This window comes from Bufo bufo, chromosome 3 (assembly GCF_905171765.1).
Source record: "Bufo bufo chromosome 3, aBufBuf1.1, whole genome shotgun sequence".
In the NCBI taxonomy this organism is placed as follows: Eukaryota; Metazoa; Chordata; class Amphibia; order Anura; family Bufonidae; genus Bufo; species Bufo bufo.
In genome coordinates this window covers 86,235,000-86,379,178 of record NC_053391.1, presented here as the reverse complement: position 1 = coordinate 86,379,178, position 144,179 = coordinate 86,235,000, and the positions used below count along the sequence as shown (strand labels likewise).

At 42.8% G+C, this 144,179-nt stretch overlaps 1 protein-coding gene across 3 annotated transcripts; it reads left to right on the top strand.

The window, feature by feature from the left end:
• The first annotated feature begins 29,482 nt into the window (after positions 1 to 29,482).
• COL8A1 (collagen type VIII alpha 1 chain) lies at positions 29,483 to 143,900 on the top strand. 3 transcript variants are annotated; one of them, XM_040423286.1, is made up of 5 exons: positions 29,483 to 29,669; positions 81,347 to 81,496; positions 85,197 to 85,268; positions 130,904 to 131,195; positions 141,620 to 143,900. In XM_040423286.1, the coding sequence occupies exons 4-5, from the start codon at positions 130,907 to 130,909 to the stop codon at positions 143,530 to 143,532; spliced, it is 2,202 nt and encodes a 733-aa protein (XP_040279220.1). In that variant the 5' UTR covers positions 29,483 to 29,669; positions 81,347 to 81,496; positions 85,197 to 85,268; positions 130,904 to 130,906; the 3' UTR covers positions 143,533 to 143,900. The 3 variants fall into 3 exon arrangements, with proteins under 3 accessions (XP_040279220.1, XP_040279221.1, XP_040279219.1); XM_040423287.1 differs by lacking the exon at positions 81,347 to 81,496; XM_040423285.1 differs by lacking the exons at positions 81,347 to 81,496; positions 85,197 to 85,268.
• The last annotated feature ends 279 nt before the right edge of the window (positions 143,901 to 144,179 follow it).

Here is a 144,179-nt window from a genome sequence, read left to right as displayed (position 1 = left end):
TATGCGTGCTGAATATATCAAAAACATAGTGCAAAGTATATATAGATCAGGTACATTAAACTTGATCAAATGATATGTCCACACTAATTATACATAGGTGTAAATAATGCAAGGGGAGGAGCAAGGAAGTCGCTATATCGGCGTTGTAGACATCTCTATGCGCAGGCGTGGCACAGCACCAATAGCAGATGTTAGACATGCGGGAGACGCTATGCGCAGCGTCATCAAAGCAGGCCAGCACTCATACGTCACACGGACGTCATTCCAGTCAGCCGTGATGTATTGCCCCATGCGCATGCTCAGTGGAGAGCTTAGCTGAGAGCGCCATCTTGGTAATTGGAAACTTGCCCATAGATCATTACTCTGTGTAGCGCATCCAACCTAGAGCAAAATCGGGCATAGGTGGTTTGAAAAAGGCACAAAACTCCCCTAAAATCAGGGTGCCTACATGCCCTGCCCAGGCAAAAAGTCCACCGCAACCACGGAATCCGCAGTATCTGCAGGGGTCTCGCCAAGGGTTCCAAACCACCATCTAACCCGAGAGGGATCTCCTCATCAAGGTACACAGATGCTACAGAGTGAAAATGGCTCAACACATGATACTAAAGAAATTAAAAATATGTTGAAAAAATTACATCGACGGTGCTGTAATGCCACTAAAACCAATCCCGCTGTGCCTGCCATACCTAGCAAAAACAAAACTAAAAGATGCCATAATATGAAAAAACAAAATGCATGATATAGTTGAGTAACCCCCTCCTGTGGTATACTGCGTACACACCATCCGTGTATTCCATCCCCCACGGTGCTGAGTGTGAGTGATCTAAAAAAGAAGAAATTTTTTTTAGAGCAGGAATAAATTGAGCTGTATAACTCTCTAAGTGTGTACACAAGTGGCGAAGCGACATCCAGCTAGACACAGGGGGCAAACCAACCCTCATAAAACATCCCCAAAATTATATTCAACGTTTAAACCCTTGGGTTTCAAGCTGTCCAACTTATGGATCCAGCTGAGTTCTCTTCGCTTGAGTGTCCTGGACCTGTCACCACCTCGTCTGGGCTGAGGTATGTGATCAAGGATCCAGCACCTCAAATCACCTTCTTTGTGTTTGGCCTCAGTAAAATGCTTAGATACCGGCAAATCCAACCGTTTTTTCCGTATACTGAGACGATGATTATTGAGGCGAGTCTTCAGTTCAGTTGTTGTCTCGCCCACATAAAGCAAATTACATGGGCAAGATAGTACATAGATGACATGGTTAGAGTCACAGGACTGTGTCAACTTGGTTTGTCTCAGGGATCCCTTGGAGCTAATATCGGCCTTGACCAACTGATCCCGCAAATTTCTGGATCGACGGTACAATGATAATGGTGGGCATGAAAATTCTGGGATATCTTTGAAGCATGTACCCAGCAGACCCCAGTGTTTATTGAGGATCCTATTTATTGAGGGGCTGAGTTCAGTATACACTGAGACAAACGGAATCCTGGCCCTGTTGTGGACAGTTCTCCGTTTCGTCAGCAACTCAGTCCTATCAAGAGTGCGGACCCTATCCATGTGCTCCCTCAATAGTCGTTTGGGGTAACCCCTATCTTGGAACTTAGTGGCCATGGAGTCTAGGGTCGCATCTAGTTTACCCTCATTTGACACAACACGTTTGACACGGAGAAATTGGGAGAAGGGCAACGACTGGATCATTCTCCTAGGGTGTGAGCTATTATAACACAAAAAAGTATTGGTGTCGGTAGGTTTTGTGTACAGCTCAGTATGCAGCACACCCTCATTGAACATCACTTGGGTGTCCAAAAACTGGATCTCAGTTTTAGAATAAATAAGGGTAAATTGTAGATCCGAATCATGGCTGTTTAAAAAGCCATGAAAATTGACCAGATCAGTCTCAGAACCTGTCTATATATATTTACAGGAGATACCCAGGTTATACCAGCATGGTCCATATCACTATATACAAGATGTATAACTTTTACCAGCTGTACATATATAATTATATACAGTACAGACCAAAAGTTTGGACACACCTTCTCATTCAAAGAGTTTTCTTTATTTTCATGACTATGAAAATTGTAGATTCACACTGAAGGCATCAAAACTATGAATTAACACATTTGGAATTATATGTGAAACAACTGAAAATATGTCATATTCTAGGTTCTTCAAAGTGGCCACCTTTTGCTTTGATTACTGCTTTGCCCACTCTTGGCATTCTCTTGATGAGCTTCAAGAGGTAGTCCCCTGAAATGGTTTTCACTTCACAGGTGTGCCCTGTCAGGTTTAATAAGTGGGATTTCTTGCCTTATAAATGGGGTTGGGACCATCAGTTGCGTTGAGGAGAAGTCAGGTGGATACACAGCTGATAGTCCTACTGAATAGACTGTTAGAATTTGTATTATAGCAAGAAAAAAGCAGCTAAGTAAAGAAAAAACGAGTGGCCATCATTACTTTAAGAAGTCCGGCTTTGCTGTATGTATCATATTGATGAAGAATGTGAAGGTATATTAGAGCACAGGAGGGTCTCTAGGACTGGTGGAGGGGGGACTTCCCGGTACTAAATAATGGTGGAAATTTTTAATCATCTATAATATCGAGCGGTACATGGGTAGGGGACCGTGGCTCGGAACCCGGGGGTGCCCGGGTATCGGGCGCAGCTCGGGGTACGGCTCTTCCCGTCAGACATGAGGTTCGATTGCGGGCAGGGAGGTGACACACGCGGTGGGCGCGCTACTATGTGCTCCTTTAAAGAGACAGAGCAGGTCTCTGGCTCTGTTTTTTGTTTACATCCTCTTTAACTGCCGAGTGACACTCGTTTCGAGTTCTCTGCCGCACGAAATATCTCTGTGAATAAACGTGAAGTACGGCGAACCATGTTACGGATAGTTGACTTAATCATATGGGGATGAGGCAGTAAAATATACGAGTGGGTTTCTACCACTGCGGTAAAGGACTGCTGGACCCCCCTCTCCGTTTTTTTTTGCTTATCAAATGCTTGCGATTAAAGATCGATGCAAGCTTGTCTTTAGGCAGTATGTGAGCATCAAGCGATCGGCCACATGAGTGCCAATCCTTCTGTTCGTACTTACCCGTGTCTGGGGGAGGGCGTGCGCGGGTGGCGCTCGCTGCTGGGCGGCTGTCGGGATTTCAGGCCTCTTGTCCCTGCAGTTTATGGAGAACCTGGGCTGAATGGGTTGCTTTGTCCATCTGCTTTGTCAGGCTTTGGATTTTGGGTGAGTCCTGTTACCCTCCCCAGTAGGAGACCTCCTTTTGATTTTCAAATATTGAAATTACTATGGATATTCGCTTGAAATTATTGTCAACTATGGACACAGATTAGAATTGGCGGATGTATGGAATTAATAATATTAATATGTAATATGGATTTAAATTTTCGTATTATAACAATAAAATATTTATAAAAAAAAAAAAAAGAAATGAAGGTCAGTCAGTCAGCCGAAAAATTGGGAAAACTTTGAAAGTAAGGGCTATTTGACCATGAAGGGGAGTGATGGGGTGCTGCGCCAGATGACCTGGCCTCCACAGTCACCGGACCTGAACCCAATCGAGATGGAGGGGGAGCGGCGACGGGGAGGGGGCCCCATGGATCAGTTTTGCACCAGGGCCCCATGGATTGTGTGTACGCCACTGGGGCATATCCTAGCGATATGCCCCCATTGTCCATGATGAGACAACCCCTTTAAATAACATTACCTAACATTTAAATAACCAGAAACAATTTGCAAGTACCCTATTCTATGGTACTGAATATGGTAACTCTAGTATTCAGCTGGACCAATGCAAACCTGCCATCGGAGGTTCAAGTAAAAAGACATTAAATCATGACTATATTACAGCTGTGTGAAACTCGTTGTAGAGTAAACAAACATGTCACCTCTCCGTGGCAGAGATGCTTGCGCATTATAAGGGTTTTTATGCTTAGAAATCTATTTGTGCTATTACTGTACGTACAATATCCTCTGCAGAACTCCTATGTTAAACATAAAGCATTTTTGATGATTTTTTAAATTTTCCATCTCATCTCTTTGTCATCACAAGCAGGATTACAATAAAAGAGAACAAGCAAATATAAATAACACAGAATCCATAGTTCATAATTAGTGATGGTCACAGATTAACTATATATATATATGCAAAAAAAGAACTGGATCGCACATCCACATGCTATGCTTTGATCTCATCCCTTAGCAGAAGACAGCGCCACTTGGCGCATGTGCACCGCCTCCTATGCTACATGCTGACTAAGGCATTGGTGTACTTTTTGATCGAAAGGCATAAGCCTTAGCATTAGCAAAATTTTGCATGAGGGTTTAAATGAACCTACCATGCTCTCAGTTGGAGTCCCTGAGAGCTTTGGATAAGGTGAGCTTTGACAACTGTTCACATGGTGAGGTGCTGCGCGGTGGCCATTGTCGCTGTTCTGGTGGGTTAGGGGGGGGCATGCGCTAGTTTTGGCATTGTCAAGCAGCAGGGGTGAGATTAAAGCATAGCATGTGGATGTGCGATCCAGTTCTTTTTCTTTTTTTGTATATGGTCACAGCTTAACACTAGAGATGAGAAAATTTCATATTTTGAAATTCATTAACGCTTCGTTTGGTGGTAAAAGCAGAATTGCGTTATGGATTCCGTTACCACGGACCATAACGCAATTCTATGACAGAATGCATTCCGTCATAATAGAAATCTATGGGCTGCATAACGGATCTGTCCCATTTCCCTGCATAACTCTCTAAAAGCATTCTGTTATACATTCCGTCATAGAATTGCTTTATGGTCCGTGGTAACGGAATCCATAACGCAATTCTGCTTTTACCACCAAATGAAGCGTTAATAAATTTACTAACTACACCAGGGACACTATCCATAAGTCTTAAAGGTGTTATTCCACACATTTACTAACCTATCTATTTATCTATAGGATTTTTTTTTCCTTCTGTGGGTGGGCATCTGCTTACATGAGACTATCAAGCCCCTGCTTCTCCCAGGCAGCATTGAAATTAGCTCCTGTTAAACCCTTCCTTCCCTGTATAATATATAGCCACTCACATACAGCCCCAGAGATACGTATGGTATGTAATGCCCCCACAATTATTTTCTCCACTGTCTAGAGAGAGAGATACCTATATAATTCTATGAATTTAGAAATAGGGATGAATGAATGAAAGTTGTCTGGACTTTTTTACTTGCTTCTTTATCACTACACTACACCAGCACTTAGGGGAGGGGGAGGGAGCAGGGAAGCTACTTAGTATATTTGTCCACCTGCAGAAGGTGAACCAGAAGGAGAAACAGAGGGGGGCGCTACCAGAGAAGATGAAAAAAGAACAATGTTTTTTATTGTGTGTATAGTGCAGTGAAATTTCATTTGAAATGCCCTATTCATTGAATAGGAATGCTTTTCGTAGGATAACCCCTTTAAATTAAACTATCTGAGTGATAAGCCATTTTAACAAGACTCTACCAGTCTATGGCTGGGTGCCAGGCTCATTGTAGGCCTTAATTTTAAGTAGTTGATAAAACTGTCTTTGACCTTGTCTACAAATTTCAACACATTTCCATGTAGGCGGAATAGAACATGAGGTTGTATGGACTTAGATGGTCAGCGACCTTATCCTAATGAACTGTGCCTTAAAAGGATTGTCTTATCAGAGACAACACCTTTCCAAATTTGACCGTAGGAATGCAGTAAGCTAGGAATTGCAGTATTACAGTAAAAGCAGCAAGATGAATGGCTATCCATTTAATTAAAGGCTGTCTGTCACCAACTTTTCATGTTTTAAACTGCCTATATTGCGTTCTTGCACATACGCACAATAATAATGGTACCTTTCTTGTTTTGGTCCAAGTCTGCAAAAACGAGGTTATAATGTTAGGCAAATGAGGGCTCGCAAGTGCCCAGGGGTGGCGTTCTTGCTGTAAGTGCCCAGGGAAGGGTGTGCTCCAAGGGAAGAAAGGCTACACCCTCCACTAACTGCACAGCCTCAGGTAGGACAAGGGCTTTTTTTCTGGCGGAACGCACCGGAACGGCGTTCCGCCACCTTTTGACATCGCAAGCTGCGATGTATCAGCGGGGAGGGACTGGGAGGAGGAGCTGGGGGCCGGTGCGTTCACTGTGCTCCGGCCCCGCAGCTCCAGTAGAGACTTATAAAATGTTTAATGAAATGAATAATGATTCCTGCTGCCCCTCAGTAGTATAACATTCAATGTATTTGTACTCACAGCCGGCTACTGACATCGTAATCCAGGCCGGCCGGGTAGACGAGCGGCAGCGTCACTGACTGACGTCACCTGCCTGGGCCGCCTGCTTCATTCATAAAGTAGGCGGCGCACTCACGTGACGTCAGTCAGTGACGCTGCCGCTCGTCTGCCCGGCCGGCCTGGATTACGATGTCAGTAGCCGGCTGTGAGTACAAACACATTGAATGTTATACTACTGAGGGGCAGCAGGAATCATTATACATTTAATTACACATTGTATAACTGTACTGGAGCGGCAATGGGGGGTCTGTGGATGACACTGTTATGGGGTGGGGGGGTTATATGGATGGCACTGTTATGGGGTGGGGGGGTCTGTGGATGACACTGTTATGGGGTGGGGGGGGTCTATGGATGGCACTGTTATGGGGTGGGGGGGTCTGTGAATGGCACTGTTATGGGGTGGGGGGGGTCTATGGATGGCACTGTTATGGGGTGGGGGGGGTCTATGGATGGCACTGTTATGGGGTGGGGGTGTCTGTGGATGACACTGTTATGGGGTGGGGGGGTTTGTGGATGGCACTGTTATGGGGTGGGGGGGTCTGTGAATGGCACTGTTATGGGGTGGGGGGGTCTATGGATGGCACTGTTATGGGGTGGGGGGGTCTGTGGATGGCACTGTTATGGGGTGGGGGTGTCTGTGGATGACACTGTTATGGGGTGGGGGGGTTTGTGGATGGCACTGTTATGGGGTGGGGGGGGTCTCTGGATGGCACTGTTATGGGGTGGGGGGGTCTGTGGATGGCACTGTTATGGGGTGGGGGTGTCTGTGGATGGCACTGTTATGGGGTGGGGGGGTTTGTGGATGGCACTGTTATGGGGTGGGGGGGGTCTCTGGATGGCACTGTTATGGGGTGGGAGGGTCTGTAGATGGCACTGTTATGGGGTGGGGGGTCTGTGGATGGCACTGTTATGGGGTGGGGGTGTCTGTGGATGGCACTGTTATGGGGTGGGGGGGTTTGTGGATGGCACTGTTATGGGGTGGGGGGGTCTCTGGATGGCACTGTTATGGGGTGGGGGTGTCTGTGGATGGCACTGTTATGGGGTGGGGGGGTCTCTGGATGGCACTGTTATGGGTGGGGGGGTCTGTGGATGGCACTGTTATGGGGTGGGGGGGTTTGTGGATGGCACTGTTATGGGGTGGGGGGGTTTGTGGATGGCACTGTTATGGGGTGGGGGGGTTTGTGGATGGCACTGTTATGGGGTGGGGGGGTGTGGATGGCACTGTTATGGGGTGTGGGGGGGTGTGTGGATGGCACTGTTATGGGGTGGGGGGGGTCTGTGGATGGCACTGTTATGGGGTGGGGGGTCTGTGGATGGCACTGTTATGGGGTGGGGGGGTCTGTGGATGGCACTGTTATAGGATGGGGGGGGGTCTGTGGATGGCACTGTTATAGGATGGGGGATCTGTGGATGCCATCCCCAGATCCTCCACCCCATAACAGTGCCATCCCCAGATCCAGTGCCATCCCCATCTGGGGGGTTTCTTTGCTGGGCTGGACTTTTATAGCCCCCCCCCCCCCCAAATTTTACTTGCGGTCCTAGGGTTGGGTAGAGGGGGCGGTCCTAGGGGTGGGTAGGGGGGCGGTCTTAGGGGCGGGTAGGGGGCGGTCCTAGGGTTGGGTAGGGGCGTGGCCAGGGGAGGGGGGGTGAGTTCCACCACCTTTTCTCTGAGAAAAAAAGCCCTGGGTAGGACAGCCACCATGAACCCACTACCACTCCTATCAGTGCCACAGCTGCCACTCCTCTCCTCCCAGCCTGTGGGCTTGCTATACAAGCTACCACCCCCTGATAATTTTTTTGCGTATCCACATATTAATGATCTATTCCCAGGATAGGTCACCAATATCTGATTGGGGGGGGTCCGAAAGCCGGCATCCCACCAATCTGTTGTTCCCTGCAGCTTTCAGTGACGGAATTAGTATCGGAAGCTAAGCTGCAGCAGTCCGGCACAGTCAATAGAGTTGAGCGAAGCGAGCTATGTATTGGCAATCTAAAATACTTTAATAGTTACTTGGTGATTTTACATTTTTGCGTTTTTGTTTTTCACTCCCTGCCTTCCCAGAGCCATAACTTTTATTTTTATTTTTCTGTTCACATAGCTGTATGAGGGATTCTTTTTTGCCACCATTTAATATTACATAGCATGTAGTGGGAAGATGTAAAAAAATTTCCAAACGGGATAAAATTGGAAACAAAACACTGTGCAGCAAAACTGACTTAAGATCTTCAGTCTCCAGGTCAGTACAAATCCATTGATACCACATATGAATGGTTTTTCTTTTTGCGTTTTAATACTGGGGAAAAAAAATATATATATATTTTCATTGCCATGTAATGACCCCCATATTTTTTTTACAGTTATGTCTAGGGAAATGTGTGGGGGCTCATTTTCTGCAGGATGATCTGTAGTTTTTGACAATTTTGGGGTGTGTAGCACTTTTTGATCACTTTTTATTAAATTTTTGGGGGGAGCTAAAGTGATGAAAAAACTGTGAATCGGCCATTGTTTTCCATTACGCCATTCGCCATATGAGCTTTAATAGTGTTTAAGTGCAGTGCCCATAGTGTTATTTTTTTTAATTGTTTGTTTATTTTGATTTTGGGGAAAGGGGGGTGATTAGAATTTTTACATATATCAAAACATTTTTTTACTTTTTTTTTTGTTAAGTCCCGAAGTGGATCACAACTTGCAATCATCAGACTGCAACTTGTGCAGAATAATGGAAAATAGTCAATTATTCTGTACAGAAATTGCTATATCCCAGTTCCGTGCTGCCCACTGCTGGCCTAAAGTGGGATATACTAATAATGAGCCTGGAAGCCTAGTACAGGATCTGGCTCATTATAGAACAGGATTCTTTCCCCCATCTCCCATGGGGAAATGCTCTCATGAACCGGAAGTGCGTGCGTCCTGTTTTTAGCACTCTCAGATGCTGTGGTCACATTTGACTACATCTGAGGGGTTAAATGTCCGCGGTTGGCATTTCCTCTGATCGTGGACATTAGCCGCAGGTGCCTGTTGTATGAATCAGCAGGCACCCAATTGCTATGGCGCCCGCTTCGCTCTGGACTGGGCGCCATCTTTAAAGACCCGACATGCACCATACATGTATGGTGGATGTCGGCAAGAGACTTGAAGATTTTTAATGATAACCCTGCACATAGTTTTCCAAATTACATGACAGTGTTAAATTAAAATGGTTGTGTAAGAGTTCGGGGTGGGGGGAGTTGTCAAACCCCCCATTCTTCCGGACCTGCAAAGTGAAGATTACTTAACTGCTTCCCAGCGCTGGCAACCCAACCCGCTCCTTCTCCTGCAGGCCTGTGATGCTCCACTGGGCTCCAGCCATATCAACATCCAGTTTCACATTGCTGCAGCCAATCATTGGCCACAGTGCCCGGCTCCCCATGTGTCATGTGACCATATATCATGACGCAAGGGGAGCCAGACACCGCCTTGGTCAGCGAATGGCTGCGGCAATGTCAAACCGGATATTGACATCTCTCAAGCCCAGCAGAGGAACCTAGGCATGCAGTGGAACTAGCTGCGAGCCAGTGTCGGGAATCAGGTAAAGGGGGGGGGGGGTTGCCAAAACAGCCTAAACCAAGGATAAGCAACCTTCGGCACTCCAGCTGTTCATAAACTACAACTCCCAGAATGCTTCATTCACTTCTATGGTAGTTAGATGAGCAGCTGAGTATGTTTGCATGCTGGGAGTTGTAGTTTCACAGCAGCTGGAGTGCTGAAGTTTGCTGATCCCTGGTCTAAACCATAAAATGATATGTTAATACACAAACATTAATTGTATCTGTGCATATTACATTTTGGTGAGAAAAGTACTGTGCGCCCTATTGTACCATGTATAACAGAGGCGGTACCTTTCCCTGTTAATGAATGATGCACTGTTTAAAATACTGTTATAAACTCTGACAAATAAGACTGTGCCTGTGTAATGGCCAAGCATGGAGTCCAGGGCAAGTATTCGCTTTTCTATCTAATTGAATTGTTTGTATGTTTTCTCAGTAAACCTCTAAGAAAGCATATTTGTTCTGCTGCTAAACTAGCAGTCCAATGAAAATAAGCAAATCCAGATGGGAAAACAACACCAATGTCACAAACTACCGCACAGTATGGCCAATGTGTCCTGAAAGCTAAACAAATGGCATCCATCACTGAGAGGGAAAATGTAAATGAGCGGCAAGACAGAATAGCCTGATGGTTTATTATTCAATAGGCCTATTGACAAGAGACTGTAAACCCTAACCTGCAATGCTTTTCTCACCTGTCAAATTCATGCAACTCACTGAAAAGTCGACATAAATGAAATGTGTATAGTTAGGGAGTACCTCACACCCACAGCAGTCTGGTTTGGAGCATGGAGATTTCACCACTGCTATCCGGAGTCTTAAAAGGGTTTTCCGGGAATTTTATTTTTTAGGCCTCATGCACATGATCATATATATTTTGCAGTACGCAGATCAGAAAAATACTGATGACATATCTGCGTGATGTCCTTTTTGCAGACGTTGTTTTTTGCGTACCCATTGACTTCAACGGGTCCGTAGTCCACATTTTGCAGCTAAGAAACGTTGAAAAAAAGTGGATCCAACACTGATGTCAAACAGACGTAACCGGTATTTTAATTTTCATGGCCATTCTTTACGGGGGCTTTTCATTGTGGTTATTAGATTGGATATGCTTCTCCGTTAACTCGATATGTCTGAAAATCAGTTGTTAAAGCAGCTTTGTCACCAGGATCAACCCTATTAAACCAGACATTTCTTTTGTCTGTATGCCAAAGAGCTGCAGAGAAATCTGGTTTTTATTCATATTCAAATGAGACGTTTGAGCACCAGGAGGTGGGGCTGAATCCTTTGAGCACTACTTTGTAACACCCCCTCTGCTCTGGACACTCCCCCTCACCGTGATTGACAGGGCTAGACATGCTGAGGGCGGAGCTGTGTCCTAGCATCTACATATCATATCCTCTATGTACTACAGCTTCACCACACTGAGATGTGCTCAGAAAGATAATATACATATTACTACTTCATTCACAAGCACAATATATGATTATACAGATACCAGTAATGTGTGATAGCTTATACAGATAAAAAACAGGCATTGCAATGTGGTAATCCTATAGCTTGGTGGTAAGTGTATGGTTTTTGCCTGTAGAGATCCCAGGTTTGAATCCTGGGAGAGACTTGTCTGAACTTTTTTTTCAATTTTCAAGGCCATTATAAAATCAAATTATAACAATAAAAGGCCTTACTATATTGAGAATAGTGAAAACTATTACTGGTTTGGTCACAGGCGCAATATATGATTATAAAGAAACCAGCAATATTTATTAGCTTGTTCAGCTTAGAAACATTATCCTCAATATGATAAGTATATACACTTTTATTATGGGTTAAATATGGAAAAAGACAAAGTCTCTCCCAGGATTCAAACCTGGGATCTCTACATACAAAACCATACACTTACCACCAAGTTATAGCATTACCATATACTGTATAGGTACATGTTTTTTCTATGCTTATAAGCTAAAACACATTACTGGTGTCTTTATTATCATAGACTTTGTCTTTTTCCATATTTAACCCATAATAAAAGTGTATATACTTATCATATTGAGGATAATGTTTCTAGGCTGAACAAGCTAATAAATATTGCTGGTTTCTTTATAATCATATATTGTGCCTGTGAATAAACCAGTAATAGTTTTCACTATTCTCAATATAGTAAGGGCTTTTATTGTTATTATATGATTTTATAATGGCCATGAAAATTGAGAAAAAAGTTCATACAAGTCTCTCCCAGGATTCAATCCTGGGATCTCTACAGGCAAAAACCATACATTTACCACCAAGCTATAGGATTACCACATTGCAATGCCTGTTGTTTATCTGTATAAGCTATCACACATTACTGGTATCTGTATAATCATATATTGTGCTTGTGAATGAAGTAGTAATATGTATATTATCTTTCTGAGCAGATCTCAGTGTGGTGAAGCTGTAGTACATAGAGGATATGATATGTAGATGCTAGGACACAGCTCTGCCCTCAGCATGTCTAGCCCTGTCAATCAAGGGGAGGGGAGTGTGCAGAGCAGAGGGGGTGTTACAAAGCAGTGCTCAAAGGATTCAGCCGCTCCTCCTGGTGCTTGAACTTCTCATTTGCATATGAATCAACATGCACATATCTCTGCACCTGTTTAGCATACAGACAAAAATAAGGTATTGTTTCAATCAGCATAATGAGCCCTACCAGCCAGTATGTCTGGTTTAAAAGGGTTGATCCTGGTGACAGAGCCGCTTTAAGGAAAATCAAGATGAATTACGGACTGGGAAGTATGCCCAACTAGGAGTTTCTACGCAGTGAATTTTGTTGAACGAGTCAAACAACTATGATGTTGGAGCTGGATACATTGGGGGGGATTTATCATTCCCCTTAAAAACCAAGTTTCGAGACTTTTTAAATGACACTACAACTTTTTTAGTCGCAACTGGAATTTTTACTCCAGTTTCTGTAACTGGGGTATGGTGATGGCAGGGTGTGGGAAGTGCCATCGGCCTCAGCACATTTAGCACATTTATCAGTATTTACATCAGAAACTGACGTAAATAATGACTGAAATCTATGCTACCTACTAGCCGGAGTAGATTTCAGTCTGGTGCATGGACTGCTGGAGGAGACATTAAGTGACTCCCCCGGCAGCACAGGCCCTATCAAAACCCATAGGGGTAATGATAAATTCCCCGAATTGACCTTACTGAGATAATCTCCTTGCTCTGTAGTAAGAGCTGTGAGCACAGAGCTGTTTGCACTACTGTCATTATGCTAAGGAGCACACATTACAGAAAATTGAGGAGAAGCCACCAAAACAAACAATTTCTTGACAATTTTTAAATTAACCAGAGGAGAGATGATACATTTAAAGGGATATTCAAGTAATTTCAAGTTATCCTCTATCCACAGGTAGGGGATAACTATATTATCTTTGGGGATCCTACCACTAGGCCCCGTACTATGCAGTGCTGCTTCGTTCTGTTTGGGGTGCCCTGCAGGGTGAGGGATGCCTGTTCTTGTGAGTGCTGGGGTCCCAGTGGTAGGACCCCTATCAATTTAATGGTTATCCCCTATCCTATGAATAGGGCATAACAGACTAATCCTTTAAGGTGGCACTGAAGTGATAAAATCCATATAACTTACATGCAGTCACCTATATCACTGCTACTAGAATCTTGCAATTCCAGTTTTACAGTAAAGATAAAGGTTTTGATCATCGGCATTACAGGACATCCCATGTCAGCTGTGTCAAGAGATCCATTTTACATAGGAATTTCCCGAAAAAGTGATAGAGGGGCGTAACATTAGACATACTTTAACAGACTCCATATTTAAAAGAAAATATTCAAGACAATATTAAAATTCAAGAAAAATATCCATGCCTTGTAGATTGTAATCTTCCATATACAAAGTATTTTCCATGACAAGATGTATATGTAATTCTGCTAAATGTCTAGGACCACATAGGAAAATACCATGTGGTTTGGTATATCATTTTAATGCAACAAAAACTTGTTAATGAGCTATTTGAACTTTTAAAGTGAAACATATAAGTTGCAATTTTACAAGAATTCTGGCTTGAAAGAGTTTCAAAATAGGGCTTTTGTAACTTTTTAGAAAATTGCAACTTTTTTTTGGCCCTTTTAATCCACTTACTCCAGTTTTGAAAAGTGGGTGAGAAAGTGGTTAGCTAAAGTAAAGGCTATGAGATCCTTTGCTGGCAATTATTTTGGGGGTTAAAATCATGTTTTAAATTGGTCTTTATTAAAGTTTTTCAACAGTTTTTCCTCTATAGCTATGGATTTCAGTGCATCTACAGACTATTGCTCTCTGCCTTAAGGCAGATTTAAACGGGCAGATGGAATATTACTGATTGTTGGGAAGGAAGTGTTCCTTCCCGACAGTCGGCTGCTCTCTCTGGAGACCGCGCATTTACATGCAGCGATCTTCTTCAAAGTATGAATGATCCCTCATCCCCATACAGAATCATTGTTTCTGGGCAGCATATCGCTGTTTAGACAGCGCGATCTGTTGCCCAGGAACAATGATTGGAGCGCCTGTGCGAATGACAGGATCACCCAATGAACGAGCGTTTCGCTTCTTCATCTGGTGATTGGCGACACATTTAGATGGCCAGATTATCGGGACCGAGCATTAGCAAGAATGGTCATTCACAATAATCTGGACGATTATTAGTACGTGTAAATCCACCTTTACACTGAATCCGTCATGGAGCTGCTCTGATGGCTTGATATGAAGCCCTTATCTCTGCAGTCCTGACAGCTCATAAACAAGCATTATAGCTAAATTCTTTAGGCTAAATTATTTTAGCCTAAAATTTGTAATACGCGGGGGAAAAAATGTCTCCAAAGATGTCTATATATTTTAATTCATTCTTTTAAAAATTATACAAAAAATTCTGCAAAAGTTGCAAACTCCCTCCAGTAGGGGAGTGGCGCATAAAAACTGGAGTGCAATTTCTAGACAAAAGTGTTAAGTTTAATGTTAACATTGTGCAGTATTCGTTACACAAACTCAAGCAAAACTAACTTCAAATATTACCCACAGGTTAAACATTCAGCTGACAGCTATCTCTTCCAGTGGCCTCAGACACATGCTGAGTATGCATGTGTGGAATGGAAGAAGGGACTAAAGCTGGCTGTACACATTATGCTACACTTAGAACAGGGGGGTTTAGACGACATACTATATTCGCCCGACCCTTTTGTTCTCCCAGGAGATAAGCTGCCAACAGAACTGTCTGGCAGAGGCTTTCTCCGCTCTCCCTATAGAAAACACAGACATGTTCAGCATAGTTGAGCATGAATGTGTATGAGGAAGTCAGGAGGGAGTTAGGATCCATTGAAAAAGTCAATTAACATTTTCTTTCCATTGTTTACTTAACGCGTTAACTATCAAGTTTAACTCGGCTACATCTGTAGCTGTCGGACGAAAGCTATTGAATGTGTATGGGGAGCTTAAAGGCTGTATTACATAGCCCCATGTGGCAGACAATTGTCGGGAGGGAAGAGTTCCTTGCCATCACTCATCCTCATGCTGTATAGTGGTTTGCTGGCGGCAGATCGTTATTAGACACCACGATCAACCGCCTGCAAGCAATAATTTTAGCGTTTGCTCGTTCATTAGATAATCGGCACCAGTATTACACTGCAAGATGATTTCTAATTAGCGTTCATGCAAACGCTCGTTAGCGATTATCTGCTGAAAAAATGGGCAGTGTAATACAGGCTGAAAGGTCCCTTTACACAGCACGATATTACAGCAGATTGTTGGGAAGGAGATCTCCTCCAGATTATGGGGAGGAGCGATCACTAATGACATCACTCTTACCCATAAGGACTCATTGTTTGCCAGCAGGAAATTGTGTTTACACGGCACAATCTGTTGGCAGTAAACCATCATTTTTGCGTGCACACAAACGATTGGATTACCTGCGGTACATTATGAAATATTACTATAAATTCTCATTAATGATAATCTGTGCGATTCTCAGCCCGTGTAAACGGCCCTTAACCCCTTAAGGACACAGCCTTTTTACACCTTAGGACCAGGCCATTTTTTGCAAATCTGACCAGAGTCCCTTTAAGTGCTGATAACTTTAAAACGCTTTGACTTATCCAGGCCGTTCTGAGATTGTTTCTTCGTCACATATTGTACTTCATGACACTGGTAAAATGAAGTAAAAAAAATAATTTTTTTTGCACCAAAAAATACCTAATTTAACAAAAATTTGGAAAAATTTGCAAATTTCAAAGTTTCAGTTTCTCTACTTCTGTAATACATAGTAATACCCCCAGAAATTGTGATGACTTTACATTCCCCATATGTCCACTTCATGTTTGAATTGTTTTGGGAATGATATTTTATTTTTTGGGGATGTTATAAGGCTTAGAAGTTTAGAAGCAAATCTTGAAATTTTTCTGAAATTTACAAAAACTCAATTTTTAGGGACCAGTTCAGGTCTGAAGTCACTTTGCGAGGCTTACATTATAGAAACCACCCAAAAATGACCCCATCTAAGAAACTACACCCCTCAAGGTATTCAAAACTGATTTTGCATACGTTGTTAACCCTTTAGGTGTTGCACAAGAGTTATTGGCAAATGGGGAGAAAATTTGAGAATTTCATTTTTTTGTCTAATTTTTCATTTTAACCCATTTTTTCCACTAACAAACCAAGGGTTAACAGCCAAACAAGACTGTATCTTTATTGCCCTGACTCTGCCGTTTACAGAAACACCCAATATGTGGCCGTAAACTACTGTACGGCCACACAGCGGGGCGTAGAGTGAAAGGTGCGCCGTTTGGTTTTTGGAAGGCTGATTTTTATGGACTGGTTTATTTATACCATGTCCCATTTGAAGCCCCCTGATGCACCCCTAGAGGAGAAACTCCCTAAAAGTGACCCCATCTAAGAAACTACACCCCTCAAGGTATTCAAAACTGATTTTACATACGTCGTTAACCCTTTAGGTGTTGCACAAGAGTTATTGGCAAATGGCGATGAAATTTGAGAATTTCATTTTTTTGCCTAATTTTCCATTTTAACCCATTTTTTCCACTAACAAAGCAAGGGTTAACAGCCAAACAAGACTGTATCTTTATTGCCCTGACTCTGCTGTTTACAGAAACACCCCATATGTGGCCGTAAACTGCTGTACGGGCACACAGCGGGGCGTAGAGTGAAAGGTGCGCCGTTTGGTTTTTGGAGGGCTGATTTTGCTGGACTGTTTTTTTGGCACCATGTCCCATTTGAAGCCCCCCTGATGCACCCCTAGAGTAAAAACTCCATAAAAGTGACCCCATCTAAGAAACTACACCCCTCAAGGTATTCAAAACTGATTTTACAAACTTTGTTAACCCTTTAGGTGTTGCACAAGGTTTAATGGAAAATAGAGATACAATTTAAAAATTTCACTTTTTTGGCAGATTTTCCATTTTAATATTTTTTTTCCAGTTACAAAGCAAGGGTTAACAGCCAAACAAAACTCAATATTTATGGCTCTGATTCTGTAGTTTACAGAAACACCCCATATGTGGTCGTAAACCGCTGTACGGGCACACGGCAGGGCGCAGAAGGAAAGGAATGCCATACAGTTTTTGGAAGGCAGGTTTTGCTGGACAGTTTTTTTTTTACACCATGTCCCATTTGAAGCCCCCTGATGCACCCCTAGAGTAGAAACTTCAAAAAAGTGACCCCATTTTAGAAACTACGGGATAGGTTGGCAGTTTTGTTGGTACTAGTTTAGGGTACATATGATTTTTGGTTGCTCTATATTACACTTTTTGTGCGGCAAGGTAACAAGAAATAGATTTTTTGGCACGTTTTTATTTTTTGTTATTTACAACATTCATCTGACAGGTTAGATCATGTGGTAATTTTATAGAGCAGGTTGTCACGGACGCGGCGATACCTAATATGTATACAATTTTTTTTATTTATGTAAGTTTTACACAATGATTTCATTTTTAAAACAAAAAAAATGTTTTAGTGTCTCCATAGTCTAAGAGCCATAGTTTTTTCAGTTTTTGGGCGATTATCTTAAGTAGGGTCTCATTTTTTGCGGGATGAGATGACGGTTTGATTGGCATCTATTTTGGGGTGCATATGACTTTTTGATTGCTTGCTATTACACTTTTTGTGACGTAAGATGACAAAAAATGGCTTTTTTTACACCGTTTTTATTTTTATTTTTTTACGGTGGTCATCTGAGGGGTTAGATCATGTGATATTTTTATAGAGCCGGTCGATACGGACGCGGCGATACCTAATATGTATACTTTTTTTTTATTTATGTAAGTTTTACACAATGATTTCATTTTTTAAACAAAAAAAATCATGTTTTAGTGTTTCCATAGTCTAAGAGCCATAGTTTTTTCAGTTTTTGGGCGATTATCTTGGGTAGGGTATGATTTTTGCGGGATGAGATGACGGTTTGTTTGTTACAATTTTGGCGTACATGCGACTTTTTTGATCACTTTTATTACCTTTTTTGGGAAGTAAAGTGGGCAAAATTTCAATTTCATCATAGTTTTTTATTTTTTATTTTTATGGCGTTCACCGTTCGGGTAAAGTAACATGACCGTTTTATAGATCAGGTCGTTACGGACGCGGCGATACCAAACATGTGTGGGGAATTTTATTTTTTTCATTTTTAATCAGTGATAAATGTGTTTTTGATTTTTACTTTTTTTTCACTTTTATTCACTTTTTTTTTTTACCCAGACCCACTTGGTTCTTGAAGATCCAGTGGGTCTGATGTCTTTATAATACAGTACAGTACAATATATATTGTAATGCACTGTATTTTACACTTGTCTGAACAGATCTATGCCTTTTAGCACAGATCTGTTCAGCACCATGGACAGCAGGACGCCTGAGAGGCGTCCTGTTGCCATGGAACCTTCCCCGTCTGCTCAGTACTGGCCAGAACTGCGCAGACGGGGAAGGGTAAGGAGGGGATCTGTCGGGTGGCTGTCTGGGGGCTCTCTCCCTCCCCATCGGGGGGCTGCAAAGGCACAGAAGCCCCCCGATGGGAGAGGGAGGGAGCTCCCTGCGCTGTTAACCTTTTCCATACAGCGGTCCGTACGGACCGCTGTATGGAAAGGGTTAAACGGCTGACATCGCATCGCAGATGTCAGCCGTTTATACCAGGGTGCCAGCAATGTGCTGGCACCCTGGTATACCCACTAGAAACCAAAGATTATACAAGGGGAGGCGGGCGGGGGATCGCGATCCCGCCTGCCGCGCCGCCCGCCTCCCGCACCGCCCACACCGCCCGCAACCCTCCCCCTGCACCTCCCGCCACCATAAAATCATTCGGGGGTGCAGGGGGGGTTAATAAAACGTTATTTTAGGAATATAAAGTTTCTGATCTGACCGCGGGGACCAGAAACTGCAGAAATCGCAACAAACCGCAGGTCTGAATTGACCTGCGGTTTGCCGTGATCGCCGACATGGGGGGGTCACAGGACCCCCCCCGCGCATTTAGCCTAGGTGCCTGCTCAATGATTTGAGCAGGCACCGGGTTCCGATCACTGCCGGCCGGGCGGCAGTGATCGGAACAACACATGACGTACCGGTACGTCATGTGTCCTTAAGTACCAGGACATCATGACGTACCGGTACGTCATGTGTCCTTAAGAGGTTAAAGGGAGTCTGTCACCACATTTGGGCATAATAGACTGATCAACTAGTGTTATATGTGCCACCCAGAACTTAAAAACAGTACCTTTGTTGTAGAAAACGGACCTTTCTTTTAGCCGAAAATGAACTTTTAACATTATGTTAATGAGCCCTCTCAAGTGCCCAGGGCGGCGTCTCAATCCTCCGAGCCCCAGGCAGCACCTCCTCAACGGCTCATAACCCCGCCCTCCGTGTGCCTCTGCCCGCCCGTTTACTCCCCTCCTCTGTCCTTTTCCACTGCAGCTGCGCGGTCAAATTCGTAGCGGGCACATGCGCAGTAGGTATTGCGATGCCCTGCCAGGAGCGGGCATCGCATTGCGCATGCGCCCGCTACGAATTTGACCGCGCAGCTGCAGTGGAAAAGGACAGAGGAGGGGAGTAAACGGGCGGGCAGAGGCACACAGAGGGCGGGGTTATGAGCCGTTGAGGAGGTGCTGCCTGGGGCTCGGAGGATTGAGACGCCGCCCTGGGCACTTGAGAGGGCTCATTAACATAATGTTAAAAGTTCATTTTCGGCTAAAAGAAAGGTCAGTTTTCTACAACAAAGGTACTGTTTTTAAGTTCTGGGTGGCACATATAACACTATTTGATCAGTCTATTATGCCCAAATGTGGTGACAGACTCCCTTTAAGTCCATGCCAAACAGCTCTGGCAGTGTCTTATCTCCCCAAGAACAAAAGAATTGAGCAGTTGATATCTACTTGAACACTATCTCAACATCTGCTGAGTCAAGACTCACAAGACTCCTATACACATTAGATGGTGGCCAAGTACAACTGATAATCGTTTACTGAGAGAAAACTGTTTAAAGGGTTTAGGACCCTCTCTCAAAATGATACAATAAGTACAGACATGGATTGAGCAAACCATATAAGTATTTACATCAGGGGCATTGCTAGGGTCTGAAGACATCCAGGGCACGAGCCCACGTGAAGCCACGCCCCCACCCCATGAAGCCACGCCCTCATTGCCACCAGGGGGGGGCATTCACAGTAGTTATTAACCCCTTTCAGCAGTCCCCCCTTCAGTGAATGGGGGATTGCTGAAAGGGGTTAATAACTACAGTGAAGGACCTAGCCATCTGGGCAACCCCACAGATCATCCTAACCTAAGGTCAGACTAATTTAAAATTAAGCAAACCCCCCAACTATAAACTATCCACAGAAGTTGGAACCCATCAACCCCCCTTGTACTTGTTCCGCTACTTGCAGGCAGCGCGGGCATGAGTTCAGAACTTCAGTCACTTTGGTCTGCAATTCTGTTCTGCGGCGCATGATCCCGCGAGACCCATGACCTCCGAGGGCGGGTCTCACGGGATCACGCGCCGCAGAACAGAATTGCAGACCGAAGTGACTAAAGTTCTGAACTCATGCCCGCGCAGCCTGCAAGTAGCGGAACAAGTACAAGGGGGGTTGGGGGATGACTGTGGGATTGCCCAGACGGCTAGGAATAGCCTAATAAAAAAATAAAAATCCAACAAGCATAAACATTCGGGGCACTGGACAAAACATCTGGGGCTCCAGCCCCAAATGTTTTGACCTAACGACACCCCTGATTTACATAAAATGCTTTTTAAAATACATGCAACTTAGAGACATCTTTCATCATTTCAATTATCTGCACTATATTGGGTATTTGGTAGACATCCTTAGTACATGTCATCTTGGGTGTCAATAATGTGAACGTTCATCTCTAGGTTTCTAAGGCTCCATGGAGATTATTTACAACCCCTTACATTTTGGAAGGTAACCTGTGTTCTCCATGGTAAACATAAATAAAATGTGGAAGCACACTCAGTGTGTTGAACATTGCAATGTTAGAGCCTTTGGAGAGTTTAGGGCTTATTTATAAAAGATGGTTTATTTAACTGGTAAAATCTACAGGAAAAGGATTTGATTTATGATTTATTCACTTAAGAGGAAAAAGTCTTTCATAAATTTGGTAATAGGAAAGATCTTGGGTTTTCTCCATGTTTTTCAAAGGGAAATCTAAATTTAAAACAATAAATATGAAGTCATATCCACTAATGATAACATTTCATTTCAAGAATTTAAAGCCCTTCTTTCCTGGATACTTTTGATTCTCTTACTTTCTAGATGATACATACAGCAATGACAATGGTGTTTTGTTGATATCCAAAATTAAAAACAGTGGCAACACTCCACATATTAACTCATTAGCACATTTTGGTTCATTTTCAAGATCCCTTTTGGATAGGATACTGGAAGACCAAAGGAATGCTTAATACGGTATGTTTAATGGACCCTGCAGAAATAAAAACATTAAAGATCTGTACTGGAGCTACGTTGCTCTCAACAGTGACAATGTGATTAGCTTCTGAAAAGGTTACCACAATTTGAAAGTTTTATTTTCAAGATAGGGAAACGTGTTTAAGGATCTACAAACATTGCTGTTTATCTACTGTACATACCAGTATCATGTTACTAGTGGTAAGCATCAAATTCCTTAACTATAAGGCTATGACTATGCATTTAGGTTTTTTGATGCAATTTTGGAAGCCAAAATCAGGAGTGAATCGTAAAAAGAAAAGTAAATATTAAGGACAGATACAACCTTCTCCTTTTTAATTAATTCCTAGTTCTGGCCTAAAAAACTGCATCACGAAACCTGAACCGTACCCTAAATATCCGGTCTTCAATAACATCCCATTCAAGGGGATAGGCTACACCTTGTGTCTACTGTAGGTTGTGGACCTGATGTTTGGCCCACTAGTGACTTAAATTCAGACAAAGACTCAAATGCAGATATGCTGAAAGAAGACACTGGTGCAGTGCAAAATGCCACTGACTAAATGAAAAAAAAAAGTAGACATGGTACTACAGCAAGAGACAAGATTGCAAATGTTCAGAACTGGAGTGAGCACCAACAGCCTCAGATGATACTTAAAGGGGTTATCCCATAACTAATGTAAAAAATGAGAATCAGACATCATAAAGTCCATGACAATCTATTTCTAATAAAGCTAGAACCAGCCCTGTACCTCACATGGATCCAGAGATCTCCACATTCATTGCTCTGCTAGATTTATATCAAGCTGGCAGCTTAAGGGGAGTGACTTTTCTGCTGAAGCTCAGGGGGGCAATTGAAAGATGAAACTGAGCATGTGCGGCCTTCGGAGTTAGCAGGACAAAGAAATAAGAAAAATAATAAACAGCAGGTGGCGCTATACAGATACATTTTATTGAATAACTCAGTGGCTAAACAAAATTTTTAATTACATGTAATTACAAAAGTATTCAGAACCAGGTGCTGGTTTGAAAACTGTAGAGTATTATTTTGTAGGACAACCCCTTTAAGGTAAGTGAAAAGCCAGAATTACAGAACCAGAGTCAATAAGGCCAACAATGAGACCAGGAGGGACAAAGCCGGGATAAAGGCAAAATTAGTGGTGAGAACGAGTAGAAATATAATTTATGCCCTGTGAAAAAAAACTGTGCATTAAATCTGTAAATGACATGGTACAATACTAAGAATTTTTTTCACAGATTCCTATACCTTCCTATTATTTACTAGCAATTATATAAAACAGATTTATACATTGATACAGTCAACATTCATACATAAATATGACAATAAACGCTATTAAAAACATTTGGAAATCTGGGTCCAAAATGCAATCTAGGATATTGAAGCAAATTAAAGATACTTCTACCCAGGGTGTGTGGTTAGCCGGGGTAATGCAGCTACAGATTTACTATGTCATTCTAAGGGTAACCATATACAGGGGCAGACTGAGAACCCTCAGGGCCCCTGGGCAAAATAAATCAAGGGCCCCCTTCCAGGTCCCACCCATGTTCCACCTCCAGCCACACCCATGTTCTGCCTCCAGCCACACCCATGTTCTGCCTCCAGCCACACCCATGTTCCGCCTCCAGTCACACCCATGTTCCGCCTCCAGCCTGAAGAGGGGTATTTCTAACAGAGTCCCTCTAAGTGTCCAGTAGAGAGTGTGTTAGAATGAATCCCCCCCAGACCCCATTAGAGACTACAATGGAGGGGACTATTTCTAATGGGCCATCGAAGGGCGGCCTTTCTGGCAGCGGCTATCTCAGTATCCTTTAGAGAGTGTGTTAGAAAGAATCCTCTACAGGCCCCATTAGAGACTACAATGGAGTCAGTCTAATAGGCTTGGAGGGGGGGTCTTTCTAACAAAGGCCATCTAAGTGTCCATTAGAGAGTGTGTTAGAAAGAATCCCCTCCAGGCCCCATTAGAGACTACAATGGAGGGGACTCTTTCTAATGGGCCATTGAGGGCGGTCTTTCTGGCAGAGGACATCTCAGGGTCCTTTAAAAACTGTGTTAGAAAGAGTCCCCTCCAGGTCACATTAGAGACTACAATGGAGACTAATGGGTCCTGGAGGGGGGTCTCTCCAACACTATGGTTCCTATTTACAATATAACAGCACAACATAGCTCTCTGATACCTAGCCAAGTTGGCTCCTACCTTAATTACGGTTGGTGGCTGGCAGTCTGTGGCTTGCTGATTGGCAGGCTGTGGGCTTTCTGGCTGGAGGGCTGTGGGCTCACTGGCTATAGCTTGCTGGTTGGCAGGCTGTGGGCTTGCTGGCTGTAGGCCTGTGGCTGGATGGCTGTGGGCCTGGGGGTGGCTGGCTCTGGGCCTGTGAAAAGAAAAAAGATAGAGGGTTAATCCAAGACTTCCCTGAACAAAATTCAGGGGAGGTTAGAGAGTAACAGGCAGGGCACCAAAGGGTGAATATTTTAGAGATTGCTCAGAGTGATAGGTTGGACAGCTATGATAAAGCAATGGAAGTCTAGAGAGGCTGATAGATAGGTGATAGTCAGATAAAAGAAAAAGGCAAAAATAGGTAACCACACTGGTGGCGCCAGTCTATCTATAAATTTTTTTTAACCGTGTTCAAGCTATTAGGTCTGCCCGTCTGGGCTACTCAATGTTTTTATACGTATATCAGTATATAGACATGTAATATAGTATAAAAACGTGATTCAGTGGTTAGACACAATGACCAATATGTACCTATAGACACCATGACCATAGAAGCGTGTAGAGGTCAGTGTGGTCCCCCTTACGTTTTGGGGTATCGGTGACCAACAGTTGGCCCAAAGTAGACAAGGTAATTAAAAGAAACTTAAAAAGGAACGTACTGATATACAGTACAGACCAAAAGTTTGGACACACCTTCTCATTCAAAGAGTTTTCTTTATTTTCATGACTATGAAAATTGTAGATTCACACTGAAGGCTTCAAAACTATGAATTAACATATGTGGAATTATATACATAACCAACAAGTGTGAAACAACTGAAAATATGTCATATTCTAGGTTCTTCAAAGTAGCAACCGTTTGCTTTGATTACTGCTTTGCACACTCTTGGCATTCTCTTGATGAGCTTCAAGAGGTAGTCCCCTGAAATGGTTTTCACTTCACAGGTGTTCCCTGTCAGGTTTAATAAGTGGGATTTCTTGCCTTATAAATGGGGTTGGGACCATCAGTTGCGTTGAGGAGAAGTCAGGTGCATAAACAGCTGATAGTCCTACTGAATAGACTGTTAGAATTTGTATTATGGCAAGAAAAAAGCAGCTAAGTAAAGAAAAACGAGTGGCCATCATTATTTTAAGAAATGAAGGTCAGTCAGTCAGCCAAAAAATTGGGAAAACTTTGAAAGTAAGGGCTATTTGACCATGAAGGAGAGTGATGGGGTGCTGCGCCAGATGACTTGGCCTCCACAGTCACCGGACCTGAACCCAATCAAGATGGTTTGGGGTGAGCAGAGTGAAGGCAAAAGGGCCAACAAGTGCTAAGCATCTCTGGGAACTCCTTCAAGACTGTTGGAAGACCATTTCAGGGGACTACCTCTTGAAGCTCATGAAGCTCATCAAGAGAATGCCAAGAGTGTGCAAAGTAGTAATCAAAGCAAAAGGTGGCTACTTTGAAGAACCTAGAATATGACATATTTTCAGTTGTTTCACACTTGTTTGTTATGTATATAATTCCACATGTGTTAATTCATAGTTTTGATGCCTTCATAGTCATGAAAATAAAGAAAACTCTTTGAATGAGAAGGTGTGTCCAAACTTTTGGTCTGTACTGTACGTATAAAAACATTGAGTAGTCCATACAGGCAGACCTAATAGACTGAATACGGATAATATTTCTTATAGATAGACTAGCGCCTGTGGTTACCTATTTTTTCCTTTTTCTTTTATCTACCTCTGGGTCTGCCGCCTGGCTCTGGGCCTGTGGCTGGCTCGCACTGGGCCTGGGGCTGGCTCAAATGTGTGGCCGATCGGCCCAAGCACAAGCCAAGTTTCTTGCCTTTCACTTAGATGTCACTTGTTCAGGCAGTGTGCGGAGATAATCCATCCACATTCCGCACAGTTTGCAGTGCAGGCGCAGCTGAAAAAAAATCCGGCCTCAGAGCGGCCTGTGGAGGCATTGCACGTCCGCGCCGCACAGGACGCCATGGCCGGGCCCCTCCTCATGTGGAGCTCCGGCCGCCAGGCCCCTTTTCCCACGTAACTTACGTGACATGACGTAAGTAGCTCCGACGGCTGGGCCCCATAGCCTGCCTGTCTGATGTATGTTGCGTAGTATGCGTACAGAAAATTATTTCACCCGGACCTGCCCGATGTCTCTGAGCCTAAGAGACATCGGACGGGTGAAATAATTTTCTGCACTGGGCAGCGGCCACCGGGCCCCCTTCCCGGCCGGGCCCTCGGACCACGTCCGAAGTGCCCGACCGCTCAGTCCGAACCAACTATGTAATGTGTAGCTCTGTCTCTCCCCAAGCAACAGATGTCAAGAGGAAGATGAGTTGGCATATTGAAGTTCAACATACCTCATCCTTTTGCTTTAAAGGGAGATAATTTCCCTTGCCCCTATTTAGGGGCGGACTGGCCATGGACCCTACAGGGAAATTTCCCAGGGGCCACCTGAGCTCTCCTCATTGCTGCTAGCTGGATAGATAATGATCTCATGCTCTCAGTTGTAGTTAATGCTTGGAGCATCAGGTACTTTCGCACTTGGCCAGGAGACGCAAGTGCCCTCCTGAATTCTAACCCTCTGCATTGTGATACAGTTGAATACTGCAGTGGAGGCAGAAACATTTTATACTGCACTGCGGTATTCAATTCTGCTGGGGCAGTATTTTGTGCTGCACTATGGTATTGCTGGTGTTGCCCCACCTTCTGTCATTTTGGACCTGCCTACACCATGGGGCCTCTTTTAGGCTTTTTTTGCAGGGTCACTTTTAAGTTCCCCTGTCGCTATTGAGAACACATGCATACTCAGCCAACAGCTATATAAATTGTAGGATCAGCTTTAGCTTTAGTAGAAGTGTGAGGGGGTTTCAACCGTACAAATGACCGTATTACGCTGTTGAGAAACTAGCACATAATAAATCAGGAATACTGCAAATTCCTTAGACTAGTTGTGACAATAATACTTTCCTTTCAGCAATATAAAGACAGATCAAGAGAATATGTCTCAGAAGACCCCTTTAATAATAGATATGTATGTAAGAAAAAGTTGAGAAAAACATATTATTATCAAAAAGAATTGACTGACAGTGATGAGCGGCATGGGCAATATTCGAATTCACGATATTTCGCGAATATTTGGGCGAATATTCGTCATAAATTCGCGAATTCGAGAATTTGTGCTCTCCAGTCATTATCTTCTTGATTGCGAAAATCGACAATGGAGAATTCGCTATAAGAAAATTCGTGATCAACACTACTCCTAAAGTCAAAGACATTGCAGCCTTCTCATTGGCCCACAAGCAAGAAGCAGTGAGGGATCATGGGTACTGATGAAAAAAATCTACAATATTAGCGATTACGAATATATAGCACAATATTCTAGATATTCGCAAATTCTCGAAGTGCCAATATTCGCGATAAAAAATCACGATCAACATTATTGACTGAAAGGTTCACAGTAAATCTAAATTCACTATCAGTAAAAACTTTATACAAATCTGCATTTATTTTTACTCATTTGCCTATTCTTTTCAAGAAGCACTGACCCCCTGGTCAGTCTGTGGTGAGCTTGTGCCTATACACAGCAGCCAATCAGAGCACACAGAGGTGCAGTGTAAAGCATGGAGGAGTGATAAACCAGCAGCTTGAGCCACTAATGCTGACTTGGACTATCTGCATCTGAGCAGCAGTTTTAGACTGGAATTTTACTTATTTTGAAGATGCTACATGTGATGATAAAGGGGCTTTCTCTCAAATTGCATATATTCCCCATCCCAAGCACAGATGATAAAGATTGGATGAGAAAGACAATGATGACCCCCACAGTCTCTAACTAGGACTCTAGTTACCTATGGCTGGAGGAGTGGAGGTATACAGTATATGATAAATACAGCAACATAGACTCATAAGGAGCAAGCTACAAACATGCTTAGCCACCACATATGTTCACATTAATGACTTGAAATATTAGAGGGGATGGGTGACTGAGGGGGTCATAGTCCTTAGATGGTTAGGAATCTAATATTTATCTCAAATGGATGGGTCATAAATGTTATTTATGGAGACACTCATCTTTGAGGGTCACCTTTCACATGGCGCATTAATTGTTACACAATAGGTAACACACCTTTGCAATGGGTGAAATCCGCAGCAAATCTAAAATATCTGAAAATCTGCAGCCTACCCTCAAATCCATGAAGATGTTTAGTAATACCGTACGTGCATTGGAATGTTATACAGAATTTTAATATTTCAAATACTTTCTATTGCTATCACAGTAATCATTCTTCACAAAGATGACATCCCAAAAAGAGTCAAAAATCCCAAACTGCACTTTCAAGAAAATCACATACTGATTGGGTGAAACCCTGCTCCCCTCCTCCACTGGATCTGGTGTCTGTTTGTAACAATAAAGAGGCTGCACTACTGAAATGTATAAAAACTTCAAGAATAGTTTGTCTTCTGGTGTCATCTGTACATTTTTCTTTTCCTGGACAGACTGGAGGGGACACAAACCACTTTGTTCTTAGGGTACTTTCACACCAGCGTTAAAGTTTTCCGGTATTGAGTTCCGTCCTAGGGGCTCAACAACGGAGAGAAAAGTTTTATCCTGATGCATTCTGAATGGAGAGCAATCCGTTCAGTACGCATCATGATGTCTTCAGTTCAGTCACTTTTACGGTATTTGGCCGGAGAAAATACAGCAGCATGCTGCGGTATTTTCTCCGGCCAAAATTCCGGAACACTTGGCTGATTTCCATTGAAATGTATTAAGGCTACTTTCACACTCGCGTTTGGTGCGGATCCGTCATGGATCTGCACAGACGGATCCGCACCGATAATACAACCGTCTGCATCCGTTCAGAACGGATCCGTTTGTATTATCTTTAACATGGCCAAAACGGATCCGTCTTGAACACCATTGGAAGTAAATGGGGGGCGGATCAGTTTTCTATTGTGCCAGATTGTGTGTCAGTGAAAACGGACCTTTAAAAATGTGAAAAAAATAAATACCGGATCCGTTTTTCTGGATGACACTGGATCCGGTATTTCAATGCATTTGTCAGACGGATCCGGAAACAAATGGTATCCGTTTGCGCACGGATTTCCGGATATGGCAGGCAGTTCCGGCAACGGAACTGCCTGCCGGATTCCTCTAACCCAAGTGTGAAAGTGCCCTTACTCGTAGTTTTCTGATGTAACTAATATAACTTAGATATGCGGCCAAAACTATGACACTAGAAAAAACTATACTGTTCTCCTAATTTTCCTTACAGAACTTCCATATTTTAGACATTTGCTGAGTAGCTGTTCCAGGGGATGGAGGAATTTTACATGCACTTTCTTCCTCTAGCACATTCTTCTTCTTCTTCTTCTGCAGCACATATGACTTTGCTTTTCCCTTGCTCATTTGCTCCCTGGTAAACAGAGTGCTGGTCGAATGTTCCTGCCCGTCTGAAGGCTACATTCTCAGCCCACCTACTACAGGAGAACTCTCCTCCCACCTGCAGATAAAAGCCAAGTGAATGTTACCGGGAGCTGATCAGAGCACTTTCCCAGTCCCTCACTGTCACATGTCTGCATCACACCTTTCACTTGGATCTTGCATCACTAAGGTAAGATGATGGCATCCTAACCTTGTCTTAGATCTACCTGCTCAACAAGACCAGCTCATTCAATAGGTGCAAAGTCAGTGTGAAAATTAGTAAGAAGTCCTACAAGTTACACTACTAGTTTCAAATGTGCAACAAAAAGATCAGCAAATCTTTCCCAGGGCTTTGATATTGAATATATTATTGCATTTAATCAGCTCAGAATAGTGTTAAATGTACTTTGTAATAGAATTGTGTTTGTTGCTGTTGCAGTAGTGTGAAGGGCAGTGAAATTCTTAGAAGGTGCCATGAACAGATGCCAAATTCTGCACTTTGATGTGGGACTAACTTTCACTGCTTGGACTGGCAGCAGGTGTACATGCATTTCCTAAGCAGCAGCAATGTGTGAAGCTTCATCTTCTCTGCAGGGAAGTGTAGAATGTCAGTGCAGACAGAAAGCAGGTGGATAGTAACTCAAGAACTGGCCTTCTACTCCATTTGGCCGGCTAATCATCTGACACTTAAAAAATGGGGCATTTGTGTTGTTACGGAAAGCAATAATCTGTTGGAAAAATCCTAAAATTAGGAAGCGGTCGGATTATTTTTGCAGATGGTTCGAAAGAAATGAAGGTAGAAGTAAAGAACAGGATCCTGCTGTCTGTTTTTGCTGTAAAGCTGGAGCTGTACCTAAACTTTTTGTAGCACTTTTGATTTTACCTATCAAACGAAAGCTACGCAAAGTTGACTACATGTTAATGTACTGCTTTTGGATATCAACAGTAGTTCAATAGTTAAATCAGTTAGTAGTGCTACAAAAAGTCTAGGTGTAGCCCCAGCCTAAGAAATGTGTATAGGAGTAGATCCATCATGGGTATAGCCCTATAGTGGTATTGTCTTATGTATCTCTCCAAGTGGTATGGTCTAGTGCAAGTATGTAAATAGTGTCTCCTTTCTATGCACATTGAAAATGTAGATATATGTCATGCTTATAAATGGCTTCTGGGAACTAATAAGAGCTGCAATTAAAAGCCTTGGAATGTATACACATGGAGATTATTATAGTTCCATCACTTTCAGAGAGGTCCTCATCTTCAGATACTTGTACTTGTATAACTGTGCTCCTAAATTTCTCTTTAAGGGGAACGCCTACCATACAATACAGTGCTCTACATTTATACTATGATTCATGTCATTCATTTTGGATAGTTCATTAGGGTATGGCACATTTAATGGTTGATGATAATTTCCTTCAAGTAGTTGAAGAGGTTTCTACATGACTTAGCTATGAAATGTCTCATAGGCCCTCACTTTGGATCATTAAAATCATATATTTAAGACACCAAGAAAATAATAGGATAGAAAACATATAGGACATATACACATGGACCTGTTCTTGTGCCTTGTCCTTGAGGAGATCAGGGGTAGACTTCTTTAAGCCTCACCAGTCTTGAGGCCACAGAAATAACATGAGAGAGCAAACTGGTGGTAAATTTGTAACCCTGGCAATTTTATTATGGGTTTAAAGTCATCTAATGATATGACTTATAGATGGTGGTCTCGAGGTCCAAATATGCATTTCTTAAGACATACAACCAGTTTCCTCTGCATTGCAAAGTGCTGGTGGACTCTATCACACCCCCAGCCATCTGGCTAAGGGTTATTTTCCAAGACCCTTGGGTTAAAGGGTTTTCTCACAATTGTCATTTATCATCTTTCCTTACTCTGGGGCTAAAAAAAAAAACACTCAACCGCTCTGCACAGCTTCTCCATCCATCCCATGGACTTTCAATGGAGTGTCATGCCAAACGCTTGACCACTGCCCCTTTCAAACCGTTCCCCCAAAAACTTGTTTGTAGGGCCCATAAAAAGGGTATCCTTGCAAAGGTTCAACTTCTAACTACCCACTAAAATAAAGGATCGAACAACCTAACCTGGAACCCATTTCCCCAGGGGCCCCATAGAACCCGCCACATACAACCTTGGTGATACAAGTGCACATGCTTTATTCTAACCTTAAATTCACCAGTATTTCCATCAAATATTATATTTTTTAAACAACATTTTTGGAGTTTATTACATATCAAATCGGCTTGTCTTTTTACAGGATGCCATTTTATATTGTACAAACGCAGACCGATAAAAACTATTCGTGTACAATTTTTTTTGGATGAATTCTCTTTCGTAGGCAATTTTGTTAAATGGGTGATTCAGCTGTTAGATTTGTCCAATTCTTCCTTCTTTCTCTGTTCACTGGAAGGCCATAGAAATAAAAAAAATTAAAAAAAGGCAAAAGCAAGAAAAAAATATCTGAAAAGGACATAAACTACCTCAAAAAAAATTTGGATTTTAAATTGTTTTTTTTTAACACCCTCTCTATGTGGGAGCTCTGCCCCATCCTTGCATGCCTGGAGTACATTAATATGTACATTTTGGAAGATTTTAGATGTTATCAGATTGCTCTTTCATTTCTTATATAAACACTGATGTTGATATTTTTCTCTTAAGCGTTTTCTGGAGTCCTGGCAGTGAGTTGGGTCAGACCTCTGTTTTTTATTAGTATTGTATGTTACATCTCTATATGGCATTTTTATAACATCTTCTGTAGCTCTTGACATTGAAGCAAAACCATCACACCATTTAGCTTTGGGGCACCACAGCCTTGAGCATCTCCCACAAAAGAATAATACAACGGAAATTTCCTACAATATCTGTGCTAAACTACGCTGAGATGTTAAATGAGATTTCGGCTACTGTAACAAATCCCCATCAACCAACCCATCTGGTATTGATGTTCTCTTGAATCCCAATAAGGAACCAACTTTTCTTAGACCTTTTTTATATTAAGTATATAATTGTCTGTTTTATGTGTCATAAAATAGACACCTTTTGTTAACCTCTGTGGTTTAATCCCAAATGTACATCTTAGGACAAGTTCCCACTTGAGTTATTTGGTCAGTTATTTCCATCAGTGATTATGAGCCAAAACCAGGTGCGGGTCAAAAACACAGAACAGATGCAAATCTTTCCATTAGACCTTACCTCTGTGGAGGCTTCACTACTGGTTTTGGTTCACAATAACTGATGGAAATAACTGACCAAATAACTGAAGTGTGAACTTGGCTTAATTATGTTAAAAAGTATAAAAATTGTCATACAATATATTCAATAGAAGGTTGTAAACATCTTCATGGAATAGCTTTAGCGGGTGCAGCCCCTCTACCATTTTAGAAGACTCCAATATTATAAAAAGCATATATGAGGTGGGGGCTTTGAGGCCCAGGAGGTTCAAGTCACTCATTTGATGCTATTAATGCTTATTCCACATCTATAAAGCTACCAGATACATTCAGCCCCCCCCCCACCCACCTCCTTTTTGATAATGTGAAGTTCAGTCAACTTTATGTCAAGGCGTGAACGTTAGGAACCATTAATATGGACAATGACTTCATATCTTCATGTACATGCCTCTACTAAAATAAGGACTCAAATATGGAGACATTAGGAAATGAAGCACATGTTGGGGGAATTTATCAAACCTGTAAAGGAAAACTGGCTTAGTTGCTCATACATGTAACATCTCAAGAAAGCATCTCATATGATATTTAATTTCCTATCCTATTCCTGAGGAGTCTTAGAAGCTGACTAAAGCTATTGGGCCACATTTATCATTACACTTACATCTTACTCCACTTTTACATATGCCCAAAGTCATTTTTGGCTAAGTCAGATTTATTAATGGTCCTCTAATACTGTGATAAATGTGATTTGACCATAGCAGTTTATCCTTCAGTAAGCGGCTTTACAAAAGTCGCACTTCTTTATGAAAAAGTCGCATGTTCTACATTAAAGTCGCATAAGATAAGCATGGTCCTCACTGGAGTGAAATTGTGCAATTTTTTGCGACTTTTTAAATTGTCACAATAGTAAACCTGTCTAGAGATTCATTTACATAGAAAAAACACGGCCACTTTCAGAAAACTGGCGAGCATAGCACAGAGCCAATAAAAGTCGCAAATTTTTGTGCAGTTTTAGTGATTGCGCAACTTTTTCACTCTATTATTTTGACTTGAGCTAATGATAAATCTAGCCCATTGTATTTTCAAAATATACAATATGCTCCAAAATTTGGAAAACTCCCCTAAATCATAAAAATCTGTCTACCTACAACCATCACTATGGGGGTGGGGGGGGGGGGGGGGGGGGGAGAGCTTGTGGGATAAAATCTTTATGAAGCAAGCTCCCCTAGTGGCAGCTACAGATAAATTGTTACTTCTGATTTTGTGACGATAAACAGCAGCGGCATAACTAGAGTCCTACAGGCCTCAGAGCAAACTTTGGTCTGACTTTATTCACCCCCCGCTGCACATTATAACTGCCTTCCTCTGCAAAATACACCCAACCAGCCTACTTCATACCAAATAACCATTTCATGTGCATGTGCAGTGTTGTGCTGGACTCCAGTGCAGAGCCTAAGCAAGCAAATGAAGTGAGAATGCTGCTGCTATGGCTTAAGATGTACGGTGTGTCAGTGCTATTCTCCCGTAGCTCTCCTAACTTAGGGTGATCATGCATCCTCTTTTTCCCAGATATGTCCTCTTGTCTGGCTGAAATGTCCAAATGTCCAGGATTCTCAAGGGGTGAGCGGTGGATACTATAATCTGGTACAATGCAAGAGCTGAAGGACATGTGATGATGTCACCATCATGTCATCAGTGCAGGCAGGGGCAGAGCTCTGCAGTAGATAGGAGGAGAAGTGGTAACGACCTGTGATGATGTCACCATCATGTGATCAGTGCAGGCGGGGGCAGAACTATGCAGTGGAGAGGAGAAGAGGTAAGGATCTTTGTATCCTAGTGAAAGGGGTTGTCTCATCTCAGACAATGGAGGCATATCGCTAGGATATGCCCCCATTGTCTGGTAGGTGCAGTTTCCACCCCTGGGACCTGCATCTATCTCATAAACTGAGCCAGCAAAGTCCCAGAGGGCGCACCCTGCATGCATGGATGCCCTCCATTCATTTCTATGGGGCCACTCAGCTATTTTCGGTGGGCCAATAGGAAGGCTTGTTGGTGGCTTTGTTTTAGAGATAGATGCAGGTCCCAGAGGTGGGACCCGCACCTATCAGACAATGGGGACATATCCTAGCTATATGACCCCATTGTCTGAGATGGGAATACCCCTTTAAGGCTCATGTTTGCAAATTTTTTCCTTTTGGAAACATTCACTACCACTCGCTAGATTGTGCTATTACAACCTGCATTAAATATGTTTGAAAATCTGCTGCTTTGCCAGCAATAGCACATTTCTGATACTGTACACTATAGCAAGTACAACTCCTGTTTAAGCCATGGAAGCCAAAAATCTGTAGCCTGTTGCAGGACAGCACTTCTCGAGCCTCTTCAGACATTTCTGTATGGCAGTACAAGAAAGGCACATTCTGATGCTATTCCCACTTGTTCTGCTATTCCAGTCTTATATAGAAGCTTCTGCACATTTTATAAATTGACCTCAAAATTTCACGGTTTCTTGACCTCAGAAATCTCAAAGTACTCAAGGCAGAGAATATTAATCAGTGGAAACACGTGTTTCCTATACGAGTATGAGCTTTGTATACAGTGATTAATTGTGTAATTTTGTGTACCTGTTTGACTTTGTCAGTTACTGTGTATTTGTACACCTAAAATATAAATGCATGACATCTGATTATTCTAGATAGGGTAACATTAGGTCAATGAAAAAACTATTGAATTAGAGGGCATCTGTCAGCAGATTTGTCCCTATGACACTGGCTGACCTGTTACATGTGCACTTGGCAGCTGAAGACATCTGTGTTGGTCCCATGTACATATGCGTCCGCATTACTAAGGAAAATGATGTTTTATATATATGCAAATGAGCCTCTAGGAGCAACAGGGGCGTTGCCGTTACACCTAGAAACTCAGCTCAGGTGTGATCACTTTTTCACTGCTTGGTTGTCACAGTGTAGGGGGAGGGGAGGAACACCAGAATGACAACAGAAGGAAAATGACCAGGAACTAGGCCTCAAGGCTAGGGAAAGGGAAATGGTGACACCTAAGGAAACCCTAAACCTACCCCAGACTCCTGTCAGTATGAATAGACCCTGAAGGTGGGAATATTCATACACCGTAAACCTAGGCCCTATTGACCCTGAAAATCCCTAGGATTAGTGACAGGGTCTGAGACTACTGATTCCTTCCCAGATGAACAAACCAGCATCTCCCTGAGGCCTAGTAAACAACGAGCAAATAGGAGCAACAAAATACCAAGAGAAGTACATTTATCTTCAATAGAAAATGGATGAGCAGGAACTCAGATGAGGACCACACACCAGCTCTTCCAACTCCAGGCAGAGAATATCTACCGCATGGTATGAAGTGTGAGTCCAGACTAAATAGAGGAGCAGTAATGACCACAAGCTACACCTGAGACAAGAGGTGTGGTCATTACCAACAACAACACCACAACAAGTGAAAACAGACAGGCTGTCAGATGACCTAACGTGCAGCCAGTCGCTCAGATCTTCTAACCTCTGTCACTGGAGGGACCATGACATTGGTCCTGTCAATCGAAGTGTCAGCAGTTGTGACAGCTTTCCCCAGCAAGCCCAAAGAGCTTATCCGCGCGGAGATCAAGAAAGCCGTTTATTTTCTCTAATAGCTTGGATCTCTCTGAAGAGTTCCAGGCTAATAGAACGGTATTTCTTGTGGAACTCTGCAGGTGGCAGTGCTCCATAGGAATATAAGGAATTTCCCATACACTACTCCGTTATGTTTGCCCATAGACTTCTATTATGACGGATCAAAACGGAATGCCTCTTAAAGGCTTCCGTTTTGATTTCCATCTTATGGATTCCAATATTTTTGTTTTAACGGAGAGCAATAACGCAATGCATAATGGTGATGTGAACCCGACCTAAACCTAGTTTTCAGACATATATGTGCAGCTATGTTTGTCATTTGTCATACATGTGCTAGAACTGGATTTACATGGAACTGCAAATAAACTTACATTATCTTAAAGGGTTGTCTCATCTCATCAAGAAAACCCCTTCTAATGATTTAGAAATGTAGTATTACACGCTGAAAATCTGGTGTCACACAACTTTTTGTGGGAGTTTTTTGGGCCCAGACCAGTAGTGGTTTTTGAAGAGAATGTGAAAATGCTGCAGACTTTCCACCTGCAAATCCACATGGTTCATGTGGATGTAACCTTAAGGGGCTGCCAGTTTTTTTTTGCTAATTCCCACCCCTAAGGAGCAGAACATATTTACCTGCTCTGAGCCACTTGGTTCAGGCTCCTGAACTGTCAGCACCGCTGTCTCGGTCTCTGTCTGTCTACACCTTCACGGACAGGGTCACATACACCTCTGTAGCCAATGACTGGCATGAATGGTGACCTGTCCTCAAGTGGCTCTTGATCAATCAGCCACTACTGAGTCAAGTGCCGCTAAGGGAAATGTCACCACTGAGGCCAGTCATTGGCTTCAGCAGCGCACGTGATTCCATTTGTGCAGAAGTTGACAAATGAGAATAGGTCATCAATATCAGATCAGTGGGGACCAACTCGAGTCACCCCCCACCGACCAACTGTTGAAAGAGAAGGCTGCCTTCTCTTCACTGTTCGCGGTCGACATTATAGCGGTGAGCAGTGTAATTATAGCAACTCCGTCCCCTTTCACTTCAGTGGGAAGGAGCATATTAGTCAGACCCTGCCAATCTAATATTGATGACCTATCCTGAGAATAGAGAAAAGCAAATTGACGGCAGCATCTCCACAAGTGAAATTTATTCACAGTGGGTCCATGAAAAACATGTGCAAAAATCACCAATAAGGTGCAACGTTTCGGCTAACAAGTAGCCTTTATCAAGCACTTCTGGAGATGCTGATGTCAATTTTCTTTTCTTCATTGATCAGAGGACCAAAGTGGATCTGAGGTCGTGATCGGCTAATGCATTTCAGTTTGTGTATCTATGGTATTGAGTGTTGCTCTGAATATTGTTATTGCTATCCTGAGAATAGGTCATCAATATAGGAAAATAGTCAACCTTAACCACCTCAGCCCCCAGTGCTTAAACACCCTGAAAGACCAGGCCACTTTTTACACTTCTGACCTACCCTACTTTCACCGTTTATTGCTCGGTCATGCAACTTACCACCCAAATGAATTTTACCTCCTTTTCTTCTCACTAATAGAGCTTTCATTTGGTGGTATTTCATTGCTGCTGACATTTTTACATTTTTTGTTATTAATCGAAATCTAACGATTTTTTTGCAAAAAAATGACATTTTTCACTTTCAGTTGTAAAATTTTGCAAAAAAAACGAGATCCATATATAAATTTTGCTCTAAATTTATTGTTCTACATGTCTTTGATAAAAAAAAAATGTTTGGGAAAAAAAAAAATGGTTTGGGTAAAAGTTATAGCGTTTACAAACTATGGTACAAAAATGTGAATTTCCGCTTTTTGAAGCAGCTCTGACTTTCTGAGCACCTGTCATGTTTCCTGAGGTTCTACAATGGCCAGACAGCACAAACACCCCACAAATTACCCCATTTCGGAAAGTAGACACCCTAAGGTATTCGCTGATGGGCATAGTGAGTTCATAGAACTTTTTTTTTTTTTGTCACAAGTTAGCGGAAAATGATGATTTTTTTTTTATTTTTTTTTCTTACAAAGTCTCATATTCCACTAACTTGTGACAAAAAATAAAAACTTCCATGAACTCACTATTCCCATCAGCGAATACCTTGGGGTGTCTTCTTTCCAAAATGGGGTCACTTGTGGGGTAGTTATACTGCCCTGGCATTCTAGGGGCCCAAATGTGTGGTAAGGAGTTTGAAATCAAATTCTGTAAAAAATGACCAGTGAAATCCGAAAGGTGCTCTTTGGAATATGGGCCCCTTTGCCCACCTAGGCTGCAAAAAAGTGTCACACATCTGGTATCTCCGTATTCAAGAGAAGTTGGGGAATGTGTTTTGGGGTGTCATTTTACATATACCCATGCTGGGTGAGATAAATATCTTGGCCAAATGCCAACTTTGTATAAAAAAAAAGGGAAAAGTTGTCTTTTGCCAAGATATTTCTCTCACCCAGCATGGGTATATGTAAAATGACACCCCAAAACACATTCCCCAACTTCTCCTGAATACGGAGATACCAGATGTGTGACACTTTTTTGCAGCCTAGGTGCGCAAAGGGGCCCATATTCCAAAGAGCACCTTTCGGATTTCACTGGTCATTTTTTACTGAATTTGATTTCAAACTCCTTACCACACATTTGGGCCCCTAGAATGCCAGGGCAGTATAACTACCCCACAAGTGACCCCATTTTGGAAAGAAGACACCCCAAGGTATTTCGTGATGAGCATAGTGAGTTCATGGAAGTTTTTATTTTTTGTCACAAGTTAGTGGAATATGAGACTTTGTAAGGGAAAAAAATAAAAATTAAAAAATCATCATTTTCCGCTAACTTGTGACAAAAAATATAAAATTCTAGGAACTCGCCATGGCCCTCACGGAATACCTTGGGGTGTCTTCTTTCCAAAATGGGGTCACTTGTGGGGTAGTTATACTGCCCTGGCATTTTCCAGGGGCCCTAATATGTGGTAAGTAGGTAAATGACCTGTGAAATCCTAAAGGTGCTCTTTGGAATGTGGGCCCCTTTGCCCACCTAGGCTGCAAAAAAGTGTCACACATGTGGTATCGCCGTATTCAGGAGAAGTTGGGCAATGTGTTTTGGGGTGTCATTTTACATATACCCATGCTGGGTGAAAGAAATATCTCGGCAAAAGACAACTTTTCCCATTTTTTTATACAAAGTTGGCATTTGACCAAGATATTTATCTCACCCAGCATGGGTATATGTAAAATGACACCCCAAAACACATTCCTCAACTTCTCCTGAATACAGAGATACCACATGTGTGACACTTTTTTGCAGCCTAGGTGGGCAAAGGGGCCCACATTCATTTTATGAGGGCATTTTTAGATATTTGGATCCCAGACTTCTTCTCACGCTTTAGGGCCCCTAGAATGCCAGGGCAGTATAAATACCCCACATGTGACCCCATTTTGGAAAGAAGACACCCCAAGGTATTCAATGAGGGGCATAGTGAGTTCATATAAAAAAAAAATTTTGGCACAAGTTAGCAGAAATTGATTTTTTATTTTTTTTCTCACAAAGTCTCCCTTTCCGCTAACTTGGGACAAAAATTTCAATCTTTCATGGACTCAATATGCCCCTCACGGAATACCTGGGGGTGTCTTCTTTCCGAAATGGGGTCACATGTGGGGTATTTATACTGCCCTGGCATTCTAGGGGCCCTAAAGCGTGAGAAGAAGTCTGGAATATAAATGTCTAAAAAAATTTACGCATTTGGATTTCGTGAGGGGTATGGTGAGTTTTATTTTTTGACACAAGTTAGTGGAATATGAGACTTTGTAAGAAAAAAATATATAATTTCCGCTAACTTGGGCCAAAAAAATGTTTGAATGGAGCCTTACAGGGGGGTGATCAATGACAGGGGGGTGATCAATGACAGGGGGGTGATCAGAGAGTCTATATGGGGTGATCACCCCCCTGTCATTGATCACCCCCCTGTAAGGCTCCATTCAGATGTCCGTATGTGTTTTGCGGATCCGATCCATCTATCCGTGGATCCGTAAAAATCATACGGACATCTGAATGCAGCCTGACAGGGGGGTGATCAATGACAGGGGGGGTGATCAATGACAGGGGGGGTGATCAATGACAGGGGGGTGATCAGGGAGTCTATATGGGGTGATCACCCCCCCTGGAAGGCTCCAGGGAGACGCCTGTATGTGTTTTGCGGATCTGATCCATCTATCAGTGGATCCGTAAAAATCATGCGGACATCTGAATGGAGCTTTACAGGGGTGTGATCAATGACAGGGGGGTAATCAATGACAGGGGGGTGATGAGGGAGTCTATATGGGGTGATCACCACAGTCATTGATCATGCCCCTGTAAGGCTCCATTCAGACGTCCGTATGCGTTTTGCGGATCCGATCCATCTATCAGTGGATCCGTAAAAATCATGCGGACATCTGAATGGAGCTTTACAGGGGTGTGATCAATGACAGGGGGGTAATCAATGACAGGGGGGTGATGAGGGAGTCTATATGGGGTGATCACCACAGTCATTGATCACGCCCCTGTAAGGCTCCATTCAGACGTCCGTATGCGTTTTGCGGATCCGATCCATCTATCAGTGGATCCGTAAAAATCATGCGGACGTCTGAATGGAGCTTTACAGGGGTGTGATCAATGACAGGGGGGTAATCAATGACAGGGGGGCGATGAGGGAGTCTATATGGGGTGATCACCACAGTCATTGATCACGCCCCTGTAAGGCTCCATTCAGACGTCCGTATGCGTTTTGCGGATCCGATCCATCTATCAGTGGATCCGTAAAAATCATGCGGACGTCTGAATGGAGCTTTACAGGGGTGTGATCAATGACAGGGGGGTAATCAATGACAGGTGGGTGATGAGGGAGTCTATATGGGGTGATCACCACAGTCATTGATCACGCCCCTGTAAGGCTCCATTCAGACGTCCGTATGCGTTTTGCGGATCCGATCCATCTATCAGTGGATCTGTAAAAATCATGCGGACGTCTGAATGGAGCTTTACAGGGGTGTGATCAATGACAGGGGGGTAATCAATGACAGGGGGGTGATGAGGAAGTCTATATGGGGTGATCACCACAGTCATTGATCACGCCCCTGTAAGGCTCCATTCAGACGTCCGTATGCGTTTTGCGGATCCGATCCATCTATCAGTGGATCCGTAAAAATCATGCGGACATCTGAATGCAGCCTTACAGGGGGGTAATCAATGACAGGGGGGTAATCAATGACAGGGGGGTGATCAGGGAGTCTATATGGGGTGATCACCTCTGTCATTGATCACTCCCCTGTAAGGCTCCATTCAGACGTCCGTATGTGTTTTGCAGATCCGATCCATCTATCAGTGGATCCGTAAAATTCATACGGACCTCTGAATGGAGCCATACAGGGGGTTATCAATGACAGGGGGGTGATCAATGACAGGGGGGGTGATCAGGGAGTCTATATAGGGTGATCAGGGGTGATCAAGGGTGAATAAGGGGTTAATAAGTGACAGGGGGGGGTGTAGTGTAGTGGTGCTTGGTGCAACATATTACTGAGCTGCCTGGGTCCTCTGGTGGTCGATCCAAACAAATGGGACCACCAGAGGACCAGGTAGCAGGTATATTAGACGCTGTTATCATAACAGCGTCTAATATACCTGTTAGGGGTTAAAAAAAATCACATCTCCAGCCTGCCAGCGAACGATCGCCGCTGGCAGGCTGGAGATCCACTCGCTTACCTTCCGATCCTGTGAACGCGCGCGCCTGTGTGCGCGCGTTCACAGGAAATCTCGCGTCTCGCGAGAGGACGCACCGGCGCGTCCAGGAGGAATGAATCAACCACCTCCAGGACGCGTCTGTGCGTACAGCGGTCCGGAGGTGGTTAAGGCTAAATGCAGACGATCAGGATTGCGTGCAGATTTTACGTGCGGACTTTGCGGAAAATCCACACCATAGGTCATGTATATTGTATTCTATGAGAATTCTGAATTCTCATGTACACGATGCAATCCGCAACAAATCCGCATGCAAATCCACACCAATTGAAGCGGATTGTCTGCACAGATTTCCCTGTGAACACCTGCAGATTTCACCGCACATAAATCCTGAATGTGTGCATTTACCCTTAATGTAGTGCAGCGTGCCACGGGTGAGACGTCAGCCAGTGGGTCCCTTTAAGATGTTATCAGGCTTAAAAGTTTTTGTTGTGACGCCAGTTGCATTTCAGCAACGAGAGACTAGGTCCCCCTAAGTAGTTGGCACTGGTGGTACCCAGGTGTAGGAATGCCAGAGTGGTGTAAGGGTTGCCTATAGTGTCCCTTTAGGTGCGGCTTTTGCACTTGTTACGGTGCTGATACCTGGATATCCTGAATCCCGGGCGTAGTAGTCCGCAGCGGTGCAACTGAAATGATTAGGTGGTAAGGATGAGGGTGAAATAACTTGAGTCCAGACTTGTATTAACGTTAAAAACAGCTTTACTTGAATTAACTTGCATCAGAGAACAATCTTCCAAACTTTATCTTGGTTACCAGCAGCTTTTGGCATAAGTTCTGGCAGGCAAACACATTCGGCCATGCTACATCTGAACTCTTCAGCTCTGCTATGTTGACTATTTTATATAGGAACTTTTTCTCTTGCTTTCTGCTGCAACTTCTCTCTTTGTCTGACTCTGTCTTTATCTTTATCTTAGGTTTATCCAGGGAATCTTTCCTCCTGGCTCTGAAGCTCTTTACTTCTCTTTCTTTGGGCCTAGCCTAGCAGAAGAGGTTCTGCTGACTGGCACACAACCTTCCCCATGCAGGGGCTGCTCTGAACTGATCCACTAACTAAAACTCCTCCCTCTCTAGAAAGGGCTAGAATGGATAGGAAGTTCCATTCTATGCAAACTAGCTCTGCCTTAGATGCCGCCATCTGCTGGTAGGCCAGGGACATTACACTTGAACAGTTGAAAAATAGGAAATACATATACACATTATGCGGGACATGGAAATAAATATGTATGATGACACAGGATCAACCATAAGAGATAGTGGGGTTGCAAAAAGGTGGTAATGTCCCCTAGCGGGACGTTACAGTAGAGACAAGCCCCAAGCAGGTGAATGATCTCATCAGCCTGCTACATCTGTATATTTAAAATGTAAGTTGACACAGTGTCAGCAAAATAAAAATGTGTTTTTTATAAAAATTTCCAATAAAACTTTTAAAATAAATGAAAAAGCAGTAAATCAAGTATTATATAGTAGCAGTTTTTTTTTCTCTTTGTCCTTCTTAGTTTATTTTCTTTAGAACAATGCTAGCACACATAGCTGGGGATATGAATCATTTCTGAAGTATATTTGAAGGATTTAAACTGAGAAAAGTTAAACTCATCCCTGATATGTAATAAACCTGTTCTGGATGGGGACCATACAGTAAGTCTATATTCCCAAATATGGAAGGCTTTATGTTTGTTCGGATATCATACCCCACAGTGCAATACTGTAGAAATAACCCAAAAAGGCAAAAAATATGAAACAGGTAATTCAATAATGTTTTCCCTCCTTATTAGCTCGGAGCTGCTTGCGTTTATCCGTGGATCAATGCATTTTAAGTTATTCTGTTTATTTCATGAAGAGAGGGTTTATTGGTTCCTGTTTTCATTTTTGGTGTGTCCAAATGTGTTTGAGAACAATCTTTGAAATGAAATATGGAAGAAAAATAAAAATGAGTTAATTTGCCAACTACATTTTATTAACCATTAAGGTATGAAACTATTACATTCAGTGTTAATTAAATACCGGCAGTGAGGCGGCAGATCACCAATCTTCTGTCATAATATCTTCCAAGCAGAAATGATGGTGCCGTGCAGCCTTGCTTCAGATCAATAATGAGATAACAAATAATTAGGGAAGGTATGCATTTTTTGCAAACTACCAAAGTCATTTAGTATGGTTTGCAAATGTGTACTTTATCCTTTAAATAAATATGATAGTTTCAGCTGATATTAATGGGGATTTCTGGATGAGGTGTGAGCTCCAGTTCCAGGCACAGATACTTCATGGATGTACAGTGCTTACATTTGACATATATGCTGAGAAATGCTGAACAGATTAATAGGCTGGGTGCATATTCTTTTGGTATTGATTATGCTTATAAAAAAGATACCATTATGACTATTCGTGACAACGTTGCTGAGAAAAATCTAACTTTATTCATATATAAATTACCTAACTGGATCACCAAGGGGCAGGCCACAGCCCTTGGAGCACTAGTTTGTTACCCTTCTGTTTCAGTCCCTCATCTCTTCCGCTTGTCTAGCCCTGTCTTCTTGTGTCTGCGCTGTACAGTACATTGTACAGTATCTCCGGCGGCACTTAAAGCAGCACAGATTCCAACTGAGCAGGTGCTGAGATTGAGAGACACAGTTTAGGTGCAAGATGACAGATCTCAGCACTTGAAGAACAGCAGGCACAAGAAGAGAGATGAGAAGTCTAACTCTGTCAATCCAGGGCAAGGGGGAGGGACTGAAGCTGAAGGGGTATAACAAACTGGGGCTATGAGGGCTCTGACCACCTCCTTAGTGTTCCAATTAGGTAATTTGCTTATGAATAGAAATGCATAAACAGGGTAACAGATAGTCTTAACAAGTGTACTGTATTGTTTTTATTTGCATGATCAACCCTACCAGGGTATTCCTGGTTTAATAGGGTTGATCATGCTGACAGATGCTCTATAAATACTGACATGTTTGCAACATGTGAGCTTGTTGGTATTTCATGCTGTCTGGTGTTCGGAGAGCAAACAGTATGCTGTCTAAAGACGTTGCATGTACTCCCTGGGGTGCACCTACCAGTGGTTGAGGACCAAGGATACATACAGTAGCATCTAACTAGTTTAAGACTTTAAACTCATTAGACTAAGGGCTTTCATTTTGCTGTGGTTAAATACATTTTTGTCTACTCATGGACTTGTAGGGCAACAAAAGGGAAATAAAGTGGTTGTCACATAATACACAGGGTTGGACTGGCCCACTAGACAACCAGAGGATCTTCCGTTGGGCCAAGGCTCTGATACGATATTGGGCCCCAAAGGTCCAGGGGGGAAAAAAAACTTGGAGCTGGCTTTGGAGCCAGTCACTTGCATCTAGGGTTTATTTCTTAGTGTCATAACTTATTAGACTTTATTGATGATACATGGGTTGGACCCCAAGGATAATTTCCTATTGTGGGTCCAAGGAACCACAGTCTGACACACAACCCCGGTGACCCACTCTATGATATCTGTATGTCTTTAAACAGCATTCAAGTACCCCTTACAAAGTGTCTACAACCCTACATGTACAATGCAGAACACTTAAAGGGGTTCTCTGAGAACTAAGAAAAGGAAAATACTTAAATAGTACTTTATTATAAATATATTCCCAAATACCTTTCCTTAGTTATAATGGCTTGTATTGTCTAGGGAGCAATCATCAGGGGAAAAAAATGGCCGCTGTCCTATTAGTACACACAAAACCTGTCCTAATCACACAGCAGAACAGGTTACTTCAAGACATTATGCTAAAGAGCAGCCTTAGCCTCCTCTCTGCTCTTCTTGTCAGGGATTATGATCCTGAATAATATGATATTTAGCTGAATCTTGGTAGGAATGGACTTCATGAGGAAACATGAAGTACAGGGAGGAGGTGGGGATGTGGATAATGAGCAGCAGCACTTGTATGCAGTCTCCATTACCACAGTCTGTCCTGTCCATCACTCAGTTCTTCATGTCTCCTCTCTCCCTTCCTACAGAGATTCAGATTTTACCATCTGTAGTCAGGATCATAATCCCTGACAAGAAGAGCAGAGAGGAGGATGTGTGATTAGGACAGGTTTTGTGTGCACTAATAGGACAGCGGCCATTTTGTTTCTCCTAATGATTGCTCCCTAGACAAAATGAGCCATTATAACTAATGAAAAGTATTTGTAAATATATTTATAACAAAGTAATATTTAAGTATTTTCATTTTCTAAATTCCAGCAGAACCCTTTTAAGTTAAAGAAGAATCAATTCTTAACATCAAAAGGTCTCTTTCAGATGGTAGCTTGCCATACGATCAGTCCTAGGTGACACAGCGAGGTCATCATAAAGAGAAGTTATTAGCTATATGGACTAACCTATAGTGAACCATATTATAATATTTGTTGCTCCCGGTACTAATATTTAGTTATACTTAGCACAACTACATTAATAAAGGTTGACATACAGTCTACCGCCGCTGGTATATTATGACCACTTCGAAGCTATAGTCATATTTTACTATAGTATGTTTCTTCCATCAGAGACTTTTAAATGTTTGCTAACATTCATAAATAACGAACCCCAATCCTCATAAAGCATTTTACTTGATAAAGCTTTTGTCAAATAACCATTTTGAAAGGTGCAGAATTTGAGACTCTGGTGTGGTCTTCCAGCAGATGTACTGTCTGGGGAGTCAATTTCCTCTGGAATTTTGCAGTTAAGCTCCTACATCTGCCGTGTGTGAATTTGGAACCTTCCTTGACCACAAGTCCACAGATACTAGTATGTGAGAATTGAAAGTATTGTCCCAGAGCATGAGTCAGAAGTTTACAAACTACTTTTTCTTACATAATTATTTTTTTTTCCGCTAAAGGATTATTTTTATTTAAACCTAAAAATAGAATATAACACCTTCTAGTAGTGCAAAGGATAAAAAGTTGTGCTATTTATTATGTACAATGCCACATGCAATATATCTAATCTAAAACAAAATCCTATATGCACGGTCTATACAGTGAACTTCCATAATCCAGCAGTAACAAAACCTATGAGGTGCTGGATTATCAGATTTTCTTTATTATCTGACAGTCATAGAAAAGTTTGTAAAACTCTCTCGTATGATCACCTTCAAGAAGAAAGCTGAAATATCATATTTGGGCATAATAAAGGGAATCTGTCAGCAGATTGGTACCTATGGAACTGACTGACCTGCTGCATGTTCACTTGGCAGCTGAAGGCATCTGTGTTGGTCCCATGTTCTTATGCGCCCGTATTACTGAGAAAAATGATGTTTTCATATATGCAAATGAGCTTCTAGGAGCAACAGGGGTGTTGCCATTACACATAGAGGCTTGCACTGCAACTGTAGCACTCTCTGTTCTGTAACTGATATGGTCAAGCAGTGAAAACATCATGCCTGGCCCTGTCAATCAAAGTGAAGAAGACGCAGCAGTTGCAGACAGAGCTGAGCCTCTAGGTGTAATGGCAACGCCTCCATTGCTCCTAGAGGCTCATTTGCATTTATTAAAACATTTTTCTCAGCAATGCGGGCACATATGAACATGGGATCAACACACATGCCTTCAGCTGCCAAGTAATCATGCAACAGCTCAGCCAGTTCCATAAGTACCAATCTACTTTAGTAACTTTGGGAGAGATTTATTAAAAAATTGGTTACTATGGGCAACTATGGGCAACTAAGCCAGGTATATAGGCCAGGATGGGGATTGTAGTACTCCTTCCCTCTATCTCTCCAAAGTCTCTTTCTGCAGAATCTAACGCTGGATTCTTGGTGGCTGTAATTCCCAGCTATGGGTTACAGGATTAGGATATGATGGTCCAGACCCATATCCAAGAACTAAAGGTGTTTTAGCAATGTCCATCTCATTGCAGTAAAGCCTGTATCAGCCTTAAACAGCAAATACCTTACTGACCGAATCCAATGCTTGGCCATCCTGATTGTGGACCTTCTAGTTCTTTCCTTTTTTTTTTTTCTGGAGTGCTGTGAAGTAGAGAAGGTTTTCTTTCTGGAGATCTTTCAGAGGTAGGGATTCTCTGGAGTTCACTCCTGAGGAGTGAGCACATGTGGTTTCCTCTCACTTCCTCAGCTAACACTAGAGTGAGCTAAGGGTAGATCTAAGTCAAACACCTAACTTCCTACAGGGGCAGAGTCAGGATTGTTAACACTGGTAGATCCATGCAGAGATATGCTGGTACATTACAAGGCGTTAACATATTAAATAACATTATGCAACAAAAACTATCGGGTGGTGCACATTTGTAGCCTATTCCTCCGTACAAAACAGCTTTAACTCTGTTAAGTTGGTGGTTTCCGTTGGTCTGTTGGTCTAAGATCAGGACTTTGACTTGGCCATTCCAAAACTTACATTTTATTCTTCTTTAACCATTCTTTAGTAGAACAAATTAGTGTGCTTAGGATTGTTGTCTTGCTGCATGACCCACGTTTTCTTGAAATTCAGCTCATAAACAGATGTCCTGACATTTTGCTTTAGAACTTGCTGTTGTAATTGAGAATTTATTGTTCCATCAATGATGGCAAGTCATACTAGCCCAGGTGCTGGAATACAGGACCAAACCATGATGCTACCACCACTGTGCTTGACAGATGGGATGCGGTTTTCTTGCTGGAATGCAGTGTTTTCCCTTTCTCGGAACATAACACTTCTTACTTAAGCCCAAAAGTTATATTTTGGTCTAATCCGTCCACAAAACATTGTTCCAATAGACTTCTAGTTTGTCAAGGTGATCTTTAGTAAACTGCAGATGGGCAGCAATGTTCTCTTTGTAAAGCAGCGAGTTTCTCCCTTTAATCCTGCCGTAAACACCACTGTTGACCAGTGTCCTCCTGATGGTGGACTAATGAATATTTACATCAGCTAATGTGAGCACGACTCTAGTTTAGAGGTTAATTTGAGCTCCTTTGTGACTTTGTAGACTATTACACATCTTGCTCTTAGTATACTCTTTGTTGGCCAACCACTCCTGGGTAGAGTGATAATGGTCTTGAATTTCTCAATTTTTACACAATTTGTCCAAACTCTTTAGAGACAGTTTTGTAGCCATTTCCACCTTGATGAGCATCAGCAAGTCTTCTTCTGAGGTCCTCAGAAATCTCTGATACATGATACACTCCCACAAACATGTATTAAGAAAATCAGCCTTTCACAGATTTCTTTTCTTTATTTAAAACAGGTCGCCCACTCACACCTCACATCCCATTGGATAGAAAACACCTGACTCTAATTTAACCTTCAAATTATCTGATAATCCTAAAGCTTCACATACTTTTCCCACATACTTTTTCCTCAATAAATAAACCACCAAGTCTAATATGTTTGACTTGGTTATCTTTATCTACTTTTGAGATTTAGGAAAATCTGATGTAATTTTGTCAAATGTATACAAAAATGCAGAACATTCTGAAGGGTTCACAAACTAAAGCACCACTTTATGTGAACATATTAGAAAAACATTAAAAGGGGCTTCGCTCTTAGATTATAGGGTTTCCTCATTACAAATTGGTGCCATGTCAATAGGATATGCCTCCAATGTCAGATTAGTAATCCTGGTGATATGCAACCAATGATGAGTCAAACTCTTTAACTTTTGAAGGACCATAGCAACTTATCATCTATCCACAGGATAGGACAAAACTGTTTGATCGCTGGGAACAAAATGGATCGTGGTCACACATGCACATTGCCACTCTACTCACCGCCTAGAGCACTGATGAAGATAGCCAAGCCGTGTACCCGACATATCTATGTCAATCTTCTAGAAATAAGGGTCAGGATGTTCTTTCGCAAGTCAATAAATTTAGATCTACTAGCCCGTACAGTGCTCAGAAGGGACTTACTGCATGTCCATTAGTGAAGTCTGCCAAATGGATTCACTTCCATATTTTACAACATTATGCAACTTTCAACCTTATCTCACTATCAACATGTATTGGAGGTTCTCATGTTAGGCTGAGATACATTGCAGCTCTTGTCTCAGCAATAGACATGTATTCAGAGAACATAGTATTTTAGTTGACAATAATTTTTTTGTAGAAGACAGTTTCCTAATGCAAGAAAATTGTATTTTGCCAGAATATTATGTAAGACATCTAACAACATAAGTTGCTTTCTCCAGAGACAATGGGGAGACAATTTATTATCTGTGCCTGGATTTTGCTTCGTTTTGTGCGTTTTATTTGGCAGATTTTATTTGTATTACATTTATTGTTGTTTTGCTCTAAAAAGAACATCTGTGTATGACACACTAGACACTTTGGTATTTAGCTTTTGATAATAGGCAAGGTTATGTGAAGTCTAAGGCTAAGTTCACACTTCAGTTATTTGGTCAGTTATTTCGATCAATTATTGTGAGACAAAGCGAGGTTTGGGTCAAAAACACAGAATAAGTGGAAATCAAATCATTACACCTGATCTCTGTGTAGGCCTCACTACTGGTTTTGGCTTATAATGACTGATGAAAAAAACTGACTAAATAACTGAAGTGTTAACTCAATAGTCAATAGTTAAGACTCTTTTACATGGGCCGAGGATTGGACAGTTATCAAGGATGAGCTTTGCCCCATGGGAAGGTGACGCTGTTCACCCAATGGATGAGCAAGCACTTATTTGTTGGGTGATGACTCCTTTATTACATTAAATCCTCATTCATTGAGGGCTGTAAATGGGACCTGAGGTGCAGCACACTGGCATGACCATTACATAGCAGTTTTCATAGAATTGCTGCTTAGGCCACTTAGAAAAGAGTGGGTCCCATAATACTTTACATCCTATATTTATGTAGTACTATGCGATAACTATAAATCGATGGTTGTAATGAAGCAGGATTCAGGTGCCCTTCATGCAGTGTAACGACAGCTCAGACTATCAAGAACTCTGAGTAGTCATTTAGTTATTGCCCATGACATAAATTCATAATTTCTAACAGTTACCAGCAGCCTGCCTCCCATACTGAAAGTATCATACTTACCTACTTACCTTCTCCCCGCTGGCTCCCGCGACTCCATCTTCTGGACCGGGGTTTGTTTTTTCCCTCTCTGGCATGGGAATGGTCACCTAATCCTGTTCAGCCAACCACTTGTGGACACATCACCGCTGAAGCGAGCGCTTGGCTGAAGAGGATCAGGTGACCTCACAGAGAAGTAAACAAATCCCACACTAGAAAATGGAGACTTGGGAGCCAGCACGGAAGACTGGGGCAGTAGGGAGAAGGTAAGTATGATAATTTCAACAGGAGGCAGATTGCTGGCAACAAGTGTTGTATTCCAGGACAACCCCTTTCAGGGGTTGTGCCAAGTTTTAAAGCTATCCACAGAAAAGCAGATATCTCACCAATCTGTGGGGGTTTGACCATTGGAAATTTCATCAATTCCAAGAACAGGGGTCCTAATCCCACATCTCAATGTAGTGGCAGGTCTAGTTACTCTATAGATTCTCTATAGGCCTCACTGCACTTGGCTCTCTCAATCAGTTTCATAGGGAGTGACTGGGGTTGCAGTACACTAGCTCAATCTTCGGCTCCATCAGGACAGGAAGAACCCCTTTGAATGTTGGTTCCTCTCCTCATTGCCCCCTGATCGGACTAAACCATTCTCAGACTTAGGTCTCATGCACATGGCCATTTTACATCTCCATTTTGTAGGGAGCCATAGTAGGACTACCTTAGTGGCTTCCACTGTATCTCCACATGCTTTTGATTTCATTTGCCAGACTCAATATCATGTTGTATTAGTATGTAAATATTCTCTCCTAAAAGCATTACTTCCAGAGGAGAATATCTCTATATGCTTGGTCTATGCAGCAGTAAGATGTAGCCTACTGTATATCATGGCTAACATGAATAATTGATAACAACACGGTCCGAATTTCTGTCTTCTCCACATAAAGTTTTGAAGAAAGGATACATGAGTGAATTTCCCCCTAATTTTGGCAGGTTCTGAAAACATTGTATTTCATTGTTCCAAAGGGTGGGTCCTTTTTTCAGTGAAAGTTCTTGCTAAATCTTATTAACAAAATAGATGTACTTGGTTGCGGTTTTGGAATGCTTTACTTAGATATTGACATTAAAAGCAGGATTAAGGCAGAAATGTAAACCGTTCTTGTATGAACATAGATGACTGAGGAATGCAGCTCAAAACCAGATGTCAGCATCCACTTATTGTGTTGGAAATGTCAAAGTACAATTGGATGCGTGGTGTAAATCCTGTTAGGGAACATACTGATTAAAGATTATTGTGATGCAGAAAAATCTTCTACATCTACCTCTGAGCCACATGAGGCAATTTACACTGCGTGCAGAATTATTAGGCAAATGAGTATTTTGACCACATCATCCTCTTTATGCATGTTGTCTTACTCCAAGCTGTATAGGCTCGAAAGCCTACTACCAATTAAGCATATTAGGTGATGTGCATCTCTGTAATGAGAAGGGGTGTGGTCTAATGACATCAACACCCTATATTAGGTGTGCATAATTATTAGGCAACTTCCTTTCCTTTGGCAAAATGGGTCAAAAGAAGGACTTGACAGGCTCAGAAAAGTCAAAAATAGTGAGATATCTTGCAGAGGGATGCAGCACTCTTAAAATTGCAAAGCTTCTGAAGCGTGATCATCGAACAATCAAGCGTTTCATTCAAAATAGTCAACAGGGTCGCAAGAAGCGTGTGGAAAAACCTAGGCGCAAAATAACTGCCCATGAACTGAGAAAAGTCAAGCGTGCAGCTGCCAAGATGCCACTTGCCACCAGTTTGGCCATATTTCAGAGCTGCAACATCACTGGAGTGCCCAAAAGCACAAGGTGTGCAATACTCAGAGACATGGCCAAGGTAAGAAAGGCTGAAAGACGACCACCACTGAACAAGACACACAAGCTGAAACGTCAAGACTGGGCCAAGAAATATCTCAAGACTGATTTTTCTAAGGTTTTATGGACTGATGAAATGAGAGTGAGTCTTGATGGGCCAGATGGATGGGCCCGTGGCTGGATTGGTAAAGGGCAGAGAGCTCCAGTCCGACTCAGACGCCAGCAAGGTGGAGGTGGAGTACTGGTTTGGGCTGGTATCATCAAAGATGAGCTTGTGGGGCCTTTTCGGGTTGAGGATGGAGTCAAGCTCAACTCCCAGTCCTACTGCCAGTTTCTGGAAGACACCTTCTTCAAGCAGTGGTACAGGAAGAAGTCTGCATCCTTCAAGAAAAACATGATTTTCATGTAGGACAATGCTCCATCACACGCGTCCAAGTACTCCACAGCGTGGCTGGCAAGAAAGGGTATAAAAGAAGAAAATCTAATGACATGGCCTCCTTGTTCACCTGATCTGAACCCCATTGAGAACCTGTGGTCCATCATCAAATGTGAGATTTACAAGGAGGGAAAACAGTGCACCTCTCTGAACAGTGTCTGGGAGGCTGTGGTTGCTGCTGCACGCAATGTTGATGGTGAACAGATCAAAACACTGACAGAATCCATGGATGGCAGGCTTTTGAGTGTCCTTGCAAAGAAAGGTGGCTATATTGGTCACTGATTTGTTTTTGTTTTGTTTTTGAATGTCAGAAATGTATATTTGTGAATGTTGAGATGTTATATTGGTTTCACTGGTAAAAATAAATAATTGAAATGGGTATATATTTGTTTTTTGTTAAGTTGCCTAATAATTATGCACAGTAATAGTCACCTGCACACACAGATATCCCCCTAAAATAGCTAAAACTAAAAACAAACTAAAAACTACTTCCAAAAATATTCAGCTTTGATATTAATGAGTTTTTTGGGTTCATTGAGAACATGGTTGTTGTTCAATAATAAAATTAATCCTCAAAAATACAACTTGCCTAATAATTCTGCACTCCCTGTATAGTTAAATATCTTGTAGCCCATCCACCGCTCACTGAACCTCTAGGCCTCATGGTCCTATCATCATATCTCTGCACCCATAGAAAGAGGCCATAACAACTACAACTGCCATGGTACCTATTGCTAGTCTACTGTCTAAAAGGGTATTCAAACAATAGTTGAACAAATTCTGGAGTCTCCAGTATCCGAAAAAATCAGCGTTGTCTTTATTTCAATTCCAGTTAAAAGTACATAGGTAAGACTTCACCACCCTCCACCACAGGTTAACATGTCTTAAACGCAATGTTCTTAATCATAACCTTCTGACATGTTCAACACCTAGGGGTAGGTGTTGAACACGTCAGAAGGTTATGATTAAGAACATTGCGTTTGAAACATGTTAACCTGTGGTGGAGGGTGGTGAAGTCTTACCTATGTACCTTTAACTGGAATTGAAATAAAGACGACAGTGAGTTTTTCGGATGCTGGAGACTCCAGAATTTGTTCAACTATCCAAAGGATGAATCCGGTCCACTAAATGCACCAAACATGTATGGTGAGCTGGAACTTTTTTACTTATGAGCATTATTGAAACAATAACCACAGGAAAGGTGGGGATCCGGTAGGTGGCCCACATTTTGCAATGCATGCTGCCACCAGCCACAAGTTAAAGGAGAGGATATGGGGAATTGGCCATGTGTGTGCCCTCCTCTGTCCATCAAAGTCTATGGGAGTTATGGAACCCCCCACCTACCAAACATTTATGGCATATCCTGTGAACATGACATATATGCCATTGGTTGGACTACCCCTTTAAGCTCACTGGACAAAGCCACGTATGTCCCTGATGAGGTCAGCACCCTATGAGATTGGCAGTCTATAAGAACATTGTAGATCTGTTTTGCGGGATGGGGAGTAATTCATTTTTGGATGATTTCGACCAGTCTAAATATTTAACATATTGTCTATGCCTGAGAAAGGGTAGTAAAGTGGATGTAATTTAGTTTCCCAGACTCTTCATATCATTTTCAATGTTTTTGAGCCAGACTTCTTTCTAAAACTGTTTCATCTGTTTTATCTTTGTCCTATAGTCCAGAGATACTGGTATTTTATTTGTAAGATTTGCCTTTTTTGCATCCTTGTATGCAAAGATTGGATATTACCAGTCAGACAAAACTTCTTCTGTTCTTCAGACTGTAAAAAAAAGCTTTTCTTTTTTTATGGACAGTGCTCCAAACTGTCAAATGCTCCAACCCCTGACAGAAGCATACAAGCTCAGCTTGACCAACCGTGTATGTGTTCTTAAGGCCTCATGCACACGACCGTAATTTTTTGTGGTCCGCAAAACGGGTTTCCGTTTTTCCGTGATCCGTGACCGTTTTTTCATCCGTGGGTCTTCCTTGATTTTTGGAGGATCCACGGACATGAAAAAAAAGTCGTTTTGGTGTCCGCCTGGCCGTGCGGAGCCAAACGGATCCGTCCTGAATTACAATGCAAGTCAATGGGGACGGATCCGTTTGACGTTGACACAATATGGTGCAATTTCAAACGGATCCGTCCCCCATTGACTTTCAATGTCAAGTCAGGAGTTAATATACCATCCGATCGGAGTTTTCTCCAATCCGATGGTATATTTTAACTTGAAGCGTCCCCATCACCATGGGAACGCCTCTATGTTAGAATATACTGTCGGATTTGAGTTACATCGTGAAACTCAAATCCGACAGTATATTCTAACACAGAGGCGTTCCCATGGTGATGGGGACGCTTCAGGTTAGAATATACTAAAAGAACTGTGTACATGACTGCCCCCTGCTGCCTGGCAGGTGCTGCCAGGCAGCAGGGGGCAGCCCCCCCCCTGTAGTTAACACATTGGTGGCCGGCCCCCCCCTCCCCTGTAGTTAACTCATTGGTGGCCAGTGCGGCTGGCCCCCCCCTCCCCTGTAGTTAACTCATTGGTGGCCAGTGCGGCCCCTCCCCTCCCCTGTAGTTAACTCATTGGTGGCCAGTGCGGCCCCTACCCTCCCCTGTAGTTAACTCATTGGTGGCCAGTGCGGCCGGCCCCCCTCCCCTGTAGTTAACTCGTTGGTGGGCAGTGGGCCCCCCCCTCCCTTCCCATGTAGTTAACTCGTTGGTGGCCAGTGGGCCTTCTCCCCTCCCTCCCCCTCCTAATTAAAATCTCCCCCCTATCATTGGTGGCAGCGGAGTGTACCGATCGGAGTCCCAGTTTAATCGCTGGGGCTCCGATCGGTAACCATGGCAACCAGGACGCTACTGCAGTCCCGGTTGCCATGGTTACTTAGCAATTTGTAGAACCATGATACTTACCTGCGAGCTGCGATCTCTGCGTCCGGCCGGGAGCTCCTCCTACTGGTAAGTGACAGGTCCGGCCGGGAGCTCCTCCTACTGGTAAGGGACATGACCTGTCACTTACCAGTAGGAGGAGCTCCCGCACAGACCTGTCACTTACCAGTAGGAGGAGCTCCCGGCCGGACGCAGAGATCACAGCTCGCAGGTAAGTATCATGGTTCTTCAAATTGCTAAGTAACCATGGCAACCGGGACTGCAGTAGTGTCCTGGTTGCCATGGTTACCGATCGGAGCCCCAGCGATTAAACTGGGACTCCGATCGGTACACTCCGCTGCCACCAATGATAGGGGGGAGATTTTAATTAGGAGGGGGAGGGAGGGGAGAAGGCCCACTGGCCACCAACGAGTTAACTACATGGGAAGGGAGGGGGGGCCCACTGCCCACCAACGAGTTAACTACAGGGGAGGGAGGGGGGCCGGCCGCACTGGCCACCAATGAGTTAACTACAGGGGGGGCCCACTGGCCACCAATGAGTTAACTACAGGGGGGGGCCCACTGGCCACCAATGAGTTAACTACAGGGGAGGGGCCGCACTGGCCACCAATGAGTTAACTACAGGGGAGGGGAGGGCCGGCCGCACTGGCCACCAATGTGTTAACTACAGGGAGGGGGGGGCTGCCCCCTGCTGCCTGGCAGCACCTGCCAGGCAGCAGGGGGCAGTCATGTACACAGTTCTGTTAGTATATTCTAACCTGAAGCGTCCCCATCACTATGGGAACGCCTCTGTGTTAGAATATACTGTCGGATTTGAGTTTTCACAAAGTGAAAACTCATCTCTGAAAAAGCTTTTATGCAGACGGATCTTCGGATCCGTCTGTATAAAAACTAACCTACGGCCACGGATCACGGACACGGATGCCAATCTTGTGTGCATCCGTGTTCTTTCACGGACCCATTGACTTGAATGGGTCCGTGAACCGTTGGCCGTGAAAAAAATAGGACAGGTCATATTTTTTTCACGGCCAGCAAACACGGCTCACGGATGCGGCTGCCAAACGGTGCATTTTCCGATTTTTCCACGGACCCATTGAAAGTCAATGGGTCCGCGAAAAAAAACGGAAAACGGCACAACGGCCACGGATGCACACAACGGTCGTGTGCATGAGGCCTAACAGGAATAGGAAAACCTCTGATAGCTGCTTAACTCCCTTGAGAACATAAAGATTGGGCATGTTGAAATCCAATTGCTGGACCTTTCTTTCCCCCAATATCTGCAATCAGGAGAGAGTTGGAATGTAGCCAAAAACTTTAGATGGTTGATTGGTCTTGCTGAAATCAGTGGATTCAGTTGACTTTTAAATGATGATGTTTATGGCCACCTTTAGATGAAGTAAAGCCATTGTTCTTCTTTTACATGACTTCTTTTTACCTTTTTTGTCAGGCATGCATGCAGCCGCTCCATTCATTTCTAATTCTGGAGATAGCCTAACACTTTCCAAAGAAATCCCATGGAAATGACTGGAGCAACCAGCTGCTCAGTTCATTTCAGGGTGTTACAGGGGGTTCGGGGCTCTCATTCTTGTGATTGGTGGGGGTCCCAGCTGTAGGACCCCCACCCAGTGGCGTACCATTGACAGGGACCCACAGCAAATTTTTAAACGCCCCCCCCCCCAGAAACTTCTTTGCAACCCCCAACTCAGGTGCAACCACCACTCCTGTGGCTAGTCAAGATTGAGCGCTCAGACGTCAAGGTCCTGCAGCCACTCCATCCATTTCCTACAGTGTCTTTGTATATAATGTCATTGTATAATACTGTTGAGGGGGCCCTGACAATAAAAAGTTTTTGTTTTCCTCCTGAGGGGGCCTCTTGTGGGCCGGGGCCCCAAAGCAGCCGCTTCCCCTGCTTCCCCTAAAGCTACGCCCATACCCCCACCAATCTAATAGTTATCCCCTATCCTGTGGATAGGGGATAACTTTAAAAAAACGGAATACCCCTTTAAACATAGTACAGTCGTGGCCAAAAGTTTTGAGAATTACATAAATATTGGAAATTGGCAAAGTTGCTGCTTAAGTTTTTATAATAGCAATTTGCATATACTCCAGAATGTTATGAAGAGTGATCAGATGAATTGCATAGTCCATCTTTGCCATGAAAATTAACTTAATCCCCAAAAAAACTTTCCACTGCATTTCATTGCTGTCATTAAAGGACCTGCTGAGATCATTTCAGTAATCGTCTTGTTAACTCAGGTGAGAATGTTGACGAGCACAAGGCTGGAGATCATTATGTCAGGCTGATTGGGTTAAAATGGCAGACTTGACATGTTAAAAGGAGGGTGATGCTTGAAATCATTGTTCTTTCATTGTTAACCATGGTGACCTGCAAAGAAACGCGTGCAGCCATCATTGCGTTGCATAAAAATGGCTTCACAGGCAAGGATATTGTGGCTACTAAGATTGCACCTCAATCAACAATTTATAGAATCATCAAGAACTTCAAGGAAAGAGGTTAAATTCTTGTTAGGAAGGCTTCAGGGCGTCCAAGAAAGTCCAGCAAGCGCCAGGATCGTCTCCTAAAGAGGATTCAGCTGCGGGATTGGAGTGCCACCAGTGCAGAGCTTGCTCAGGAATGGCAGCAGGCAGGTGTGAGCGCATCTGCACGCACAGTGAGGCGAAGACTTTTGGAAGATGGCCTGGTGTCAAGAAGGGCAGCAAAGAAGCCACTTCTCTCCAAAAAAAACATCAGGGACAGATTGATCTTCTGCAGAAAGTATAGTGAATGGACTGCTGAGGACTGGGGCAAAGTCATATTCTCCGATGAAGCCTCTTTCCGATTGTTTGGGGCATCTGGAAAAAGGCTTGTCCGGAGAAGAAAAGGTGAGCGCTACCATCAGTCCTGTGTCATGCCAACAGTAAAGCATCCTGAGACCATTTATGTGTGGGGTTGCTTCTCATCCAAGGGAGTGGGCTTACTCACAATTTTGCCCAAAAACACAGCCATGAATAAAGAATGGTACCAAAACACCCTTCAACAGCAACTTCTTCCAACAATCCAACAACAGTTTGGTGAAGAACAATGCATTTTCCAGCACGATGGAGCCATAAGGCAAAAGTGATAACTAAGTGGCTCGGGGACCAAAACGTTGACATTTTGGGTCCATGGCCTGGAAACTCCCCAGATCTTAATTCCATTGAGAACTTGTGGTCAATCCTCAAGAGGCGGGTGGACAAACAAAAACCCACTAATTCTGACAAACTCCAAGAAGTGATTATGAAAGAATGGGTTGCTATCAGTCAGGAATTGGCCCAGAAGTTGATTGAGAGCATGCCCAGTCTAATTGCAGAGGTCCTGAAAAAGAAGGGCCAACACTGCAAATACTGACTCTTTGCATATATGTCATGTAATTGTCTATAAAAGCCTTTGAAACGTATGAAGTGCGTGTAATTATATTTCACTACATCACAGAAACAACTGAAACAAAGATCTAAAAGCAGTTTAGCAGCAAACTTTGTGAAAACTAATATTTGTGTCATTTTCAAAACTTTTGGCCACGACTGTATTATGCATTGTGTAGTAATGGGAGATTGACACAGAAACAAAAACATGTTTGGTTTTAGATTTACTATACAGTTATTATTGGCAGATGTGGGAATGCCATGCGCCCAAATATAAGTTGTTCCTTTTATGTTTTACATGTTAATTGAACTGTCAAGCAAATGTAACAAAGTGTCTTGAAATATGTAAAACTAGGGTAGCGGGGAGTTTCTAAAAAATTTTCCTTAAAACAGTAACACTCTTGTTCATGGTCTGTGGTCTACCCAGACACAGCCCCTTACAAGCGTGACACTGTTTCTTGGTAAAAATTATTTGTTATTCCTTATGGAGAGCGCCTAAGCGACGCGAGGAGTCGTATAGGCCAGACATAGCTCCTCTGGAATTCTGGGAACAGGGTATGCAAATGAGCTCTTAACAAGCTCTGTCTCTGATGTAAAGTAGCTGTGAAAAAATGTACATACTCTTTTCTAATCTTGGACAAGCCCTTGAAGTGCAGTTGAATCCAAGGCAGCCTGACTGAACCAATAAACCTAGACAGTTTGGTAGTGGCTGAACTCATTATACAGTATTGTAATTTTTTAAGTTAACACAGTTGCAATACTTTTACTAATATCACAAAGAACGAGTAAAGTATATTTTTAAAAATCTTTTTTTTCTAGTTTACTTCAATTATTCAACTATACTTCAAAAATATTTGAGTTAAATTTAATTCTGGGTCAAGCTTTCTCTTCAAACAAATTTCTTTCACATTGTATTTCTGTCTGTTCGATGGGTTCCAACCAAAGATCAGCAAATTTCGTGAAATTCATTTTGAGTCTGATTCGAATGAATCATCAGATCTGATTCTGGTCCGAATAAATTTGACCCAAATCAAAAGTGCCCCAATTGCCCTGAAAACTTGTGTATGACACTCATTATATTAGTAATGACAAAGTGACAGAGACATACATTGCGTATGTCTATGGGCAGGAGTGTAGCTAAAGGCTCATGGGCCCTGGTGCAAGAGTTCAGCTTGGGCTCCCTTCCCTCTTTGTGCTTTGTGGCCAAGGGCAGGGAAGCACATATGTAGCCTTCATGCTGCCTGAGGCAAAAATTTACACTTCTTATGTGGCAGAAGGGTCTTTGGGCCCCCTCAGGCTCCTTGGCCTGGTAGCGACTGCTACCTCTACACCCCCTATAGCTACGCCCTAGGGTAGACACATGGTGGTTCCTATTTAATAACAATGAGCTGTCTGATTTTTTTAAAATCAAGAAACGTCCAAAAATGATCCCTTTTTGGTGGTAGATGCCTCCTTCTCTGTCTTCTGACCTATAAAGTGGCATCTGCCATTTGACGCAATTCATTAAAAACTAATTGCAAAAGTTTCGGATTCACTAGAATCCAATTTTTGGGGGGAAATTCAGAACACATTCATTTAGAATCAATTCGCACATCTCAATTTCCAAGCTCTGAGATGGCCATCAATCAAATCAATGTGTCCATTTTTAATATAGAGAAGGTACATAAATGGCCTAGTGAACAGGCCCATGTGCTTTCATTTATTCTTCAAAGGCATGGACCCTGTTAGGAATTAGAAGTGTTACACAGTAGAGCGGAGGGCAGAACATTTCTTGAACTTGACGATGTCAATATCTCATATAACAATAGACTGATACTCTATGTTCCTGATTCTTTAGCCATTTTAGACTTAGAATCCATAGATTGACCTACAGAGGACCCTCCCAGAAATCTCCATCTCCATTGTCATTCCTTTTGTACTTCCACATCATTTGCCCTGTCATGAGCAGTTCTGCTTGACATCAAAGTAGGAAACATTCCAGGCAGACGGTATGATTCAGTCCAGCAATCAGTTCTAAGATATTACAGTCCCTGTGATTAGGAAATGAGTTAGACGAACCTGCCAGGTTATTTGCGGAATGTACCTAATATGACATTTACAGTGCAGCACATTTTGATTCATTGATCTTAGGGCTGGAATTTTTAACTAAAGCTATGAATGGATATTCTAGGAATCCCGAGACATACTGCATTTATCATGATGTCTAAGTCTCTGTAAAAGACTATGTATGTGACACACCACAAACGCAATAGTCCTTGTTCCATCTCATGGGACACTCACCCTATATAAAAGAATACCATCTATGAGCTAAGACGTTCTTCACCGATTCTGGATACTATGCTACAGTATACACATTATATGGAGCACTGTCCTATAAGAATATGTGGAATAGTCAGAAACTCCAACAAAGCTCAGTCTTCAGCTTTAGTAGGGCATCATCCACTGATTTCATGCATTCTCCGAGAATATTGAATCTAGTGAATTGGTTCTAGTAGATGTCCATGTTTTCTTCTCTCCTCCAATTTTGCTTTTCATTGGAAAGTCAGTGCTTTCTTTAAAACCAAATGGCCCCAAACTCATAAATAGCTTTCTTTCTCTTTTTTTTTTACATATGAACCAATGTAGTAAATATAAATGGTAAAGCCATATGTACCGAATTTGTACAATCACTGTATGGGTTGTATTATGACACACCACGTGACAGCACAATGTTTCTGGGGAGGATACCTCTATAATATGCTACATATACTGCACTGTATGGGTTTGTATTATTATTTATTTATTTTATGCACTTATATAGCGCTGACATATTCCGCAGCACTTTATAGACATTGGCATCAAGCTGTCTCCAATGGGGCTTACAATCTAAGTTCCCTATCAGTATGTCTTTGGAGTGTGGGAGGAAACCGGAGTACCCGGAGGAAACCCACACATGGCGAGAACTTACAAACTCCATGCAGATGTTGTCCTTGGTCAGATTCGAACCTAGGACCCCAGCGCTGCAAGGCACCAGTGCTAACCACTGAGCTTCTTGGGAGAATACCTCCATAATACTGTACTGTGTGGGCAGGCTTGGACTGGCCTACAGGGGTACAGGTGGATCCCCCGGTGGGCCCCTAGTCTCCCACCCCCTGCACAAGTGGCACATAACACAGTAGACTTACTACACTACATACATATATTCAATGTACAGCACCTCAGCCCCCCTATGTTCATATAAAAAACTGGTATGATTTTTAAAGAAACTCCCCAGTTTAATATTATAGACACGATCAGAGCTGAGATGACTTCTAGGTATAGAGGAAAGCTACCAGTGTCCTCTTTTCCCCAGGACCTACCTTCTCAAAGTTGCTGCAGGGATCCCCATATTTAATCATCTGGTAGCATCCTCCTGCTGTGTGAGCAGGTAATATTTCAATGTATCCGTACGGTGGGCCCCCAAAATACATTTTACTGGTGGGCCCTAGACACCCCAGTCCGACACTGTGTGTGGGTTTGTATTATGGCACACCATGTGACAACACATGGCTTCTGGGGAGGATACCTCCATAATACTGCACTGTATGTGTTGTATTATGGTACAACGTGTGACAACACGGGGCTTCTGCAGAGAATACCTCCATAATACTGCACTGTATGGGTTGTATTATGGCATACCATATGACAACACAATGTTTCTGGGTAGACTCCCAACATAATACTGATCAACACAGATCTGCATCATAAGCCATTATAGTAAACCTAACTAAATTAAAGAGTAAATAAATGACTTCCTCCTCCGATACAGATAACGAACATTCCTTCTGCACCTTTAGCACAGTTTTCTGATTTTAAAAAAAAGTTACAATTTAAATTTTTTGAACAGCTGCAACCTATGGCAGGAGAAGCTCCTTGAAAACATGGTAGCCAGTTACAGACAGTTAAAGGACATATGAAATTCTGTCTTGTCACTTCGCTATGTCGTATTGCAGCTCAGCCACATCTTTTTTTAAACCCTCTTTGGTTTCCATATTCATCCTCAGAAATGCACAGCATTTGATATACCTTACCTTTAACATATGGGCTTGGTCTCAGAGACCCCAATAGTTCGAGAATAGCGCTTGCCACTGGGGTTTCCAAAAATGTATCCCCCGACTTAATATGAAACCGATCTTTTATGTAGCAGACAGAATGTTAAACCAGTCAGTATAATAGTTTGACTTTGGAAACATCCTCTGCATATGAATACTAAAAGGGACAGTCTGCAAACTTTAATAATAACAGGAAAAATGTCAAACATTCTTTATTTCCTCTTACTTTTGTGTTTTTCAGATACATAGGTATTGCTATTGGAATGCTGGTTGCTTGCAGAAATAATGCTACTTTCTTATTTTGGCAGCTCATCACTTCAAGATTTGTTTTCATGAGAAAAATAATACTGAGGGGATTTTGTCAAGTTTTTCCTGGCATATTGTCAGCATGATGCCTCTCCGCTCCCAGATCAGACCCATGAATAATACCCCACAAATAAAATAGCGACTGTAATAGTAAGAGGGTGGGATGGGGGGTCCTGCTTCAGAAATCTGCCTAATGAGTGATCAATGAGGAGCGGTGATTCATCATTCCTCGTAATCTTTCTTCGTATCACCACCTTGCGATTCAGGTACAAGCCTCATTCGTAATTGCTTGAAGGACAAGGGGAAATGAAAGAGATAAAAAAGCGGAGGGGGAAAGAGCTTAGTTCTGATTTATTGTATTGTACGGATGCAAGCAGCGATCAGATGCTTGCCATCACCTGACGTGGCTGAACACAAGATGTACGCTTTTTCAGAGAGAACGTGTTTTTTAACATTTACACATATTACAGTGTCTTATAGATTATCTGTAAGAGATTATCTGGTAGAGATTTATAAGTATCTCTAAAGCTGAGTTAGGGGGAGTTCGCAATTCCGTTATTGCTTTCCATAATAACATGGTTATAACAGAAAAAAATTGAATTGTAAGACGGAATTCAAAACGGAAAGAGGCATTCTATTTTGATCCGTCATAATAGCCGTGTATGGGCAAACATAATGGATCCGTCTGGATTATCCAGGACATTTTTTACGTCATACAGAACTAAAAAGAATGTACCTTTACAGTATTTGTGCCCATAGAAATGTATTAGGACCAAGCAAAACGGAATGCTTCTTAAAGTGTTCAGATTTGCATTCCGTTATAACGGAATAGTATAACGGAATTACCTAACGCTGATGCGAACCCCCCCCCCCCCCCCTTTACTCTTAAAATTAAAGTCTTATGTTGTAAATGTTTGAAATAAGTTCTTTAAGCAAGCGCAGTGGGGATGATTTACTAATGTGTTTATGCCACAATAGTGGCGTAAAAGAGAATCACAAATTATGGAGCATACCATATTTGCACCATAATTTACCACTTTTTTGAGCTTCTAAAAGTGGCGAGGATTTTAGAGGGGAGGTACTATATCTCCTTATGGAGAGCACCTTAATTGGGGTGAGGAGTCTTATGGACCATACATGCTCCTCTGGAATTCTGGGAAAAAAGGGATGCAAATAAGCTCTTAACAAGCTCCGCCTCTAATGCCACCAGATGTAAGGCAGCTATCCAATAGGTCAATTTTTGACGTATAGGATAGCTCCCTTAGCATAGGAGGCTGAGCTTTCCACGCGCTCATTTGCATACCCTCTGCCTTAAAATTGGCGAGAAAGGGGTGTTGCTTGGCAGAAGGGGCAGGTCCTAACACAGGGGTGCAAAACCCGCGGGTCGCATTCGACCCCCAAAACCAAGTTTTGCAGCCCCTGTCCTGCTGGGCAGAAACACAGCTGAAAACACGGGCTTCCGGCTGTAAGTGATAGTGAGGGACCCGAGGAGAGGGCAGATGCGCTTTATCAGTGCTTCTGCCTTCTCCTCAGATAGATGAGCGGCGCGATGAGTACCTTGGGGCAGAGGAGCGTAGAGCTGCAGGGTCAGGAAACAGCTCTGCCTTCTACAAACAAACTCCCACAGGAGGCTGGTTTCCCCTGTAACTGGGGCTCCTTTAGATGCCTAGTTACAGTGGAAATAGTACAAAAAAAAGTCTCTCATTGTCTCCCAAAGGTCTTTCAATGACCTCTTGGGGACAAATTATGTGGATAAAATATATAAAAAAATTATAAAAAATTTGAAAACTAAATAAAAAATATAATAAAATACAAATAAAATAACAAAAAGAAATAAAATATTATGTGTCAAAAAAGTATATTATAAAAAAATAAAATACCATTAAAATAAAAAAAGGAAAAAGTGCGAAATAAAAGTGTGTTAACTGTCCAACAGTCTTTTTATGACCCTTTGGGGAATATATTATATGGCAAAAATATATTTAAAAAAATAATAGAAACTTCTAAAAAATAAATAAATAATAAAATAAAAATAAAATTAAAATAAATAAAAATACTAATAAAATAAAAAATAAAAAAGGAAAATGTGCAAAATAATAGAGTTTTCATTGTCCCCCAACAGGCTTTTTATGACCTCTTGGGGACATATTATGTGGCAAAAATATATTTAAAAAAATAAGTAATGAACCAATTATTTTAAAAAAAATTATGCAATAAAATATTAATAAAATAGAAATAAAAGTAAAAAATAAAAAGGAAAAAGGTTAAAAAAAAAGGCTCAGTGTCCCCCAAAGGTCTTTTTATGAACTCTTGGGGGACATATCATGTAGCAGAAATATATTAAAAATTAAGTTAAAATTTTTATTTTTTTTAAAAGAATAAAATTCATAAAAGAAAAAACACCCACACCAACCAAAACCATTACCACCCCATTCTCGTGAAGCTATACATATTATATAACAAAATGGCCTACACAAAATATAATAATTTTTTTTTTGTGTCAGTGTGCATATAGTTTGAAAATAAAATACTTTTTAAAAATGTTTTGTACAGTATCCCCCAAATAAAACTACTAAAAAATAAATTATAAAGCCCTATGTGTCACGTAAAAATTGTTGCAAAAATTATTTTGGTAGTTAACAAATATGATAGTTACATCCGTTTGAACCACTGGTGCTAAATCACAAAAAATGCCTGGTCATTAAAGGGTTAACCAATGAGCGCCTTCCCACTAGCCAGTTAAAGCGCTTACTGGTTATTGCAGGGCCCCTATAACTGGGGGCAGGAGGAGGTAATAACCAGTGAGCGCCGTCCTCTGCAGTGAAGGAAAGTATTTACTGGTTATTGCAGGGCACTTATAACCGGGGGGTAGGAGGGGGTAATAACCAGTGATCGTCACCCTCTGCAGCGAAGGAAAGCGCTTACTGGTTATTGTAGGGCCCGTATAACTGGGGGCAGGAGGCGGTAATAACCAGTGAGCGCTGTCCTCTGCAGTGAAGGAAAGCGCTTACTGGTTATTGCAGGGCCCCTATAACTGGGGGCAGAAGGCGGTAATAACCAGTGAGCCCCATCCTCTGCAGTGAAGGAAAACGCGGATTTATGAATAGGAGGCAGGATAGAAGGAAATGTCACCACTTTTCCGTAAAAAATTTTTTTTAACAAGTTCCTGCAGCATGGCCCCTGAAACAAAAGGTTTATACTTACCTGCTCCCTGCCTCTCCAGTCTACAGTGCTGCCTTCGCTACCTCCATCTTCCGGTCCCCGCACTGTTTACACCTGTCAGTACATGGCCATGGTCACATGCGCCTGACTGAAGCCAATGACTGGCTTCAGCAGTGACATGCTGCTTGTGGCCACATCACCGCTGAAGCCAGTCATTGGCTGGGGAGCTGCATGTGACCATGGCCATGCACTGCCAGGTGTAAACAGCGCGGGGACCGGAAGATGGGGGCAGCGCAGAGAACTAGAGCGGCAGCGCACAGGTAAGAATAACTATTTGGTTTCAGGGGCCATGCTGCAGCACGATATTCGTGACAATTACTGGGGAAAAGTGTTCATAGGAGCGCTCATATCTTATATCTGGCTGGTAGAATCGTGCTGCTGATTAGTCGATAAACAAGGAATCGCTCGTTTGTCGGCTGATTTGCATATTTTATCAGGATGAAAGGTTTCCAATTATCGGCAGCACATCTCACCGTGTAATCAGGGATGGGCTACCAATAATCAATATAACTAAATGAAGGCGGACTGACTGTGGTAGTGATCATTCCTCCTCAATCACTTTGCATTGCCTTGTGTAATACGCTGATGCAAATAAGTCGAAATTTTTTTGATTTTCGGCCCCTTGAAATAGAGCGATGTGACAATGGGGCCCTCAGACCAAAAAAGGTTGTGCACCCCTGTCCTAACACATCCCTCCGTTTTTACTATAATTTACATGAGAAACTGGTGATATTGTAGCTGAAGCCTACACCAGCTCCTACCTGATGTAGATTTCAGTTTCTGGCACATAGAAAGCCAGAAGATGCACCTGTGACTCTTAATAAATTTGAAGCATCTTACTTCATCACATTTCTTACTAAGACTGGTGTAGGAAACGTCAATCTTAGTAAAGGTGCCCCAGTTAAGGAAGGCAATTGCTGTGGATCCACCCATTGAAATCCTCAGCAGCGGTTATATGATACGTGATGCAGGTAGAGGGACTGTAGAAGTCAAAATTAGACGATAATGTAGGTGAAGGGGAAGTACTCAAGGGGTGTAGCTTGGAGCACTGTCTGGAAGAAGGCCAAACCCCCTTGGTCACATGCTCAGTTGATGTTTTGAGACAGTAGGGAGAGGTTTCCTACCCTGTCGAGACCAACGTGAACTCCTCAACTTCCAGTGAAGGAAGAAGAGGTCAATAAGTCAGGAAATGCATCAAAACTTGTAATGAGGGTACGTTGGTAAAATGTTTATATTGCTAATTGCTGCCATAATTTTTCTTGATGGAAAACCCTTTTAGACTTGACAAACTAGATAAAACTTGTATATATGTATAAAACAGTGTTAATATGACTCACAGCTAATATAATGCTTGAACAGTCTATGAAGCTTAGCAATCACTCTTGATTGAGCTGGGGACAATGTCAGAACTATTCTATTCTAAATGGGAACCTGTCACCGGGATTTTGTGTATAGAGCTGAGGACATGGGTTGCTAGATGGCCGCTAGCACATCTGCAATACCCAGTCCCCATAGCTCTGTGTGCTTTTATTGTGTAAAAAAAACGATTTGATACATATGCAAATTAACCTGAGATGTGTCCTGTACGTGAGATGAGTCAGGGACAGGACTTATCTCAGGTTAATTTGCATATGTATCAAATGTTTTTTTTTACACAATAAAAGCACACAGAGCTATGAGGACTGGGTATTGCGGATGTGCTAGCGGCCATCTAGCAACCCATGTCCTCAGCTCTATACCCAAAATCCCGGTGACAGGTTCTGTTTAATCTCTGCATACACCAAGTGCTCTTTTCTGTGGATGTCTGTTCACGTGATGCCACCTGCAGCAGTGATTTGTACATTTCAGGACTTCTTTAAGTTGAGCTTACTGCCAGCCGCTATGATATCCTGCTCAGGGGTGGACTGGCCATATACCCTACAGGGAATTTTCCCAGTGGGCCAATGTCCATAGGGTCACCTGAGCTCTTCTCATTGCCACCGGCCAGGTACATAGTACTGAGGGAACTATAGGGGTCATTATTAGAGGAAGTCCAGGCAGCATGCTAAAGGTAGGGCTGCTTGGTGTTATGACCCACATCTCACCTCCCCGTTCCATAACCATATTAGAAAAAACTGGAGAAGGAGGACAGAACATGGCAGCTATTGATGGCCACCACAGAGTGACAGCTTCTGGGTAGATATTTTATGCTACACTGTGGTATTTGGTTCTGTGGTATGGTATTCTGCAGTGTGGTATTACTGACCCTGTCAACTTGTATTTGCCTCCTCTAATTATGTTTCCCCACCCTCTGTCAATTTGGACTCACCTATAACATTGGGGTCACGTTTAATTTTTTTTTTCCAGGACCATTTTAAGTTCCCTGTCTCCTCCCCATCCTGCTGGTTCTGACACTCTGCTGCTGATACTTCTGACACTCTGCTGCTGCTCTCCCACATAGGCCTTTTCTGTGACTGAGCTACATATGTACCTGGTCTCTGCACACACGTGCACACACTGAAGCAGTATTCCTGGCCCATTTCCGATGTGGGCTGAATCTTCTTCTCTGGATGTGCTGACCAAGAATTTGGTGTCCTCTTCAGAAGTTAGATGTTGCAGTAGTGTCTCTGTGTGTTAAAGGCCTAAAGATCCCCAATCTCACATGGACAGTAACTGCTCAACTCAGCAAGCTTGAACTTGAAAATTCGAAAATGGCTCCATTTTCATCATTTGCTGGGTTGAAGTACTGCTCTCCATTAGATATGCCCAAAAATGTCTGACAGATTCAAGTCTTACCTCTAGATATACCATAAATGCCTAAGATGGGAATACCCCTATAAGGCAAAAACATTAACTAATGGGCAACTCATCAGCCTCATGAGCAACTCGTCCTTTAAATGACAATCTAGGCCTACATTTCCAACCAAATATCAGAAAATGTTATCATTAATACTTGGCAAGAGTGGTGTATTTAAAAAAAAAATTTGAACAAGAGAACATTTAATTTCCTGTGACTTTGGGGGAATGGGTGGTTATAGGTACAGTTGTTTAATTGTATGCAGTCGAATCACCAATGTTATGTCACATACAGGGTGTCTGTTTCTGAATAGTCACAAGAAAAAATACGTGTAAGATTTTTGGTCTATAGTGGTTTTGACCTTCTTAATTAATTTAAAATTACACAAGAAAGCGCCAGTTTCTGAATAGGGCATCACAAGCTCTTTTGTGGCAGGGATGAACACGTTTGGTAATAACACAGTTATGTAAGGCTCTGTTCACACTTCCATCATGGCTTTTAATGGAACCATAACATCTGTGACATATGTGTTTGCAAATCCTGATGGATACCATTGGCTTAGTAGTTTCTAAATTTGTTTTGCCCCCAAGAATTGCCCTACGGACTATACTTCTCATCAAAAACACTAGAAAGGTAGTTCATATGCATAATAAATAATGCAGTTATTCAGTCCATAGCCACCAGCTTAGAGGATGTGATAGGTTGAAAATGCCTAAATTGTATTTCACGTGACAAACTAGCTGCCCCTCATTTGTGTGGATATAGATATGCTATAGGGCAAGGTTATATTTTTAATTTCTTGCAGTTGTCATGAGATAGTGTGTTCTGTTATCTAGAATTATACAAAGCAGACAATAGTTATTCGGGTTGTGGATGTGTGTCATGAGCAAACATTCAGCTTAAAGTCCGGAATATGGATACTCACCAAGTCATTCTTCCAATTTCTAGCACTGTTCTCCATTAAGCAGAGTTGCCATAATAAAATTGTATTTACACTGGTGAGATGCTGTCTTGTGGGGTTTTGTTCTTGCAGGTGCACAAGTTGGCCAACTAGGACAATGTCTTTCTTAATTCATCTCAGATTCATTACTAAACATAAAAAATTATGACCGTATTAATGGCAATGTGCTTCATGATTGGATCATGTCCACTTTTTTTTTTACTTCTTTCATATTTCAGTAATCCCAATTGTTTGATTCATCGGTCCTTAATCTCCTTTAATTGCCTGGTTAGATTTTGTACGTTTCTATTCTTGAATGGAAGTTGGACTGAAAAGTTTAATTTGAGGTTTGATACACCCTGGCACAGGGTTTGCAAGCCAGTGATGAAAAGCAAATGGCATATAATGATAACTGAATGCAATTTTTACAATTTAGAAAATTAAGAACATCTGGAACAGACTGAACTAAACATACCTGAATACTATTTTTTCTTCAAAGACGTATTAGGTTCTGGACCAGAGCTTCTTAGTGATTCCTAGACATTAAAAATGGTCAGAGTCCATGCCAAAATCAAAAATATGTATCTCAATTGAACTCATCTCCTGAATCTAGTATAACTTTGAATCAATGATGTTAGTAAATCAGAGGTTGCTGCAGCCAAAGAAGAACTGCTACCCAGTTGTGGTCACCGGTGAGACCTGCCTCACATTCTCAATAGAACAGGTCTAGAATACTTCAAAGATTTTAAAGGGGTCCTCCGAGAATTTAGAAAATGAAAATACTTGAATATTACTTTATTATAAATATAGTCCTAAATACCTTTCATTAGTTATAATGGCTCATTTTGTCTAGGGAGCAATTATTAGGAGAAATAAAATGGCCGCCATCCTATTTGTATACACAAAACCTGTCCTAATCCCCTACTTGACAGGTATTATCATCCTGATGATCAGATCTTCAGCTTAATCTCTGTAGGAATGGAGTTCATGAAGAGACATGAAATACAGAGAGGACGGACAGGACAGAATGTGGTAATGTGGGGCTGTGGTAATGGAGACTGCATTCAAGTACTGCTACTCATCAGTCACATGTACCCTCCTCTCTGTATTTCATGTCTTCTCATGAACTCCATTTCCACGGAGATTCATCTGAGGACCTTATCATAGAGGAGAATGAGGCAGCTCTTTAGCTTAGTGTCTTGAAGTAACTTGTCCTCCTGTGTGATTAGAACAGGTTTTGTGTGTGCTAATAGGATGGCGACCATTTTATTTCCCGAGATGATTGCTCCCTAGACAAACAAACCATTATAACTAATGAAAGGTATTAGGGAACATATTTATAATAAAGTAATATTATAAAATATTTTCATTTTCTTAATTCCCAGAGAACCTGTAACGGTCATGTCCACACACACACAGGGGGAAGGATAGTGACCACTGCACTCCACCCTCACCCCTGGCCCTGCCTACTTGCCTCACAAGATCTGATGACAGGGGACAACTGAGCGAAAGTCCCTTACTTAGGATATGTGCAGGGAAGACAGACAAGACAAAATACGGAACGTGAACGGACCGGGTCAGAACCAAGAGAGCTACGCAGTACAAAGGGTTAAGCAAAGAATGGTCAGGAGAAGCCGGGGTAAAATACCAGCAGAGTAGAGAAGTACCAAAGGAGTCCGCAAAGAGTAGTCAGGTGGGAGCCGAGGTCATAATACCAGGAGTGATGCGCAGTACAGGAGAAGCAGGCAAAGGATCGTCAGGGAACAGGATCAGGTGAGTATTCAGTAGTCCAACAAATAGCCAGGAACCTAGAATTAACAGCCAACCTGTGGCCTGCAGGCTGCCTGTATTTATAGTGGGGTCTGAGGGTCATGTGATGTGGCCAGCGTCACATGACCGACAGACAGACAAGTCGAGCACCGAGTGATCAGCTCGGCGCTCAAGGCAGACCTAGGAGCAGGGAGGCTCCCAGCTAGCAAAGCCGCCCTGGGAATGAGGCCTAACACAGATCCTCGCTCCCGAAGCTAAGCAGCAGGTCTGCGGCTAATGGGAGACCGAGTGCACCTTTGGAACCCCGTGACAGTACCCCCCCTTTTACGAGGGGCCACTGGACCCAAGACTTCAGGCGATAGCCTTTCAGGGTGTTCTAAATGAAATTTTCAAACAAGTCTAGGAGCATGAACCTCCCTGGCTGGTACCCAAGATCTCTCTTCGGGTCCATACCCCTTCCAGTTAATCAGGAATCAGGAAAGTAATGGAGAAATCAAAACAGGTAAAAAACAAAGCCCATCGGGCATTAGGTTTTTATGGTCAGTGACAACAGTTACCCGATGCCTTGCCCCCTCCAAAAAATGCCTCCACTCCTTAAATGCCCATTTAATAGCCAGCAGCTCCCTATTCCCTATGTCGTAGTTTCTCTCCGTGGGAGAGAATTTCCTGGAGAAGAAGGCACACGGTCTCAGGTTAGTTAGGCTAGCAGGACCTTGTGAAAGGACTGCTCCTGCGCTGTCCTCGGACGCATCCACCTCCACAATAAAGGGTCTCTCCTGATGAGGCTGGATCAGAATGGGAGCGCTACTAAATGCCTTTTTTAATGTTTCAAATGAAGAAATTGCCTTGGTAGACCAATTCTCCAAATCCGCCCCTTTCTTAGTAAGGTCGGTCAATGGTTTAGCAATACCAGAAAAATTCATGATAAATTTACGATAGTAATTAGCGAAACCCAAAAACCGTTGTAAGGTCACCCATTCCTTAATTGCCAAAACCTTACCAGGATCCATCTTAAAGGCGTGAGGAGTCAGAACATGCCCTAGAAACAGTCCTCCTGTACACCAAAGACACATTTCTCTTGCTTAGCGGATAGCACCTCTAATACTTGTTGACATGAGACACATGAGATTCGAAGTCAGGAGATAATATCAAAATGTCGTCAAGATAGACAATTATAAATATACTTAAGAACTCCCTAAGAATATCGTTCATTAAGTTTTGGAACACAGCTGGGGCATTGCTGAGTCCAAAAGGCATCACCTGATATTCAAAGTGTCCTCTCGGAGTATTGAACGCTGTCTTCCATTCGTCTCCCTCCTTGATTCGAATTAGATTGTATGCCCCTTTCAGGTCAATCTTGGAAAACCAGGTTGCCCCCAGAACCTGGTTAAATGAATCCGGAATCAATGGGAGAGAGTATCTATTTTGGACAGTGATTTTATTTAATCTCCAGTAATCAATACAAGGTCTAAGACCACCATCCTTCTTCTTAACAAAGAAAAACCCTGCTCCCATAGGAGAGACTGAAGGTCTAATATGCCCTTTAGCAAGGCTCTCCTTAATATAATCTTCCATAGCCTTGCGTTCGGGCTTAGAAAGATTATAAATTCGCCCTTTAGGAAATTTGGCACCCTCTATTAGCTCTATGGTGCAATCATAAGGTCTATGGGGGGGTAGAACCTCTGGAGTAGGGGTTGAGAATACATCAGAATATTCCTTAATAACTGAGGGTAAAGTATTAGACCTTACTGAAACCCCAGCCTGGACCACGGATAAGCATGAGTCACACTTAGGTCCCCATTTCACCAACTCTCCTTTGGACCAATCTATTGTGGGGTTATGTAAACGGAGCCAAGGCAACCCTAGTACCACCTCAACTGGTAGGTTCTCCAGGACTAAAAGAGAACATCTCTCAGAGTGGCACACACCTACGGTTAGAGAAATTTCAGAGGTACATGACCTCACTGTACCACCAATCAGGGGAGTAGCATCAATTGCCATGACATGGATAGGTGTAGGTAAATCAAACATTGGAATACCCAATTTACTAGCATATTTACAAGCATTTATTGATTGGCCGCTGAACCGAAATCAATAAAGGCCTTACCCGGCCACTTATTAACCCCCAGAGAAATTGTTATGTGTACCAAAAGCTTACATTTTGAAAAGTCAGGGTGTACTTGGTCTTTAGGTTGTCTTGCCTTAGGAGACTTGTCAGAGAGGACCCTCTTAGGAAACTTGTTGATCCAATGCCAGGATCTCCACAGTAGAAGCACTCTCCGCGTCGAAGATTACCCCGGGTCATGCCAACCTGCATGGGTTCCTCGGTAGAGACCTCAGTGTTGTCCCTGGAAAAGGCCTCTGGCTGGACCACCATCTGAGAACAGAACTGTCGTTCTTGTCGTCTCTCTCTAACTCGTCGGTCAAGTCGGACAACTAGTCCTGGGGATCACCCTGTAGTAGAGAAATGATAATACCCACACGTTGGTTCTCGGGACCGGAGGACACGGGGCACAAACGGAAGTAGAGTTTGCAACTCTCCTTAAAGGAGAGAAACCTCTTCCGGTCTCCAGAAAAGGGTTCTGGGAGCTTGATTCTGGGGCTCAAAATGTGGACTGGAGGGCTGAGGAGTGGAAGAACCTTGCCCTAACTCAAAAGAACGGAGTTTCTCTCCTAGTTCCTGCACCATCTGTGTCAGGTTAGAGACATGGTCAGTCAGGGTCACAAAAAGGATTCATGATACAGTGGTTATTGGGCCTGTTAATCTGTAACGGTCATGTCCACACACACACAGGGGGAAGGATAGTGACCACTGCGCTCCACCCTTACCCCTGGCCCTGCCTACTTGCCTCACGAGTCCTGATGACAGGGGATAACTGGACGACAGTCCCTTACTTAGGATATGTGCAGGGAAGACAGACAAGACAAAATACGGAACGTGAACAGACCGGGTCAGAACCAAGAGAGCTATGCAGTACAAAGGGTTAAGCAAATAATGATCAGGAGAAGCTGGGGTCAAATACCAGGAGAGTAGAGAAGTACCAGAGGAGTCCGCAAAGAGTAGTCAGGTGGGAGCCGAGGTCACAATACCAGGAGGGATGCGCAGTACAGGAGGAGCAGGCAAAGGATCGTCAGGGAACAGGATCAGGTGAGTATTCAGTAGTCCAACAAATAGCCAGGAACCTAGAATTAACAGGCAACCTGTGGCCAGCAGTCTGCCTGTATTTATAGTGGGGTCTGAGGGTCATGTGATGTGGCCAGCGTCACATGACCGACAGACAGACAAGTCGAGCACCGAGTGATCAGCTCGGCGCTCAAGGCAGACCTAGGAGCAGGGAGCCTCCCAGCTAGCAAAGCCGCCCTGGGAACGAGGCCAAACACAGATCCTCGCTCCCGAAGCTAAGCCGCAGGTCTGCGGCTGATGGGAGACCGAGTGCGCCTTTGGCGCCCCGTGACAGAACCTCTTTAAGCTGTCTAGCCACTCTCTCATCCACCATATAACACCAATACTGTGACTATCTGAAGTTAATTTAGGGATTGCCAATTTGTACTGCGCAAACCAGTAGACAATACAGAATTGTAGTGTTTTTATTCTTTAACTTTCTCCAGGCATGTCTCCTTTAAATGTCATCCTGCCGGTAGGGCTAGGTCATTTCTTTGAATTGTAATCACCCACAAAACTTTTGAATTCTAACAAGGGCTTTGCTTTTAAATTCTACTGGCACAGAGCCTGAAGAAACAGAAGTAAACTAGACGAGGGTGTCATTGTCTTCTGTTGCCCAGCGTCGTATGTTGAACATTCCTTTAAGGCCTATGAATCCAATTATGAAAACATTTCTTGGAACAAAGTAAGGTCCTGTTTTCCCATCTTCAGCAAGCTTAGCCCATGGCCAAATAGTCTACATCATTACTGCTAAAATCTATGTTTATTTTTCAAAGCTGAAAATTGCTATTCTCTCTTCCCAACACTTTAATCTGTTTTCTTACATCGACTTCAAATCATGTTTATTAACATGTAAAATCGACACAATCAAAACAGCTCAGATTTGGATTAATGGTCCAAACAGCCAAAGAAAAATCCAGCCACGTAATTAAAGACAGAATTAGCTTGTCTCGGATTATTGTCATTGATTTCCAGCATTTTATTCTCCTGCGGTTTTCAAACATTTGGTGATCTTTATGAACATCTGTAAACCTGATGTCAAGGCTCTGCTCCAAGCTGACGACCAGCCAGTCTGGTCTCTGTCTCTGCCAGAAAAAATTAAGGTCAGATTTTACTTTAGATCTGATCTGATTGATCTACATGACTTATTTTTATGTAATGTACAATTGTACAACATATTTTAAAAAGGCCGGTGTGTTCAGAGAGCTGAATATATCCTGCAAATTCTATAAATTTAAGCTTGGGATAGCTACTAGTCCTTTTGTATAACATAATAACAGTACATGTATAACAGTGCTTCCGGATCTGTTCGAAAGGCCATTAGAAGCAAATATTGGCTAAGGTTGACTAAAGATTCAAAGGGTCAGACCTGGTCGGAACTGGGATAAATGAAGATTTAAAGGAGTTGGCCAATCTCAGACATTGATGCCATATCGACCATCTCAGACATCTCAGATAAGACCCATTTCAGACATTAATGGTATATTGCTAGGATATACCATAAATGTTAGATAGGTAGGTCTAGGACCCACTCCTATCTCCAGAAAGGGGTCCCGAAGTGAAGGAAGGCACACTGTATGCACGTGGCATGCTCTCCATTCATCGCGTGCAAAGCTGCTCTCTTTTCATTTCAGGGGCTGCATCCTAGAGATAGGTGCAGGTCCCACATCTGGGACCCTCTTCTATCTGTCATTGATGGCATATTCTAGCCAATCTACCCCTTTTATTACTTTTTTTTACAAAATTGTCAGATTTCTATTTAAAATGATGAACAAAGTAAAAGGGTATGGCCGCTGTGGAAATCCACCATGTACTCCGCTGTGGAAATCCACCATGTACTACTGCGGTTTCTGCCATGGTTGTTCACTTTGAATGCCATGGACCCACTCCTAGCTTAGCTCCATTAAATGTAACTAAACCACAAGCGGACCCCCACCACGGCTTCAAGCGGCTTCTGTCCAGACACTGCACCAAGAAGGGACACGTCCCTTCTTGGCCGGTCACTACTTTAAATCACCAACTGCACAAACTGCAGAGTGGCCCCCCCACTGAAAACAGTGGGAGGCAAACACCATTCAGGTGCCGCAAAAATTTTGCCAAATTCTGCCATGTGAATGGGCCCCAATAATAACTGCAAATATTTTTAGATTGAAATTATTAAAGGGGTGTTTCAGCACATTACATGTAATTCACTGCATAATGAAAAGCCATACTACTTTTTAATCTACTTTCCGTATCAATTCTTCCTTGATCTCAAGATATCTGATAACAGGAAACTTCTTTGTTTTCTCCAAGAGAATTAAACTCTTTTCTGGTTAGGTGAATAGCTTGTGACAAGAGAGAGCTCTGATAACGGTGCTGTAACTTTAGCGAACCACCCGTGTATCCACCACATGATCAGAACTGAGTTTTATTCGCTGAGTGCGATCAAATATAAAAAATTCCCATGGAAAGACAGCAAGCGGAGATCCTGAAACTATGCAAAATGATGCAGAGGATTTTCATTATGCAAGGAATTACCTTTATTTGTTGAAACAGAAATTTTTGTGGAGCTTTGTTCAGAAAGAAGAAGAAAGTCCTGTTGACAAGACCTTCTTTTCCGTCCTACATAACGGAAACCAGGTGGCTGCGTCATGCTTGCCCATAGACTTCTATTATGACGGATCAAAGCAAATTATGGCAGAGACTTACTATTACTGGTATAAAGAAAAACTGGCTTAGTTGCCCATAGCAAACATTCAGATCCCACCTTTCCTTTTCCAAAGAAGCTCTGAAAAGTGAAAGAATCAGATTGGTTGCTATGGGCAACTAAGACAGTTTTTCTTTATACCAGTTTTAGTAAATCTCTGCCATAGTTTGTTAAATTCGGTGCATGTTTGAATCTAACACTTTTGTCAAGAAATGATACTCCAGTTTTTCTACATCCACTCCCTAATGGAGTGAGTTTGCAACATTGTGGATAGGGGATACCTTTAACCAACTTGAATACCCCTTTAAGCTGTGTGTCCATGTTGCAATGGAGGTGTGCTATACCAGCTACAGAACACTTTCCATGAAATCAAAAATTAAAGTATGAGAATCTTCTGAAAACATCACATTTCAGCCAGAAATCAAGCTTCATAATTCCAGAAGTTCCAAGCGTTTACAGTGGATTTTGCTGTAAGTGTCAGATGTAAGCGCGCTGCCAGACTGCTGAAGTAAATGGTTACCTAATTCCCAGCTAAATAAAAGGTGTTATTGTTTCATAAGCAGCTACTGTGGTAGATTTGCAGACATTTTAAGAGCATTAGTTGATGTAGATTTCAAGAAAGAAAGGGGGTAGAGACAATAATTCAATACAGGCTTTAAAAGGAAATTATATTACAAAAAGGATTACCTAGCACAGGCCCGTAAATGTAATACTTGTAAATGTAATGCTTATAAGAAAATGTGCAATTCTAGTAGAAGCAAACAGGCGTCATTTCAGTAATCAGCTATCTGACATGACGTGGTTGCAGGAATCCTGAAGCTTGTTATCTGGCAGAACTTTACGGAAGCCTATAGTTGGCTACGTGTGATCACTTCTGCAAGAGTGTCTTACTTCAGCAAATGGGCAGCTGCAACTGCTCTTCTACGGGAGGTGAACTCTACCTTCTAAAGAAACAACTTTTAGCAAATGAGGCAGTGGAAAAAATGGCCCGAGGGTCACTAAAAGGGGTTTAGGCAGAAACCCTTCTGTCCTGTTTGGGGGGCCTGGTTTGATCCTTGCTATGGGGCCCTTACTTCTCTGTGTATGCCACTGCTACCAGCTAATGGTAATAAAATAAATTGTGTAAAACAGTAATATTTTGCGAAAAGTGTAGATCAATGTTGTCCAGCCAGAGGCTCAGGAGCCACACGTAAGTCTCTGGCTCCCTGCATATGGCTCATCTAATGTTGGTAGTGGCACATACTCTATATTACTATCATGACTAGATCTTGATTCAAGAGTCAAAACCATATCACTGGCATATCAAGCAAACATAGCTATCAAATATTTTTGGGCTTTTTTCCTTTTTATACTGAAGGTTGCTTAAAGGGGTTGTCTCATCTCAGACATCGCTGGCATATCGCCAAGATATGCTGCCAATGTCAGATAGGGTGTCCCGCCCCAGAAGCGAGTAGAGAGCAGCCCCCCATGCGCAGTTGTCCTCCATAAATTTCTATAGGAATTACAATAATAGCCAAGGTATCACTGCTTGAGAAAGGTTCCAGAAAGAGGACCAAAACGTTGCTGTTTGGTGAATAAATACAGAATTTCTTTTACTTGTTGGAGTGCCATGGAATTTTTGTACTATATTTTTATGAATTTGGACTGTTTCTACAGCCGCTGGCACCCGTCTTTCACATTTTTTGCAGTGCTACCTACACTCGCTTTGCTCTATTGTTTCAAGAATTGACTCTATTGTTTCAAGAACTGACTGCTATTTCCGTCCGTCCCATAGAAGTGAACAGAGTGGTGGCTGCGCTTGCGCAGTGCACTCTCTATTCATTTCTATGCGGCTTCTGAAAATAGCTGAGCAAGATCAATTGTTTTTTTTTCAGAACTCCTATAGAAATTGATAAAGAGTATGCCACACATGCGTAGTGCGCTCTCCTTCACTTTGGGGGGCCTGTGAAGGAGTCGTGGGTCTCAGAGGGTGGGACCTGCACCCATCTGACTTTGTTGGCATATCCTAGTGATAGGCCATGAAGGTCCCAGATGACAGGAACCCCTTTAATACTATCTGTTGTATTTATACAAAAGGTCGGGAATTAATGTAGCTGCATGGTAAAATTACTTCCGCCTATCCTCCAATAGATTGTCATGTTTAATACTCCTGCACATAAAATAATAGATGAATATATTATCCATGACTAAGCTTTTAACCTTGTACTCAAACTAAAGGGAACAACATTTTGAACTTGCATCTTTGTCAACCAAATGCTGGATCTTTTCACAAATGAAGGGGTTATCCAGGCTAGAAGACAACCCAAGTGGTCAGAATGTATAGCCCATAAAAAGAAAATTCACCTGTTGACAGTCCCACCATTTAGTGCAACAGAAGTGGCTTGGTCCCGTAGCTGATCACTGACTTCAGCGGTCACATGTGCTTGAATGGCACGTCACTTCTAGTAATGTGCTAGTGATCTGCCACTCAAACATGTGACCGCTGAGGCCAGTCATGGGACCAAGCAACTTTTTATTCGGCCATGACCATCCTGAAAGGGACAGCAGTGCTTGAACAGTGGGACCATGGAACAGTGAATTTTTATTTATTTTTTAAAGGGCACACCACTAGGGTTGTTGGCTTCTCGGCTGGACAACTTAAAGTTCTGCATATGACACCTTTGGTGGTGGGTGACGGTACTGTATTGTATTGTATGAACCAGTCAAGAAAAATCTGAGTACTATGGATATAAGATGAAAAAATGTGAGATGAGTCCACTTTTTTTTTTTTTTTTTTACAGCCTAGACCTGAGCCATCACTTATACACATTGCAGGTTTGCATCACAAGCCCGTCAAGATATATGATCTTTCAACCAAGAAAATTGTGAATCTCACTGCAGTCGGTGAATAATGATATGTTTGTATTTGACTCTGATCATCCCTTGAAAAGGTAACATATTTACAGGCTCTGTGCACACTAGCATGATGTTTTCCACTTTCACAGGATCTATTGTGATCCATCATGATCGTTTATGTATTGATTTCCATCAGGTATCTTTACTTTAACTTAGTGGAGTAACTAGAGTTCAATGGGCCCCAGGTCTAACTTTGGATCGGGGCCCCCCACCCCCATTAACCCACCCCCTTTTACCTTTTTGCCCCTTCTCTCAATGTATATAATTAATTTTTTGCCCCTTCTCTTAATTTATATATTTCATTTTTTGCCCCCCTATCTCACTGTATATATTTCATTTTTTTGCCCCCTCTCTCAATGTATATATTTCTTTTTTTTGCCCCCTCTCTCAATTTATATATTTCATTTTTTTGCCCCCTCTCTCAATTTATATATTTCATTTTTTTGCCCCCTATATATTTCATTTTGCCCCCTGAGTAATAAATTATTTGCTGCCAGAGTTCCAGTGCCCCGCCCTGCCCTCATATGACCCCCCTTTCTGAATCCAGGGTTAGGTAGTTAATTATATGCCGCCACTGCCAGGTGCCCCCTCTCCACCCAGTATGAAGCTGGTGTGGACATACAGTACATTAAAAAAAATACTTACCTACTCTGTTCCGCTCTGTCAGTGGGTCTGTACATACACTCTCTGCGGCGCCGCGTCATTCCATCATCCTGTGATCCCGCGAGACTCGTGACCTCAGTACCAGGTCTCGCGCTGTCACAGAATTAATTAACAGTGTGTGTGAGTCTAGTGGCGCCGGGCGGAGAGGGTATGGGTGGGTTGGGGACGGTATGGGTTTTGTTGGGGATGTGCGCAGTAGCGCAGCCAGCAAAGTAGGCCCCGATGGCGACTGGCCATAAAAAACATTTGCGGGGCAGCAGGCCCCCCCTCCCGCTGGGCCCGGACGCAGTCGCAACCTCTGCGGCCGCGATCGTTACACGCCCCTGTTTTTACTGGATACAAAAGTACTGCATGCTCCTCTGATTTTGAAAAAGCAATGGGAACTTGACAAAAGCGGTAAAATCAAATGTCAACCAAGTTTAAAACTTATGGGAAGAAACGCTTTACCTAAATCAAGAATTGAAATAAACATATTTCGACTGTATAAAAAGATTGCAGTTTAATGTAAATTTTTACTTTATACCCGCACCATACATAAAATATACACTATGGGGGTCATTTATTAAGACTAGCGTTTAAGATGCTGGACTAAATAAGCCCTGCACTGGTGGTGGATCCACTGAAATTATGAGTTGGCGCCAGCCTCTGCATAACTTCGGCGCAACCAGCACCAGTCTAAATGTAAACCAGCTTCCTTGTTGGCTTACATTTAGATAATTTTCTATGCCTAAAACGGGCATAAAAAATGATGAATGAGATGGGCCTCCCTGACCCCTTCCCTGCCCAAGCCACAAGTACTTTTTTAGACCTAGCATGAGGGGGGGGGGGGAGTTTACAGATTGTGGCGCAAATAACCTTTGCGCTGCAATCTGCGCCAGAAATATGCCTAATATAGGCATATTTCTGATGATAAATGACCCCCTCTGTCCATACTGAGGGCCATACTGCTAATTGATGAAAAAATGTCATGAAGCCGTCAGTTCGAAACACATTGACTATTTACCAGTGTCATTCATTGACATGTAAATTTTAATGGATGCTAATAAATTTAAGTTTTAGAAGATTTCTATTGCTGGATATTTTTTCTTCACTTCGAGGTTCCCACTCCAGGAGTCCATACAAGGATATCTTCCAGCAGGATGAGAATGTGCATTTGCTTGTGTTTGTTTCATACTGATAGATATCAAAACCAAAAAGTGCCCACATACTGCCAAGCAGTTTCTCAGGGTCATGTATATGCCTGTTCACTATGATGATACCCAGTATTGGTTATTACAGTGGACTAACTCCCTCATTCAATGTCTCCTACTAGCAAAAACTGTTATTGGTTGTAAGTGCACCCCTGCCCTTGTGTCTCCATAGTAATACCATCCAGACCTCACACATCAGTATCATGGTATAGTAAGGACCAGCACTCGCTTTTGACACTTGTTTTTGACAAAGGCTCACAGTAGCCGAAACGCACGCGTCACTTATCATTTGTATGTGACCATTAAATCTATTTGAAATTATTACTGAAGCGAGTGCTGGTCCTTACTATACCATTATCTGTGGATCTTCCTCCCGGGACGCGCGCACCGCACCGCTGAAAGCAGAAGTGCCGCTTGTATCTTCTCTTGGATACATCAGTATCATGAAGACAAAAGTGCAATGCTTCCAGGCAGAGAGGCGCCCTATATTGTTTAAATGTATTTAAGTTACATTATCTCACACTTTAGACTCTGTTCACACTAGTGTCTTAGCTTTAGAGCAGGGATGCTCAACCTGCGGCCCTCCAGCTGTTGCAAAACTACAACTCCCAGCATGCCTGGACAGTCTACAGCTATCAGCCTACAGCAGGGCATGATGGGAGTTGTAGTTTTACAACAGCTGGAGGGCCGCAGATTGAGCATCCCTGCTTTAGGGTATAACGGGACACTGATGAACCCCTATTGATTTGATTTGAATTGATAAGGGGCCATCAGGGTCCCGGCATTTTTTTTTCCTGACAAAAACCTCAACAGGCCACATTATTTTTGCAGTTAAATATGCCAGAAAGCTCGACAGAAACCCCAAATGCAAATGTGAACAGAGCTGTAAACATTAAAGGGGCTATCCCACTTAAAGGGGTATTCCCATCACAGACAATGGAGGCATATCGCTAGTATATGCCCCCATTGTCTGATAGGTGCAGGTCCCAGAGGTACGGAGAACGGAGCGGGGAAAGGTGGTGGAGGGCGCACTCTGCATATGCAGCCGCCCTCCATTCATTTCTATTGGGCTGCTCCGTTCTCGGCATATGCCCTCATAGTCTGTGATGGGAATACCCCTTTAAAGTATTACTGTGCAATGAATAGAACATTGAAAATGAAGTATTATAGAAAACTACATGCAATGAAAATATTTTTGGGTTTTTATTTACATTACATTTTTTCGCCCCCTGCTGTTAATGCTTCTTGTCCACCTTCTACTGTATTCAGAGGTGGACAGACATGCTCAGTAATTTCCTTGCTTCCTTCCCCACCCCTCAGTGCTGGCGTAGCAATCTCATAGAGAAGCAGGTACAGCGGTCCAGACACCTTTCATTCAATCATCACTACGTCTATATTTATAAAAGTCTATACTGTAGCTATATCTTTGTCTAGACAGTGGAGATGGAAATTGTGGGGACATTAGATGCCATACATCAGCGATGGCCAACCTGAGGCTCTCCAGCTGTTGCAAAACTACAACTCCCAGCATGCCCAGGCTACCTACAGCTATCAGCCTACAGCAGGGCATGGTGGGAGTTTTAGTTTTACAACAGCTGGAGAGCCACAGGTTGGCCATGCCTGCCATACATATATATGAGGGACAATTTTCTATGCAGGGGAGGAAGGGGTTAACAAGAGCTGATTGCAATGCATCCTGGGACATACAGGTGCATGATGAACTCCTGTCCACCCACAGAAAGGTAAGCAAGTGCTCCAGATATTTGAATAGAAACATCTAAAATTTAGTGGAATAACCCCTTTAAGAATCAACATTTCACAACATTTGTAGTAACCATATGGAAGTATCATCAATGAATGTCTGTAACCTCTTGTGTTGCAGGTGCTTACTGCCAACAGACATCTCTATCTACATTTATATGAAAGATCTTCTTCAGCACCTTGAAGCTTAAATGTAAGCCATGAAAGTGACTGTAGATAGCAATACCTAATACATGTACAATCTGCATTGTGAGAATGTTTAGAAACTATCAGCAGGTAGAAGAATATGGTTTTGAAACATACCTGCCTAGCACAAATGTCTAAAAAAGTACCTACAGTAGCATGCAAAAATTTGGACACCCCTGGTCAAAATTACTGTTACTGTTAACAGTTAAGCATGTTGAAGATGAAATGATCTACAAACGGCAGAAAGTCACAAGGAACGTATTAAACAAAAACATTGTTTTTATTTTCATATTTTACATTTTCAAAATAACAAAAAAGGAAAAGGGCTTGAAGCAAAACCTTGGGCACCGTCCCTATCAGTATGTCTTTTGAGGTCTATCTACAGATTTTCAGATCGGGGGACTGTGAGGACCATGGTTAAACCTTCGGCTTGCGCCTATATGCATCTAATTACAAACTACTTCACGAAAAAGACTAATAAAAAAAAAATATAAGATTTGAAGAGACCGCAGTTTTCCCACTATGCATAGTTCAAGACCAAGACCTAAATTGTTTTAATGGGACAGGTCCTTAAAACAAGTGTGGGGATGTCCTTTTTGCAATATGCTGTATATGTTTTATACTGTATGTGACAAGTAAGGCTACTTTCACACTAGCGTTTTTGCTGGATCTGACATGGATCGGCAAAAACACTTTCCGTCATGATAATACAACCGTCTGCATCCGTTATGAACGGATCCGGTTGTATTATCTTTAAAATACCCATGACAGATCCGTCATGAAACCATTGAAAGTCATGGGGGGACGAATCCGTTTTCTTTTGTGTCCGAGAAAACGGATCCGTCCCCATTGTGTGTCAGGACAGATCCATCCTGTTCCGCCCCACATTGCGGACAGAAAAACGCTGCTTGCAGCGTTATTCTGTCCGCGATGGGGATGCACCCAAACTAAACCTGTTGAGTTTTCACATGACCAGGACAGATTTTTAACCCCTTGGGAGTAAGCCATGATAGCTGCGTTCACAATAACTATAATTTCATTGTTTGACTAATTTGGGACAATCTCTTTCAGATTGGAGCCTCTGTCTCCCGACAACCTTGACAGGCCACAGTCAGCCAGACATTACTGCTCTACTGCAAGGAAAATGTGGTCTTAAAGGGGTTGTCTCACTGCAGCAAATGGCATTTATCATGTAGAGAAAGTGAATACGAACCACTTACTAATGTATTGTGATTGTCCATATTGTCCCCTTTGCTAGCTCCATAGATTTTTCCTTCACATTATCCATTGCTCGTTTCCATGGTTATGACCACCCAGCAATCCATCAGTGGTGGACGTGCTTGCACACTATAGGAAAAAGCGCCGGCCTATTTGGTGGCTGGGACCGTGGGAACACACATAGGCTGGTGCTTTTCCCTATAATGTGCAAGCACGGCCACTGCTGATGGATTGCAGGGTGGTCATAACCATGGAAACGAACAGTGTATAATGTAATGGAAAAATGAATCAAGCCTGCAACGGAAGCAATATGGACAATCACAATACATTAGTAAGTGCCTTGTATTAACTTTGTCTACATGATAAATGCCACTTGCTGAAGTAAGACAACCTGTTTGAATGACATGCTCTGGCTCATAGAAGGGGGTTCCCAAAGCAAGGGATCCCTCTCTATGATGTCTATAGAGGCAGGGTTCCCTTCATGGGACAACCCCTTTAATAAGTACGAACCAAAGATAAACTGAGAATAAAAGAGTTTTGTAGCAAAATATAGATATACTTTATTGAATAATTGTCATAAAATATTAGATGTGATACATCGGATAAAAAAGTGGACTACACCTGAGGGGACATAACACAATAGACCAGTAGGTGGAGGACAATAAAAATCAACCACAATTGACTGGAATACACACTAGGTACACTGATGTATACAAAAATCACACAAATATCCAAGTCGTATCAAAGTGCAAGTGCATATCTCTGTAAGCATGAATGGCCATTTGCTATATGTGATAGAGGGATTACTTGTTGCATTTACTTGTTGCGATCCCTTTTTTTATAGAGTTTGTGTTCACTAACAGTGGACACGGCCATTTAAGTGACTAACTTATATGTATGTATACATCTCTGCTTACGGCCCAATTCTAGGGTATTGATGGTTATTTCCTTCATGCTTACAGAGATATGCACTTCCACTTTGATACGACTTTTTTTTGTGTGATTTTTGTATACATCAGTGTACCTAGTGTGTATTCCAGCCAATCGTGGTTGTTTTTTTATTGTCCTCCACCTACTGGTCTATTGTGTTATGTCCCCTCAGGTGTAGTCCACTTTTTTATCCAATGTATCACATCTAATATTTTATGACAATTATTCAATAAAGTAAATCTATATTTTGCTACAAAAACCCATTTAGTCTCAGTTTATCTTTGGTTCGTGTATGTTGATGTACACTGAGTGGGTACGTTATATTAGGGTACTCTTTTCACATAGGATCACTATATGTGAATGTAAATCTATGTGTATTTTGTGACCGATTTTGTTTAACCCTTTAATAAGTAGTAGTGTTGAGCGAGCATGCTTGGCCGAACTGCTGTTCGGCTTAAGCATCGCTATGCTCGGCAGATCCGAGTGCTCGGCCGAATACTGCGGGTGCTCAAGTACAATTTAATACAATGAAAGTCAATGGGAGACCCGAGCATCAAACCAGGCACCCCTGCTCTGAAGAAGAGAGGGTTTCTGGTTTACAAAAAAGGTTAGAAAATGATGGAAACCCCATCAAAATGGTTTGGAAATAACATTAAGAGGATGGCTGGATGCGTCTTGGACTCCTATTATCTAGACATACAATAGACAACCACACAAAGACTATATGCCAAAAGCCAGGTATATGCAAGCCATCCATCTATCCATGAGACAGATGACAGGCTGAGTCAGCATACCTTACAATGGCAGCCTTGTGCACTATGAGACATTCCAAACCAGCTCTCATCTGACTGAGAGCCAGTAAGCCTCAAAGTTAGTTCAGATCTGTTGGATGGCTTGGCTGGACCTGCGCACCTAGATCAATATCATTAGGGTGACAAAAAGTTTTCTGATTGTCCTAACATAATATTCAATAATATATCAATGGAAAATTCGCTATCTACACTATTCATGAACAACGCCAGCTATTGGTTTCATAGTCTTATGACAAGAATATTAGTCTTGTCATAAGACTATGAAACCAATAGTTGGCCCACATCTGTCACACCTAGGTGGTGCTGGAACCACATAATATATATAGTGGGGTGTATCTAGCTTAGAGGAGAATGTTATGTTAGAGTCAGAGTGAGAGAGGAGAAGCAAGTTCATGGAGGAGAAAACAGGCCTAAATCAACATGTAGCTGTTTTCCTTTCCTCTGGGCCCTGATCAAGCCTGGAGAAGAGAACCACAGCAACCAAGCATCAGACAGGGAGTCTATGTACAAAGATGCAGAGAGCCTAGCGAGGGTAACAGCTAAACTTAGCTCATGGACCTTATTAGCACAAGGGCCTGAGAGCAACTTTCCGAGTGCCAGGACACAAATAGACAATTAGTGCGCAGAATTGTCCTTATCCACTACACAAGCATTCCGGGTCATAGTGGAAAAATCTAAACCTATTTAGAAGAGTATCCTGCAAATAATGAAGCAGATGTGTTTGCCTGCCACAAGGTAGATCGCCCTTAAAGGATAGCTCATAGTAACCATATATGTCAGCATACTTAGTACCAGAGTGCTCTAGAGTGAACTTAGGATTACCACCAGGATCCTTGCCTGTAAAGTGTCTACTTTAAAAGGGACAACTCCTTCATTAACAACTGCCACTACCTGATAATAGAATTACAATTGAACGTATTATTACTTATGCTATACAAAAAGCTTTCCATTGATGAACTGTACCACCTGTCCAGAGACTATTGATTCTTCCGTAAATGTTTAACTGGTTTATAACAAACGACTCCTCATTCTTACTACTGCTACTCTCAACATTTGCACCTTGCGGTGCTGGCGTCACGAACCAGGGGCCCAGCCACCAAAGCACCTTAAACACCAATTACCATCAAGGGCACCTCAACCAACATCTGGCTGGTGTTCCCTGTAACAGAGAGTGCCCCGGAAGATTTCGTGCTGTCTTCCTCATCGCTGCACGCCGGCCCAGGGAGGCATCTGCTAACCGTGAGTACAAACAACTACTGCCCCCATCGGCCCACCGTGAGCCTCACGTGTTTTCCTCTGCATTTCCCGGTCACTGCAACAGTGCCATCAATCACCCAACAAATGAGCAAACACTCATTTATTGGGTTATCACATTATTTATGCGACACCAAAAATCCTTTCTTGTGTAAACAGGGATGCCGTGCAACACACACGATAATGGTATGGGAACTAACAATCATAGTAATCATTCATCCCCATAATCACCAATCAAAGACTGAGCAATGATCAGGAATAAACTTTGGGTCCTTAAAGTGTAACTGCACTTCAAAATATTTGATAGCCAAGTGGTATCTCTGCTTGTTGGCTGAAGGAGCTTCATCCCCTTCACTTTGTCAATTGGAGAGGACTTAACAAAGTATTGTGATCACACTTTAAAGGTGCAACAAATCCAAAATGTGACATCATTAAACGTTCAAATTGCTGGTGGATTAATAAGAAAACAATCTGGCGTCAACTTTACAGCTGCATCTGCAGCTGCAAAGTCAACATCCTGGACAATAACAAGTACTTCATGTACAATGGACAATGGACCTTGGATACCAGGTCAATTTGCTGAGATGTTTGTCCAGCTTGATGTTCCTCATCATTACCCTTTAATTATTTGAATAGACATGTGTGTTATGTCTTCCCATTTACTGATAATAGCAGGCAAGTACAGTTCATCGTATGCTTGCATGCTAAGTAAAGAACAAGTGTAGACGTACTCATCAATACTTCTGTTTTCTCCAGTGGGGGGATCATGAGAAATTGAAGTTGAGCTTCTGCCAATGTATCATCAGAGGGGCGACTCACAGCTTGTTAAGCAGTAGTGATGAGCGGCATAGGCAATATTCGTTTTCGCGAATTTTTTCGCTCAGTATTCGCAATAAATTCGCAAATTCTAGAATTCGTGATCTCCAGTCATTATTTTCGCATTTTCTCAAATCGGCACTAATGATGCGCATATTTTTTGCGCAATACATGCAACTTCACATTTTATCAGGTCTGAGTAGATATTACTGATTGGTGCACTAAGTATTGTTGTGACATCACAGCACTGTGTCTGTAGCATGTATGTATGGACAGCAGAGAAACAGTAATTCCTATCACACTACCTAACACCCTGCACTGGAACCTATCAGCTACACTATATCACTATCTAACCTACACGGACTATCTCCCACTAACTATCTGTATTATATATATAAGCTAACTATCTAATGTAATTGGATAAGGAATAGGATCCAGATGAAAGTAAAGAGCACAGCAATGACACTGCTTCCTCTCTCAGAACTGCAAAAAAACAGCAGAAAATGGCTGCTGGGGAGGTTCTTATATATTAAAGGGGTAGGCAATGTTCCTATTGGTTGCTAGGGATGTTGCGAATATCAGACAAAGACATTGCAGCCTTCTCATTGGCCCACAAGCAAGAACGGAAGTTACTGATGAAAAAAATAGAATATTTGCGATTCCGAATATATAGCATTATATTCTACATCTTCGCAAATTCTCAAAGTGACGATATTCGCGATAAAAATTTGCTAATACAATATTCGCGATCAACACTATTAAGCAGCCAAAATTATGTCATTAGATATCTTTGTTCCTACTAAGAAACTCCAGAGGATATATTAATAGCTGAAGAAAAAATCATTATAATTTTTTATGTTTCTGTAATTTTCAATTTGCCCAATGTGGCAGAAAAAGTTTTCAGAATCTCCTAGGGAATCCTAAAAGTATAAAGGGTGTCCTCTATTTATGACTCTCATCAATCAGCCATAGTGGAAAATAGCTATATAGAGTCACTTTCCTGTTTGGAAAATCACAGCATTTTAATGTGAACTGTGCAATGCTGCAGTTACCCTCTGAGCACTAGAAAACCTACTAAAGTGTGCCAAAAGCTCACAAATAGAGAGACGCCACCAAGGCGTAAAAATTAAATGGTTATTGAAGTACATATCATATTAAAAGTATATGTCAGCGAAAAAAGCAACTGGGCAAGATGGGAAAAAGCCCCATATTACTGCTACATGCACGAAAACACCACTGAGTAGTTGGACAGCTAAACCACGGTAACCATATAACTGTAACCATGCAAGTATGTCCCCCCAAAATATAGGAAAAGTAACAAAAATGATGAAAAATTATCATGTAATAGGGCAAAGATGCACAGGTTGTAATGGCTTGAGGACATGGGCAAGAACCAGAAGAGAAGGTAAATGCCCTAACCCTGTACAACCACAACAAACTTGTAGTTGTCTAAAATAACAATATAATATTAGCTGAAATCTGCATACATATGAAAAATCTGGTGAAAAGACAACCAGATCAAAATTGTACAGCAAAGCATACATATGCAGACTATAAGTGGCATAGACAGGAAAAGAGAAGAACAACTGACCTCAACTCAATTGATCATCACAAACTTACAAACATGTAAAGCTATAATTGAATGCCACTCAAGAACATTCACAGAGTTGCCCCTAAGCCACGCCAGTGTGGTCTTAGCTGTTTTCTTAGGGTCACTGTCTTTCTCAAAGGCTTTCATAAAGAATATGGGGGTCATATAGTAAGACCAGCTGCACTGGGAACTCTTAGTGCAGCAGAAATGTTTTGTACCATTCTCCAGATCTTTTCCTCCACATAATCCTGTCTCTGATCTCTACAGACAATTCTTTCCTTTTTATGGCTTGATGTTTGCTTTGATATAAATTGTCAGCTGGGAGACCTGGTATAGACATGGGCATGTCTTTCTAAATCATGTCCAATCAACTACATTTACCACAGATGCACTCCAATCAAGGTGTAGAAACATCTCAAAGGTGATCGAGAGAAATGGGAGGCCCCCATTTCAAGTGTCATAGCAAAGAGTCTGAATACTTATATCCATGTGAAATTTTAGTCTTTCCTTTTTAATTAGTTTGCAAAATTTTCTAAAATTCTGTTTTCACTTTCTCATTATGGGGTATTGTGTGCAGATTAATGAGGGAAAACTAGATTTTTTTTATTTCAGCACGAGTCTGCAGCATAACAAAATGTGTAAGAATCTAAATAGATTCCAAATGCATTGTACATGTTCTTGACTTCTAATGCATTTATTCAGAAAGTTATATATTTTTTTGTTACAATTAATAATTGATTCTACCAACTGGACCTTATTAGAAGCCTGGACCTCCACCACTAATCTTAGGTCAGCATAATTGTAATGTCACGGCTTGGAGGTAGTTTGCCATGACACTTTTGCCGCGCATGCTGGTTGCCGGTGGCAACGTGTTGTGTATTGCATGCGTGTGTGCTTTCCCTTTAAGGCTGTTGCCCTTCCTTTCTGGTGTGCACAGGGTTAAGATGTGAGCAAGGTGGAGCTGGGTGTGGTCTCAGGTCTCTTCATATACTGTTCCTGTGAGACTAAGATCATTGTTATGTCTGCCTTTGTATGAGAAGGAGCTTGCTCCTTTCTTGGATGCTGTCTGAGGGCCATCCTAGTTTGACATCGATGTCATCTGCGATTTCATTCCCTTGTTTTCCCTTTGTTTCTATTCCTTTACCTATCCTCACTTGTTGTTTTGAGTATGGTGTGTGATGTACAGGGTGTTTGTTGCATGTGATTTGGTGTTCCATGTCTGGTCTATTTGGTGTTTGTAGTCCAGCATGGTTGTTTGACATTTCCCCTGTTTGTCTGTACCTCCGGAAGGGGGTCCCTGGGGTTCCCCGGAGGGGGAACTACAACTCAGTTAAGCAGCGCTCTTTGGGTCTGCCATGCATCCTGCCGCATGGTGGTCCAGGCAGTTACTACTGCACCTGTATTTGGTGTTGGTACTGAGTCCAAATTTGTGTGTTTGGGTTCAGTGCTTTTCACAGGATCCAGTGGTTGTGGTGCAGACGACTCGTTCCTTTTAGTTGTTGTGGGCAGGTAAGTGTTGCTGTGGTCCTGTGGTCTGTTGTCATTCTGCCACAGGACACTTACCTGTTGAGTTTGTCCTCTCTTTACTGTCTGCTTCTCTCCTTGCTGTTAGGCCTGCAGAGACTCCTGCAGAAGAACAGGTAATCTCTGGCCCTGACCTTACTACCAGGGATCATTAGGGTTAGTAGGGCTCTAGGTTTCCTGAGAATGAACCGCCCTACCTTCTAGGTCTGCTCATTCAGTTAGGAGTCAGGGCGAGGATTAGGGATGTGCTAGGAGGTGTCCCGCTCCCTTATCCTTGGTTTCAGGCCTGGTGGCATTCCTTTCTTCTCTGACATTGTATGGTGGGGGTTTCCCCCACTCCCCATCGTGACATGTAAATGCCTGTAGATGGTTGTCTCAAAAAGACATAGGGACCTTATAGGACATAGCAACATCGTAGAGGATGGTCCTCCCCTACGGTCTCCTCTCTAGTAACCATAATTGAGAGCCACTTTGTAAGGTTAAGCATCATGTCATGCTGCATGGTAAAAGACACCTGAACCCTGGAGGTTACAGAAGATTTTCTTGGTGAGACAATGTTTTTAATGGAAAGGCCTGGACCTGTTTGTGTTTCGGGTGTCAGACCCACACTGTCTTGAACATTCTGATATAGTTGAAGTGTTGGAAGTTGGTCTAATGGAAAAGCCTCTTTGAACTTCCTACGATCAGTAGATAATTGATTGTTCTTGCGTTTCGAGCATAGCCTTCTTTATGTGAGAAAAGCCATCTCATCTGCTTTTATTGATCTGCCTAAATACGTTCAGTCATAACATTCACAGCTATATCTCTAAGGAGCAAAACTATAAACTGGTTCTGTTAAGATTTACCATATAGAAACAGAAAGTACTTTATGGCGGCATTCCTGAAACGTAAGACAATATCAAATGTGGATTATTTGTTCTTATTTAACATCCTCAGAATATATTCTGTCTGCCATAAAGCTCTGCAAATTATATATCTCGGGGCGTTCTATAAACACATTTTACGCATACATTTTCTATAACATTCTTAAAATATTAGCAACGTGTGTCTAGAGTTTTACTTTAAAGGAGGCCATAAATGTCTCCTTCGAATGATGTGGAAGGGGTTTCTTTGATTATGTCTGCAGACTATGGTGTAAACTCCAGGAATTTTCACGTTCCCGCTACTCTATCAGCACACACTGTGAAGTTTGCTTTGCTAGGGCAAGGTAAATTTCGCATTCCTAAATTCTGAGGCCCATTCCTTAGTTTATGGCTGTATTTATTTTGGGAATGTTTCCCATGAACAGTGGCCCCCAATCCCCTGGTGACAATTGGGCAAGGAATGGGCTAGTAGTAAAGAAATCCATAGGTCAGAAGTGCAGAAGGTAAATATAGTGAAAACCATGGGTTGAATAGATCATTGTGCAGCTTCAGGTTGGTTTGTCATCAGGGGCGTAGCTAAAGGCTCATGGGCTCTGGTGCAAGAGTTTAGCTTGGGCCCCCCTTCCCTCAGTGCTTTGTGGCCAGGGACAGGGAATCACGTAGCCTTTGTGCTGCCTGAAGCAAAAATTGAAATGGCACCCCCCCATATCAAATTCTTGACCTAGCCTGCTACCTCTGCACCCCCTATACCTATGCCCCTGTTTGTCATTACTAGCATGGATGCTCCCTTCTAGAAATAGCACAACTTTTCTACATGAGTTGTGTCTGGTATTGCACATCAGCCCTATTTACTTTAAGGGGTTTTACCATCTCAACATTTATGGCATATTGCTAGGATATGCCACAACTGTCAGATAGGTGCAGGTACCACCTGTTGTACCAACCCTATGTCTAGAACAGGGCCCCTGAAATTGAAGGAAATTAGCCATGCATGTGTGGATACACTCCAGTCACTAGTATGGAAGTTCTGAAAATAGCTGAATGCTGGCTTGGCTAATTCTGGAAGTCTCATGGCGGTGAATGGAGAGGTGACTAGGCTTGCACAGCTTGCTCTCTATTCACTTCTAGGGGACTTCCTAAAATAGCCGAGCGTTGTTGCTTGGCTATTTTCGGAGGTCCCATAGTAGTGAATGAATAGCAAGCTACGCAAGCATGGTGTGCTCTCCTTCTCTTCAGGGGCCGTGTTCTGGAGATGAGAGCAGGTTCTAGAGGTGGGACCCACATCTATCTCATTTATGGCATTTCCAAGTGATATGGAAGCTAAGCTGCAATACCAGACACAGCTAACGGTCAAGAATGGTGTTGTATGTGGAATAGGACAGCAATGTTTTTCTAATCTCATAAATCCCTTTATCCCCTTCCTGCTTCATCACGCACCTGTAGGTAAAATGAAGGGTTCCTTTCTTGCATTCCAAAATACAAGGACAAGATCGTGATCATGTAGGACACAATTTATGTGCCCCAAGTCATCACTCACTGGAGGACAACCGTGATAGACAGCCGGCTCTCCGCACCACTAACACATAGGATTTAACAAAACTCTAATTCCGTCCATTTAACCCTTTCTGGACCACACTGAATGTTGGTTATGATGATGTCCTGTTCCTGTCAGCCCTGGAAATGCAATCACCAAGGCTGACTAGGAAATGACAGCCCTAGGCTTAATAAAGCACATTTTACATGCACAGGCAGTAACGTACTGGTGTGTAGATGTAGGACAGTACATTGAGTTTAAACAAAAAATCATGCACTGTAATCACTTGCCACAGGACAATCTCTTTACTTAGACCTCAGTGCTTCTCATGGTGCACTTGTCAAACCCACAAATGATAGTCCTCACTGCATACTTAGTGGACGGTTTCAGGGCACAGTGGACTTGCAGGATATCACTGTCTGGGTACAATATCTCATCACAATGCAGGGCAGGTCCATGTTGTATGCAGTGGTCCTTCACCACCTCATGTATCCCTCACTCTCAGCAGGCCCAGCTCTGGCCACAGATCCTCCTGTAATACTCCTTATATCCTGGCCTCACCTAGGAAGCAACCCATGCAGAACAACTCTACAGCATCTGCAGATGTGACTCCTGACCTCCAACAAGCAGGATGTCCACTGCTGCCTGCAGTCTTAAAGATACATGATATCTTAAAGCGAGTCGATGAGCACTTTTGGACATACAAAGCTGCTGACATCAATAACTAAGGGCTGGAGAGATAAATAAATCTGGGCCATAGTTTTAAAACAAACCAAGAATGGAGATATGGTAGAAGAGTCATCGGGACAGGTCCTGACACTTTCCTTTTATAGAGACACTGTCAGGAGTTTTGACAATGCTAAAATGCTGACAGCTCTAGGTAGGGGCAAGGGAGAGCTGGGCAAATAAATCATTTGTAGAGCTTTTAATATTGATAGTAGTGTGAATATAAACCTTTGTTCAACCAGATCCTGCTCCTTCAAGTGCACTGGAGGATTCACTGTGAAGTGCTCTCTGCATGGAGTTGCTTCAGTGTCCTCCTCTCTGAGTGACAGCTGTAGCATCCAACCAGGAGACCACTAAGGTTGTCACTCAGAGAGGAGGAGTGCTTCACAGTAAAGCTCTGTCGAACACACAATTTTATTACCGTCCTCAGGATAATTCAGATGAATTACTGTGGTGGGACACGGGAGCCGATAGGTCCCTGCTCCACCATTCACTCTTATCAGCTTCAGGCCAGTAATGGTGACATCATCACCACTGCCTGATCAGAGAAGCAGGCAACTCAGGATTAGGCCGGTAGGGGAGGCAGTGGGGAGTCAGGTAAGTATTTGTTTTATTTGTTTGTCATTTTGGGGGCAGAGAGTACTGGGGCACTATAAGTACTGGGAGCACTACAGGGGGCAGTATTAGTACTGGGGCACAACAGGGGGCAATAAAAGTACAGGTGCACTAAAGCAGGGCATTATAAGTATTGGGGCACAATGGGGGGGCAGTATAAGTATTGGTGACAATACAGGGGGGCAGTATAAGTACTGGGAGAACAACAGGGGACAGTACAGGTACTGGGGCACAACAGTTGGCACTATAAACATTGGGGGCACTACAGGAGGCATTATAATTACTGGTGGCACGACAGAGGGGCCTTGTAACTACTGGAGGTACTAGAGGGGCATTATAACCAATGGAGGTACTAAAGGGTAGCATTATAACTACTGGGCGTACTATATGGGTAATTAAAAGTACTAGGGCACTACATGGGACATTATAACTACTGGGTACACTACATGGGTGGGGGCATTATAACTACTGGTGCACTACACATGGCCATTATACTTATTGCAAGCCATATAGGGGGCATTATAACTGTTGGGGGCTCTACAATGGGGCCGTATTACTACTGAGGCACTTTGGGGAGCTTTATCACTACTGGGGCAATATGAAGCATTATTCCTACTGAGGGTTCTGTGGGGCATTAATATTGGGCACAATATGGGGGGCACTACTAACAGGGTCACTCTTGAGGAGCATTATCAGTTCAGGGTGCCCTATTACTAATAATGGCACTCTGGGAGAGAATTATTACTATTGGTGGGAACACTTCTGGGAGCACTTTAGGGAATGTATCTGTATGGCACCATAATTTTTGCACTATAGTGTTTGCGGACATTGGGGAGCACAGCAGGCAACGTGTTGGGGGTGGCAGCAGGATAACATTGTTGGGACACCAAGAGCAAGAATATGATAGAGAAGTGAGGAATTTAAGATGTCTTTGTGGAAGTAGTAATGAAGTAGTCATGGTTGTCTGGGCTGAATGGAGAAGATGAGGAAAGAGAACGTCTACATCAGAGGAGATGTCACTGGATGTGATGTATTTATTCTTCTGTATGTTTGATAGCACTGACTGTAATGTCCATGCAAATATGCCTATAGTGCTAGGGTTGGTGGGCTGCATAAAGAATGTGATACGTATGCATTGGCCTGATTTTTTTGAAACCCTAGCCACCCTCCTGCAGGAATATCATTTTATTTAACTTTATGTAATTGTGATACTTTGCCCATACATACTTGCCAACTGGGGCATCTAAGATCTAGCTCAAGAACACCTCAAAGCTGCCTGGGTCGGCTCACTTATGGGCAGGGTTTACATGTTCAGCCTGGAACTGTCTGAAAATTAGGGAGATTCCGTGCAAATTCAGGACAGTTGCAACTATGCACATGTTTTGCTAGTAACCAGTAGTGATACTGACCATTGTATAACAATACCAAACAGGGGTGGATTGGCCATAGACCTGACAGGGAAACTTCCTGGTGGGCCCTCCTCACAGCCAGCCAGTGGAAAGGTTTGGGGATGTATTTTGTGATGGACTGTAGTATTTGGCTCTGTTGGGGTGGTATTATGTGTTGCAATATGGCTTTGCTAGCCTTGTATTCCATCAATTTGGACCCAACTACAAAATTGGGCCACTTAGTATTTTTTCCAGGGCCACGTTAAGTTCCCAGTCCGCCCCCATACCAAAATCCAGGTAACATAATGTTATGCTTGAGAAAGGCTGACACTTGACTAGGACGTGTAAATGCTAGTAAGATGTGTCTCACCCATGGTTACATTGCTTATATGAGGGCACAGAACATGGGACCTTGGAGGACTGGCCCATCATGTTGGTAAGTGGCAAAATTCAATACAAAAATGTAGTGATAAAAAGCAAAAATGTATGTAAAGCAGTCTTTATATGTAAAATAAAGAAGAAATCTAATTATCCCAGAAAATTCTTTTTATATGATATACTTAATTCAAAGCGTATTGATTACATGTGAACATCCCCTTAAAGGGGTTGTCTCACTTCAGCAAATGACGTTTATCATGTAGACACAGTCAATGCAAGGCATTTACTAATGTACGAGCAGTGTATAATGTGATGGAAAAATGAATCCAGCCAGTAAAGGAGGCAACATGGACAATCACAATACATTATGTCTTGTATTAACTTTCTCTACATGATCAATGCCATTTGCTGAAGTGAGACAACCCCTTTAAGGTGTTGAGAACAAAAAGAAATATTATTGCTGCCACAAAGCAATTACCTTTTACAGCATTTAGGCCACCGTGTCTTCTGTTGAATTGTCATTTGTCATTTTGGATTTCACTCTTTCTTTTTGATGCTTATTCTATGTCAGGAAATCACTAGACTCATTTACTGAAATATGTCAATAATTAAGTCAATTTGTGTTTATTGGAGAGCATCTGGAGGATCTGGTTTTATTAGCATACATGAATACTCTTAATTACAGTTGTTTAGATCAAACTGACGCCGTGTGGATAATCCTCATTTTTGGCACTTGTTCTTTAGGGTTTGACTTCAGATATACAGCGGTCTTTAATCTGGAGGTCCAGAAAATCTCAGCCCCATTATCACTGCCGGATGCTAGGTAAAAAAAAGCATTCTGTGCTGATTGATTGCTTATTTTGCCTTTATACTGATCAGAGCTCATTTTTTTTTTTTTTTTTATACAGAGCTCCAAATCCCCTGCATAGACATAGAATTAAAACATGGCATTTATGCTGCCTGCAGCCACCACTAGAGGGAGCTTACATCATGTCTCCATCTGTTGTATTGATCTAGGTTAGGCCGCTTTCACACAGTAAGTGTTTGGTCAGTGTTTGATCAGTTATTTCCAGCAGTGATTGTGAGCCAAAACCAGGAGTGTAGGCTACACAGAGATAAGTTATAATGGAAACATTTGTACCTGTTCTGTATTTTTGACCTGCACCTGGTTTTGGCTCAGAATCACTGATGAAAACCACTTATCAAACACTTAAAACACTGAGTGTGTGAAAGCAGCCTTATGCCTCGCTCATGTTTCTCTGTCTGTTTGAGGTCCTTGAAAAAATCTGTCCGTGTCTCATCCGTGATGATGTCTATGAAGGATCCACGTTTGGTCCGTGTGTCTGTTTTTTGCCCTCCGTGTGTCATCCATATTTTACTGACACTGCTCAGCTGTGAATTAATTTCCTATCGGTGGACAGAAAAACAGACCAAAAATGAATGGCATCCGTGTTGTGTTAGTGATTTGTCATGGGCCTATAGACTATAATGGGTGTGTTTGGGCCGCACCATGGACCAATGTAGTGCCCACAAAAAATTTGAGGGAGCCGTGAAACTGTTCAAACAAAAAAACTCCTCTAGCAAGTATGACCACTGAGGCCAGTGATTAGCTCTGCCACGTGCTGCTCGTGCATACGTGAGACCTGTGATTGGCTGCAGCAGTCGTGTGACCGTGGACAGGACGTCATAACTTCCGGTCTGCAGGTATACTGGCAGTATACTGGTAATATACTGATCAGTAATATTTTCGGGTGCCTTCACACTTTGCTGAATTTTCCGCAACAAAATACGCACCATAAACACACCCCCTATGTTTAGTCTATGGGGATGAAAAGTGTCAATACCTGCGTTCTGGTCTGCTGCCGAATTAACAAGTAAAGTGCAGATTTCCTGTAGCCGAATGTCTCCTTTCACTTCAATGGAGATAGAAATCCACAACATTATTCACACACAAAATCCCCTGCATAATCCGCAACAAAAACCGCAACTTTGAAAAATCTGCAACATGTGAAGGCCTCCTTAAAATACTGCAGCACACATTGCAGTCTGTGGACGTACTCACTCTCTGATAAGTGTCTCATAGAGACACTTATCTCTCCTATGGAACAGGGCAGTGCTATGCGCACAGAAGGTGAACAAACCACCAAGTCCGCTATCTGGGAATTTATTAACATCACCAGTACTCTGGTATACACCGGGGTCTATTGTGACAGTATATATTGATACACAAGAGCACAGTCGGCACTCCGCTTCACTGGTGCGCGGTGCACGTGTCCAGGGTCGGCGTCCCGCTTACATATACAAAGAGAAGACCGGCACTCGCAGGATAGATGCAATTCTTTTCATTGCCACATCAGAAGAAAAGTGACGCGTTTCGACTCTACAATAGAGTCTTTCTCAAACAGATCTGTTTGAGAAAGACTCGATTGTAGAGTTGAAACGCATCTTTTTTCTTCTGATGTGGAAATAAATAGAATTGCATCTATCCTGCGAGTGCCGGTCTTCTCTTTGTATATTTGAGTATATATTGATACATCATTCTGTATTTGACATATCATACATGTGCCTTTTATGACTTCTTAGGCTAAGTTCACATCAGCGTTCAGCCTTTCCGTTCTCCCGCTCCGTTATTTTTCCTGAAATTCTGATTGAAATCCATTCGTTTGAATTCTGATTGAAGTCCATTCGTTTGAATTCTGATTGAAGTCCATTCGTTTGAATTCTGATTGAAGTCCATTCGTTTGACTTTGATTCGCTCAACACTAGTGTCCAGACTTGGTGTGAGTGAGCTCCTATTTGTGTATTATAGTAAAACAATTACAATTAATAAAAGAGCTCCATACCGTGGCCAAACAACACTACCATACCGTGTCATCCAGTCTGCTAATAGTAGCGTCATACAGTGCACATCACAATATATCATGTCATTCTGGCCCACCCTCTGTAATTCAGCAGATAATAGTCTCTCTGAGAAGGGTCATGTCGGGTTTTGCTTCTGCCGCATTTTTGTCTGGACAGTGTGAGGAATAACTTTGTATTATAACATCCAAACTACACACAAGTGACAGAAGTGACATGTATGTGACACAACTCACACGTTCCTGGCCCATCTCTGTGTTTGCCTGCCATTCTCCTACCACTTGTCATATCCTTTACATGTTCACATACTTTTGTCAGGAGTTTCATTTAATTCATATTGCTGGGTTTATCAGTTATAGACTGCCATTAATCTGAGCAAATTGATCTCCTGTTCCCAAACCACAGCCATAAATACATGTCCTACTAGATCTTCACACCTAGAGGAGTGATGTTGAGTATTTCCAGCCGATCTAAAATGAAGGCAAGGTGCATGTCCATCAAATTCAATTGTGAAATGTTGACAATCAATGTCGCCACCTAGTGTCCGGATGGTAAATTACACATATCAAGCTCTTTGGCTAATTGTGTATAGTAATATCTTGATAGTATTCTCATATGACACGGCATAATATGATATGTAATTTAATGAAATGATATAATTTTACTACATTTAACAATTTTTTTGTGGTTAAAGTCACTTAATAACGTGTACTTTCTAAATATATGTTAAAATTTTAATATACCCCAGACTACAAGAACATGAACTGTTGCTTTAGAATTCAGACACGCAATGATATTACAGATCTGAAATCCAGCACCCACCGTAAACTTTGGGGCAATACTGTACATAAGATGTGTGCTTCCAATTTCATATGGAAGTATGCAGAGTTTTTCTCTCATGGAATCGTGTGGAATATGATTTACATGAAAATTTAAGTGAGTATAATAAATAAATAAATAATAATAAGTATAAATAAATAAATAAATAATAATAAGTATAAATAAATAAATAAAAATGTGTTCTTCCACACAAAGGCACTGTTTCAAGGCTAGGCAAGCCTGGTGTAAAGGGGGAGGGGAGACAGACTGGGTGATTGCCCAGTGCCCCTGTCCCCATGGGGGCTCTCTGAGGATTTAGGACACTAGACGTTTGGTCTGGTGCCTCCAATCTCCGATGGAGTGCCACTTTCAGCTGTGTCTGCATCCTCAGGACATGGATACAGTTCAAACCTATGGAGAGGAAGCAATAAGTCCATCTTGTCAATTTCTAGGTCACACTGGCCACTTTAGGCCCATAGCTTACAGACGGCAGGGTTATGCACTGGACCTGTGCCGGGATGCTGAATTCACATGCAAGGGTGAGTATCACTATTATTATTTTGTAGAATAGGACAGGACACTGTGGAGAAACCTTATGTGCCTATTAAGGGGCACAAAGGTGGGCATTTGTTTTGTGTAGGGTCACATACTGGGTTGTGATTGGTGTTTTGGGTCCGAAGGGTGGTTTTATTAATAATACAAATGTAATAACAGCCCCCCTTTGTGCCCCATACAATGAAAATCAACATCTTTATTATTTTTAGGAGCCACAAAACAGGCATTATTAATTGGTCAGTGGAACAAAGATGGGCATTTTTGCTGGGTAGTGGGCATAAAGGAGGTCAGTATTACTCTGCTGGGACAGAAAGTGGCTATTATTACTGTCAACGCTGTGTTATTACTGTCTAGGGGGCTATTACTGTGAGGGGCACTATACAGCGCTATTACTGTACGGGAGTTAAAATGGGCACTATCGTAGTTTGTGGGGGCTGAAAAGATCATTATTACTGTCTGGGGCACAGTATAGGGCACTATCTGTTTAGCCCTATTATTTGGGGGGAAATCTATAGGGCAGTATTGTTTTCAGTGGTGATGTACCTATGACCATTTTTCTGGGATGGGGGTAACTATAGTTATGACACTGCTATTTTATAAAGTACAGTATTTGGGGGAGCTGTTCAGCACTGTAGTAAAAGGAGCAAGATAATGAGTTTGTGTAGGTTGTTAATAAGGTAGGCAAGGCCCTGGAAAAGTGAGGAACCAAAGATGTCTGGACAGACTTACCATTGGGACCCCCACTGATTGCAAGAGTAGGAGACTACTGTTCCCAACATCTATAGTGAGGAGGGGTTACAATTTAGTTGTAGACATGAATATATTCCTCACAGTTGTCATGGGGACAAAGGTCCCTCTCATCAGTCTCTTGAGTGTGGAGCTTATTGATTAGAGTGCTCCTGAGTAAGTGGGAAGCCCCCCATTACACTGAACCAATGTGGCACCGTGCGCCCACATTGAATACTGCAGTGACATGCTGCTTGCTAATTCATCTGACTAGCCATAAATTTGATTCCGTCAGCCGGTCCAGTAATCCAAATGGCCAGTGGGACAGTGACATGAGTATGATGGGACCCAAACAGCTGAATGGAATGTGTGTTTTTTTTTTAATGGGGCACTGGTTAGGAGCATTGCGATTGTCGACTCCTAGGCCGGATAAACCGTTCACCCACAACAGATATTGGATAAAAATAAGTCTTGTATACAGTGGTGTATTTTGCATAAATGGAGGACAATGGATTGCTACAGGGGATGTGGTGGGATGGATCCTCAGACTTTTTTGGTTTAAAAAACTGTATTAAAAAATCTGAATATGTGGCCGTACCTTTAGGCATCTGTTAGATCTCCTAAGTTTAATGGCTTTGTTCTGATTCCCTTTAAGATTCTTTAAATTTGGAGACCATTGAGCATGTATTGTAAATGTTGTTTTAGTACATACTTTTTCTACTCTGTAGTTCCATGGAGAGACGCCGGGGAAATACAGTTCCCAGAAACTGTTGCTTGTAGGTTTTCATTCATCATTCTGATCATTACAGCTGCTTCTTATAAAAGCATTGTGGAAGAATAAATCAATGTTTTTAACCTGTAGAAGTGCTGAAGTCATTTAACTTAAATGCAAACAGATGCATTAAAGAATATATCCTACTGTAGTATAAATGTCGTACTTGTTACTGGAACAGTAGAGACATATGCATAGACCCTGTATGTGCAGTGGGAGTGGTAGTGGCCCCTATGAGGTGTTGTGTCATGCTTCCTGGGGAAGCAGTGGAAAGGTAGCTTGAAGAATCAAGCAAGAAGTATACAAGTCTCTCTTTACTTGCAAAATATAACTGGCACGTCCAGCAGTAGTAAATACAAAGTACAAAGTTAAGTTTCTGACACCAGATGAGGAGATATGGTGGCTGATTGTATGGAAATCTACTGGCACTTGCAGGCACTTGTCAATATATGAGTCTATTGTGTGATTTAGGCTTGATGTTTTTCTGGTCTTATGGTTTTTCAAGGTAATGGGTGTCTGACCTATTTTCCCTCACCGTCAGCAGGGTTTGTGAAGCTAAATCTTGCCAGTCACTCTGACATCTAGGCACACTGAAGCTTCTTGGAAGCAGTGTTCTTGATTCTAGTAGTTTACCTGGAGTAAGGACCTCACAGGAGAATTGGATATGGTCCATTGGAGTAGAAAGTCTGACATGTGCTTCCTACCTCCTTGCTGTCTCGACTCAAACTCCCCCTTCCTGGCAGCAAGTAGGACCAGCCCACTCCTACCAAGAGGAGAGGAACAGAGTGGTTAGCCCTGTTCCTGCCAACCATACCTTCTCTGCTGGAAGGCATGGCCTAAGCATAATGTAACATAATACAATACATAATAAAACATTTGCAGAAACCCCTAAGTCTGGGGTAGTTCATAGGCAGTACATGTAAACTGTACCTCTCTTAAAGAGGACCTGTCACTGTCCTGACGTCTGTTCTAGTAAATAAGTATTCCACAGAAATGTCAATTCTGGTGCATCTTTTCATATGACTCTCTATTGTGTTATCGCTAGAGGTTTATTAATAATGGTACAACTAGGTGTTACCAGTGTGTGGGGGGGTGTCCCTGCAATGTCTGACATTGGTAGCACTGATAGAACAGTGTAAGACTATGCAGGGACACACCCTCAATTGGTAATACCCAGTTGTAGCTTTAGTTATAAAGTTTTAGCAGGAATAATAGATAAGAGGCGCAACATAGTGACTCAGATCTAGCAATGTATCTGCGCCAAAAATATGTCTAAAATATTGGCGTAAAATGGCGCATCTAGGGTTTCTACACTTTATTCCGACATGCTTGGAAAAGGGCAGGGCTTGGCGGAAAGTGGGCAGACCTTCCCAGGAAATTGGGCAGGGCCTATGATGCACCATTTTGGACCAAGCATTTCAGTGCAGTTCTGCCATAAAATCTTTCTCGAAGTAAGCCAATTAATAGTTGGTACTGAGTTAGTAATAACTGCTTATCTCTGCACCACATCATCCAGCCTGAGCCCCTGTGATAAATCTGGTGCAGGTCTAGACAGCCGGTCTAAGCTTAAACCCTCTATAGCAGGGATCAGCAACCTTCGGGGCACTCCAGCTGTAGTAAAACTTACTCTGGGAGTTGTAGTTTCTGAACAGCTGGACTGCCAGAGGTTGCTGATCCCTGATCTATAGGATTAGTAAATCTGGGTCAGTGTTATAAGAATAGGTGATCCAGAATTGTTATTACATGGGGAATAGAAGAAGTTACTAAACAGACAGACGGAGAGGGGACAGGTCCTCTGCATGATCTGTTCTGTGCTACTTAAATAATATATGGACAGACTAGATGGACCATGTGGTCTTTTCCTGCCATTAGTCTTCTGTGGTTCTAAATTTCTATCAGGATTTGCCAACGGAAGTCTTGTGCCTATCGCCAGTGTTAAAGTTGTCTGTTCTGTTCCAGTATCTTGCATTGTCTATTGGTATGCTCCTCTCTCCCCCCCCCCCCTTTCTGTTTTCAGGTTTCTAATTAGTTTAGCCTAGCCACTCCCTGTTTTCCTAGTGAAGCCTTGCTCATTGTGTGCTCAGCTTTCTGAGTAGCAGCATCAATCTTCTGAGTTAGGAGTTATTGTTGGCATAATTCTTTTACCATCTGGATTACCCTGCAACATCTTGTAATACAATCTCTGGATTAAAAGGCTACTTGATTCACGCCTGGGTGTCTGATGTGTAAGCTGTAAGTGGAGAAAGTCAAATTCAACAAGTCACTCCCGTGCGCATATAAGTTGCTCTACACAGGTGCGTGATTGTATATAGCTGACTTTTGAAACGCCACAATAAAATAATTGCCTTAGTACTCTCCTTCTCTTGCTAAGGATAGAATATTCTCCTCCTTCAAGTAATAAGACATTATCATTAGTCTCCTGCTTGCTGCAGTGGAGAGTAATTGCACCGCTTGTGTAAGACTTTTTCATCATATCCTGCTCTGCACTGCATTCACTGAGGATCGCAGAAGCTTCTAGCAATTGTAGTTTTCATACAGGCAAGGAACTGCATTCAGCCCTGTTTTTCTGAGGCAAATATAATCTGCTTGCTATCAAGTTACAGGGCAGAGCCCATCATATTGATACATTGCAAGACTAAACTCAAAACACCACCTGAAGTAGGAGGTCATGTGACTGCCTTTCAGGCACCCGGCCAACATTGTAAGCTATCAAAAGACGGAACTACCACTATAGGTAGCTGCTGTGTAACAAATGGAAATGGAAGACACAACTAAAAAGATTTCCAAGCCCTCTTTAAAAATGAAAGAGGCCCTCCTAACTAACAAAATTGAGATATGTAATAACTTATCAAGTCTGTGGGAAAAGACTAAACAATGTATGGATGCAGAACATGGATCAGGCTATAATGAAGATCAATTAAAGGTCATGTGTGCAAAATTGAATAAGACCTATGAAAGTTATAAGAGACTGAAAAATATTCTTCTCTGTTATCAAGTCTCGACTCATCCTAGAATTAAAGACCCACACTGCACTTAATGATGAAAGATATAGCAGATTTGTGGCAGTCAAGTCAATGCTAGAGGGCAAGATATCACAACAATATGAAACTGCGTCCCGCCTTTCTAACTTTTCAATGCACTCCAAGGCTTCATCCCGTTCCTCGAAATCTATTGCTCAGTCCTTATCGCTAAGGTCTCACTCACAGCACTCTAATGAGTGAGTAACTCACTGGTGTTAGCACGCGCAAAAGCGGAAGCAGCGAAGGTACAAGCTCACTGTATTAGAAAGGAAGCAGCCATTAAGGCACAAGTTGCAGAGACACAAGCCCAATCTCAAGCTAATCAAGCAGCTATACAGGCTCAAGCGCAAGTGACCAAAGCCAAGGCCAAAGCTGAGTTGGAGGTCCTTCAGAAGGAAAGGGAAGAAGCAGTAGCCATGGCTGAACTCAGAGTTCTAGAAGAAGCTGCTGAAGAAGAAGAAGCTTATCATCCTACGACCAAGATATCTAATGACTCAGAAAGGCGTACCCTGCAATTCGTCCTAAACCAAAGCAAAGTCAATGCATGTGCACCAGAAGATTCGGCCTCTGCACTCCAGCCTGCTGAACTCATGCGAGTAGAAAAAGAGGCAGCCGATAACTATACAGTTGACCCCAGTCCAGTGGACATTTCTCTTTCTTTCAAACCTCTGGCACCTTACACAGTATTTCAGGCGCCATTAGAGACCAAGCCGCTTCAAGCTCATCAAATCACATTAAACCCTCCTGAGACTAGTCGCATAGCGACCAAGATGCTGGCGCCAAGATTACCAGATATAAAGCCTTCACTTACGCGCAACCCAGCTGCCACTCCATTCCATCTTCCAACCCCCAAAGATAGGGTATCAGATGGTGCCAATAACACCAATGAGGGAGAAGTTCCCGTCACCATAATGCAGGACAGAAATGACGCATCAGAAATCGCTAAGTACCTCACCCTCAGGGACCTCATCAGTACTAGCCTTACGAACTTTGATGATCACCCAGAGAATTATAGAAGTTGGAAAGCCACCTTCAAGACAACAGTTCAAACCCTTGGTGTTCCGCCTATGCAAGAACTTGACTTACTAATGTCATGCTCTGCCCAGGCTATGTGCGGAGGTCTGCCAGATTAGCAGCACGTGTCTAGCCTTTTGTTTTGTTTTGGAGTCAAGCTAGATCCGCCTCCCTTCAGGTGCACTGGGTGTGGTCGTTGGTTTCAGTTTAAATCACACCCACTCCCAGTGTTCCCTGCGGGTTACAGCTTCTGTCTGGCTCTGTGTTCGCAAGGAAGGAAGGATTGGCTGTTCCTGCTCAAAAGATAAGTTGTTTTTTTGTTCTCTTGTGGTTTGCTGTCTAGGCTGTTAGAGAGACGCATGCCCCTCCAGGTTCGGAGGGAGCAGGCTGCCTCTATTTCCCCTTTCATCATCTTAGGGATTTTTAGGGTATTCTCAGCAAAGGCACGAGGACACGTTATTCCCACCTTAAAGGTCGGAACGTGGGCTTAGCAGTATAGGGAGAGCTGGTAGGGATTTATTAGGAGCTGACCTTTATCCCCAGCTTCTCACCTAGAAACTTGTTTGTTTATTTATCTGTGTTTCTATATCCTGTCCACCGTGACATTATAACCCGCCAATACTTTGACTGCCATTGCTCAGCGGTTTTGAGATGGAGTCAATTGATGCGCTAGTTGATCGCATGCAGGGAATATCCCTAGAGGTTGCGGATCTGCGTAATTCGGTCACACGGTGTCAGAATGCTCTGGCATCAGGTGCAAGTCAAATTTATGGGGAGCCTAAAGTCGCGCTCCCTGATAGATTTGCAGGGGGTGTGGATGACTTTATCCGCTTTAAAGAATCATGAAAGTTGTATTTTCGGCTGCGTCCATCTTCATCTGGTGATGAAAGTCAGAGGGTTGGTATAATCATTTCTCTGTTAAAAGGGGACGCGCAATGCTGGGCCTTTTCTCTGCCGTCCGGTTCTCTGGCCCCCCGGGCGGTGGAAGAATTTTTTAAAGCCTTGGGATTAATATATAATGATCCAGATCGGGTGAACATACTGCAGAGGCTTATTGCGTTGAGTTTAGGACTAGGAGATGGGCTACCGAGTCAGAGTGGAATGACCCTGCGTTACGTAGTCAGTTTTGTCAGGGGTTATCTGAGAGATTGAAAGATGCCCTTGCCTTTCATGAGTACCCGGATACTTTGGAGAATGCAATGTCTTTGGCAGTACGGTTAGATAGACGTATTAGAGAGAGGTGTAAGGCTCCCTCCTCGCAAGGGATCCCTTCTGTGAGTGGTTTCGTCTTACCTGCTCCCCAGGGTGATATTACATGTAACTCTGGGGTAGGGGAGGAACCCATGCAGCTGGGTCAGGTATCTTTCCGTTCTGGTCGTAGAGACTTTAGGAGGTTGCATAAACTATGTTATTACTGTGGAAAAAGTGGTCATTTTATTTTTGCTTGTCCTTTCATTAAACCGCATGTTGATGAGAAAGAATCACCAAGAGGTTTACGTAAAGAAAAAAAAAAACATTCCTGACACTTAGGTAGTGTGAATGTAGTGGTGGAGCAAGCAGGTATGCAAGCTCCCTGTAGTACTCGTTTTCTCCTTCCAGCTATGGTGGTGCTAGACTCAAGAATTTTTTTTGTTGAAGTATTCATTGACTGTGGTGCTGGGGTAAACCTTATTGATTTTCTTTTTCTTCAAAATCTGGGTCTAAGTACTTGCACTTTAGAAAGAGAGATTCCGGTTTTCGCAATTGATTCTTCCCCTCTTTCTCAAAGGAGTCTCACTCATATTGCTCATGGTATTTTGTTAAGGGAGGGTGATTCACATGTTGAGATTATGTCTTGTTTTGTCATGAAGGACTTACCCGCTCCTATAGTCTTAGGGTTACCATGGTTGACAAAACATAACCCAATTATTGATTGGCAAGCAAGACAGATCATTGGTTGGAGTAAGTTTTGTTCAGATAATTGTCTTGGCACATCTATCTCTGGTGTGTCTACTACGGCTCTACCTCTGTATCTCTCAAATTTTGCGGATGTCTTTTCGGAGGGTGGGGCTCAGGAATTTCCCCCCTCATTGTGACTATGATTGTCCAGTTAATCTGATCCCAGGGGCTAAGTTGCCAAAGTCTCGGCTTTACAATCTTTCTCAACCTGAAAGAGAGGTCATGCAGAAGTATATTGCCGAGAGTTTGGCAAAAGGTCATATTAGGCCATCTAAGTCTCCAGTGGCAGTGGGTTTATTCTTTGTAAAGAAAGGATGGATCGCTGAGACCTTGTTTGGATTTCTGGGAATTGAACCGTATTACGGTCCGTGATCCGTATCCCCTTCCTTTGATCTCCGATCTTTTTGATCAGATTGTTGGAGCCAAGGTGTTCTCCAAGTTGGATTTCAGAGGGGCCTACAATCTGATCAGAATCAAGGAAGGGGATGAGTGGAAAACGGCCTTCAACACACATGAGGGTCATTTCGAGAATCTGGTTATGCCTTTTGGATTAACGAACGCGGCAGTGGTATTTCAACGATTCGTCAATGACATTTTCCATCATTTTGTGGGGAGGTTCGTAGTAGTTTACTTGGATGACATTTTAATTTACTCTCCTGATCTGAAGACCCATCAGGATCACGTGAGACAGGTTTTGACAATCCTTCGGGAGAATAAATTATATGCCAAATTGGAGACATGTGTGTTTTCTGTGCAGGAGCTTCCGTTTCTGGGTTATCTGCTTTCTGACTCTGGTTTTCGTATGGACCCCGAAAAGGTCCGGGTGGTTCTGGAATGGGACCGACCGGAGAATCAGAAAGCTTTGATGCAGTTTCTGGGGTTTACTAATTATTATAGAAAATTTATTTTTAACTATTCTACCATTGTAAAACCTCTAACCGATATGACTAAGAAGGGCGCCAACGTCTCTGTCTGGTCGGATGAGTCATTGCAGCCCTTTTTGACTATTAAAGAATGTTTTGCGTCTGCTCCCATTCTGGTGCAGCCCGATGTGTCTCAGCCATTCGTGGTGGAGGTTGATGCATCAGAGGTGGGGTTTGGAGCAGTGCTGTCTCAGGGTTTATCTCCTGGCAAATGGGTTCCGTGTGCTTTTTTTTCCAAGAAACTCTCGGTCGCCGAGAGGAATTATGATGTAGGAGATAGAGAATTGCTGGCCATCAAATCGGCCTTTGAGGAATGGCGTCACTGGTTGGAGTGGGCGTCTCACCCCGTTACTGTATATACGGATCATAAGAATTTGGCTTACCTGCAGTCTGCCAAGCGTCTGAACCCTAGACAGGCCAGATGGTCACTGTTTTTTACCAGGTTCAATTTTGTAGTTACTTTTCGCCCGGGGGTTAAAAATTTTAAGGCATATGCGTTGTCTCGCAGTTTTCCTGGGGAGGTGATTCAGAGGATCCTGCTCCGATTTTGGCTGATGGGGTGGTGGTCTCCGCTCTGTATCCCGAATTGGAGATGGAGGTGTTGGGAGCCCAGGAGGGGGCTCCTGGTTCTTGTCCCCCAGGGAGGTTGTTTGTTCCTGACGGATTGCGATATAAGGTGTTCAAGGAACATCACGATACTGTCCTTGCTGGACATCCTGGTGGTAAGTCCACCTTTGATCTTGTGTCCCGGAGGTTCTGGTGGCCCGGGTTACGTAAGAGCTTTGAGGATTACGTGGCAGCCTGTGAAACCTGTGCACGGTCAAAGGTTTCTCATACTCGACCTGCTGGTTCACTTCTTCCTTTGTCTATTCCGTCTCGTCCTTGGACGCACTTGTCTATGGACTTTATTACGGATCTGTTTTCTTAAAAGGACAGAGCTGAAAAATCCTCCTTTCCAGATCTCACAGGAATTTCTTGAATATGGGTAAGCGATCAGCTCACTTAAGTACACCTCTCCTCCAGGTAACCTCATAAGAAATCAAGGTGCCACCAATAGTGAAGTACATTCACACGAGGTTCCAACTGCAAGGCTTTTATTATACTTACAAGATGGATAAAATCACATGCGGTGTATACAAATCAATTCACCCGACCCGGATTTCGCTTTGTGAAGCTTCGTCAGGGGAACCATCGCCTTTGCCTCCTCCTCCTGTTCTGGTTGATGGAAATTTAGAGTTTGAGATCTCCAGGGTTCTTGACTCAAGAGTTCTTCGGGGTTCCCTTCAGTACCTGGTACACTGAAGGGGATACGGCCTTGAGGAGAGGATGTGGGTTCCGGCTCGGGATGTTAGTAGCAGCCGTCTGGTGAAGGCTTTTCACAGATCCCACCAGGATAAGGTTGGGCCAGGGTGTCCGGAGGTCACTTGTAGAAGGGGGGGTACTGTCATGCCCTGCTCAGGCTATGTGCGGAGGTCTGCCAGATTAGCAGCACGTGTCTAGCCTTTTGTTTTGTTTTGTTTTGGAGTCAAGTGAGGTTCCAGTCAAGTGTTCTGAATGTATTAGCGATCAACATGTGTCCGCCGTTCACCCGGGACCAATCAGGCAGAACCAAGAACCAATTAGCTGGTGCAAGCCCCATTCCGATCAAGGCAGGGAGAGTCATGGCGGGGAGAGTGCCGACCGACCAACCACTACCATCACGCCCAGATGCACAGAGGTATGCAGAGAAGGACTTGTGTGCGGTAAGTCTTGTTCCAAGATTTGCCTCGTGGATGTGTTTCCTACTGCACAACCAGAGAAGACCATAAGAACGTATGCTATTCTAGAGGACCAAAGTAATCGTTCCCTAGCTAGCCCTAAGTTCTTTGATCTGTTCAGGATAGAGGGAGAAACTACACCCTACACCCTAGGAACATGCTCTGGTCTTGTGACAACCTCAGGGAGAAGAGCTAATGGTTTCACCTTGAAGCCCATCAAAGGAGATAAGAAACTCTCTCTTCCAACCCTTATTGAGTGTGACGAATTGCCGGACGCAAGGGATAAGAGTCCTACACCTGAAGCCGCACAGCATCACCCTCATCTCAGGAACATAGCCAGAGAGATTCCTCCCCTTGATAACCATGCCGAGATCTTACTCCTGCTAGGTAGAGACATTCTCGAGGCTCATAAGGTCCTAGAACTTTGCAATGGCCCTTTTAACGCTCCATATGCCCAGAAACTTACAGTGGGTTGGGTCATCGTGGGGGATGTATGTCTGGACAGAACCCACAGACACTGACAAGAATACTCCTTCAGAACCGATGTATCAAGAGACAAACTTCTTACTTCAGGCAGTGTCCCAACCACTACTATGTGCAAGAGAGCCCCAAGCTGAAAACCAAGACATCCAGAGAGACAGACCACTTTGTTAGGCAGGAAGCATTAAATAACGGAATAGGGGAAATAGTTTTCCAAGTTATTGCTAAGTTTAATACATTAGCTCCTTCAGTGGAAGATAAGGAATTCGTTACCCTCATGGACAGTGAGTTCTTCGAAAATAATACCAAAAGTTGGGTAGCAACTCTGCCCTTCCGAAAACCAAGAGCGACCCCTATAGAACAGCCAGCAAAGCCCTGCATATATACCTTAGAACCTGCAGGACATGATGGATGGAAGAGACGGTATCTGGAGTAAATTCCCACAGTCCCGGCTCCTGGACGCAGGTACCACAAATACGTCATCGATCATTCCAAACCTTCCACAGACATGGAGTATGACCCCATGGTGAACTAGAGACCATACAGCCTCTAAAAGAAGTAGAACCCATAGTCAAGGTGAAGGTTAAACAGCTTCTACTGAAAGAAGTAGGACCTATAGTCCGGGTGAAGGCCATACAGCCTCTTCTAAAAGGAGTAGAACGTCTAAGATAATGGTGGAAGCTAAATGTTCTTCTGACTCGGATCCTCCATCTCCAGATGTAAATGAAGGAGGAGACATTGTTGCACAGTATGATGTTTACAATGCTGGAAACTCCTTGAAGTCCTTTAAAAAACTAGACAAAGATCTAAAACCAAAATCCTGAAAGAGCGAGCGTATAAAAGAGCACAACCTTTATAAGTTTTGGTGGAAGAAGGTACAACATCTCGCCAGTCAGTTCTGGAAAAGGTGGGGAACAGAGTACCTCTGCCTCTTGTAAGAACCCAGAAGGTGGCAAGAACCAAGGCCTAATTTAAAGGAAGGAGATTTTGTTCTGTTTAGAGACAAACAAGTTGATAGTCTCGACTGGCCTACTGGTCTTATTACTAAAGTCGTTTCAAGTTCGGATGGGAAGGTATGTAAGGTGGAAGTAAGAACCGCGAGAGGTGGAGTAATCAAGACCTTCTTCCGCCCTGTTACAGAAGTTGTGTTACTCATGCCTGCAGAATTTCTATGTTGAGATCACTTCTACCAAAAATGCTCAACATCTTCTAAGACTGTTTCCAGTACTCTATGGCCCGAACTGAAGACTTATCCTTTTTTGATTTGATTAATGTTCATTGCATGTTTCCATTTCAGGTAGATGGACATTATTTGCATCTGCAAGCTATTGTTATTTTATACAATTCCATTGTATGCATATATATATAGTGGTATCTACCGATAACAGACGGGGAGTGTTCTGTTCCAGTATCTTGCATTGTGTATGCTCCTCCCCCCCACCTTCTGTTTTCAGGTTTCTAGTTAGTTTAGCCTAGCCCCTCCCTGTTTTCCCAGTGATGCCTTGCACATAGTGTGCTCAGCTTTCTGAGTAGCAGCATCAATCTTCTGAGTTAGGAGTTATTGTTGGCATAATTCTTTTACCATCTGGATTACCCTGCAACATCTTGTAATACAATCTCTGGATTAAAAGGCTACTTGATTAATGCCTGGGTGTCTGATGCGTAAGCTGTAAATAGAGAAAGTCAAATTCAACAAGTCACTCCCATGCGCATAGAGGTTGCTCTACACAGGTGCGTGATTGTATATAGCTGACTTTTGAAACGCCACATTGTCAGACGCATATATCATCCATAGGCCAAAAACTGTAAACTACAAGGAATAGATGTTACAGAGTTTATGATGTAAAGTGCTTCTGTGGGGTTCCGTGCCTCCTTTCCACACCGGACCTTCCGGATTGCGGACCCATTCAAGTGAGGGCTCGGTCGTGTGCATGACCCCTAACTCTGACCCAAAAAAATATATACACACCCAGTCCCCTTAATGCCCCCACATAGTAATTATTCCGCCTTTTTGCCACCACACAGTAGTTATGCCCACACTGTGCAGCATTCACAGTAGTAATCCCCACATGGGCCTCCTTCACAGTAGTCATGCCCAAATTGTGCCCCCTTCATAGTAGTAATGCTCACATGTTCCCCCTTCACAGTAGCTATGCCCAGATGTGCCTCCTTCATATTAGCTATGCCCAGATGTGCCTCCTTCACATACCTTCCAACTTTTAAAAAGAAGGAAGAGGGACATTGTGTTTGTCAAATTTTCCCCGCACTAGACTACACCTCTAACTATACACCTAATCCCACCCAGTCCCCTAATCGCCCCTACATAGTAATTATTCCCCATTTATGCCAACACACAGTATTTATGCCCACATTGTTCCCCATTCACAGATATGTGCCCCCTCACAGTAGTTATGCCCAGATATGTGCCCCCTCACAGTAGCGATGCCCAGATATGTGCCACCTCACAGTAATATGGCCAGTTATGTGCCCCCTCACAGTAAAATGCCCAGTTGTGTGACCCCAACACAGTAATATGTCCATATACACTCACCTAAAGAATTATTAGGAACACCATACTTATACGGTGTTGGACCCCCTTTTGCCTTCAGAACTGCCTTAATTCTACGTGGCATTGATTCAACAAGGTGCTGATAGCATTCTTTAGAAATGTTGGCCCATATTGATAGGATAGCATCTTGCAGTTGATGGAGATTTGAGGGATGCACATCCAGGGCACGAAGCTCCCGTTCCACCACATCCCAAAGATGCTCTATTGGGTTGAGATCTGGTGACTGTGGGGGCCATTTTAGTACAGTGAACTCATTGTCATGTTCAAGAAACCAATTTGAAATGATTTGAGCTTTGTGACATGGTGCATTATCCTGCTGGAAGTAGCCATCAGAGGATGGATACATGTTCTCATTCTGTTTACGCCAAATTCGGACTTACCATTTGAATGTCTCAACAGAAATCGAGACTCATCAGACCAGGCAACATTTTTCAAGTCTTCAACAGTCCAATTTTGGTGAGCTCGTGCAAATTGTAGCCTCTTTTTCCTATTTGTAGTGGAGATGAGTGGTACCCGGTGGGGTCTTCTGCTGTTGTAGCCCATCTGCCTCAAGGTTGTGCGTGTTGTGGCTTCACAAATGCTTTGCTGCATACCTCAGTTGTAACGAGTGTTTTTTTCAGTCAACGTTGCTCTTCTATCAGCTTGAATCAGTCGGCCCATTCTCCTCTGACCTCTAGCATCCACAAGGCATTTTTGCCCACAGGACTGCCGCATACTGGATGTTTTTCCCTTTTCACACCATTCTTTGTAAACCCTAGAAATGGTTGTGCGTGAAAATCCCAGTAACTGAGCAGATTGTGAAATAATCAGACCGGCCCGTCTGGCACCAACAACCATGCCACGCTCAAAATTGCTTAAATCACCTTTCTTTCCCATTCTGACATTCAGTTTGGAGTTCAGGAGATTGTCTTGACCAGGACCACCCCCCTAAATGCATTGAAGCAACTGCCATGTGATTGGTTGACTAGATAATTGCATTAATGAGAAATAGAACAGGTGTTTCTAATAATTCTTTAGGTGAGTGTATATGCCCCCTCACAGTATTATGCCCTGATATGTGCTCCCTTACAGTAATATTCCCAGATATGTGCCCCCTCACAGTAATATGCCCATTTGTGCCTTCTTCCAGGAAGTAAAAAAAAAAAAAAAAAACTCTACATACTCACCTGGTTCCTCTGATAATATCCCCAGCAGTAGCAGCAGGATACACTTGGAGCAGCTGCTCTGTGTAGGAGGAGCACAGCTTGCCTCCCCTTCCTGCCCTGCCCCTCCCGCACAGACCAGCAGTGTGAAGTGCCAACAGAGGGATGATGAAGTAGGGAGCGGACTGCTCTCTACTTAATCATTATAGGCAACTGTCTGTGCTTCCTATAGAAGCAGAGACAGTTGCCTGAGAGCGGGACATACCTCTCCTGCTCCGGGACCGTGGGACAGCCACTGAAATCCAGAACTGCCCTGCCGGATCCGGGACAATTTGGAGGTATGCCTTCATAGTAGATTTGCCCAGATGTGCCCCCTTCATAGTAGTTATGCCCATTTGTGTCCCCTTTACAGGAATTTAAAAAAACTGTAAATACTCACCTGGTTCCTCTGATGATTACAGCTCAGCTGCCGGAGCTCCCCAGCAGGCAGGATAGTGTTACAAAATGCGCTGCTGTGTAGGAGTCCACAGGCTGATTCCCCTGCTCCTCCCTCACAGTCCAGCAGTACGATGTATGATAGATATCATGCTGCTTTTGGGGAATGCCGGCAACTGAGCTGAATGGTGAAGCGGGGAGTGGACGGCTCCCTGCTTCACTATTACAATCAGCTGGGAGTGGGACATACCTCAGCCCTTCCGGGACTGCGGGACAGCCACTTAAATCCAAGACTGTCCGGGACAGTTGGGAGGTATGCCAAATCCTCTGCATAGGCTTTAGAAGAAGAGTTCTGGAATATATTGTATAAGGGACAGTTCACATGTCCGTAAAAAAACAATTGCATTCCGCATTTTTGCGGACCCATAGACCTCAATGGGGCCACGTACTGATTTTCACTGACAAGTATAGGACATGCTTTATTTAATTTGCGGAGCCATAGAACGGAAGAAAAAGGCAGCATACGGCCATCTGAATGAGCCCTAACACTGATATAATGCTGTCAGTGTTATCCAATACATTCCAGAACTCTAAGGGTTACATAGCGTCATAAATCAATATAATGCTAGGCAACCCCGTCAGTGCAAGGAAGTCAGTACAGGAGCTTCCGCAGACACACTGCGAGTCCGATGCGTTAAAACTAACTCGTGTGAATTTAATCTTTCTGATGGGTGTGTACATCGCTGGTTATTATTCACATTTTATAGATTTTTGTTCTGGCAGCACCTTCAGTAATATATCATCTGTAATATATTACATTTTTATTATCCAGCAAGCACTTTCTGGACCTTTGGGACCAATTAGGGTGCCTCCACACGCTACAGAAATTTCCATTCATTTAAGCGGCGAAATCCATGTTTTTGCCATAACAACCCCATCTATATAAATGGAAATGATTTTCAAAATCTGCAGCATATGATGTCAGCCTTAGGATAGTTTCACACTAGCGATTTTAGATCCGGCACTGCCGAAAGCTACCGCGTCGTCATCTGGCCCTATTCACTATAATGGGGACCGGTGGAGATCCAGCCGCAACACGGCAAATATGCAGACAATCAGCCGGACAAAAAATGCTACATGCAGCGGCCGGATCTCCGCTAGTCTCCATTATAGTGAATGGGGCCAGCTGGTGTCAAGCATTGTCCGGCATAGCTGGATCCAGACATCTCTGGCACGCTGCTCCCTGACGGAAAACAGCCTGCCGGAGCTGTCTAACGCTAGTGTGAAACTAGCCTTAGGCCACCTGTGTACGGTGTAGATTACGCATGGTTTTTCCACACGGGTTCTCATGTGGAAAAAACACAGTGCAGTACAGTACCAACAAAAGTGTATAAAATCAGATAAATCTCATGTACATTCGTGGCCAAAAGTTTTGAGAATTACATAAATATTGGAAATTGGAAAAGTTGCTGCTTAAGTTTTTATAATAGCAATTTGCATATACTCCAGAATATTATGAAGAGTGATCAGATGAATTGCATAGTCCTTCTTTGCCATGAAAATTAACTTAATCCCAAAAAAAACTTTCCACTGCATTTCATTGCTGTCATTAAAGGACCTGCTGAGATCATTTCAGTAATCGTCTTGTTAACTCAGGTGAGAATGTTGACGAGCACAAGACTGCAGATCATTATGTCAGGCTGATTGGGTTAAAATGGCAGACTTGACATGTTAAAAGGAGGGTGATGCTTGAAATCATTGTTCTTCCATTGTTAACCATGGTGACCTTCAAAAAAACGCGTGCAGCCATCATTGCGTTGCATAAAAATGGCTTCACAGGCAAGGATATTGTGGCTACTAAGATTGCACCTCAATCAACAATTTATAGGATCATCAAGAACTTCAAGGAAAGAGGTTCAATTCTTGTTAAGAAGGCTTCAGGGCGTCCAAGAAAGTCCAGCAAGCGCCAGGATCGTCTCCTAAAGAGGATTCAGCTGCGGGATCGGAGTGCCACCAGTGCAGAGCTTGCTCAGGAATGGCAGCAGGCAGGTGTGAGCGCATCTGTACGCACAGTGAGGCAAAGACTTTTGGAAGATGGCCTGGTGTCAAGAAGGGCAGCAAAGAAGCCACTTCTCTCCAAAACATCAGGGACAGATTAATCTTCTGCAGAAAGTTTGGTGAATGGACTGCTGAGGACTGGGGCAAAGTCATATTCTCCGATGAAGCCTCTTTCTGATTGTTTGGGGCATCTGGAAAAAGGCTTGTCCGGAGAAGAAAAGGTGAGCGCTACCATCAGTCCTGTGTCATGCCAACAGTAAAGCATCCTGAGACCATTCATGTGTGGGATTGCTTCTCATCCAAGGGAGTGGGCTCACTCACAATTTTGCCAAAAAACACAGCCATGAATAAAGAATGGTACCAAAACACCCTCCAACAGCAACTTCTTCCAACAATCCAACAACAGTTTGGTGAAGAACAATGCATTTTCCAGCACGATGGAGCACTGTGCCATAAGGCAGAAGTGATAACTAAGTGGCTCGGGGACCAAAACGTTGATATTTTGGGTCCATGGCCTGGAAACTCCCTAGATATTAATCCCATTGAGAACTTGTGGTCAATCCTCAAGAGGCGGGTGGACAAACAAAAACCCACTAATTCTGACAAACTCCAAGAAGTGATTATGAAAGAATGGGTTACTATCAGTCAGGAATTGGCCCAGAAGTTGATTGAGAGCATGCCCAGTCGAATTGCAAATACTAACTCTTTGCCTAAATGTCATGTAATTGTTGATAAAAGCCTTTGAAACGTATGAAGTGCGTGTAATTTTATTTCACTATATCACAGAAACAACTGAAACAAAGATCTAAAAGCAGTTTAGCAGCAAACTTTATGAAAACTAATATTTGTGTCATTCTCAAAACTTTTGGCCACGACTGTACACTTTTAATTTTTTCCTTTTTTAAGAATGTCAATTGTTTGTACAAGTTTTGTGCCTAGAAGTCATCTCAGCCACCAGATGCATCTACACTGTGTGCAGAATTATTAGGCAAATGAGTATTTTGACCACATCATCCTCTTTATGCATGTTGTCTTACTCCAAGCTGTATAGGCTCGAAAGCCTACTACCAATTAAGCATATTAGGTGATGTGCATCTCTGTAATGAGAAGGGGTGTGGTCTAATGACATCAACACCCTATATCAGGTGTGCATAATTATTAGGCAACTTCCTTTCCTTTGGCAAAATGGGTCAAAAGAAGGACTTGACAGGCTCAGAAAAGTCAAAAATAGTGAGATATCTTGCAGAGGGATGCAGCACTCTTAAAATTGCAAAGCTTCTGAAGCTAGATCATCGAACAATCAAGCGTTTCATTCAAAATAGTCAACAGGGTCGCAAGAAGCGTGTGGAAAAACCAAGGCGCAAAATAACTGCCCATGAACTGAGAAAAGTCACACGTGCAGCTGCCAAGATGCCACTTGCCACCAGTTTGGCCATATTTCAGAGCTGCAACATCACTGGAGTGCCCAAAAGCACAAGGTGTGCAATACTCAGAGACATGGCCAAGGTAAGAAAGGCTGAAAGACGACCACCACACACAAGCTGAAACGTCAAGACTGGGCCAAGAAATATCTCAAGACTGATTTTTCTAAGGTTTTATGGACTGATGAAATGAGAGTGAGTCTTGATGGGCCAGATGGATGGGCCCGTGGCTGGATTGGTAAAGGGCAGAGAGCTCCAGTCCGACTCAGACGCCAGCAAGGTGGAGGTGGAGTACTGGTTTGGGCTGGTATCATCAAAGATGAGCTTGTGGGACCTTTTCGGGTTGGGGATGGAGTCAAGCTCAACTCCCAGTCCTACTGCCAGTTTCTGGAAGACACCTTCTTCAAGCAGTAGTACAGGAAGAAGTCTGCATCCTTCAAGAAAAACATGATTTTCATGCAGGACAATGCTCCATCACACGCGTCCAAGTACTCCACAGCGTGGCTGGCAAGAAAGGCTATAAAAGAAGAAAATCTAATGACATGGCCTCCTTGTTCACCTGATCTGAACCCCATTGAGAACCTGTGGTCCATCATCAAATGTGAGATTTACAAGGAGGGAAAACAGTACACCTCTCTGAACAGTGTCTGGGAGGCTGTGGTTGCTGCTGCACACAATGTTGATGGTGAACAGATCAAAACACTGACAGAATCCATGGATAGCAGGCTTTTGAGTGTCCTTGCAAAGAAAGGTGGCTATATTGGTCATTGATTTGTTTTTGTTTTGTTTTTGAATGTCAGAAATGTATATTTGTGAATGTTGAGATGTTATATTGGTTTCACTGGTAAAAATAAATAATTGAAATGGGTATATATTTGTTTTTTGTTAAGTTGCCTAATAATTATGCACAGTAATAGTCACCTGCACACACAGATATTCCCCTAAAATAGCTAAAACTAAAAACAAACTAAAAACTACTTCCAAAAATATTCAGCTTTGATATTAATGAGTTTTTTGGGTTCATTGAGAACATGGTTGTTGTTCAATAATAAAATGAATCCTCAAAAATACAACTTGCCTAATAATTCTGCACTCCCTGTATAACAATAAACTGGGTTGTTTGTTAAGTAGTCTAGCTAGTTTTTTATATCAACACTTAGGTTGGTTGAGATGCTGTACATGCCTTTCTATATGTAGGGCAGCCAGTGTACCGGGTCAAGTGCCACTTGTGCAGGGGGGGGGGGGGGGGCACTGTGTGGCAGGCGCAGCACTATGAAGTGCCTTTTGCGCTGTGGCATTAGAAGAATTTTGATATCTCTGACGTTTAGTCTAGAAAGACTGTCTATTACTCTGTAATTCCTCTAGTACCGTTCTATGGAAACAGTAGGTTTAAAGAGCACACCAAATGCTTCAAATAACTTTTTTATTAACTTCAACTTTTCTTCATATATAACACTGCCGCCTCCGCAGCAGATAGTCCATGTACAAAACACGTGTTTAAAAGATATCACAAAATAGCGGTATGCATAAGATGGTGGTTAAACTGTTCAATCTTGTCAATCAACATAAAATGGTGGATATATTTCTCTCTTGAGTATCTGTACTCTCACTTTTAGTTATTTAAGCACTTTATGATCTCTCTGAGAGGTATATCTGAGGTCTAACTAGTAGTTCTGCTTGCAGTATGCAGTTAGCAGTGTCTATTTGCAGATTGGTTGAGTATGATCTGGTATGGTTGTATGCAATTTGGATTGCAATCTGGAATCTGAATGCTTGCAATTGTATGCTTGCAATTTGTATTTGGTGGAGCTATTTTGCCCTCTATGCTTCCATAAAAACACAGCTCTCAGTGGAGTGAATGTCTATTCAGCTACTGTTTCCGGTGAATAATGATTCTAGCAGCTCCGGCTAGGGGAATTCCAAGACAGGTTGTGTGTGAGGCTGGCTGTGATTGATGAAAACTCTTGCTGTGTGAGAAGCAGGCTGTGATTGGTCTAGACTTCTGCCCAGCAACAAAAGATTAACACTATGCTTTCTGTTGTTTCTGCTGTGTCACTGAGCTTACCTTACATTACAAAATGAATCTTAAAGGCATATTATCTTTTTCTGCTTCTGTAATCACAACATATAACAGTTATATGACATCCAAAACATGATGTCACAGTAAATAACTATGCTTTTGTCTTTAACACATAAACATAGTAACTGTATTAAGGTTATTAGCAGGTTTAGCTGTATACACATATGAGCTATACTAGCAACCTAGGACAGGTCTTAGCTGGCCAGCTACACACTGTTCCCCTGTGGGCCAGTCCGAGCCTGCATGTGGTGATCTCTGTCCCCTGGCTCAGGTTGCACTTTGCTGCACAGGTGTATTTTACATGTTTTAGATTTTTGTTTCATTTGCCTTTATTGCATCATTTTTGATCATCGTGGTGTGTTATATACCTTAGGGCTTGTTCACACGACCGTGTGCTGCCCGGGCACCGACCGTGGGGCAGCCGCAAGCGCATCGCAGACTCATTCACGTTCCGCAAAAAGATAGAGCAAGTTCTATCTTTTTGCGGTGCAGAAGCAAGGAAAAGAACACCACAGAAGCACTCCGTTCCGTACTTCTGTTCCGCACCGTTTCGCATTTCTGGATTCTTTGTAGTATATATTGGAGGCGTGGCGATCTCCATGCAGTCATGCACACCTGACCAGTCAATCTGTCCTGGAGGCTGGTTTTAAAGTCAGTATAAAACTGAGTCTGCATATACAGGGAGTGCAGAATTATTAGGCAAGATGTATTTTTGAGGATTAATTTTATTATTGAACAACAACCATGTTCTCAATGAACCCAAAAAACTCATTAATATCAAAGCTGAATATTTTTGGAAGTAGTTTTTAGTTTTAGCTATTTTAGGGGGATATCTGTGTGTGCAGGTGACTATTACTGTGCATAATTATTAGGCAACTTAACAAAAAACAAATATATACCCATTTCAATTATTTATTTTTACCAGTGAAACCAATATAACATCTCAACATTCACAAATATACATTTCTGACATTCAAAACAAAAACAAAAACAAATCAGTGACCAATATAGCCACCTTTCTTTGCAAGGACACTCAAAAGCCTGCCATCCATGGATTCTGTCAGTGTTTTGATCTGTTCACCATCAACATTGCGTGCAGCAGCAACCACAGCCTCCCAGACACTGTTCAGAGAGGTGTACTGTTTTCCCTCCTTGTAAATCTCACATTTGATGATGGACCACAGGTTCTCAATGGGGTTCAGATCAGGTGAACAAGGAGGCCATGTCATTAGATTTTCTTCTTTTATACCCTTTCTTGCCAGCCACGCTGTGGAGTACTTGGACGCGTGTGATGGAGCATTGTCCTGCATGAAAATCATGTTTTTCTTGAGGATGCAGACTTCTTCCTGTACCACTGCTTGAAGAAGGTGTCTTCCAGAAACTGGCAGTAGGACTGGGAGTTGAGCTTGACTCCATCCTCAACCCGAAAAGGCCCCACAAGCTCATCTTTGATGATACCAGCCCAAACCAGTACTCCACCTCCACCTTGCTGGTGTCTGAGTCGGACTGGAGCTCTCTGCCCTTTACCAATCCAGCCACGGGCCCATCCATCTGGCCCATCAAGACTCACTCTCATTTCATCAGTCCATAAAACCTTAGAAAAATCAGTCTTGAGATATTTCTTGGCCCAGTCTTGACGTTTCAGCTTGTGTGTCTTGTTCAGTGGTGGTCGTCTTTCAGCCTTTCTTACCTTGGCCATGTCTCTGAGTATTGCACACCTTGTGCTTTTGGGCACTCCAGTGATGTTGCAGCTCTGAAATATGGCCAAACTGGTGGCAAGTGGCATCTTGGCAGCTGCACGCTTGACTTTTCTCAGTTCATGGGCAGTTATTTTGCGCCTTGGTTTTTCCACACGCTTCTTGCGACCCTGTTGACTATTTTGAATGAAACGCTTGATTGTTCGATGATCACGCTTCAGAAGCTTTGCAATTTTAAGAGTGCTGCATCCCTCTGCAAGATATCTCACTATTTTTGACTTTTCTGAGCCTGTCAAGTCCTTCTTTTGACCCATTTTGCCAAAGGAAAGGAAGTTGCCTAATAATTATGCACACCTAATATAGGGTGTTGATGTCATTAGACCACACCCCTTCTCATTACAGAGATGCACATCACCTAATATGCTTAATTGGTAGTAGGCTTTCGAGCCTATACAGCTTGGAGTAAGACAACATGCATAAAGAGGATGATGTGGTCAAAATACTCATTTGCCTAATAATTCTGCACGCAGTGTATAGCGCCTACCAGTAGCCATTTGGCTCCAGGAGAAGTAGATAGTGGGCTCAGCATGCATGTTGGTACTTGCATCCCTGGATCCGATGAAAGCTGTAATGGCACCGGACGGGGTTAAAAGCAGAGTGTGCTTGGCGTGCATGCTGTACCTGCACTCCCTGGACTTTGTGTGGCTGTCATGGCCCACAAACAGGTAGGAACTAGTGTTAGGGACCACTCCATAGAGGCGACCTTGACGTGGTGAGTAGCTTATTACGCTTTGGCCAAAATGTACACCAATGCCTCATCCAGCATAGAGGCAGGGCAGAATGCTGGTTGCAGAGTGCAATTGCATTTGTGTCTTTATCTCTGGATTTGCTTACCCATTCAAGTCAATGGGTCCGCATCCGTGATGCGGAATGCACACGGAACGGTGCCCGTGTATTGCGGATCCACATATGCGGTCCGCAATATGGCAACGGGACACCTACAGTCGTGTGAAGGAGCTCTTAGTGTAGACCTTTTGTGTTGTATGTATTGCTTATGGAGGACAGGGGTAGGGTGGCTGCATATCATGGCAACTGTCCCTTGTGGTACGTTTTAAATGTTTTTATCATGTTTGTTACATGGTTGGAATTTAATGTATCTTAATATAGATTGTAAAAAAATGTAAGTATACACTGCGTGCAGAATTATTAGGCAAATTAGTATTTTGACCACATCATCCTCTTTATGCATGTTGTCTTACCCCAAGCTGTATAGGCTCGAAAGCCTACTACCAATTAAGCATATTAGGTGATGTGCATCTCTGTAATGAGAAGGGGTGTGGTCTAATGACATCAACACCCTATATTAGGTGTGCATAATTATTAGGCAACTTCCTTTCCTTTGGCAAAATGGGTCAAAAGAAGGACTTGACAGGCTCAGAAAAGTCAAAAATAGTGAGATATCTTGCAGAGGGATGCAGCACTCTTAAAATTGCAAAGCTTCTGAAGCGTGATCATCGAACAATCAAGCGTTTCATTCAAAATAGTCAACAGGGTCGCAAGAAGCGTGTGGAAAAACCAAGGCGCAAAATAACTGCCCATGAACTGAGAAAAGTCAAGCGTGCAGCTGCCAAGATGCCACTTGCCACCAGTTTGGCCATATTTCAGAGCTGCAACATCACTGGAGTGCCCAAAAGCACAAGGTGTGCAATACTCAGAGACATGGCCAAGGTAAGAAAGGCTGAAAGACGACCACCACTGAACAAGACACACAAGCTGAAACGTCAAGACTGGGCCAAGAAATATCTCAAGTCTGATTTTTCTAAGGTTTTATGGACTGATGAAATGAGAGTGAGTCTTAATGGGCCAGATGGATGGGCCCGTGGCTGGATTGGTAAAGGGCAGAGAGCTCCAGTCCGACTCAGACGCCAGCAAGGTGGAGGTGGAGTACTGGTTTGGGCTGGTATCATCAAAGATGAGCTTGTGGGGCCTTTTCGGGTTGAGGATGGAGTCAAGCTCAACTCCCAGTCCTACTGCCAGTTTCTGGAAGACACCTTCTTCAAGCAGTGGTACAGGAAGAAGTCTGCATCCTTCAAGAAAAACATGATTTTCATGCAGGACAATGCTCCATCACACGCGTCCAAGTACTCCACAGCGTGGCTGGCAAGAAAGGGTATAAAAGAAGAAAATCTAATGACATGGCCTCCTTGTTCACCTGATCTGAACCCTATTGAGAACCTGTGGTCCATCATCAAATGTGAGATTTACAAGGAGGGAAAACAGTACACCTCTCTGAACAGTGTCTGGGAGGCTGTGGTTGCTGCTGCACGCAATGTTGATGGTGAACAGATCAAAACACTGACAGAATCCATGGATGGCAGGCTTTTGAGTGTCCTTGCAAAGAAAGGTGGCTATATTGGTCACTGATTTGTTTTTGTTTTGTTTTTGAATGTCAGAAATGTATATTTGTGAATGTTGAGATGTTATATTGGTTTCACTGGTAAAAATAAATAATTGAAATGGGTATATATTTGTTTTTTGTTAAGTTGCCTAATAATTATGCACAGTAATAGTCACTTGCACACACAGATATCCCCCTAAAATAGCTAAAACTAAAAACAAACTAAAAACTACTTCCAAAAATATTCAGCTTTGATATTAATGAGTTTTTTGGGTTCATTGAGAACATGGTTGTTGTTCAATAATAAAATTAATCCTCAAAAATACAACTTGCCTAATAATTCTGCACTCCCTGTATGTTTGGGTGTGCTCACATTGGTTGCCTACCACTTTTTCTTTCCATCTCCTCTTGCTATTATGAGGTATGGCCGTGTAGCACCCAAATTTGGTACTGTTTAGGTTGTGCACCCACAACTTAGTTTCTATTTATATTTTTATCTAATAAGACCCAGTCCTATGTGATTTACTGGACGTTTGTGTCTAACTGGTAAAATGTTACGTCTATCAGCGTAGATTCCAGGAAGAATATGATGCCATGCTTTATAATACTGAATCAATTAGTCTAGTATCATAGATAGCGGTAACACTACATGGTAGCACATTGCATCTTCTGGGCTCTTTTACTCACCGCAATTGAAGTCTCCAGTTACTTTTCGTTCTATTTGATTAGAAATTCAGCCAGACGTTACTAGTGTCACTACAATAACTATGAAGAGAATCACACACTGTATGGTCAAAGTGGCTGTATAGCACCACCTGCTGTTTGTTTTTTCTTTGTCCGGCTCACTGAGAAGGCCGCACACGCTCAGTTTTGTCCTTCAACTGCTTCCTGAGCTGGACAGGGAGAGAGAAGCAGCAGAATGGACACGCCCCCTGAGCTGCAGCAGAAAAGACACTCCTCTTAAGCTGTCAGCTTCATATAAATCTAGCAGAGCAATGAATGGGAGATCTCTGGATACATGTGAGGTACAGGGCTGGTTCTAGCTTTGTTAGAAAGAGATTGTCAGGTACTATATGATGTCTGATATCTAATTTTCATTTTTTGCGTTATTCATGTGATAACCCCTTTAACTTTTGATTTATAAGAAACGTCGCCCAAGTTCTGCATTTAGGTCTCTACTAGGGATGAGCGAATCAACTTCGGATGAAACATCCGAAGTCGGTTCACATAAAACTTCGTTTCAATACTGTACAGAACGAGCGCTCCATACAATATTAGAATGTATTGGCTCCGAACCCGAGTTCGGCAAATGGTTTTTTACAGTATAAATCGATTTCTGAAGTTATTATGCGAAGTCTTGCGAGATTTCGCGAAGTAATAAATTCGGCTCATCGGAGCCAATACATTCTAATACTGTACGGAGCGCTCGCTCCGTACAGTATTGAAACAAAGTTTTATGCGAATCGACTTCGGAAGTCGATTCACTCATCCCTAGTTTCTACAGGGTGGGCCATTTATATGGATACACCTTAATAAAATGGGAATGGTTGGTGATATTAACTTCCTGTTTGTGGCACATTAGTATATGTGAGAGGGGAAACTTTTCAAGATGGGTGGTGACCATGGCGGCCATTTTGAAGTTGGCCATTTTGAATCCAACTTTTGTTTTTTCAATAGGAAGAGGGTCATTTGACACATCAAACTTATTGGGAATTTCACAAGAAAAACAATGGTGTGCTTGGTTTTAACGTAACTTTATTCTGTCATTAGTTATTTACAAGTTTCTGACCACTTACAAAATGTGTTCAATGTGCTGCCCATTGTGTTGGATTGTCAATGCAACCCTTTTCTCCCACTCTTCACACACTGATAGCAACACCGCAGGAGAAATGCTAGCACAGGCTTCCAGTATCCGTAGTTTCAGGTGCTGCACATCTCGTATCATCTGAAGGCAATCGTCTATGCTGTGAAGATACGCGATGTGCAGCACCTGAAACTATGGATACTGGAAGCCTGTGCTAGCATTTCTCCTGCGGTGTTGCTATCAGTGTGTGAAGAGTGGGAGAAAAGGGTTGCATTGACAATCCAACACAGTGGGCAGCACATTGAACACATTTTGTAAGTGGTCAGAAACTTGTAAATAACTCATGAAAGAATAAAGTTACGTTAAAACCAAGCACATCATTGTTTTTCTTGTGAAATTCCCAATAAGTTTGATGTGTCAAATGACCCTCTTCCTATTGAAAAAACAAAAGTTGAATTCAAAATGGCCAACTTCAAAAGGGCCGCCATGGTCACCACCCATCTTGAAAAGTTTCCCCCCTCACATATACTAATGTGCCACAAACAGGAAGTTAATATCACCAACCATTCCCATTTTATTAAGGTGTATCCATATAAATGGCCCACTCTGTACTATAAACTGTAGTGAAAATTGGGCAGATTAAAAAGATTACTGACTAGATCATGAAGCATATAAGTAAAGGGATTTTCTGAGACTTTTTAACTGATGACTAGGGATGAGCGAACCCTGGAAGTTCAGGTTTGCCGGGTTCAGCCGAACTTCAGGTCAGAGTTCGGGTTCGGGACCTGAACTTGAACCCGAACCCCATTCAAGTCAATGGGGACACGAACTTTATTATTTTCCGTTATAACATGGTTATAGCAGAAAATAATAGCATTCTTAAGACAGAATGCAAAAGAATATTTAGGAGTAAAAAAATAAAAAAAACTCACCTCATCCACTTGATCGTGCTGCCACAGTGTCTTCTGTCTTCTTTCAGCAGGACCTGCCAAAGGACCTGCAATGACATCACCGTGCTTACCACGTGGTGAGCACGGTGACATCATCGCAGGTCCTTTTGCAGGTCCTGCTAAAAGAAGATATAAGACACTGTGGCAGCGTGATCAAGTGGATGAGGTGAGTTTTTTTTTTTTTTAACTCCTAAATTGCCATATTCTTTTGCATTCTGTCTTAAGAATGCTATTATTTTCCGCTATAACCATGTTATAATGGAAAATAATAAAACCACCCAAACACCGAACTGGTGTTGGCAAAATACACCTGCACTGTGAATGTTTACATGGTGTGTTCAATAAAAACATGGTAACATTTAATTCTTTGTGTGTTATTAGTTTAAGCAGACTGTGATTGTCTATTGTTGTGACTCAGATGAAGATCAGATCACATTTTATGACCAATTTATGCAGAAATCCATATAATTCCAAAGGGTTCACATACTTTTTCTTGCAACTGTATATTGTAAATTATATGGTATTTATTCCTTTTCCCATGCTTTGTGTAATATTTGCTTTCCCCTTGTATTTTAGAGTATGGCGCTTCCACACAGTCCTGTTCAAAGACTTTTATTGTTACCAGTCATACTTCTTAGTCTGCTGGGTTCTGGCAATGGAGGCGCCTATTATGGAATGAAACCATTACCTCCTCAGATTCCACAATACCAGCCTATGGGACAACAAATGCATCATATGCCAATGGGAAAAGATGGCACACCAATGGGGCACATCGGAAAGGAGAAGGCACACATGCCACATTATGGAAAAGATATACCACAGATGCCAATGTTTGGTAAAGATATGAAGGCGAGAAAAGATGGAAAAGGTAAATATTCTAAAATTTAAGTAAATGTAATGCTCTTGCGCTAGTACAAAGAGTGCAAAACTAAATAGCATTAAATAATAATAGACATATTAGATATTGCCATGTCCGTAACGAGCAGCTCTATAAAAACATCACATGATCTACCCCAACAGGTGAACGCCGTAAAAAAATTAAACTGTGCCAAAAGAGCCATTTTTTGTTATCTTGCCTCACAAAAAGTGTAATATCGAGCAATCAATTATCAGATGTACCCCAAAATAGTACCGATAAAACTGTCACCTATCCCGTATTTTCCAAAATAGAGTCACTTTTTGGTAGTTTCTACTGTAGGGGTGCATCAAGGGATCTTCAAATGCGACATGGCAACTTAAAATTATCCCAGTGAAGTCTGCCCTCCAAAATCCATATGTTGCTCCTTCCCTTCTGTGCCCAGCTGTGGGCCCATATAGCAGTTTATGAACACATATTGACTTGTGTTTTGCTGGTAACTCTTGCTGCCTTACAGGAAAAAATGAATTAAAATGGAAAATCTGCATAAAGAAATAAAATTTAGAAATTTCTCCTCTATTTTCCTTTAATTCTTGTGGAACATCTAAAGGGTCAACAAAGTTTGTAAAATCATATTTGAATAACTTGAGGGGTGTAGTTTATTGAATGGGGTCATTTATAGGTGGTTTCTATTATGTAAGCCCCACAAAGTGACTTCATAACTGAATTGGTCCTTGAAAAAGTGAGTTTCGGAAATTTTCTTAACAAAATCTTTTTTTAACAATCTAAACTTGTACTCCATCTAACATCCCCCCCAAAAAAATTACATTTATAAAATGATGACAACCTAAAGTAGACATATGGTGAATATTAGTGATACCTCATAAAATAGTCATTCATTATCTTAAAAGCAGAGAAATTGAAATTTGAAAATTGTGAATTTTTCTACATTTCTGGTAAATGTTGGATTTTGGAGAAATATATTGACTCTAATTTACCACTGTCATGAAGTACAATGTGGCATGAGAAAACAGTCTCAGAATGGCTTGGATAAGTAAAAGCGTTCCAACGTTATTACCACATAAAGTGACGTGTCAGATGTGCAAAAAATGGCTCGGTCCTTAAGGTGAAAACTGGCCCAAGGTAGAAGGGGTTAAACCGAAGACTACTTTCTATCTTCAATAATGGAACAGAGTTCACATTTGCAAGCATTTATTCAGGATCTCTGTTGCAGGTTTCATCAGCAATTTTGGACAAAAAAGTCCTGCATGACAGACTCCCTAAAAGAAACATGATGGACCCCATTATAGTCAATTATAGTCAATGGGGTCTGTCTAATGCCATTAGTTTCAGTTATGTGCTGGATCCGTCACTTACTTGTGGGTGGGAGATCATTGGCGCTAATGTGAAAGCAACTTTAATGGATTCAGTTCACACTTATGAGCACAGTATATTAACTTTTCTGACATACATTGGCATTAAAATTATTGATGCAGCAAATATTCTGTGGGCACTGCTATATGATTAGAAATATTTGCTGGACCTTGCTATGTGGATGGCACAAAAAGTGTGGAAAGCACAGCAGTTCTGTGTTGGAACTAGTATTTAGTTTGCTTCATTATTTCATGGACAGAACAGTAACATGTAGCTTCAGGGTGACAACACTTGCATCCTTAACCTACTGATTGCACTACTATTTGGAACAATTCTGCTGGTATTATTTGCATTAATTTATTGTGATACCTTGACTGAGAACAAAGGATTGATGCTGGTGGTGTGGCAGGATACTGAGGGATGGGAACATCTTGGGGCTGGACTGAGTAGCAAAACAACAATGGTTTACTTATCAGTGCATGACTTATAGTGGTTATAGTTAAACACTTCAGTAACACCATGAGCAACAGTAGAATAACTGCTGTGTAACATGTCTCCCAGTTATGCACCAGAGTGCTCTGTGTGTGTCTCCTTAACCACTTCCAGACCGGGCCATTTACCCCCTTCCTGACCAGGCCTAATTTTGCAAATCTGACATATGTCACTTTATGTTGTATTAGCTTTGGAACACTTTTATTTATCCAAGCCATTCTGAGATTGTTTTCTCTTGACAGATTGTACTTCAGGATAGTCATAAATTTGAGTCAATATATTTCACCTTTATTTATGAAAAAATCCCAAATTTACCAAAAATGTTGAAAAATGCGCAATTTTCAAAATTTCAATTTCTCTGCTTATAAAACAGAAAGTGATACTTCATAAAATATTTATTACTTAACATTCCCCATATGTCGACTTTATGTTGGCATCATCTTGTAAATGTCATTTTATTTTTTTAGGACGTTAGAAGAGTTAGAATTTTAGAAGCAGTTCTTAAAATTTTTAAGAAAACTTTCAAACCCACTTTTTAAAGACCAGTTCAGGTCTGAAGTCACTTTGTGGGGCTTACATAGTGGAAACCCCCCATAAATGACCCCATTGTAGAAACTACACCCCTCAAGTTACTCAAAACTGATTTTACAAACATTGTTTACCCTTTAGGTGTTCCACAAGAATTTAAGGAAAATAGAGATCAAATTTCTAAATTTCACTTTTTCGTCAGATTTTCAATTTTAATCCATTTTTTTCTTTAACATATCGAGGGTTAACAGCCAAACAAAACTCAATATTTATTACCCTGATCCTGTGGTTTACAGAAACTCCCCACATGTAGTGGTAAACTGATTAGCGTGCAGCTGCCATCTCTGACTGGACGTTCCAGAACGTCCATTCAGAGATAAACGACCAGCCCGAGGACGTTTATAGTAAATGGGCAGTTGTGAAGCGGTTAAACAGTCTCTGTACTCAGCTATAACAACACAGTCTCTTGTGTCTTAATTATACCATTGGTATGCTAGGTGCCGCCTGTTTTTTTTGCTGAACTTCTCTACAGACTCATGACTGGCCACTGTATTTTAGCCTATCACAAATAGACATGAGGGAATAAAAAAAAAAAATTATTTGGCCGGTTCGCCAAATTTTCCGAATAGATTTGATTCGATCCAAATTTATTTGCTACGAATCGTGTTAAAAAAACTGCTATTTCCTGGCTGCAGAGAGCTTGTATAGTGGTGTAGAACACTGTGCCTTGCAGTAACACGCATAGGGAGTCTGCTGTGGTAGTGAAACAATACTGTGAGTCAGTATGACACGCACATGACAGGCGTCGCTCTTAGAATCACTGCACACTTCACTTATTTAGGCAGTTACCGGCCAAAACTGACCAAATAACTCAAGTGTGAACTCAGCCTTACAGGTCGATGTTAGCGCCAGGTATAAAGAACCATGCAGAGGCCCAAGATCCTACTGTAGCGTGAAAGAGCGCACTCCTTTTACACCGTCAGATGATTCCACATAGATGTCTACAGAACCTGTTCTGTTTAAAGAGGACCTTTCACCAGAATAAAACATCTAAACTAACTATACAGACATGTAGAGCGGCGCCCAGGGATCCCCCTGCACTTACTGTTATACCTGGGCTCCGCTCCGTTTGCCCGGTATAGCCTCCGGTATCTTCATAGTTAGGCTCCACCCAGGGGAACCTGACGGCGTCTCCTTCTCCCATGCTGTAGCACTGGCCAATCGCAGCGCTCAGCTCATAGCCTGAGAGGTTTTTTTTTCTCTCAGGCTATGAGCTGAGCGCTGCGATTGGCCAGCGCTACAGCATGGGAGAATGAGACGCCGTCAGGTTCCCCTGGGTGGAGCCTAACTATGAAGATACCGGAGCCTATACCGGGAGAACGGAGCGGCGCCCAGGTATAACAGTAAGTGCAGGGGGATCCCTGGGCGCCGCTTTACATGTCTGTATACTTAGTTTAGATGTTTTATTCTGGTGAAAGGTCCTCTTTAATGCTTAAACAAGTAGAGCGCCCCTGACAGAGTGGAGAGGGTGTCAGCAGTAAGTTTGTGTTGATGTCACTGATTATTTTGCCCTTCCTCTGATCCATCAGAACAATAACCCCCCCAAAAAACGGATCTTGTCTGTTTAGCATCCGCCTTCACTCAGTCAGCATTTGGTCAGTAATCCATCAGTATTGCTAAAGACAACAAAACAAGAGTGGATTCAAAAAAGAGATGAGACGTGAATGGAATATTTGCATGTCTTCTGTGTTTTGTACCCACTCCTGCTTTTGGCTACCAAATTATAAGCCAATTCTGATGGGACCATACAGGCCTTACAGCTGCTACACAGACAGGATCCGTTGTGCGTCTTATTTTTCCTTCCTTCTGACAGATCAGAAGAAGAGTCAAATAAATGATGATGTCAACCAGGCCAAATGGCAAAATAGTGGCCCAGTCATGGAGTGGGGAGGGTGGGAGAACAGTTTGAGAAGTCCACAGAGTGGCCCAATGACATAGTGTTGAGGTAACAGCAGCATGAGGAGACCACAGAGTGACCCAGTGACATAGTGGGGAGGTGGCAGCAGCAGCATAAGTAGACCACAGAGTGGCACATTTACATAGTGTTTAGATGGCGGCAGCATGAGGAAGCCACAGAGTTGCCCAGTGACATACTGTTGATTTAGCAGCAGCATTAGGAGGCCACAGACTGGCAAGGTGACATAGTGTGGAGGTGGCAGCAGCAGCATTAGGAGGCCACAGAGTGGCCCAGTGACATAGTGTTGAGTTATCAGCAGCATGAAAAGGCCACAGAGTGGCCCAGTGACATAGTGTTGATTTAGCAGAAGCATGAGGAGGCCACAGAGTGGCAAGGTGACATAGTGTGGAGATGGCAGCAGCAGCATGAGGAGGCCACAGAGTGGCCCAGTGACATAGTGTTGAGTTAGCAGCAGCATGAGGAGGCCACAGAGTGGCCCAGTGACACAGTGTTGATTTAGCAGCAGCATGAGGAGACCACAGAGTGGCAAGGTGACATAGTATGGAGGTGGCAGCAGCAGCAGCATGAGGAGGCCACAGAGTGGCCCAGTGACATAGTGTTGATTTAGCAGCAGAATGAGGAGACCACAGAGTGGCAAGGTGACAGAGTGTGGAGGTTGCAGCAGCAGCATGAGGACCACATGTGCAGGATTTGCTCCCCCAGGTATAGATGCACAACTGCATATGGGGTTAAGCATTTCCTGCCTCTTAAGACCACGTTATTTTGTCATGTAATTTGATTTAGCAGCAGCATGAGGAGACCATAGAGTGGCAAGGTGACATAGTGTGGAGGTGGCAGCAGCATGAGGAGGCCACAGAGTTGCCCAGTGACATAGTGTTGAGTTAGCATCAGCATGAGGAGGCCACAAACTGGCAAGGAGACAGAGTGTGGAGGTGGCAGCAGCATCAGCATGAGGAGGCCACACAGTGGCACAATGACACAGTGTGGAGGTGGCAGCAGCAGCATGAGGAGACCACAGAGTGGCAAGGTGACATAGTGTGGAGGTGGCAGCAGCAGCACGAGGAGCCAACAGAGTGGCAAGGTGACAAAGTGTGGAGGTGGCAGCATCAGCAGCATGAAGATGCTACAAAGTGGCACAATGACAGAGTGGTGGGGTGGCAGCAGCATCAGAAGACCACAGAGTGGCAAGGTGACATACTGTGGAGGTGGGTGGCAATAACAGTACCCGCTGACGATAGTGGGTGTAAGAAGGAGCACTTGACATCAGATGTGTGGCATCAGGCAGGTGGCAGCATCAGAATAGTAGCTGTGGCAGGTAGCCAGAAGAAACCGGTCTCTTTTGTCAAGGTTTGGGTGAGGCAGCATGGATGATTTAATCTGACGCATCAGGCATTGGTGGGTGGAAATCCTGGCTGATCCATACCTGATTAATCTTGACAAAGGTCAGTCTCTCCACATTTTGGGTGGAAAGGCGAGTTCTCCTAGGGGTAACTATGTCCCCCGCTGCACTAAACATCTGCTCTGATGCCACACTATTGGCCGGCAGGACAGCTTTTCCAGGGAAAACTCGGCCAGTTGCGACCACAAATCCAGTTTGGCTGCCCAGTAGTCCAGCGGATCTTCAATTTCGGGTGGCAGGGTGCTGTCCAAGTATGCCACCACCTGCTAGTTCAGGTTCTGCTCCAGATCTAGCTGCTGCTGTTGGTGAGTAGTTTCTTCAGTAGGCGGGTGAAGAAAGCTGCTCATCAGTGACTCTAGACGATGGCGCAGATAGACAGCGGCCAACTGACTACATAGGATGTCTCGATAGTAGTTCAGTTTGTCCTCCCTCTCAGCGGGTGTAAAAAAGGCCCCCATTTTGGAACAGTAGCGAGAGTCTAACATGGTGGAGAGCCAGTAGTCATCCCTCTGCCGAATGGTGACAATTCGGCTGTCACTACGCAAGCAACTGAGCATGCATCGGGCGATTTGCACAAGTGACTCGGAGAGACTCCCTGCCTCCATCTCCACTGCATACTGCCACAGTGTGTCTGGGTCCTCTGTCTCCTCTTCCTCGTCTCCCTCTTGCTCCTTCAGGTGCTCCTGCTTCTCCTCTCCTGTCACTTGTATAGAAAAACCACCCATTTCACTACACATTGCTTGTTGTCCTCCTACTCCTCCTCCTCCAGTTCAGCCCCTACAGGGCTCGTGTGGCCATGAGATGTAGGCGCCAGGTCTCCAGTCCCCTGACCAGACAGATTTACCAGCATTTTTTCCAGGACATGAATCAGTGGAATTACGTTTTTCATCCCGTTTGGAGAGAGTCCAGGGAAGGGCTACTAAACTAGTACATGGATCGCAGGATAATACTTACCAGGAAAGAGTAAAAGACCTTAACATGTATAGCTTAGAAGAAAGACGAGACAGAGGGGATATGATAGAAATTTTAAATACATAAAGGGAATCAACAAGGTAAAAGAGGAGAGAATATTTAAAAGAAGAAAAACTTCTACAAGAGGACATAGTTTTAAATTAGAGGGGCAAAGGTTTAAAAGTAATATCAGAAAATATTACTTTACTGAGAGAGTAGTGGATACATGGAATAGCCTTCCTGCAGAATTGGTAGCTGCAAATACAGTGAAGGAGTTTAAGCATGCATGGGATAGGCATAAGGCCATCCTTTATATAAGATAGGGCCAAGGGCTATTCATAGTATTCAGTATATTGGGCAGACTAGATGGGCCAAATGGTTCTTATCTGCCGACACATTCTATGTTTCTATGTCCTGGCGACTGACAAATAAAGTGGCCTCCTGAGAGGGCACGAGCAAACAGCAGGTGTTGCGCATGAGCTGCCACTGGCTAACATCGAAGTTACACAGGGGACTACATCTGTCTGCCTGTATCATCAATAAATCATTTATGGCCTTTCTCTGTTCGTATAGTCGGTCCAACATATGGAGGGTGGAATTCCAACGGGTGGAAACATTGCATATCAGTCTATGTTGGGGGATGCCGTTCTGCTGCTGCAGCTCAAGGATGGTGTGCTTTGCGGTCTACGAGTGACTGAAGTGCATGCAAAGTTTCCTGACCATTTTTAGGATGTCTTTCTGATGGGTGGAAGACTTCAGGAACCAGATCCCTCCTTGACGCAGTGCCGACACCATGTTCCTCCCATTGTCGATCATCATGGTTCTGATTTTGAGTTGTTGCAGAGAAAGCTAGGATTTGATTTCTTGATGAAGGACACGGAGCAGTTCCTCCCCTATGTGACTCTGTTCGCCCAGGCAAACTAGGTGCAGAACAGCGTGACACCGCCGTGCCCTGCACATGTGGTATGCTGGTGGGGCACTGTGAATTGTCCCTGCAGTGAAGGATGAGGACACAGTGGAGGATGAGGAGGCAGAGGCGGACATTGTTACAGGACTAACGGCGTGAGAATGTGGAGGCGAAAGCATCGTTACCTGGCCAAGTTGCTGGTTTGGCTGGGCAGGAACCACATTTACCCAGTGGGCCGTAAAGGACATATATTGTCCTTGACCATAGTTACAGCTCCACACGTCGGCGCTGCTGTGCACTTTGGCACACAACGACAGGCTCAAGGACTGGCCCACCTTCTGTTCTACATATTTGTGCAGGGTTGGTAGTGCCTTTTTGGCAAATAAATGACAGCTTGGGACTCTCCACCTCGGCTCAGCACAAGCCATCAGTTCTCTGAAAGGTGCATAGTACACCATTTGGAAAGGGAGGGACTGTAGCACCAGCAACTTGGCCAGGAGCATGTTCAGCTTCTGCGCCGCTGGATGAGTGCACGCATACTGTTGTCTCGGTGATCGATTGCTGACCGAATGACTGACGAGGAGTAGGAGGGTCTGACATACTGTTAGATCAAATAAATAAATAAAAAGGAGATTAATACACCCCAAAAATGGTTGTAATTTTCTCACTTAAACACACAACGGCTAATAAACCACCTTTTTTTCCCACTAATACACCCTAAAAAAGGCTTTAGAACATATAACTGCACCCTGAACAGCAAATAAACCCTTATTTTTTTCCACTAATACACCCCAAAAAAGGCTATAATTTTCTCACTTCACCACACAACGGCTAATAAGCCCCCTTTTTCTCCCATTATTACACACCAAAAACGCTTTAGAAAATATAACTGCACCACTGAACGGCAAAAAATACTTTTTTTTCCACTAATACACGCCAAAAAAAGGTTGTAATTTTCTCACTTCACCACACAATAGCTAATAAGCCCTTTTTTTCCACTAATACACCCCAAAAGAGGCTTTAGAACATATAACTGCACCGCTGAACGGCAAATAAGCCTTTATTTTTTTTCCACTAATACATGCCAAAAAAGGCTTTAGGACATATAACTGCACCGAACAAGGGCTAATAAGACGTAGAAATATTTCCTAGTAATACATCCTGTTAATGGCTGTATCACACGGCACTTGCACCCCAATAAAGAGATAGGTTTGCTGCAATTACAGAGGTATCATCTAATGCAAACATGAAAGCAGCAGTATAATGCCAATTTGGATCCCCAGTCGGAGCAGCAAGGTGTAATAGGATTGCTCTTATTACCCAGGCTGTACACTCCCCTATTGGACCCTGTTTTCCTTTTATAATGTGGAATAATTCCTCCCTATCCTTTCCCTACACTTCTAATTATCTTTCCATGAACTTCTATTCAGCAAAATAAAAGTTTTCAAGTCTTTCCTAGCACTTTCCCTAGCGCCTGCTAATGTCTCTCCCTGCACTAAGTACACTGGAAAATGGTAGAATCCGAGATGGCTGAGGCTATTTATAGGGCTGTGACATCACAGGGCTGGCTGGCTACTGATTGGCTGCATGCATGGCATTGTGGGTGATCCCTTGTTCCCAGAGTTCTTTACTCCATGTCCTAACATGTGCAGCAGCCATTTTAGGAAAAAAATGCAATTCGTTACCACCAAGTGTGAGGAAATTTGGATTCGGTGAGAATCAAATTTTTTCTGTAATCTGGATCAAATTCCACTTTTTCAACTTCGATTCGCTCATCTCTAATCACAAACAACTGTCCTGCCCTGACTGTAGCTCTCCTGACCTGAATTAACTGCAACATAGATCCCTACATCTGTCCGAATGAGGCCCAACTAGTAGTAAATTAGGACATCATTAACCTCCTTACTTGTTTAGAAAGCTACTAAAATGTTCAGAAATCCGGAAAAGCAGAAAAAGCAGCATATGGCCCACAGGAAAACCTGAACTGGCTCTTCTGGGATCCATAAAAGCTGCACAGGCCTTATCTATGGTACATACACTATTATTTGTGCCACTGTCAATGGTGTAGACCCCCTTCCCCAACACTTTGATGTTCCATGGTCCACAAATATAGTTTGGATTGTATATGTACTCCATATAGAATATCATAATGATATACATATGAAGTTCTTACACAGAGAGCCCAGTTGTATTTTATTGGACCATCTCGATATTATTTTTGCGTAGTCTGCATCAGTGATGGTCAGTTCGCTGGTGAACACTGCGAACTGACCATCACTGGTCTGCATGTTCATTCAGCAACTAGATTTTAAAAAAAGTATTTTTACTTTTAGTTTTTTATGATTGGCACTTGGCCATTGCGTCTTAAACTTTAAGGATAATGACCATAGTTCATTAATAATATTATTTTTATTTATTAGCATTATTCAGAAGTAAGGAATAATTTGTACTCTCTGAGTGGTCTGTTTTCCCTTTGTCCTGGTAATCTGTTTTTTTATTATTTTTTGGGGGGAGGGGAAAGTTGTTTAAACCAAAAAGTGAGAAAAAAGACTACATTTACCTCAATCTACAATCTAGTAGAAATATACAGGTACAAATGATATTCTGCCTTATTATTAATGCAACCCTTTTCTCATCTTTAGCACTAAATATGGTCAGTGGCGACTATCTTGGACACCAGTCTACAAAATGTATTCATTTTATATAGGAACACTACACTATTTTAAATCACATTTTACCTATGGTAGTTGTCAGATATGAAATTGGCATCAGAGAGGGAATATGACTTTTTTCTTTCTCTTTACCAGAACTTCCATTATCTGCACGAAGAGGTGATCAAGGCCCATCTGGTGAACAAGGACCAAGAGGCCCCCCAGGCCCCCCTGGACCACCAGGGCAAGGACTGCCAGGACCTAAAGGAAATCCCGGTCCAGCTGGTCCACCAGGATATCCCGGAATTGGCAAGCCAGGAATGCCAGGCATGCCAGGAAAACCAGGAGGTATTGGAATACCAGGCCCAAAAGGAGACCAGGGTCCAAAAGGAGAATTTGGACAAAATGGACAGCCAGGGCCCCAGGGGGCACCTGGGCCTGCTGGACTAGCTGGTATTGGAAAACCAGGTGAACCAGGTTTACCAGGACTTCCAGGACCAAAAGGGGAACCTGGATTTAAAGGACCATCAGGATATCCTGGAATTGCAGGCCCAAAAGGAGAAAAGGGATTCGGTATACCAGGATTACCTGGGCTTAAAGGTCCTCCAGGATTACAAGGACCACCAGGCCAATCTGGCTTACCTGGTATTGGTAAACCTGGTATGAATGGCTTCCCTGGACAAAAGGGTCATCCTGGTAATCCTGGGTTGCAAGGACAACCAGGACCAGAAGGACCTGCTGGACCACCTGGGCTTCAGGGTCCACCAGGACTTCCAGGTGTTGGAAAACCAGGCCAAGATGGTCTTCCCGGTGAAATTGGATTACCCGGAGGCAAAGGTGATCAAGGGCTTCCTGGTTTACCTGGAGCTCCAGGTCTTCCAGGAATAGGTAAACCAGGTTTTCCTGGACTTAAAGGAGATCATGGTTACAGTGGACCACCAGGCCCCATTGGACCAAAAGGTGAGAAAGGCCATATAGGTGAACCAGGCATAGGAGGCCAACCAGGTGAGCCAGGTCCACCAGGTTTGCCAGGACCTATGGGACCTCCAGGTGTTGCTGGATTTACAGGACCCAAAGGAAATCCTGGTAATGGAGGTGCCGAGGGACCACGGGGAACAAAAGGTGAGCCAGGAATTCAAGGTCTTCCAGGTAAAGAAGGATTTCCAGGTGAAGTGGGGCCTCAGGGTTTGAGAGGTTTTCCAGGACCAATTGGTCCTAAAGGAGAAGCTGGACACAAAGGTTTAACTGGACCACCTGGTGCACCTGGATTGCCTGGGCCAAAAGGAGAAGTTGGATTTCCTGGTGAACAAGGTGTGCAAGGACCAACTGGAATACCCGGTCTTGCAGGACCAAGTGGTCCTATTGGTCCCCCTGGACTTCCAGGGCCAAAGGGCGACCAAGGGTTACCAGGGGCACCTGGTCTACCTGGTGTTGGCAAAGTTGGTTTGCCAGGACCACAAGGTCCAATAGGGCCTTCTGGAACAATAGGACCCCCTGGACAGCGTGGCTTACCTGGTCCTCCTGGTCCACCAGGTGCACCTGGACTTCCAGCAGAAATCCCACCGACACCACCCGGAATGGGACAGTACCTACCAAATATTGGACCTGCAATTGATGGAGTAAAAACCCCAAATGGTTACACAGGAAAGAAAGGAGGTACAGTTCCAGTTCTTGAGATGCCAGCCTTTACAGCTGAACTAACCACTGCCTTTCCACCCGTAGGAGAACCCATAAAGTTTGAAAGATTACTTTATAATGGCAGACAAGGTTACAACCCGCTCACAGGCATATTCACTTGTGAAATTCCTGGAATCTACTACTTTTCCTACCATGTCCATTGTAAAGGTGCAAATGTTTGGGTTGCATTGTATAAGAATACCGAACCATTGATGTACACATATGACGAGTATAAAAAGGGCTACCTGGACCAAGCCTCAGGAAGTGCAGTGGTCCCACTGATGCCCGGAGACAAAGTATATATTCAAATGCCATCAGATCAAGCATCTGGACTCTACGCCGGGCAGTATGTCCACTCATCATTCTCTGGATATTTATTGTATCCAATGTGAACAAAATTTAGTAGAAACTCTTAAATTAAAATTGCTTGTACGTTTTTTTTTATATTGGTAATAACTGCCTTAAAACACTGCTACCAGTGGCAAAACGTTGCTAAATGGTATGTTTGTGGCCTGAAGGCAATGTTGGACCATCCTTTACCACGGCTAAATCTTTTATTGTACTATGCACATTATATACAGAGTGAAGACTTTTTTTACATTGAATTAAGGTCTGGTGATACCCTCTATGAAATAAGTGTCCTGGCACATATTGCACATACAGATCAAAGCATTAACGCTGAAATAATTTCAACTACATTATAATTATTTGAAATTAATATATTTTATTGCATAGTTTACAGTTAGATTTCTGGAGAAAAAAAAAAAAAGAAAAATGATCTGTGTGTATTCAAATGTAGTGCCCATATCTGGCCACCTTGGAAAGGTGTAGGAAATCCGGGTTAATATGTTTTAGTATGGGGTAGAGAATGCACTGATATTTCTATTAGAACTCAAACAATAACCTTGAAGGGGTTCTTTCCACAAGCAGCTCTTGTCAATGGGTTGTGTCTGGCATTGCAGCTTATCATTCAAGGAAATGAGGCTGAGCTGCAATACCACACACAACCTGTGGACAGGAGTGGCACTTTTTGGAATAA

What these genes read in the sequence shown, in the direction of transcription:
- COL8A1 (XM_040423285.1), top strand. Translation starts at nt 29,580, where the DNA reads ATGTTACCGGGAGCTGATCAGAGCACTTTCCCAGTCCCTCACTGTCAC. An exon ending in TTGGATCTTGCATCACTAAG is followed by an intron (nt 29,670 to 130,903) that starts GTAAGATGATGG and finishes CTTGTATTTTAG; the next exon opens with AGTATGGCGCTTCCACACAG. An exon ending in GGCGAGAAAAGATGGAAAAG is followed by an intron (nt 131,196 to 141,619) that starts GTAAATATTCTA and finishes TCTCTTTACCAG; the next exon opens with AACTTCCATTATCTGCACGA.